This window comes from Microtus oregoni, unplaced genomic scaffold (assembly GCF_018167655.1).
Source record: "Microtus oregoni isolate MIOR12 unplaced genomic scaffold, Mior012 000073F_ref0000255, whole genome shotgun sequence".
Classification (NCBI taxonomy): Eukaryota; Metazoa; Chordata; class Mammalia; order Rodentia; family Cricetidae; genus Microtus; species Microtus oregoni.
The window spans coordinates 3,101,009-3,244,339 of record NW_024543986.1 but is presented as its reverse complement, the minus strand read 5'-3'; the positions used below and the strand labels follow the sequence as shown (position 1 = coordinate 3,244,339).

Sequence of the window (143,331 nt, the reverse complement as noted above, 5' to 3'; positions counted from 1 at the left end):
ATCTCCCTGTCTCTACCTCCCTAGTGCTGCGATTAAAGACATGTGCCACCACTGCCCAGCTTCACTTTGTATTCCAAGCAGGCCTTGAATTGGTAATCTATGTAACTGTTTTTTTTTTGTTTTGTTTTGTTTTTTTGGTTTTTCGAGACAGGGTTTTTCTGTAGCTTTGGTGCCTGTCCCAGAACTAGCTCTTGTAGACCAGGCTGGCCTTGAACTCCCAGAGATCCGCCTGCCTCTGCCTCCCAAGTGCGCCACCACCGCCCGGTAGCTATGTAGCTGTTAAAATTGAATCTCATTTTCCTAATGGTAGCCCAGTGGTAGAATGTGTGCTTAGCATATAGGCAGAATTGGGTTCAATCCTCAGCACCAAAAGTAAATAAGTAAAAATTTAAAGTAGAATCTATTTCCACTGGGAGAAATTTTTTCACTACTTCCAAGTATCCATCAGCTCAATGGTAGAGCACTTATGTAGCATGTGTAAGGCCCCAAGTTATGTCCTTGGCACCACAGAATTGAGAATGCAGTTATGAATACTTCTGTAAGCAGAAAAATGCTGCTTACCTGACTTTTTAAAAACTAAAAGAAGCTTACAAATGGTTTTTCTGCTGAATACCAGAATAGGCCATGTTTTCACTGCAAGAATCATCTGCACTAGGACAGATTCTTATTATGTGGAAACAGGTTTAGTGAACTATGATCCTGTGCATGACATACCCAACTTGTATGTAGAAACTTCTTCGGTCTCCTATGAAATAGGATCATTATGCAGTAATAACTGCTGCTTACATAGGTGGGGTAGTCCATTTCAAGTCATTTTAAAACATCACATTGTTTCAGGAGCCTGAGACAAGCAGACCTCAGTGAGTTGGAGGCCAGCTTGGTACATAGAAAGATGCATGACAGCCAATAGTGAGACCTCCCTCAAAAAATGAGATTTTGATTTGTTTTTATGATATTTACAGTTCATTTTAGTTCTCTGGCAGCTGTTGTCTCTATGTCACTGTAATGCGGAGAACTAAAAAAAGTGACCTATTCCATCTAATCAGTGTTCATTACCTTCTGTGAGCTAAGTAGATGCCATAATTGGAAAATGCACTATTAAGACTATGGCTAGGCATGGTGGTACATGGTCTTGAACTCAGAGGGAGAGGTTGGTTTGAGGTCAGTTTGATCTACGTAGCAAGTTCTACATCGGCCAGTCAAAAAAAATGTCCAATGGGGCTGGGGTGATATTCAGTTGTTAAAGTGCTTTCCACATAAGCAGCAAGCCAGAGGACCTAGATCCCAGAACCCACATAAATGCCAGGTAGTTCTAGTGATAATTCCAGTGCTCCTGAGGTGGTGGCAGAATTTCTGGAGCAAATTGGCTAATTAATTAGTTGAATCAACAAGCTCTGGGTTCAGCTGCCCCACTGACTTAAGATACAGAGAGGAAAATTCCTAACTTTAACCCTTGACCTCCATATGCATGCCCACACACGCCCACATGTGTATACTCACACATATGCAAATACAAGTACATACAAATATACACTTGAAAAAAAACAGCTATGCATAATGGGGCACACCTTTAATGCTGGCACTCCAGAGGCAGAAGCAGGCAGTTTGAAGCCAGCCTGGTCCAGACAGTAAGATCCAGGCCAGGGAAGGTGAAATGCTACACTGTAAGATTCTATCTCAGAAAAAAAGAAAAGAAACACCTGTTTGTCACCATCATATCAATTCCAAAGTATCATAGCAGTCCGGGATCTCAGCTCACCCTTCCAGGCTACATCCTGTCTCATAACTCTTTTTGAGCATACATACCCTGGCTGGCCTGAGACTCTGTAGACCAGGCTGAACTCAAACTCAGAGATTTGCCTACTGCTGCCTCCCAAGTGCTGGGTTAAGTTATGTGCCACCACCCCTGGCCTTTCTCATAACTTTAATATACACACATGTCCGTACAGATATACATATACATCTGATTTATTGTACTTTCTAAATTTTGCTTCACTCTTCACATATGAAATCCATCATCCTTTCACTATCTAAAGCCTGTTCTTTCAACCCAAATTAAGTCCTGCTTTGGACTAGTGTCCATGTATGATTTCTCTTATCTCTGAGTTCCAATTGTAATTACTACCCTAATCTTTATTTTTCTTTTACCTTTTCAAAATTCTTTTAAAAAGGAAAAAAAAGCAGGACTTCTCCAGGGATATGTAATGAGATCCTGTCTCAAAAAAACAAAAGAGGGGCCTAGAGAGATGGTTCAGCTATTAAGATCTCTGTTTGCTCTTAACAGGTTCAATTCCCAGCATCCTCACAACAGCTCACAACTGTAATTCCAGTTCCAGGGGATTTGACACCCTCACACAAACATACACAGGCAAAATACCACTGAACATAAAATTTTAAAAATGACTTTAACAAAAGGGAAAAGAAATAGAATAAATGTATTGCTGTTGTAAATTTTCTTAAATTTAAATTAATTTTTACAGCTGATAATATCACAAAACTATGGCTTGTGGTGCTTTAATTTTGGCTTTCATATATACATTGCATAATTTTCCAATCAGGGTATATATAGTCTTCCCTAGCCCCCATGCTAGATATGGAGCCTAGAGTCTCTGCTGCTGTTGAACTATCCCTTCAACCCATAGCTACTGGCCTTCATGTCATTCTGAATGAATTGTGAGCTATCCCAAAGCACAAAGTGACCCCCTCCACCACATGATGTTGCCCACAGGCCATAACCCTGAAAATCCAGGTGGAGTGCTGAAAGAGTCTGTCCTTGGTTGATACTAGGTAACAGGTTGGCTGCAAAATCAGGTAGGCTCTGATCTCTGTAATTCAGATTGTTTACAAAAAGATGTTCAAATACCCATCACGTCACTCTCTGCCATAAGTTGCCACTTACCCAGGATACATTTAATCAGCCTAGGCCATGGAAGATCACACAGTCTGTTTTCTGACTTCACAGAAAAGCAGTGCCAGTTGAGGTTTAGCCTCAAGTAGCAGCTCTGTCATTAGCAGGGCCATACCACAATGCAGGACAGGGCAAGGCACGCCCTGGGATGAACAGTCAGAGCTTTTGCCAGAACATCAAGTATTTGGAGCCCACCCTCCTGACTTCAACCCTGTTCCTTTTGCCATTTTTCAAATGCTATCAGATGCTACCTTGACACTTCTTAATGCTGATGCTAGCCTTTGCTTGGGTACCCCTAAGGCATGGCACAAGATGTCCCAATATTTTTAAGACTGGCAAGATGGAATGAAGAGGTTCACTTGATTGGAAAGGGGTCAGATTGAGCCTCTGAAGGATGAGGTCAACACATGTGGTTTATTTTTTTATTCTAATCAACAAGGCCTGTTTTGGAGACAGGAGACTTATAACAGAAAGGGATGGGGGTGGGAACACACAGTGACCTACAGCAGGCTGCTTCCTTGAAGGAAAACCAGCAGCTTCTCTAGAGACCCATTTATACAAAGGAACTCTTCCCCTCCCTTCCACAGCTACCTCTTCCCTTTCCCGCTCCTCTCAAGTTTGGCTGGTGCAATATCCCTTCTGTCCCTCTTTCACCGACTCCACCTAAAACGGACTACCCTTGCTATCCTGGAGATTGTTGGCAGTCCATCCCAATACTTCCACTCTGGGCAGAAGGAAAGTCCTGCTGGAACCAGAGTAGAAGTAGTAGGTTCAGCTCTGGCTTCATTTCTATCAGGGAATTTCTGGTGGGCACAGAGACATACACAATTCCACACACACAGCTCAAGCCAGAAATGACGTCTCCCTGCCTGGCTGGTTCTACATATGGGTGTGACTGGGTCATAGTACAGGGAGGGTCTAAATACTTAGATACTAGACTGCCAAATTCTGGTTGTAAACCAGAGATCATCTCAAAACAGGCGGTTTGAGAAGGAAAAGTACCCCTGACACCCGGAAGCTGGCTTGGTACTATCAGGAAGGCCTTGTTATGACTAGCAGCTGACCTGGCTTTCATAGATCCAAGTATTTTGAACATAAAGTCACAGGACAGTGGCATCACGCAAGGTTCTGTGTGACCATGATGAATCTGGGGGAAAAAAAAATCAAATAATCCCAGCAATGGTGATGTACACCTTTAATCTCAGCACTTGGAAAGCAGAGGCAGGCAGATCTCTGTGATTTCTAGGCCAGCCTAGTCTACACAGTGTATTCCCAGACAGCCAATACTACATAGAGAAACCCTGTCTGGAAAACAAAACAAAAAACAAAAATGACCAAATACCGCCCCCCCTCCAAGTCTGGGTAATCTGAGTGACTGTTGCTTTGTTACCAATCTTAGCTTTAGCGCTACTCTGCCTTCCTATTGAGTAATATTTGTTAAGCTAGCCAACCCAGGCTGGGTGTGGTGGTATTGTATACCCTTAACCTCAGCACTTGGGAAGCAGAGGCGGGTGGATCTGAGTTTGAGGCCGGCCTGGTCTACTAGTGAGTTCCATGACAACCTGGGCTACTAATGAGACTGTCTCAAATATAAAAATCAATCAGTCTGCCGGGCGATGGTGGCGCACGCCTTTAATCCCAGCACTCGGGAGGCAGAGGTAGGCGGATCTCTGTGAGTTCGAGACCAGCCTGGTCTACAGAGCTAGTTCCAGGACAGGCTCCAAAGCCACAGAGAAACCCTGTCTCGAAAAACCAAAAAAAAAAAAAATCAATCAGTCTCTAGTTTCAGGACAGGCTCCAAAGCTACAGAGAAACCCTGTTTTGAAAAAAACAACAACAACAACAAAAATCAGTCAGTAAAGCCAAACCTAATCATGGGATGACTCCTGATTCATGACAGCAGCTAGGTCCAGCGCAAAGCCCAGCTTCTGTAACCAACGTCCTTTCAATCCCATGCCACACCCTCTTAGGAGTTCTCCATGGCTCCCATAGTGTGCCACCTTCCTTGCTGCAATGAGCGATAAACAACCCATTCCACATGAGGGCATTCTCTTGGGCTTTGGATGGAAAACACTGACAATTTGGTGGCAAAAAGCGAGCTTCTCAGCAGGCCCATTACCAGACAGAGACCCAGGACGATTTTGCCTAGTCTTGTCCCTTCTTAATTGCCTGACATAGTCCCCGAGGAGCCTTTAAGGTCTGCATCTCAGTTGAGGAAAGGGTCCCATCTAGAACGCCTTGACATTGGCAGCACATTACCCACAGATACTGCACGGGAGCAGTTAATATGGGTGTTGAATTTGGAACTATCTGCAGAAATGTATTCACTTGGGTAACATTGTTCAACCTTTTCTGACAACTACTGCATATCATGGTACTATATTAAGTCCTAGAGATAAGGAGATGAGTCATATATAGGCCTTGCCTTCAGTGACTTTATAACCTGGTGGCAGACATAGACAAGCCAAAAGGGACTATCGGGTGCAACCCAAGTGCTGGGAGTATGCTATGTGAATGTCAAATGGAATGTCATTACCTCTCACATTGCTTTATTGTCCTGCTTCTGCTTCAGTGACTAAACCACTTTTGTTTGCATCTACTCTATTATTCCCTATGAACAAAACATGGAGTAAACTATGCTTTAAAAAGAGTCGTCTAGGCTGGAGAGATGGCTCAGAGGTTAAGAGCACTGACTGTTCTTACAGAGGTCCTGAGTTCAATTCCCAGCAACCACATGGTGGCTCACAGTCATCTATAATGAGATCTGGTGCCCTCTTCTGGCATGCAAGCATACAGGGAAGGAATGTTGTATACATAATAAATAAATAAATCTTTAAAAAAAAAAAGAAAAAGAGTCATCTAAAGTCCTGCTCAGTGTGCTTACACATTTCTCTTCCCTTTCCTTCAGGCCTTTCATTCTCTTACTTTCCTTCTGAAACCTGGCTGTTCTTCCTGCCACCATACATGGGGTCACCGTCTCACTGTGTTTCTTCCTCTGGTTGCAGCAGGTACTCTGGGCCTGTATGTTTTCTGCTGAGGCAGTGGAGCACAGTGAAAAAGAACATGCATGGATATGAGTGTCTGTTCTGCTACCCACTGCTTGTGTGGCCTTGGGTGAGCCCCCTCCTAGGCATTGGCCTTCCCATAAATAAAGTGAATGTAACAAGCCAGATCATCTCTCTACCTTTGCCTTAACATCCTATGTATAAAAGAAGTCTCTTTGTGTCTCATCTGTCCATGGTCTCTACCACTTGTCATTCCTGAGGCCTAGAGCAGATGCTAAGAGAACCTGACCACCCCACCATGACTCTTCTCTCTGTTTGGCTGGACTAGATTTACACGTTTGTTGTTTTCTTTCAGAGATAGGGTCTCACTGTAGCCTAGAACTTACTACTTTGATGAGGCTGGCCTTGAACCTATGGTGATCCTCCTGCCTCAGCATCCGGAGTGTTAGCATTATTGGCATAGGTGTACATCCCCACATCTGGCTAGTTTTTAATCTTATTTTTAGGTTATGACTTTTGAGTCTTTTTTTTAACCAAGCAAGTTACATCTGGATCTGGAAGACCTAGAAATTGCATCCTGCTTGATTTCCCTTCCATGGAGATCTGACAACTTCAAACCTGGTATCTGTGGAATATGACATCCTTTTAGCCCCTAAAGTAGTATTTGGCTCCAAACCCAGAATCCCTCACACACACACACACGAAATCTGAGTAATTCTCAGGCATGGCATTGTGCATATATTCCTACCCAGCGATTAAGAGCTCCAGTCCCCTTGCACAGATGGTCAGTAGAAAGCTACCATAACCCAAGCTGGTTCTCAATTCGAAGTGAATATAGCATTTCAGAAAACCTCCCCCGTGCCATAGAAGCCCAAAGCCTTGCCCTTACACCACCCTCTTGCTGTTTGTCCATGGCCATTTCCACGCCGACTATGGCCTTGGCGGCACCATGCCCTGAAGTAGTGTGATACATGAGCCACGAAGCTTGTAAACTTCTATACTGAGCTGTTAACCATACACATGCGCAAAGGGAAACTGTACGGAGGAGGGGTGCACAATCTAGTCCCATGATTTGCTGGTAAGAAATTACGTTTTAAGGATCATGCACCTTGGGGCTGGAGAAAAGACTCAGTGTTTTTTTTTTTTTGTTTTTTTGGTTTTTTTTGGTTTTTCGAGACAGGGTTTCTCTGTGGTTTTGGAGCCTGTCCTGGAACTAGCTCTTGTAGACCAGGCTGGTCTCGAACTCACAGAGATCCGCCTGCCTCTGCCTCCCGAGTGCTGGGATTAAAGGCGTGTGCCACCACCGCCCAGCGAAAAGACTCAGTGTTAATAGCACTTGTCACTCTTTTAGACCAGGGTTCTATACCCAGCACCCACATGGCTGTTCTCAACCATCATATGTAAACGAAATCTTCAAGTAAAAAAGACCATGCCACTCAAGAAGGAAAGGACAGTCAAGAGGTGGTGGTGCACTCCTTTAATCCCAGCATTTGGGAGCCAGAGGCAGGTGGGTGGATTTCTGTCAATTCAAGGCCAGCCTGGTCTATAAAGTGAGTTCCAGGACAACTAGATTTGTTACACAGAGAAACTTTGTCTCCAAAAACAAAACAAAGCAAAACAAGAGAAAGGTCAAGTTTACAGGTTTTGTGTTTCACCTATTAGAGGTCAAACTTGATACTGTTACCCCCTCCGCTTACACACTTACCTGTGCTTGAGGCCTTCAGCTACCTTGTTACCCTTACCACCCAGTAAGACAAGCTAATTTCCTAACCTTTCACTATCCTCATGTATTGGTACAAAAGGATACACTGAAAACCGCCCCAAAGTTGCCTCCACCCCACCTAAACCTGTCCAGTACCAGGTTCCAGAAGGAACAGCCACAGTGACACATCAGGCAATCATCTTGATTTGATTAATGGGCGCAGGACAGTTCAAAGCTCAGATCACTCCAAATCGGTCCCCTTGGTGACACAAGTCTTTTTGGGCTACCCGTACCCCAGCAAGCTACATTCAGTGGTGCAGAGGTAGACCAAAGAGAAGACCTCAGCTTTCAGAATTTCCCAGGCAATCCGGAGACTCTGGAGAGGGAACAGGGCTCTCCAGCAATCTTCTCTGCAGGCCCTTCCCGTAGGCGGTGGTTAACTGGAAAAGGATATCTAATGGGAGTGTTGCCCAAAGTTGCAAACATGCCGCTGCTGGGGCACCCTGTAAGCCTCAGAACAGTGCATCTTGGTGGGGCTGGAATCGAGTGCAGGTCTCCACGTGGACTGACACTTTCCTCCCAGCTGCCACAATGAATCCTTTCCCAGAAGCCCAGCCGCTCCTGCTAGCCTGGGGGACGAAAGGAAGGAGATGGAGGGCGGGAGCAAGAAAGAAAGAATTGAGGCGAAGTTTCAAGGGGTGTGCCCGGCAGGGCGGAGGATTCTCATTCTCTTGAGTCAGCGGATGGGGGGGGGTGGCAGCGTGACTTCACTGCTTCCCAGGAAGAGGCGCCCCAGGGAAGGAGGCCACTTAGAGCGCAGCAGCAAGAGTGGAAAGGTTAGAGCACCGGCTGCCTGAGCCGGGCAGGGTCCGAGCTTGGGGCCACATGGACACATGGGGTCAGGGGAGGCTAGGGAAGGTAAGGCGCCATCCTGGAAAGCTGGAGAGTTTAGGTAGCTGAGGAGCAAACCTCTGCTGTTCTTCAGAGACTGGCTAGCTAGAACCAGCAGCTGCGGCTGCAGCCAGAGTAGGCGCTGGCTAGAGTCACGGCGCCATGCGCGTTCTGCCTGTAGGTGGCGCTGCAGAGGCGTCCTGCGCGTCGAGAATGGGTGGGAGCGCTCAGCCCCCCACAGGGTGATCTCGGGGTGGGGAGGTCCCGTCGCCTAGAAAAAGGATGGCGAGGAAAGGCGTGACGGGTGACCAGAGCCCCCACCGTTTCTCGTGACGTTCATCCCAACTCAAAAGAAGGCCTTTTTCCCAAGTAGCAGGAGAGCTGCTCCGACTGTAGACGAAAAAGGAGAGTTTTTCCGTAATCCCTCCGGCCACCTCTTAGGCCCCGGCAGAGCTAGGGGCAGACTGCTCACTTTAGCCAAGGGACTGCAGTTTCAGAGCCTCTTTGCAATCTGGAGATGGTGCTCTTGACCTGTGGGCAGTAGAATGGAAACTTTGAGTCGTGTCTCGGACACTGGGGGTGGGTTTCCCTGAAAATTCCGGCTCCCCGTGAGACCACAGAGCTCCAGTACAGAGCTCCAGACCGTGGTCAGGCATGGGGTGCAGGCTGTGACTAAGGCTCAACCTAGATGAGGGTTCGGCCTGAGACTGGATTTGGAACCAGTAGGGGTTCCATGCCCATCAATTCAGTTTTCTGAAGCTAAATGGAAGAAAAGGCTGAGGCTCATCCTGGGGCAAAATTCGGCAGCTTTGCTCCCTACAGATTGTTTAATTTCTCAAAGATTTATTATTTTTTAAATTATGTCTACATGTGTGTCTGCTTGTGGCCATGTGAGTGGAGCTGCCCGTGGAGTCCAGAAGAAAGCGTCAGATTCACTGGAACTGGAATTACAGTTGGTTGTGGGTGCCCACTCCTCATGTGGGTGCTGACAATTGAACTCTGGTCCTCTGAAAGAACAGTAAGTGCACTTAACTGCTAAACTATTTCTCCAGCCCCATAGCCACAGCTCTGTTCTAACTTCTTGGGCTCTGAACTAGGAGCCATAATTCTGGTTAGACCTCCAATTGTAGTTTATGGCTATGTGCTAACTGTTGAGGTAACTAAGACTACCAAGGCCTCAAAATAACCTGTGGCCACACACCTCTGAGCTGGGGGACTCCAGCCTCATCCTTTCCAAAGGCTAGAGGGCCAGTTTTCATGACAAAACTTTACAGATAAAATATATGGGCAGAGTAAGTCCCCCTTTGCCGAACCATAAATAAATAGACAGACAGACAGAGAGATAAAAGCAAACGCCACGCCAGCATTCTGGGTGCATCTTCTCCCCTGTCAGTCCTTCCAACTCTGTGCTTTCAGGGTGTTCAGTCATCTGAGAAAGTTATCTAAAGATTTTCCATAAAGAAGAGGGAAGAGGAAAAAACTGAAAAGGATCCTAAACGTTCCCAGGTTTCACTGTGTGCCAGGAGAAATACAGTCTGTCTCTTGCCCAGACCTCAGAACCCCGGCCTCTTTCCTAGGGTTGGTGCCCAGCTAAGCTATTCCTGGAAGTCCCTCCCTTCTCCTTGCCCCCTCCCCAAGGTTTCTCTCCCAGAGCATTACTAAAAGGATCAAATGAGCAGAACTTGATGCTCTCTGCCTCCCTTTTCTACCTCTAGAGTCTGCCCCAACCTGAATACCTAGTTCTCACTCTAGGCCCCCTGCTATCACCATGCTGTCTTCTCTCCAACCTGGCCCTATGCCCTACTAGGTGACTGGGAGATGATCTGATATACTAATTTGTGTTAATGTGCTAATGGATGCTTAATGGGGTCATGTGCTAACTAACCACGGACCAAACTCTAGCTCAGCTTCTTTGCCTCAATGTCAAGTCCAGGCTTCAGGGACAAGAATCTGATAATCTCGTGCTGTCTAATCTCCACTACCGGCTGGGGGAGTAAGGGAGTGGAGGAACCCAAGGCCAGGGAAGATCCCTGGGTGCTAGTGCATTAGAACTGCCTTGGTTTCAGTTTCATCCTTGGCTGACACTTCCCTCTGTCCACTGAAATTGCTTTGGTTTGCCTCCAGCCCCTATCCCCTCCCCTGCTACCCCCCTTTTGGACTGCTTCCTTCCCTCAGTCAACCCTTCACTCTGCAAAGAGAGAGATGGGAAGACAATTTGCCAGCAACAAGGGAAAAAATGTACATGTATTCACCTCAGATGCACAGGCTCACATACCACATTGCCTTGCGGAGACACACAGGCACACACCCTGCACACACACACACACACACACACACACACACTTATAGCCTTGAGACCCACACAGAGGCACACATAAGCAAACCAGGCTCTAGCTGAGACCCATGCCACACACAGATCCACAGGCACACTCATTCTCTAACACACAAACCAGCAGCAGCGAAGTTGGATGGCTTCCTCAAAAGAGGGCTGGAAAGTTTATTTTCTGCCAGCAAAGGGGCCTAGACATTCCATGAAATGACTCATAGTGCACCTTTATAGACATTACATATTGCATTAAACAACAACAACAACACTCAAACCCTAATGTGGTGTCAGGGTAGGGAAACTGAGGAGTGTCTGTCTTCTCAATGGGCTATGGCTTTGCCTCTGTCTAGCAAATGTCTCAGGCTTGTCCTTGATTTCCCGTGTGATGGGGTAATCCAAAGAGAACAGAATCATTCACCTCCAGGTATTACCCCCAAACTGAACCTGCCCTTCAGCTGGATGTGCTAGGGACACTAATGCCCCCCCCAGCCTCTTTCCCATCCCCATTCCTTGTCCTGGATCTCTGGGAACTGGGCGCATCCCTCACAATACATCCAGTTGGTACTCTTCATAATTACCGTTCCTTCCTATCCAGGTTCTCTCCCCAACTTCGCTAGGTCTGTCTTTACTGTTGCACAGCTCTGGGGGGGGGGGGACAGGACACATTCAGCTTATAAAATATGTACAGTCTCATGCATGACTGGGGCCCTTTCCTCTTCCTTAATACTCTTCTCTGTCATGGGAGGGAATGCCAACTTCTTGGCTACTGTGTCTCTAAGTCTCAGAGCACTCCTCTGGCAAAAATCAACAAAATAAAAACAACCTTCCCATGTTTTGATATTCCGGTCCACCCACGCTGTGTTGGGACAGGTTAGTTAGGCCCAAGTCTCTCCAGTTTAAGTCTAAAACCACAGAAGTCAAAGCGATAGATAACACAGTATGCATGAATGCAAGTGCATGTGTACACACATACCCATATATCATGCACACACACAAAAATGAATTATAAATTAAAAAGATGATACATGCTGGGAAGTGGTGGCACATGCCTTTAATCTTTAATCTCAGCACTTGAGAGGCAGAGGCAGAGGTAGGTGGATCTCTGTGAGTTTGAGGCCAGCTTGGTCTACAGAACGAGTTCCAGGACAAGCAACAGGCTCCAAACACTAAAGAGAAACCCTGTCTTGATAAAAGAGAGAGGGGGGGGGAGGCCAGGGTGGCAGACTAGTGTTGTTAGGCCAGAAGCTGTTGAGGAGTGAAAGGTAAACTCTGGTTCCACTGATCAGTGGCCCTGAACCCTTAGATGCTGTACTATCTCTGGGAGATTCCCAGAGCAAGGACTGAAGACCCACAGTATTTGAAGCTTGAGGGGGGTTTGTCCTAATTTGCCAAGCTCTGCCTGAGGCCACTTCTTTTTCTTTCAGGTGAATTATAGGGATGTCTCTTCTCCCCCTTCCCATTTCCCAAACCTCCCTGCCACCACACCTGAGGTGCCATGGAAAATGAGTATGTTTTCCAAACACCAGCCAAGCTCCTGGATGTGACAGGGACAGCACTTGCTATTAGCATCGCCTCTAGGGTTGGCAAGCTGGGTACCAGCCAGCTCACGGTCCATAGCATCAGCTATCAGGTTCTAACTCCCTTCGGTAGCCTCTGGAGCTGCTTTCCAGCCTATCAAGAAGTGAGAAACAGTGTCCCCTAAAGTTTTATAGGGGCTTTCAGAGTCCCAGAGACTGTGAGGAGAACAAGCTTGTAAACTTGTTAAAAGCTTTTTTAATCTTTTAAAATATGTGTGTGTGTGTCCGTCCATGACACATATGTGAAAATTAGAGGACAACTTTTGGGAGTCAGTTTTTGCCTTCTTTCTGTTTTGAAGCAGAGTCAGTCTAGTTGTTCTGCCACTGCAAATCCAGGTAACCCTGGAGCTTTCCCTGAGTCACTGAGTTACCTGTCTCCTCCTCCTAGCTCGACATGGAAGTACAGATGTGCACCACCCATTTCTGACTTTTTGTGTGGGTTCTAGAGATTGAAGCCAGTTGGTCAGGCTTGTATGGCAAGAGCCTTTTGTTTTAAAGGTATAACTCTGTAGCCAAGGCTGTCCCTGAACCTATAGCAATTCCCCTACCTGAGCCTCTTGAATGCTAGGATTACAGCAGTAAGCCACTGCAACTTCCTAGGAATCTCCATTTTAAGAATGGAAAACTGATTTTTTTTGTATCATCTATTCCAAGGGCCTTGATTTTGGTGCTAATCAGCAAGATTTTCTTTTAAAAATTTTCATTACATAAAAACATAATAACGTGTGCATGTGTGTATGTGTGAGAGAGTGTATGGGTGTGAACATACTATATGGTATGTGAGTGGAATCAGGACATCTTTAGGGAATGAGTTCTCTCTCCCCTTCCATCATGTAGGTCCTGGGGATCAAGCTCAGGTTTTCAGGCTTAACAGCAGGTGCCTTCACCCATTGGGCCATCTTGCTAAGTTCTCAACAAGCTTTACCTCTGCTGATTAGCCATAATCTGAGGCATCAAGATTTCTGCCTGTCATTTGGATACCTAGGCCTTTCTGAAAACCCTATGACTACAGATGTGTGGTTACTAAATGCAACTGAAAAATGATGACTTGCTTTATGGAGGGCTAATGGGTCTTCTCAGCTTTAGAGGGAGACGAACTCCTCTCCCTGATTCTGAATATGCCTTTCCTTCCAAAAGTCTGACTGAGCCACGACTTTTCTAGCGTATTTCTGTGGTAGAAAGCAAGGGCCACAGAAATGGGCATTGCAGGATTTTGTTCTGGCCACAGGTTCATACAGAATTTGCTGAGGTCAGTGATTTGAGTGATGGAGGGAAACAAGAAATCATTGTACCTTTAAACAACCTGGTGGGATTTCCAGTAGAAAACAGGGTATGTAGGCACTGCCTGAGAGAGGAGGCAATGGAGGCTGTTGAGGTGAGAAGGGCCAAATGAGAGTACATGGCTAGAAGGGGTCCCGAAAAGACTGGGGACGGTGGCTGGGATGGGAGGGGATGAGGAACAGGGAGGAGAGAGAGACTGAGAGAACTGGATGGTTCTTTCTGAGCATCTACAGGCAATAAGAGAAGGGGAATTCCTGCCAAGTCAGGGAATGAGCCATTGCCAGAGACAGTGGCTGTCCCCTGGAGAATGGTGAAATCAGTCTGGCTGGCCCCACCTGATGGGGGCTTACCCAGTGGGTACATGGGACATGGGGAGGCAAGCAGGGAAGGGCTAGCAGACTGAACAGCAACAGGAGAAAGGCAGCCAGAAATGTCACTCAGGTGGCTCATGGCTTCCCAAGGTGAGATCAGTCCAAGATTTTCATCAAGTTGGGGGGTGGGGTGGGGTTTGCTTTGACTTCAACTAGAAGGGTGTGGGCCTGTGGTTAGTTCTGAGTGGCTGGGGAAGGTGGTAACTTACGGGATTCCCACAAGCTGTGGGCTGCAGGTCACCATTGGCAATACGACCACTTTGAGTGGTCCACAGTGTTGACCTCTTTCCCTGCCCAAGAGGAAGAGCTTGCCTCATACTCTGGTTTGAATCTCCAGCCTTCGTTGAAACGACACAGATTTTCAGGAGGTATTCACCTTAAGTCCTCAGCAGCTTCTGCCTTGCTCCTTCTACTTCTTTCAAGAATTGGTTTGAGTAAGCAAACAGAGACTGAAGATAGCTGCCATTTATGGAGGGCTTTCTAGGCACCAGACACTGCCATAGACTGTCACCTTACTCAGTCCTCCCACAACGTTGTCGGGGTGGTTCTTATCATTCTCAATTAAATTTTTAAGATTTATTTATCTTATTTTTATGTGTATGAATGTTTTGTCTGTGTGTATTCTGTGCACCACGTGAGTGTCTGGTGCCCTCAGAGGTCAGAAGAGGGCATAGGAACCCTTGGAATTGGAGTGACAGATGGCTGTGGGCTGCCATGTGGATGCTGGGAATCTCACCTGCATACTCTGGAAGAGCAACAGTTGCTCTTACTCTCCAGCTGTCTCTCTCACTCCCCCTTAAAGACAGGGTCTCACTGTGTAGCTCTGGATGGCCGGCAACTTGCTATATAGATCAGGCTGTCTTGGAACTCAGAGATCCTTTTGTTTCTGCCTCCCAGGTGTTAGAATTGAAGGTGTGCACCACACCCGACTCATCCTCCTTTTGGTTTTACTTTTATTATTTTATGTATTGAAGTGTTTTGCCTGAGTGTACATCTGTATACCAGATGTCTGCCTGGTGCCCTCAGAGGTCCTAAGAGAGAATCAGATCCACTGGGACTGTTGTGAACCACCATTGTGGGTGCTAGGAACCAAACCTGGGTCCTCTTCTAGAGTAGCAAGTGCTCTTAACTACTGAACAACCTCCAGCCAGTTTGGTTTTGTTTTTGAGACAGATCTTACTCTGTATCCCTGGCTGGCCTGGAAGTTACTATGTAACCTAGGCAGATCTTAGTCACAGACATCCACCTGCCTCTGCCTTCCCGGTTCTGGGATTAAAGGCTTGCAGCATCACATGGTGCTTGCTGTTTTAATTTTTGTACGCACTTTAGCCTTAGTACATTTTGAAGCTCTCCAGAACCTACCCCAAACTAGAAAGGAGAGCCTCACCGGCAGGAGTCCAGCAGAAAGCTGTGTTTTGCCAGGATTAGAATCCCCTAAAGAGAATGTGCTCATTTGTAAAAGAAAAAGAAGCGAAAATTTGCTCTTGCTTCTTGCTCTGAGGACTTGTCTGTCTATGAGTAACCAGAAGGTTTCAGGAGCCAGTACCTCAGTGTAGCCGCTAGATTTTTTTTTTTTTACTGTCAGCTATAATCCACAACTGTCTCTGATGATGTCACCAGCCACCACTCCTGTCCCCTAGACCTGTGCCAGGGATCATCTTTCCCAAAGCTGATGAAGCAGGCTTTTGGAGGCGGGTGAGTGGGTCCTGAACTGAAGACCCTTTTGGCCACCTCTCAAAGGGCCCTCCTCCCCTGGAGTCCCTTCAGTAGCTTTTCTGCCAAGGTCAAGTCTAGCTGCTCCCCCACCATCCCCCTCCTCTCCACTTGCGCACTCTCCTGCGCCTCTCCAGCACCCTCACCCCACCCTGGCTTCACTCTGCACAGTTGTAGTACCAGGTGGGGACAGAGGTGAATACAGGGGCAGAAAAGGGGCAAAAGGGGAAGAAAACGAAAAAATGGGTTGAAGTAGGCAGCTCAAGTACAGCCATTACTTGGCTTTATATTGAAGATATATTTGGCGTGGGCTCTTTCCATGAACCCCAGTCCGGCTGGCTGTACACCTGCTGTGTTGGCCTCCAAAGTGGCCTAGGTCCGGCTTCCCTAGAAGTCCCTGTAACTCTCCAGTCACACCAATCCAGGAAATATCTGGCTCGAGACTCCACGGGATGGGGGCGGGGGTTGACACTCTTTGCAAAATTGTACCCTCTGTCCATTTCTGAGTAGCACCCACTGCTAGGCCGCCTGATTGGCACTCAACAGATGCTTGATAGTGTAGAGGGCTGGGGGGTGGGCGGCAAGCGGCAGAGGTATCAAGTGATTCGAGTGCCCAGGCCGAGTGGATGGATAGGGCCTTCCAGAATCCTCAGGATATCTCCACGGGATATCGTGTGGGACTTCCCGCCGAGAAGCGCCCAGTCAGAGCTGAGGGCCCTGGGGCCCGCCAATTATGAGCTGAGTGGGGGGTGCTGGCTCGAGAAGTCGTTCGCGCGACGTGAGCTGGGGTGGGGGGCTGTGTCTTCTCTGAGGTGGGGTGGGCAGCGAGCCTCGCTGGGGGAAGGAGAGCCCGCGTGGGCCCCTGGCAAGGCTTCCCCCTGCCGTGCTGGCGACCGTGGCGGGGTTAGGGCGGAGGGGCGCTGTTTCCACCGCGGTGCCTAGTCCCTCCCCACACCCCCCCACACTCCACCCCGCCCGCCCGCCCGCCCGCCCGTGGTCCCTCCCGTAGGTCCCTCCCTCCGGCTCTTCAGTCCCTCCTCGCCCTGCCTCCTTCACGCCAGGCCCAGCCTCCGCCCGCGAGGACGTGTGTCTCCAGTGCGATTTCCCCTTTCTCTCGCTCGCCTCGGCTCAAGTCTCCCCCACCGGCTCGCGGCCCCTCCGCGGGCGCCCCCCGCCGCCGTTCCCTCGGCGCGGCCCGGCCTCCCTGGAACCCTTCGGATTCCGCTCGCCCAGCTGCCACCCCGGCTCCCTTTTCAGCCCAGGCGCCACCGCCGCCCGCTCGCCCGCCCGCCGTCTCACCTGGTGTTTGCATCTCGCCCTCCAACTTTGCCATTGGCGGCGGCGCGACGTGTGGGAGAGCCCTGCGCCTCGCCTCGCCCGCCTGCCCGCCCGGACCAGCCTGCCCCGGCGCCGAGGTGAGTCACGGGCGGGCGCGGGGCGGTGGGGGCAGGCGGGCCCCCGAGGAGAGAAGGAGGGAGGGGAAGAAGGGCGGGCGACGGCGGCCCCCGGCGGGCGGGCGGGAGGGCGGGCGGCCGCGAGGACGGACCAGGAGCCTAGCTCAACTTCCACTTCTCCTTTCGGCGGCGCCGAGCTGCAGGCGCCACTTGCCTGGAGCCCCCCGCTTTCAAGGCGGGAGAAGGCGGCCTGGCAGGGGGTGGGAACGCGGGTCCCCCGAGCCCTGGGACGGGGAGGGGAGCGCTCGGGCGAGGAGCGGCCGTGTGACTGAACCCGAGCGGCAAACCAGCGGACCTCAGGTACGTCGATGGCGCCGCTTCTTGGGACGCGGGGAGACCTCGAAAAGTTTGCCTGAGTGGGGGAATTAAGGGCGCCGAGGCCAGGGAGTAGGGTCGGTTGGTGGCTGGCGGGCGGGCGGGGGCGGGGCGGGGTGCGAGAAGGGCGTGTCAGCCAGGGCTTGAGAAGAGTTGCCTTCGCCTCGCTCCGCCGGGTACCCTGTGGAGCCCGGGCTCCTGCGGTGACAAGTTGAAGGGATTGGCAGAAGCCTTCTTCAGCTCTGGGCGGCTAAGGCTCCGTGGAAGGGCCCGTGGTTACTGCAGCGCCCCCCACCCCCCTCAAATCTCAGCGCCTGTGGGTAGGAGGTTGAGCAGACTGGAGCGACAAGGTTGAACCGGTGGCCCCTAGGGCTTTCACAGTCAGGCGCTTTAGACACGCACACACACACACACACACACTCGCGCGCGCACACACACACACACATGCTCGCAGGCTCGCACGTAAACCTATGACTTGGAGACCTGAACTGCCAAAATAGAGACCTCTTGGCAGGGGCTGGAGTTTCCATGTGAGCCAGCCGCCAGGCTTCCGGTTCCCGCGTTCCCGCTCTCCAAGGTTCTCCCGCCTCTGGGCCTCCTCCCCTGATACTTCTGAGGGGACTCAGCCACCGCACAACGCAAAGGTCCCCAATGCCAGAGTCTGGCTCTGGCGGTTCAGAGACTGCTGAGCTGACAATCACTTTATGAATTCCTGTCCCTTCCACGGTACCCCTAAACTTTGCTGCCCTTTCGTCGGGGTTGGGCCTGGGATTTAGACTTCCTGAGGAGTTACCTCCTGACCCCTTGGCACCTCGGCCCAGCGGGTTTCTCTTGGGTGCCCCCAACTTCCACCGCACCCCAGCTGAGGAGCCCAGCGTTTTGATGGCCCTTGATTCCTTCCCCTCATCCCTCTCCCTGAGATAGAGGCCTGTCTGGTCCTGCAGCTTCTTCTAGTTAATGTTTGACAGTTCATTGTAGCTAATCATTTTAATTAGCTCTTAAAGTGGGGAGTAACAGTTAACCTTGGACTTCTCGATTTTGGCCTGGTGGGGCCTCAAATGGGAGGAGTTCTAAGGAGGTAAGAGCGGAAGTGAGGTCACCACCCCTGGCCTGAGCCACCACAGCTGGCTCCAACAGCTGGTGGGCACACCCATTAGGGACTCAACTCCTGTGAGCTGACCTTTGCTTGGCCTGAATGCCAGGATGGAGGGAGGTGAAGGGAACCTATCTAGCTCTCTCCTCTTTGGGGAGACAATGCTTTGGTATCAAAACTACCCAGGAAATTTGTAGGTCAGTCAAGGAAGAATGTCAGTCAGTTGCAAGATTTCCCCAGTTTGAAAGTACTTCCTTGACCCAGTGCAGAAAAAAAAAACAAACAAAAACAAAAACTAGGCTCGCAGGAGCTGTCTCTAGGTGTGCAGAGGTTATCAGCAACAACCTGGAGCTGCCATAAGGAGTTGCCTTGCATATGAGTGTCTCCGGTGCTGGGTTCAAAGCCAGTCATCTCTTGTGTTTTTTTATTTGTTTGTTGTTTGTGTGTTTTTTGTTTTTCTGTGTGTGTGTGTGTGTCTGTGTGTAGGGGGTTGTATATGAAGCAGGCTCCACCATTGCCACCCTCATCCAGCCTCTCTCTGTGAGCCGAAGGAGTGGCTTGTTTGCAGCTATGCCTGGCATTCCTCCCTCCACTGTACTGTTTTGCTGGCTCCTCAGGAACTAGTGCCCACCCCTGGCTAATCTGGGGACCCTGAACCCAGCCTTCTTCACATAGTGCTAAGTGATGGCACAACAGCCTCAGCCTCATCTGCTATATTTTGGGGCTTAAAAATGAGGCTGATTTATAACATACTCAAAATAACCTCTAATGTTGCAAAATTTTAGGGTTTTGGACCCAGTAAGGCCCAGTCAGCCACTGGCTGAGAGTATGGCTTTCCCAGGAAACCCTTTACTCCTGGGTTTCCCCAACTTTCTCATTCTGCCCCCAGTCACTAGAGCTAGCCTGTCTGGGTTGAAACCCCAGCTTTGTCCTTTTTCTGGTTATGTGCCCCAAGTCAGTTGAATGCCTTAATTTCCTTACGTGGCAAGAGAGACTTACCTTATAAAGTTGGAGAGGAACAAATACATTCATACATATAGGCTGCTTATTAGAACACTGTGTGGTACACAGCACACAGGAACTGGCGTTATGATATGGCTAATACAGTGCCTAAGATTCAACTCAGCAAACATTTGCTGGGACCTGGTCCTAGTACTGAGCTGGCCCCTGTTGAAGTGTCAGCAGAGAAAATGTGGCTATGAGGAGGACACCACTTGCCTTTCAGGGTAGTCTGTAGGCTGAAACGGTGGTAGGATGTAGGAGTCTAGAGAGAGTGGATACACTGTGTAAATAATGTAGTTTAAAGCCAAACTAAAGGAGTTGTCTCAACAGTTAAGAGCACTGCTGTTTTTGATTCCTCCCACTTACATGGTGTCTTATAACCATCTGTAATTCCGGTTCCAGGGATTCTGACATCTTCTTCTGACCTCCTTAGGCGCCAGGTACAGGTGTGATGCACAGATGTGCATACAGCCCAAACACCCATACACAAAATAAATTTACAAAATAGAAATAAAGCCAAACTCAAATTCCTGGGCCAGGATGGGGAGCCAGGCATCCCAGACTAAAGGCTTCTCCTTTCATGGGGACGATGGCTCTGTCCTGGTCTGGATGCTATCTCTCCCTCAAGACTGCCCTAAGGTTTCAGAGAAGGAGAAGGAAGGGAAAGTGGGCACATGCAGGGGCTGCAAGTAGCAGGCATCTGGACCGTAATTTACTGGGTGTCAGGGCAGGATGGCATTACTTAGGACCCCTCCCAAACACCCCCAAATCTCTGTGGAACAGAAGGGCTCACAAGCTGGCATGCCTCCTTCACATCCCAGGGTCCCCTGCTGAACTAAGAAGAGCCTTCGGCAACCCTCGCTCCTCTGTTCTGGGCCTGACCCCAACCTGGCCTTGGTTATCACTCCTGGTCCTCTAAGCTGCAAAAAGGTCCCTGGCTTCACTGCCAATTTATTCCCTCTGTGGTTCGCAGACTGAAAACTAGTTCTGCAGGGGAGAAAAGAAACTCATGAAAGGTACCCAGAATCCCACAGGCTCTTTCCTAGGGGTCAGGGGCTTTTCTCATCAACACCAACCTGCCTGCAAATCTCTGGCTGCTGAGCCTCGTGTGTCCTGTAATAGCGGCTGTGCTGCTAATGCCCTGTAGCTTGGGCCCCAGCGCTGGTTGCCAAGAAACTGCTGGTCGGGGTGCTTATGAGGGATCTGACCTCATAGGGGCTGCTGAGTTTCAATTCAGCAGCCATTTATTAACACCTACTGTGTGCCCAACCTGCGCTAGGAGCTGTGGGGGAGCTGAGGGAAGGAGGTGGTGGAGCAAAGCTGACTAAGATGACGCTAGAGCTGAAACAATCAGAGGCGAGGACAAGCAGCCAGTCCAGGGGCTGGTCAGGTGCTAATTGTACTTGTTGGAGCAGAGGCCAGCATGGCCAGGACTCTGAGGTCAGCAGCAGCTAGAGGAGGGAGGGAAGGCTTTGTGAGGGATTCCAGTGAGAGCTAGACCTTGAAAGGGGGCGGGGGCAGCGAGGGGGAGATGTGGCTGAGCAGAAAAGGGAGAAAAGACGCCTTTTCTCTCTATTCCCTAGCCACGGACTGACCTTCGAAGCCTGGATGATTGTTTGGTAAATGCATGTCACATAAAAGAGCAGGTCAGTGAGTGTGGGTGGCTTCGTGCAGACCTCGATCTCCACTTCAGGACATACAAAATGGCTGGCCTAGACAGTGAGCCAGCCTGTATTGATAATACACAAAGGGTGGTCAGGCTTCCCTGCCACCCAAGCTGAGAGGATCTCATTATGAACTGCACCCTCCAACACAGGCAGGCTAGGCGAGAAGGGAGGGAGGGAAGCAGGGGAAGTGAGAGGTAGAAGCCATCAAACCTGACATGCTACAGTAGTTCACAGGAGAAATGGGCTGCCTAGCTCCAACCTTTCGCCGGGTTTTGAGACTTCTCTGGAACCCTGGAGGTAGAGAGCAGAGATTTTCATCACTACCTCCTCTCCCAGCCAGCTGGGAATTGAAGTCAAGAGAGTCCCACATTTGTGCCTGACCACCAAAAATTCACCATGTATTTGTTTTCCTTTTGTGTCTTCCGTGGCTGGATGGGAAGAGGGCTTTGGCTCTTGTTAGGTTTAGTTGGATGAGAACACCTGGACTACCTCCACTCCACATCAGTTTGTTCTCTCCTTGCTTCTTCTGGCTTTGCCTCTCCTCCATGAATTTAAACACCTAAAGGAACCTACTAGAATGCCCTGATTTGAACTGGGAAATTGTGTCATATGGTGATTTCTTGACAAAGAGACCCAGCCTGTTCCCAGACGAAGGGGGAGGCTCAGGCAGCAGAGAAGGGTGTTTTGTGTAGCAGAGTCTTCAAGGAAAGTTCTGGAACATTTCTCAAAGAGGCTAACAAGAAACAAGAGTGTGGTGGCACATACGTGTAATATCAGCACTTGAGAGGCAGAGGCAGCAATCTCTGCGTTTGAGGCCAGCTTGGTCTACATATAGCTTTCCAGGATAGCCAGGGCTACATAGTAGAGACACCCTGCCACAACAAAACAAAACATCAAGAGGTTAAGTAGGTGATTCAAGTTGAACAAGCTTTGCCTTAAGTTCCTACCTGAGGGTAGGCCATTCCTTGTCCACTGCGAATACTTCTTGCCTCTTAGTCTACCTGCCTTCTTCTAGTCTGACACAATATCTTCCTCAATAAGCATTTCTGTCTCCAGGAGGGGTGCACAATCTATATTCATTCATATCCCAGACCTGCCAGGTTCTGGCTGTGTGACAATGGACTCATTGACTTAATCTCTCTGGGTCTCACTGTCCATGTCACAGGAAGAATGAGTTAATGTAGTAAAACACTGAGCATGTTACCTTGCACATTGTACCCACCCAATAAATATTCTCTGATATTATCAGTTCTGGGCTGAGATTATTGTTGCCAGTCATACAATCTTTTCCCTGTTCACATGCCTCAGACTTTTCCAAGATCTCTGGATTACCACTTTCCCAGAAGTTCTGGCAGGATATGCCACCCCATTCCTGAAAACACCAGGATTTTGCAGATTTTTCTGCTACCATTTTTGTTAAGTGTGCAATTATGAAAGATAAAGAGGGAATATGGAAGAATCAGCATATGTGGATGTGCATGTGCGTGCATGTTTGTGTGTGCATTATCTACAAAGCCATTCTGAGTGGTAGACAGTCCTGCAGTTAATATTGGAGCTTGAGGGGCTAGAGAGATGGCTCCGTGGATAAGAGCTTGTGCTTGCTCTTCATGGTTGCCAGAAGCTCCAGACCCCAGAACTCATGTCAGGCAGCTTGCACCTGCCTGTAACTCCAGTTTGAGGGGGTCTGCCACTTTCTTCTGGCTCTGCAGACACCCCTCCCAACACACACATTCACAAAAGCACACACATAGCACACATTAATGACTAATCAATCTTTTTCAAAGAGTGGAGCTTGAGTCTTCAAAGTGGCTCAGTGGGTGAACCTAAGCTCAGTCCCTGGAATCCACATGGTGGAAAGAGAGAACCATTCCTGCAAATTACCTGCTAACCTCCACATATGATTCCTGGCACCCTCCCCCACACATGTGTAAAGAGTGGGGCTTAAGTTTTTAATATTTGTATTAATATCGCCATTTTTCCTGTCTTCATTATTTTCATTTTGAATATTCACTGAGGAAATCAGAAATGAGCTAGGTGTAATGCTGTACAGCTGCCATCTTGGCACTTTTGGAGCTGAAGCTGGAAAATGGAGAGTTCAAGGCTTGCTTGGCCTATATAGCAAGTTCCAAGCCAGCCTCAGCTACGAAGTGAAACCTTGTCTTTAAAAAAAGAAGAAGAAGAAGAAGAAGAAGAAGAAATCAGAGGAAGTTTGTTCCTTGGAGAGAAGGCATAGCATTCTACCCCTGGGGATGGTTTAGCAATCATCGGTTTGTTGTTTGCCTCCTGAGGGTAGAACTCTGGAAGCCAGTTGGCCAACTCTGGGCTTACCACTGCTTGATTTGTTTTTCCCTCCTTTCAGTTTACAGAGATGTTGGGTGCCTGCTGGACAAATGCCCAAAGGCCTTTGTTTGAGGCTGGGGCATTGCCTTTGGCCGGGAGTTTTGGGGTTTAGGATCCTTTCCTAGAGTCCCTCCAGGAGATTACTTGGAGGTCCCATCTGCTGTAACTGGATATAAGGGACTAGCATGCCCTGAGTGGAGCATGCTACTGGCTTCCTTGGTCTCCACCCATTAGGCTAAGAAGCTAGGCCTTGAGCAATGAGGACAATTAGTCTTCACCTCCCTAAATACCTGATAACCTGATAACAGAGGTACTCAGGTGTAAACTGAGGTGGTAATCTGTGTTTTTCCAGTGTTTTCTGGGATAAAAGTGGTTCACCTAACTCTTCTGGGTCTGAAAATCCTTGTGCAGAAAGCCGATATCTTTTTACAAGCTCACAAGGTGACCAGGTTTTTAACACCACAGTGATCTAAAAATGAAAAAGAGAAGGGCAAAAAGACCCAGACCCCTTCTTAGAGACTCCAACCCCCATTCTAGAGTGTCAGGGACATGTGTGCTCTTACTGTGAGCAGCTGCATGATGTGGGACTAATGACTTGCCTGGAGAAAGATCACTTTTCTTCCCTAGCTTTACTGGGGAAGGATTCCTGGAGGTGAAAGGACAGGTGGCCTTTCAAAAGAGGAAAGATAGACCATTGGCTATGTTCTAGGGGCATTCCAGGCTGCATGATAAAACATATTGGCATACGAAAGCCAGAGGTACAACATCATAAGCCCACCACAATCAGCATGTGTGATAAGTTCCAGGTTCAGAATCAGACTCCCACTGGTAGCATCAAAGAATATGTATACTGCCTTTTTTGTCTTCGCTACTACGGCAAGGCAGTGTGATGCTGTAAACAAAGAAATGCCGCATAATGACAAAACCATAGTCAGTGTTTTCTTTCACAGTAACTTCTATTTTTGTTTTTCTAGACACAGTTTCTCTGTGTGGCCCTGGCTCCTGGACTAAACTGGCCTTAAACTCAGAGATTCGCCTGCCTCTGCCTCTTGAGTGCTGGAATTAAAGATGCGCACCACTACCAGCCAGCAGGGTTAATTCTATAGTTCTCCCACTGGTTGTTATTTTGTACAATCCAAGACACCTTTTCTTTTTATTTTACTTAATAGCTTTACTAAAGTTATATCAATGTACAATAAATGGCAGATATTTCCAAGTGCACAATTTGATCCTATTTGACATATGTACAGGCCCATGAAACCATTGCCACATTCAAGAGAGAGCTAGCATATGTGGAGCTTCTGGGAAGTTTCCTTGTGCCCTTTAGCAATCCTGCTTCCCATTCTAAGGCAACTACTGCTCTGGTTTTTGTCACTATAGATTAGTTTGCATTTTCTAAAGTTTCATATAATTGGAATCATGCAGTCTTTTCTGGTCTGGCTTCTCTCTGCATATTTTTGTTAAAACTCTTCCTTGTTTTTGTATACATCAGTGTTTGTTCTCCCTCACTTTCTCTCCCTCTTTCCCTCCCTTCCTCTTTTGAGTCCAGTTCTCACTTTGTAGCCTTGGTTGGCCCTACAACTCAACTATGCAGACCAGCCAGCTCTCACTCAGTGAGATCTGCCTACCTCTGCCTCCAGAATTCTGAGATTAAAGGCTTACACCATCATGCCTGGCAGATGTTTCATTCTTTTTTATTGCAAAGTAGCATTCCATTGTATGGATAAAACACACACTGTTTATCTGTTCATCCGCCTGTGGACATTTGATGCTTTTTTCCCAGTTTTTAAAAACCATTGCAAACAAAGCTGCTCTGACATCTGTGTGCAAATCTTTTTGTGGCTATAAGTTTCCTTTTCTTTTGGTTAAATACCTGGAATAGAAGTAACTAGATCATAACAGTAATGAAGCTTCTACTTTTAAAGAAATCATTATACTGTTTTCAGAATGACTTTACCATTTTATGTTCCCTCCCCCAAAGGATGAGAAGCCCAAGTTGTTCATCTTCAATAACACTGGTATATAAGGGTGGGTGGGTAGCCTTTCTACCTTCAGCCATTTTCATAGATGTGCCATTGTGTTACATTGGAATTTCAATTTACATTCCCTAATGATTTACTATTTTAATCATTCTCCATGTGCTTATTTATTATTTATATGTCTTCTTTGGTGAAATGTCTGCTCAAGTCTATTTGCCAATAAAGTCCTTTATAGACTCTAGTTGCAAGACCTCTATGACATTCCTGCTTTATAAACATTCTCTGTTTTCTGATCCTTCTGCCTCCACCTCTCAAGTGTTGGGATTACAGTTGTATGCCACAATCTAGTTCTAGAAGTCTTTAGTTTTGCACTCAGTCTTAGCCAAAATGCAACTAATCACTATTTTTCTTTCCCTATTGAGCTGGGAATTGAACCTCAAGTCTTTTCGTACTTAGGCAAGTGCCTTACCATTGAACTATGTCCTAAGCCTTCATTTTTCCTTTTATAGATCATGCTTTCAGTACTGCATCTAAGGGTTCTGCCTGGGCTTAAATCACAACTATTTCATCATATGTTTTCTTTTATAATTTTAGGCTTCAAATTTTGGTCTGTGATACATTTTGAGTTAATTTTTCAGTATGGAGATCCAGAGCTTTGTGTGGGCTATGAAAGAACTTTCCCAGCCTTATTTTGATCATTTTTAAAATAATTTAAAATTTTTAGTGTGTGTGCGTGGATGTAGATGTGTGTTGACACATATGTGAGTGTGAGCACACACTCACACCACCAAGTACATGTGGAGGTCAGAGTACAACTTTTGGGAATCGTTCTCTCCTCATGGTAGGTTCTAGGGAATGAACTTAGGTCATCATCTGCTGTGCTGTCTTGCCAGCCCAGATTTTGTCTGCTTTAAGTCCTTTGCAATACCATAAGAAGTTTAAAACTGTCTGTATAATTTTTTAATACTTGAATATACCCTATTTGCACTAGTTATTGAAAGTTACTCCAGTTCTTTGCTTTTGAATCTTATAGTCAGGTGTGTGCTCGATATTACTGTTGTTTTAGATGATTCTTTTTAGTGATGTTCTGTGGCTAATGGGTACTTTAACTTTACATTTGTAGAATAAGGCTTTGGTTTTGCCCATTTTGGGTGATAAATCCAAGATTTCTTTCATACATTGTTGTATGAATGCCTATATTATCCCCTTTCAACCATGTCTGCCAAGATAGCAGACCTCATTAATCAAAGTTTAGCTGGCCATGGTGGCACATGCCTGTAGTCCTAACTATTTGTGTGCTGAGGCATGGAACGATGAGTTTGAGGTCAGCTTGAGGTATAGAGCAAGACGTTGTTACCCCCTTCTCTCTCTCACACACACACACCAAAAACAACAAATTTTTGGCCTCATATAGTTTTTCTCATATCCCATTATCTCACATCATTTTGGATCTTAGACCTGGTACAGAATCATGACACTGTTCCCAAAGGTACAGTGATGTGACTAGAACCCAATATTCCCAGGGTGGGACTGTGATTTTGTACCAAAAAAGTAATGCTTTTGATGATAGCTTGATTATCCACTACCTCCTCAATGATGCTTGGGCAAACAAAGTGATCTGTCATTTGCTCCTCTAACAGAAGCTTCCAGCCAGAGAGGAAAAGTAATATCTGAGTTCCTTGAGTCCTTTGTCTCCCAACTGCAGGACAACTATACTTCTAGATGTACTTCTATACTGTAATCCTAAAATCATTTAGGACCTGTATCTTGACAGTTTTCATGGGTTTAATTCATGGATGGTCAGATGTAGGTTGGAAACAAAAGAAAATCAAATACAGCATGATTTCATGCGTTTTACCGCCTGCTGGAGAAAGAAAAGATACACATGAAATAATCAGCAATTCAAGACCACGTGGGCTAAAATAGATCTTGTGACAGAACTTAAAGTCTCTGGGGAGTTTAATGGGGGGCTCTGTGGGTGTAGATTGTAATTACTAGAACATAAACAGCTCTGTGAGTTTAGGGGACATGTTTGGGACCTTGCTAGATGGGTACTGTTTGATTAGACAAAAAGGATCACTAAGGGATGGCAAGCCTGAGAAATTCCATGAATGAGGCTGGAATGTTCCCTCAGGGGACCATGAGGAGACCACTGGGCTAGAAGCCCAGCTTGAGTTGGGAAATCATGGGAACGAGGCTGAGTAGGTAGGGTGGGGTCAGACTGCTAAGGACCTTTGGAAACCAAGTTAGATGAGTGTTGTGTTACAAGCGGCAGGGCTGCGTCCCTGGCATGCGGCCGCCCGCATGGCTAGCTTTACCCGAAATAATTATACAGAAACTGTATTCTTTTAAACACTGCCTGACCCATTAGTTTCAGTTTCTTATTGGCTAGCTCTTACATATTGATCTAACCCATTTCTATTAATCTGTGTAGCCCACGAGCTGGCTTACCAGGAAAGATCTTAACCTGCGTCTGTCTGGAGTGGGAGAATCATGGCGACTCCCTGACTCAGCTTCTTTCTCCCAGCATTCCGTTCTGTTTACTCTGCCTACCTAAGGGCTGGCCTATCAAATGGGTCTAGGCAGTTTCTTTATTAATAAGAAATCACTCCCACATCAGATGAGTTTGGACTCTGGGGCTCTGCTGAGTCGGAGTCCAGCTGGTTGTGGCCATAGCCACAGATCTCAATGTGTGTCCTGAAGAAGTTGGCACCATCTCAGAGGCTGAGGGAGGAGTTAGGTAGAGGCAGGACCAAGAGTGGAACTTGATCTTTCTTACTCCCAGTAAAGAGGAGCACAGCTTTTAGCTTTTTTCAGGCTTTCACACTTCCTCCCCTATAGCTTCATAACAGAGATCACTGGCATGGGAAGTTGATGATGGGACAAGAGACACCACCACCAACAAGCTCACCTACTGACTGCCCCACCCTTCTACTTACCCTGACACCTTAGGTAAAAGTCTCTCGATGGTGTCTGAGAATGAAAATGCAAGCCGAGTGCAGCTATGTGGGAGGCTGAGAAGGGAGGATTGTTTGAGCCTCAGTTCAGGAGATTGAGGCCAACACAACTAGATCTGGGCAACACAACTAGATGCTGTCTCAACATAGAAACAATAAAGAAAACAACAAAGGGAAAACCGAGCATGGCAGTATAGACCTGTAATCTCTTCCCTTGGGAAGTTCAGACAGCAATATTGTGAATTCAAAGCCAGCCTCGGCTCCATAGTGAGACCTGGTGTCAAGGAAAAAGGAATGTGTTCAGGAGAGAAATGACCTGTTCATGCGGTATCAGCTACCAACATATCAACACTAATTGGTTTGAGTTTTATCTTTTTTAATTTATTTTTATGTGAAACTTTATTTTTTTATTATTCTTTCATATAACATATATCGACCAAAAAGCTTCTCCTCGCTCCACTTCTAACTGGTAGGAAAGACTGTTTCTGTAGAGATGGGATTTCAGCCAAAATTTTTTGATAGAGGGAAGAAATGGGAACCAGATAGTAAGCCTGTAAGAGCGCTGAGAGTCATGAAATCTCCTCCTAGAGAATGAGAACCTGAGATTTCAAGAACCATGTGACACTAATGGCAAAACTATTTTAGCAGAGTTTTCCATGTATTATATATGTATAGAAAGAGAAAGGGAGAAAGGGAGGGAGGGAGGGAGAGAGAGAGGGCCTTACCATGTAGTTCTATCCGATCTTGTACTCAACTGGGATCCATCTGCCTCTGTCTCCCAAATACTGGGACCAAACAGTTCAAGTGTGCCACTACAAATGTCTTAAATTGGATTCTTGAGCTAGAAGACTGTTCTCATAACATTTCTTTGTGATGTAACATTTGCTCCCCAGCTTTTTGTTTTGTTTTATTTTGGTTTTGGTTTTGTTTCTCAAGACAGGGTTTCTCTGTGTACCCCTGGCTGTCCTGGATGGAACTCACACTGTAGACCAGGCTGGCCTCGAACTCAGAGATTCACCTACCTCTGCCTCCTGAGTTCTGGGATTATAGGTGTGCGCCACTACTGCTCGGCACTCAGCTTATTTATTTTGGGATAGGGTCTCATATAGTCCAAATTGCTTTCAAATTCATTATGTAACAGAATGGGCATAGCCTTCTGATCCCCCTGTTTCTAGCTCCTCAGTGCTGGGATTGCAGGTGTGCATCACAGCAGTTTGTGATGCTTGGAATGGAACTAAGGATCCATGCATGCTAGGCAAGTGGTCTACCAATTGAACAGCAGTTCCAGCCCTGAAATACGAGTCACTTTTTTTGAGACAGGATCTCTCTATGTACCTTGGCTGGCCTGGAACTCAACGAGATCCCCCTGCTTCTGCCTTCCAGGTGCTATATTTCTCACTAAACATGTCTGGTATTCACTTGAATGTTTCAATCTCCTGCCCTATATAACAATCAATTGATAGATAGCTTAATCATTTGTCAATGAAAAAAACACCCCCAGGAGCCTGTGAAGATGAGTGGAATTTGAACCATAGCTTTGACTCCTAGAGTGAGACTTGGCCAGATTCAGTGAAAAGTCCTTATCCTTGTGGGCCTTGCCTACGGGTAGGTCTGAACCTAGAGATTTTTGAGAAAGAGGCTGGAAGGGAAATCTTATCACCTGCAGCATCATTTGCCTGCCACTTCTGTGTCCTTGGTTTAGAATACATTTGAGAACAAATTGCTAGGCCCTTGTGTTCTGAGGAGAGAACCTTTGACTTGCTCCGAGGTTAGCTCTGTCTCATCTTGTCATTTTGTGTGTGACCAGATCTTGGAGTGATATGTAGAGACTTTAGGCTCTGAAGCCTGAGTGGAGAGCAAGGCTGTTTGAAAGGATTCCTGAACTTCACCCGTGCTACCATCCTCAGCCTACAGCCTTCTATTCAGCTCCATCTTTAGTTTCTGTTATTCATAGTGGAGTGCCAGTATCATTCCAGTTTGGAAGCAGCCTGCCTGGACTTCTCAGAACCTTCCCATATAGTGCTTCCCTGGCTTATTTCTTGGTGGCTAAGGCACTGAAGGCTAAGTAAATTCTCCCCAGCCCTTCAGGCATTTTATTATTGTCTCCATAGCCTGCAGATAGAGATGCCAACTGGAAAAAGAATGCCTGCCCTCCCCAGCCTGGGCAAGCTGGATAAAGCACTATGAATAGTCAGTCAGGTTTTAACCCACCAGGCAGGGCCCCAGGCACTAAGGGCTGGTGCCAGGCAGCAAGCCTTCCTCCACACCCCTTGCCTGCCAGGGGGCTTGGGGCAGATGAAAGAGCAGGTAGGGCTCTGGGCAGGCTGTCTGGGCTGGGCGGGGCCCTGGTTGGGTGAGGCCCAGATTCCCCAGGCTGATAAGGCGTCCTGTAAACACCCAGCAAGTGGGGGGGGCAGAGGGCAGGCTACCAGATGGCAGGAGAAGAGGGGAAACTGGAGCCCAGGCCTAGCTACAGGAAGTGGGGCTTGATGTGGAAACATCCTGTCCAGTAGGGGCTAGAGAGGTGGCCACCAGTGATTGCTACCTCCACTATGATAGGGAGGCAAACTCCTCGGTACAAGATAGGGCTGCTTGCCTGGGCATTAAGCCAGGATCTTCGTTTCTGATATGGGACATGATCAATCAGTCTCTGTTATGGGTTGCTCATGGGTCTCTGTTATGGGTTGCTGTACCATCTACCACTGCTGAGAAGGTGTTTGTGTGTGATGGTGGGACGATTAGAGCCAAAATACCCCCATGGAGAAACTGTCCAGAGCAATTGTCTGAGAGAATTTGTTTCTTACGGGAAAAATCATCACCTTTACTGTCTGTGAGGAACATCGATTGGAACATAGGATTGTGTCAATTGTGTCAAAAGCCTCCTGCGGCCCTCCGCAAAGAAGAGTCATGCGGCTGATGCTCGCTCAGCTCTGTCTTGCAGTGCCTTTTAATTAGAACCTCAGAGGGTCAGATCCCGTGCAGCCTTTAGCAGAGATCAGCAGACCTGTATATTTCACTTTACAGATGGGGAAACTGCGATTCAGAGGCACGGGGGCTGGGTCACCTGACAGCAGGCATGAAATTCAAGCCCTTGCCCTGAAAAGCTTCCCACCATCTTCCTTAGTGTGGGAGGTCCAGGCCCCAGGCCTCCCACAGAGGCCTGGACATACCCTGCATACTCACTGGATCTGTACTTAACCCTGTTGAAGGCTACAGGATGCCTGAAAGGAGGAAAGAACCTCAGAGTCATAAATCAAAAGTCATCTGCTTATATGTGGCCTTGAGTAGACCCTTCTCTGGGCCACAGAGATTTCTAAAAGTTTTAGAAAGATAATAGTTTTCACCAGGCTTGGTGATGTGTGCCTGTAATCTCAGCACTTGGGAGGTGGAAGCAGGAGGATCGTTCAAGGCCAGCCTTAGCTACAGGCTACAGGATGCCTGAAAGGAGGAAAGAACCTCAGAGTCATAAATCAAAAGTCATCTGCTTATATGTGGCCTTGAGCAGACCCTTCTCTGGGCCACACTGATTTCTAAAAGTTTTAGAAAGATAATAGTTTTCACCAGGCTTGATGATGTGTGCCTGTAATCTCAGCACTTGGGAGGTGGAAGCAGGAGGATCGTTCAAGGCCAGCCTTAGCTACAGGCTACAGGATGCCTGAAAGGAGGAAAGAACCTCAGAGTCATAAATCAAAAGTCATCTGCTTATATGTGGCCTTGAGCAGACCCTTCTCTGGGCCACAGAGATTTCTAAAAGTTTTAGAAAGATAATAGTTTTCACCAGGCTTGGTGATGTGTGCCTGTAATCTCAGCACTTGGGAGGTGGAAGCAGGAGGATCGTTCAAGGCCAGCCTTAGCTACACAGTGAGTTTGAGGTCCACCCGGACTATATGAGACCCTCTTTCCAAACAAACAGACATGCAGAAACAAAATATCTAAACGTGTAACTAATCCCTGGTAGTGGTTCACACATCCAAGAATATTTGGGCAGCACAAATTTGTCTTGATGGGTTAAAAAAAATGACAAAGCTGGGTGGATAGGAAAGAAGAGGTGAATTTTAGAAGAGTTAGGGGTCCATATGATCAAAACATACCATATGGAATTCTCAAAGAACTAATAAAGACATAGAAAAACAATTACAAATATATCTTGGCTCTGTGAGGTAACGTAGCATGAAAACCATTTGCTGTGGAAGCCTGGAAACCCATGTTAAATCCCTGGAATCCAGGTAAATATGGAAGGAGAGAACAAACTTCCCAGAGTGCTCCTCTGCCCTCCACACCCACATCACAAAAGTAAGTAAAATTAGTTAAAATAGTAAAACTCACCCACTAGAAATGTACACTTCAGTGGTTTTTTTAACATTCATAGAATTTCACATCCATCAGTAGGATCCACACTATTTTTGTCATCCCTCAAAGAAATACCACATCCTGGGGCCTCAGTTCTGAAGGGATTCTTACTATAGATGCTTTGCGTGTGTTTTGAGGTAAAAGTCTAGCCATGTTGATCAAGATGTTCTAACTCAGCTTACTGGAACCTTATATCCAGAGACCCTACCAGAAGAAAAAAAAGCCAGAGCAGGTGATCAAGCCCCTGGCTGTGGGTCTGGCATATGTGAGAGCTGGTTTTCCATAAATATTTGAATAAACACACGAACCAACACCCTAAGATAAGAACCTAGACTTAACATTATGTGTAAACTGAGTGTAACTGTATGTTTATAGGGCAGGGACCATGCCATGACTACTTTAGGTCTAGAGCCCAAATTTTGTAGTCACTGAGATACAGAAGTTGAGCAGAGCTTGAAGCAGGCTTGAAGTTCATATTGCCACCGTTTAGACAGAGACCTGGTCTGGGAAGTTAAGGACTGGTTTATTAGAATGACCTCCAGTTTAAACTGAGGTCTTAAGAGGTATGGATCCTGGGCCTGAGCAGCTTTTGTAGAAGGGGCTCCTTGTGTTCTGAGCCAGCAGATGGCCAGCAATATGTGTAGAGAAAACAGTATAAACTTTGAGATCAAGGTCATATAAGCCTGGATTTGAGTTCTGCCTCCATTTTTGACAAGTAATGTGACCTTGGTCATGTTACCTAATCGCTTATGAGCTTTTCTGCTGTTTGTAAAGTAGATCTCTTAGCCAGGTTGGTGGGATAGTCCTATAATCCCAGCACTCAGGAAGCAGAGAATCACCCCAAGTTTGAGACCAGCCTGGATAATGAAGTGAGTTTGAGACCAGCCAGGCAGAGTCAGACCATGTATACATAAAGAATTGTTAAAGTAGAATTATCACCAAAATAGATTTCACTAAAACAAAGTTCAAACAAAATAGCAGCTGTAAATAAACCTAAATTCCAGTTCTAGCCCTTCTACTGGTGAGCTATTTTGTAAGAATAAAGGAGAAAAAAAATGAAAGGAAACCTGGGCATGGTGACACATACCTTTAATTCAGTCACTGGAGAGGCCAAGGCTGGAGGATCCTGAGCTCCAGGGCAGCCCAAGCTACATATTGAGACTCCCTCTCATGAAACCAAGCATGCCCGGTGTGGTGGAGCATACCTTTAGTTTGAGCACTTAGGAGGCATAGGCAGGCAGATCTTTGTAAGGTCGAGGCTGACCTGGTTTCCATAGTAAGCTCCAGACCAGCCAGAACTAACTACACAGAGACCCTATGATGGGAAGAGACCAAGTGCTCGAGTGCTGGGGTCATGTGAGTGGTAGAGCACTTACTTGCCTAGCATGTGAAAGACCCTGGTTCAGTCTGAAGCACTACAGAGAGAGGAAGAAGAATGAAAAGAGGTAATGTTCATAGACTGTTCCTTAGAACAGCAGCCCCGCAGTCCCTAGCCCAGAACTGTAAATCCCTGCCACCTTCCTTGTGCTCCACCCTGTCTGTCATTCTATAATTTTTACTGGCTGGCCCCTCTCCCCAGAAGCAGGGGCAATAACTTGAAGTGCTATCAGAGAGTGCAGAAGAAAATCTTGCCCACATTTAAACAAGCACCCACACCCCTCTGCTTCTCCTCCAGCAGGCCGTGACTGAGGCCACAGTGGCCACACCCGCCACCCAGGCCCCAGTACTTGCTCTGGTGCCAACTCCACAAGTGCTTTCCTTGAGCTGGCATCGACCTCAAGTGCTTCCACCACCCTCCACCCAGGCTTGATGTGCTTTCCAAACACGTGCCTCCAGCTTTGAGTCGGCTTGTAACCAAACCCTGGCCCTAGGTTTGCACTGCAGATGTAGGGAGGGACTGGCAGGAGCCCAGGTGCACATCCAGATGCTGCCTTTGAGGCTCTCTTGGCATCCCTGGACCAGCTGTGATGTAGCATTCACTGCAAAACATAGGAATGAAGAAGCAGTTAGCCCCCCTCAAGGACAGTAGGGTAGTGTCTTGGGGGAAATGGCTGTGCTTGGTCCTGGAGAGTGTGTTGAGAAGAAAACCAGGGCCCTGCTCTCTCTTTATATTTGTTTTTTAATATAAAACACTTCAAGTTTTTTAAAAATCACATTTATTTGTCTATTTTATATTTTAATTTTAAAAAGGTTTATTTCTTATTTAATGTGTTTAAATGTTTTGCATGTATGGCTGTTCACTACTTGCGGGGGACCTGGTGTCTGAAGAGGGCATTGGCTGTCCTGGAACTGCAGTTATAGATGGTGTGAACTGCCACGTGGGTGTTGGGAACCAATCCAGTGTCCTCTACAGCCAGTACTGACTGCTGAGTCATCTTTTCCATCCTTAGATTTTCATTTTTAATTCTGTATGTGTGTATGGGCTTGTGTTAGTGGTGAGCTGCCCAACATGGGTGCTGTGACTCAAACTCTGGTTCTCTGCAAGCACAGTACCTGCTCTTAAGCACAGAACTATCTGTTCCATCCATTTACTTTGTGTGTCATAGGTGTGTGAATGTGTGCGGGCATGTGTACACCACAGTGCGCATGTGAAGATCAGAAGGCAACTTACAAGAGGTTCTCTCCTTCCACCATGTGGATTCCAAGGACCGAATTCAAGTCGTCAGTGTTGACAACAGGTGTCTTTACTTGCTGAGCCACCATGGATCTGAAGCACCTCGCTCTTTTGACAAGAGGTCTGGCCTGGGTACGGTTCTTGGCCAACAATGCAGGAAGATAACCTGTCAGCAATCTGAGTAGGGTTTCGGGATCATCCCTACATGTGGTCTGCTGGTCACTGATGAGCATCACTTCTAGGAGTCCCCAAAGCCTCCTTTTGTCACAACCTCACTGAGCAGTACTATCCTGGGGAGACTCAGGTAGTGGTGTCCATCTACTGCTAGGTCCTCACAGCAGACACCAGTGCTTCTGGAACCATCATCCTGCCTGCAGTACTAGCCTGGGGCCTGAAGGTCTGGCAGCTGTGCAGACTGCAGGACCTTGGGCTGCTAATATTTTTCTGACACACAGCCTTGGGGCTATCTCATGGAGTGGGTCATATGTCTAAAAGATTGGCTACAGGTACCCATGGACTCCTGGGAGGTACTTAGGTGTAGGTTATCCGTAAAACAGCAGCCCTCATGGAATGCTAGAGTTTACTGTTCTTTTCCTTTCCCCAAGAAAGGCTGCTGCCCTTTGACCTGAAGACAGTATAATAGTTCTCCATTGTTACCTCTGTTCACTGGCATTAAGAATAAGCCCCTGACACATTATGATGTCATATTGATTTCAGTGTCACCTGCTCTTCTAAATTAACCCAACCCCCAGCCCTTGGTCTGATTTCCCCAGATCCTGTTGTTTCCACCTGTCCCTCCATCTGTAGCCACCCTTACTAGTGTCTACCAGGCACTGGCCTCAGGCCTCACAGTCCAGGTTTTTTAACCCAGGCCCTCAAAGACAAGGCAGACATACTCTGCTGATCTCTAAAGAGTACAGCTAGGTAAAGGGGTGAGAGAGGCTGTGGGAACAGCTGTCCCTTCACCAGGTAATACTTCCCTGTCTGGCCCTCTCCCACCAGGAGTCAGGCTGATGGAATTGCTGCTGGGCGTCCCCTGTGTAGACAGCTGTCTCCTCTGCCTTCCTGTGAGGGATCCTCCCCTCTGTGCACTTTCTGACCCGTGCAGAGCAGGGGCGGGGCTGCAAGGGCCACTAGGCCCTGAAGGGGAAGCTGCTGAAACCCCTGGGACAGGAAGTGGTAGAAAGGGGCTGCTTCCTCTCACAGAGCAGGGGTGCGGTGAGAGCTGCCTGTGTCCTGGCCCTTGCCTGACTACTGTGAGCCCTGGAAGACTAGGAAGAAGCAACAGTCCTTTTCCCTCCCTCCCTCCCTTCTCTCCAATAGAGGAGGCTTTCCACGCAGTCCACTGGAGGTGGGGAGGGGGGTGAGTAAAGGAGAAAACTTCTTCTGAGGAGGCCATCTTCACTTAGCAGGGAAGGGAATTAGAGATCAGGAGCAACAGATGAGCAGAAAGGAAAGGCCAACTGGGAAGGTGAGTATGGGGTGAGGTACTCCGCCTCACCTGCCAGGATAGCAGAAAAACCACAGCCAGGCTGAGGAGCCCTTTATGAGTCCTTGTTCTGAGAGAAAATGAGTAGGGCCATCCCTGCTTAACAGCAGCAACAACTCAGAAATAGTGGATCCTCACACCATGCATGAGGCTAGTAATGGCCTCTGATCAGCCAGTACCTATCCCTTAGTGTGCTGCTGAGGAAACTAAGGCACACAAAGCTGACGCTTCTTGTTTGAGGCCACATGATGGGCAGAGCCGAGGCCAGCACTCTGGGCTCTAACCCAGCGACTCTCATTCTGATGAAAATCTGCTGACTTTGTACTTACCAATCCTACACCTCCCCCAGACACCCCCCCCACACCAACCCAGGGTTCTGTGGCATTCTTCTCAGAAATGAGCTTGACGAATTTATTCACACCAAAGTGGGGTAGAGTGTTTATTTTAGTTCAGGGATCAGCAAAGGTTTCTGTAAAGGGCCAGATAGCAAACATTTGAGGCTTTGGGGCTCATATAATGACCAAACTAATAAGCATGGCCATGTTCCAATAAACCTCTGTTGACGGGCACTGAAATTGGAATTTCATAATATTTTCATATGTCATAAAATCCCATCCTTGTGGGCCTTCTTTGGTAAGTTTTTCAAGTGCTGTTCAGATCTAGGAAGTGAAGCTAGGTTGTCAAGAGTGGAGTCTACCAGGTGGGGAGGAAGCAGGGAAGACTTTAGAAAGAATGTGACATTTGACTTAAATCTTGAAGGACATGAGGGAATTAAACTCACAGAAGTTGAGGAAAGTCAGGGCTGGCCTAAGGGACAATGTGGACAAAAGTATGGGGAGGTGGAGGTAGGGAGTCACTGTGAACGTTAAACGTGTTCTGCGCATGTGTAGTTTCATTGTTATTTGCCAGCCACTGTGCCTTTCCTCCCTATCTAAACCAGGCTGGCCTTGAACTCGCAGAGATCTGTCTGCGTCTGCCTCTGAGTGCTGGAGTTAAACACCCCACTCTGCCAATGATGCCACCACTGTTCTTACCAGACAAAAGGGTTAGCTTTGAGGATACAGAGAGGATGAGGAGAGGAGGAAGGTTAAGTCAGTGTGAACTTGAGCAAGCACGCCCCTGCCCCTCAGAAACTCAGGAAAGAGAGACAGGAGTGATCTTTTAACTTCTTGGTTTCAGGAGATGCTTCAGTAGTGTGTATGGGGTGTGTGGGGAAAGTGAAAGGCAAAACCCAGGGTAAGAGTTCTCCATAACTTTTGGAGCCAAAGCTGCCAATCTCTGGTCTAGTCAGGTACCACTACTGGGCTGCCTCAAAAAAAGGCACCATCCCTTCTGTGTAGAGAATCTAATGTACGGGGCTTTGTGCTTGGATCCCTGCACTCTGTCCTTTGTTTTGGATGGCCAGTAGAGGAAGGGCCCACCTGGAAAGGTTAGCCACCATAGCCCCTCCTAGTCAGGAGCCCAGAGCTAAGCAAGGAGCTTCCATATCAGTTTCTAGGACACACTCTGCCAGAGGCCTTGACAAAGAACACTGCCCCTTCAATAAAAAGTTATCTGACTTAATATCCTGCCGGTGCAGAGTCACAGATTACCCCAGCTTCTAAAAAATCCACTAATGAATTTAATTAGTCTTTACTCCATGCTTCTGTTCCTACCTCCTTCCCCCTCCCCAACAATGGAAGCAAACAGAACTTGCTAGGGACTGGGCATGGTGTACTAAACTTCTGTTTCTTCAGTATTTGCAACACCCTGCCACCTTGTGTTGCCTGCTCTGCAGCAGGTCAGGTGATTCCTGTAGCCAATGAACACCTGCCTAGGTTCCTTCCTCCCTGTGGCCTAGCCTAGACAATGTAGCCGCTGAGAGGTGGTGTGAAACTTTAGCATAAGTGGAAACAAGGACAGGAGGATGGTGAGTTTGCAGCCTTGGCTCCACAGCCAAGCCAAGAAAACAAACAAAAAGACAGTAGCTTTGAACGTGTCCATCTGCATCTTTTCTCCCATTAACTGGTGTTTTTCAGAATAATCCTTGCTTCAAAGTATCCAGGCTGAATTCCTTGTCCAACCTTATTTCTTACTCTGATCACTCCGTAGCTTTTAACACTGTTGTTATTATTACTGTGTATGCATGTATGTATAGGCATGCATGTGCTACAACACACGTATAGAGGTCAGAGGACAATTTTGGAAGTCAGTTCTCTCCTTCCACCATGAGTTCTGAATGGAACATGGATCAACAGACTTCCATGGCAAGTGTTTTATCCTACTGTGCCATCTCCCTGACCCATATCTTTTAACACTGTTCCATGGACAACAGACTATACATCTTGGGGTCTCCATAGCTATGTATTGCACCTCAATCTGTTACTCTTTTCCTTTGAAGTAGCTGTGGTATCCATTTCAGCTTCCCTGCCTGGCCAGCTCCATCTCCCCCACTCAGGGGCTCTTTTATAACAAGACAAAATTACTTTTCCTAAGGAATTGCTTTCCCATGCTCTGCCTTTCTTCAGGGTTCAGCAGGCCCTCCCAGTTGCTCTCTATATTAAGTTCACATTCCACTGTCTGGATCTAGATCTTGTCGACTCACTCAACTCCAAACCAGTCCTCCCAACCAATCCCTCCTTTTCTCCCAGGACAAACTACACACTTTTCTCAACCATATTTTTTCTTTCTTTGTTTTTTTAGATAGGGTTTCTCTGTGTAGCCCTGACTGTCCTAGAACTCAGAGATCTGCCTGCCTCTGTTTCCTGAGTGCAGGGATTAAAAGGCATGTACCACCACCACCCAGCTCAACCATAAAGTTCATTTATTATTTTTTATTTGGGGGTAGCAAGGTCTTGCTAATGTTTTCTGAACTCCGCAACTCAGATAGATCTTCCTGCCTCAGCTTCCCAAGTATCAGGGACCACAGGTAGGTGTGTCACTGTGCCTGGCTCTTCCATGAATTTAGTAAGTGTTGGTTGTGGCCCCTCGGCCTTCATTTCATCCCTCTATGTCCATTTCCCTTTCTTCCTCTCCATCTAGGTAAAACATCCTGAATACTTAAGAAGCAAAATTACCAAGACCCACAAATAATAAATCAGACCAGGAAATTGAAAAATGTGTTCAGAGCCAGGTATGGTAGCCCATGCCTGTAATCCTAGTACTCAGAAAGCTGAAGCAGGGGCATTTGTTTGAGTAAGATGCCAGTCTGGGCTAAACATAGATACCTCAAAAATTCAAAAGAACTGGGTGGTGTTGATGCACTAGTTTAATCCCCGCACTTGGGAGGCAGAGACAGGTAGATCTCTGTGAGTTCAAGGCCAGTTGGTCTATAGAGCGAGTTCTAGGACAGACAGGGCTGTTACACAGAGAAGTCCTGTCCCAAAGAAAAAAAAGGGAAAAAAATAAAATGACATCTGCTGTTTGGGACAAACTAGGGAGCTTTTGCCTACATTAGCTCATTTAGCCCTTGGCAGCAGCCCTTACTTAGGAGTAGTTAGGTAGGCCCATTTTCCACAGGGTAGTGACGTCCCTAAATTCCAAGGCGGAACTAGGTTTTCTACCTGAAAGGCCATGTTCTTAGAATCTGAAGGGACCTCTATTGCCACTTCTAGGCTGTAACTGGCAACACATTGATAGCTCTGGAGTTCAGTAGCTACCCCCACTTAGCTTTGCTCCCTTCCTGCAGTCTGGTTTCCCACCATTGCCTTTTTCCCTGAGGATGTGGTGGCCCCAGGCCCCTCCAGAGGGTGCTCAGTGAGCTTTCTCCCAGTGACTGAGGAAATTGGTTCTTTTTGTCAGCCCCCCTCCTCCCCCTGCCTCTCCCCTTCCTCTCCTATATTAGGGCTTCTGTAGTGCTTTTCTTGCTACATAACCACAACCCAAAGTGCTGGGCGTGGTGATGCTGGTGGGGGACAGAGCACTCCACCCCTAAGGGCCCCGAACCCAGGAGAGGAGTTTCTTCTCAGCTATCAACTGGAACTCTCCAGCTCCCATAACCCTGGGATGGGGGTGGGGGGGCATAATAGTGGGCCTGACACCCGTGCCCTCTGGAGGTCACCTGAAACTTATGCTCTATGTGACTGTTTTCTGGTTTTCAGACTTATTTCCTCCTTGGGTTTTCTTGTTTTTAATATGTCTCTCCTTTATTTTTTTTATTGATTGTTTTTTGTTTGGGGAAGGTTTTTGGTTTGGTTTTTTGAGACAGGGTCTAGCACGGGGTGGCCTCAATGTGCTGTGTAACCTAGACCTTGATCTTCCTATTTCAACCTCCCCTGTGCAGGCATAACAAGTGTCAACGTGCCTGTTTTTATGCAGTGCTGGGAATTGTAACCCCAGCTTTTTTTCCCCTGGCCTGGAAATCACTGTGTAGACCTGGCTGGTCTGGAGATCCACCTACCCCTGCTTCCCAAGTGCTGGTATTAAAGGTGTGTCTCACTGTGCCCACTTTTACCCAGTTTGCATGCTAGGCAAACAGTCCACCAACTGAACTGTATCTCCAGTCCTTGTTTTTTTGTTTTTTGTTTGTTTTTGTTTTTTTTAAGGCAGAGGTCTTGCTATATAACCCAGGCTGGCTTTATACTCAGGGTCCTCAAGTCTCAACCTCCTAAGTATGGGGATTAATTGCATGCCCAACCATACCCAGTTTAGGAACCTGGATTTTTTTGCAAATAAACGTAGAGAAACAGCAACCTTGCAAAACCTTTCTTTTCCCTCCTCCCCCTTCCTGATTTCATCCCTAGTGAAGGTGGCAGTAGACAGAAAGGGACAAAGGAGAAGGAGCTGACAACATAGCTGTGGCTGGAGCCACTTTTCTGGGCACTTGCTCAAGAAAAAGGATTCAATTGGCTGATTGGAGTGCAGCCCTAATTGGGACAAGGTTGTGGGTTTGCGTTCTGTAGATGGCTTAGTTCTGCTCTGTTCAGGACTGCACACTTGATTCCTGACTCTGGCCCTCTGGCACTTAAATACAAGCTACTGGTCACATGGTAAGGCAGGCGCAATCTCCTCCGCACTTAACCAGAGGAAAGGCTGTGTTTTACGTAGAGGGGACAGCTGTTCTGTTCCTGGGGCAGCTTCCATTTTGTTTGTGGCTGTTGGGGGAGGGGCGGTGAAGGAGTGGGGCAGCTTTGAGGTGAAAGCCACGTCCACGATCGCTACCAAGGGAGTTTAAATCTAGGTTTGATCAGCTGAGTCAATGGCTCTCAGAATTGCTGGTAATACCCATGGCATTTTCACACATGCCAAGAAACATGGGGGCCAGATGGTCAGCTGGGCCACACAGCACAATTCTCCTCCAGTTCCTCATCCTCTCAGAGCCAACTGTCACTCCTGAAATACCTCATTCTCCATGAAACCTTTCTGGAATTCTTTGGAAAGGAAATGAATTCAGGTGTTCATGCTTTCATGGAAAGTACTTTAAAGACTGGGCTATCTCCCAAACCTGGTTTTTATAACCCATGCTAGTCTTGAAACCACAGTGATCTATCCACCGCAGCCTCTCAAATACTGGGGCTATGAGCATGAGCTACCACGCCCATCACTGCTCCTTTTTTCTTGCATTTATTCCATAAACCAAGCACAAGTCAGTATCTAATAGGGAAGGTAGGGAAATGCAAATAGCACCAGCAAAACTTTTGAAAATGAAATGCTGGTTTAGGAAGAGAAAACAAGAAGACAAACAAACCTGAAAGGAAGGGCCCCAGTGAGTGACCCGGGGCAGGAGCAGAGATTGCCTCACAAGTTTCATGCTAAGACAAAGTGGGCTTAGATGAAAGTGATAGCCTCCATTTGATTATTATGAGAATGTTTCCTAAGGGCAGAGAGACTGGCCTGTGGGAGGGCAGGAGCATTGGGATGCAGCTCTTGAGGGAACTTAGACTAGGGGAGCCAGACACAAATGGTACTGCAAGGTCTTGCAGTCACTGAGGAATAGGGTCATATACAGGTTTGAGTGGGGAAAGGTGGAACTATGGAACCAGAATAAGGCTATTGTCACCACCAGCCCCACTCTCCCATCCCCACAGTTCCACTGGGGATGGACCTAACAGAGAGTTCTCTCTTCCATCCAAAGGAAACTCTACTCTGATGGGTAAAACTGAACTGAGCAACTTCTCCAGGCTGTTTGATGGAGTAGGTGGAAAGGTGTGGGGGCGGAGACTGGGTGGGGCTAGCCCTGTGGGCTAACGGAAAGGAAGTGGGAGAGGCTTGGGTGTCTCCTGTGGAGGAGAGCTAGCGGTCATCAGAGAGGTCACTTGTGGCACTCCCTTTGCTCCCCCCATCTGTTCCTCATTCATTTCCCAGTCAGGATAAGGTTTTGCCGCCCTGGCACTACTAACATAGGAGTAAGGAGTTGGGTTGTGTGCTCTTGTGGATAACCTGTGTTCTGGTTCCAGTGGTTGAATCAGCCTGCGTGTAGTTATCCACACATTGCAAACACAACACACACTGAAAAGAACCCAAAGGGCAAAAGACCTGGTACCTGGATAAGTGCAAAGGCCGATGTGTTCCTAGTGGAAGAGCAGAACAGGCTGTCGGAGGGAGTCTGTGGAGATCAGGTCTTTGGGAGTTGGCCATGGGTGTGATCATGGTAGAAGCACCCTGAGGCTCTAACAGGAGGAGTAGATGCAGGGGAAGCGACAGGCAGCTGCAATGCCTTGCTAGCTTAAGAGGCACTGGGGAGAGACTTCAGCATACTGAGATTTCCTGGAATATGGGGGCTGGGCCAGCCATAGAGGATGAGGAAGGTTCTGCTGGCCCCTCCCCCAGCCAGGGCTCTCCTCACAAGTTCCCTGGGTGACAGTTCAGTCTTGAAACTGAAAGCAAAGCTAAGGCAAGAGTGCAAACCCACAGACAGCACAGCACGGAGGCCACCCTGTGGTGGGCAGTGGGGGTAGGGTTGCTAATGAGCATACAAGGCATATGACCTACCAGCCATGACACTCCTCCTCTCCCTACCCCAAATGAGACATTTCCTCCTCTGCAGACATCTTTGAGCCAGCTGGTCCTCACTTCTAAGGTAAACTGAGCCCTTGAGCTCCCTGGTTCTTTCACACCCACACCTACATGAGTCTTTCTCAAGCCAGGATAGTTAATGGAGTTTTTCCTGCTACTGCCTTGTGCCAGGCCAGGTCGTTTCTACTGTTGCTCTGCTGGAAGTCTGTCCAGGCACAGCAGATCCTCTCCAGTCACCAGCTAATCTGGCCACAGAGCTCAAGGAAGTTGTCTTACTCACTGTCTCCATGTCTCCCTTCTCCTTAGGTTGCTCTTGAGGTTGGCTTAGCCCAGCATGCAGTTTTGAGCCTGGCTTAGGCCACACCCACTCCAACTCTGGATATCCTCCACGGAGGCTCAGAGAAGGCACTACATTTATCCTAAAGTACCTGAATAACATCTCTTCATAAAGAAACCACCGCAGCTCCAGGGAGCCGGGGGAGTGTCACTGTCAGCTCTGGCAGAAGCCAGTATGGCTATTGCCCTGCAGCCCAGTGATTTGGTATTTGAGTTTGCAAGCAACGGGATGGATGACATCCACCAGGTATGGCCTCTGGGAATAAAACGCAATCAGCCAATATGGGCAACTAGGGGGACACAGACACACAAACAGCCAGCCTGTGAGTCCAGGGGGATTGATAGCTAACTAGTCAGCAAATACCAATCAGGCACCTGCTATATTAGAGCACTGGGTCCGTCTGCCAGCCAGCCTGTGCACCAGCTACTTTTAGGTGTCACTGAATGGTCACTCAGGAAGCTCATTACTTCATGCCATTATAGCAGGGGCAGTCACTGTGCTGGCCAAGTAATTATTAGGCCAACTGGCTGAGCTGTGAGTCAACTGGTAAATGGGACTAAGTGGACACTTACATACTACTGAACATCATGTAGGGTGTCTGCTACTTTCCTTCAGCCCCAATGTCATAGTAAGAAAACTGCTAGGACAAATACATGGCAAAGAGGACACTGCCAGCTGGACTTACACCATAATATCTTCAGATGCATGGTTCTAGACAAGTTGGTGGGCTCACCCATAAATGTCTTCTCAGGCTGAGGATTTAGGATATGACAGAGATGGGCTCTTTGGGCAGGAGGAAGATGGAAAATAGGATAGGATCCTGGTATTCTGGTTCCCATTGCTTTATCCCTTGTGCACTGGAGCCAAGAGGATGCACTTTCTGTGTTGCTAGATATTATACTTACTCAGCTCTTTAACAAGGAGAAAGATGAGGAAAAAAGAAAGGGAGAATCGAAAGAAAAAATGCTGGGTTTTAATCTCAGTTGGGACACAATGTCACCTGTCAAAGTCTTTCCCCTGCCCTATCTAGCTGCTGAATCCCAAATCTTATCCAAGAGAAGATCTAGCTGAATATTTCCAAAGCTCTGAGGGAGTCCCATGCTCTCTGTCTATGGGAGGGTAGGAAACTCTTACTGGGCTAACCAAAGACTGCCCTCTAGTGAACTTTGAGCACATTGTACTTTCTGACCTCTGGGTCTTGAACAAAATAATTCAGCTTTGTTGTCTGTTCTGGGGTATGCAGTCTCGTGGAAGGCATCAAACAAGAAGGGAAGAAAAGTTAAACATTATCTGGATTCTCAGTGCAACTTTTCATCGTTCCTTTCTTTCCAGCTCTGCCAACAGCTATTCCTATTATTTGTACTCCAAGCACCCCTCTACCCTCAGTGCTGGACAGCCTTTCCTCAGCATTGGACAGCCTCTGGTCCAATTGAGAGAAACTCAAAGCCAAGGCTTCCCTCAGTTGCCCTATTTTCTCCCATTCATCTCTACATCTGCTATTTTTATTCCCTTGCCCAGGTAACTGCTATCCTCTCATATAACTGTTCTTATCTACCTCTGAGATCTCAAAAAAATTAATCACTTTCTCCCTTTCTCCACTTCTTCCTTGCTCTCTGCTTCCTTCTATTCCTCCTGCCTCCCTCCTTCCCTCTGTCATCTCTTCCCCCCAATCTCTCATCTTTCACAGCTTTCAGCTATAACTCTTAGGGTGTCCCCCGCTCTGAAATCTTCCCTTCAGAATACCAGCTTCTTAGCTTCCCCACGGGGCAGTCTCCTCCCCATGCTTTTGCATTTTCATCTGCCTTTTACTCAACAGACAACAATCTTTACAGTTAAATATCAGAAATAGAAAGAATCTAATAACTGATAGATAGATAGATAGATAGATGTCAGAAATAGAAAGGATCTCATAACTCATAGATAGATAGATAGATAGATAGATAGATAGATAGATAGACAGACAGACAGACAGACAGACAGATAGATAGATAGATAATGAATATACTTAGGTTAAGCAACAATACATGGGACTGAAGAGGTGGTTCAGCAGTTAAGAGCACTTGTTGCTCTTGCAGAAGACCCAGGTTAGGTTCTTAGCACCCACATCTGGCAGGGCACAACTGCTGTCTGTAACTTCAGTTCCAAGCAACTCTCTTCTGACTTCTGTGAATACCAAACACTCACATGGTACACCTAGATACATGTAGGTAAAACACTGAAAATTTTTAAAGAAACAAAACATTTGTTTCCTAGAAGCTCCTAATGTATAAGATAACTAATGTAACTTATTCAATGTCAGGGCCTGTTGTGACTGCATTATGTTTACTGATCTGTCTAAACTATCTATGGGATCAATAATATGGGTTTTATAAATAAGGCCGTTGACACACAGAAAGATTAGGAAACTTTCCTAGAGTCATGGTGCTAGGAAATAACAGACAGTTTAAAATCCAGATAATCTGGCTCTGGATCAGTGCAATCCAATCCAAATTTATGGATTGCTAGAAATGTTCTATATCTGTGTAGTGCAATATAGGACCACTAGTCACATATTGCTTTAGAGTACTTGCCAAGTAGTTGTGCATTGAGCCCCCTCACCCTTGCTATCAAGTGACTCTTCTCATAGACTCAGCTCTAACCTCAGACCATGGACTAACTAACGCAACAAATCAAAAAAAAAATGTTTGCCTAGGTTGGGGCTACAGATCAATGGTAAAGTGCATGCATGTTTTGCATATACAAGGCCTGTACTGAACATACACAAAATACTTGACTGAGTGCAGGTCCTACAGAGCTGTCATCTCTATTAATCAACATCCCACTTAAAGCATAACCTAGGGGGCTGGCAAGATGGCTTAGTAATTAAAGGTGCCTGCTGCAAAGCCTAATGACCCACATGATGGAAGAAAAGAACCAACTCCAGAAAGTTGATCTCTGACCACCACCACACAAATGCTGTGATAATACCCCACCTCTAAAAAGAACAAAATAAAAAGCGTAATTAAAAGAAACATCACCTAGTGAGGTGGGTCTTGATGTCTGGTAGGGTGGGCTTCTTGGAAGAAATGGATGAGCCTTGACCCACAACTTTTTCTTCTCCATAGCTGGAAGACCCTTCAGTGTTCCCAGCTGTGATTGTGGAGCAGGTCCCCTATCCTGAATTACTGCATCTATACTCAGGACTGGATCTGGATGATGTCCACAATGGCATCATAAGGGACAGGACCTTGTGCATGACACAGGATCAGATCCTAGAAGGCGGTATTTTGCTGGCAGGTTTGTTCTTTTTGTGGTCAGGGAAGGTATATGGTGGAGAGAGGACTTCTGCGTTTAGGGAACAGCAGGTCACTGTGGCTGCTAGTAACCCCACATAATAGGCAAGGCTTCCCACAAAAGACGGGGAAGACATCTCAATCCATTTATACACTCCTCAGGTGGGGTGGCACAAAGAATGGAAACCAGGTTGGGGAGGGGGATTGGGTGGGAGAGACTCTGGTGTCTGCCCAGCTGTACCACAGAGTCCCTTCTTGGGTTGGCCCTCATTATAACTGTTCTGAAGCCTGACAGAACTATCCTTTCTACCCCCACCCCATGGAACTTGGAACCAGATGACAATGAGTCCACCTCACAAAATGTGTCATCTACTGAAGTCCTATTCAATGTGGAATCTCCCAATGAAGTCCTGGATGAGAAGCAGATCTGTAAGTTTGAACTCCAGTACCTAAATTCAAGGGGACAAAATATTCCACTTCGCATACATACATTGGATTTTCAGAAACATGTCCATTAGGTCTAGGTACTTGCATCTATCAATATACATGGGAAGAAATTCCAGCCTGGACTGACAAGAGAGGGTCAGGAAGGCACTAGAGACAAGGGAAAGATGGCCAGGAAAATGTTGGTGTTATTTCACCAATTTTTTGGCAAATATACATACAACAAAACTTAGTCAACTTGAAGGGTACAACTCAGCAGTGGTAAGTGATTTCACATTGTTGAGCAGCTATCATGGCCATCTTTAGAGTTCTTTACATCTGATAAAACTGAATGAATAATCCATTACCTGTTCTTTTATTTTTTCTTTTTTTTTTTTGGTTTTTCGAGACAGGGTTTCTCTGTGGTTTTGGAGCCTGTCCTAGAACTAGCTCTTGTAGACCAGGCTGGTCTCGAACTCACAGAGATCCGCCTGCCTCTGCCTCCCGAGTGCTGGGATTAAAGGTGTGCGCCACCACCGCCCGGCTTACCTGTTCTTTTAAAATATTTTTATTAAAATTTAAATTATACTTTGTGTGTGGGTGTGTGGGTGTGCATATGCCATATCGTATGTGGAGGTCAAAAGACAACTTTTAGGAGTTGATTCTCTCCTCCCATCGTGTTGGTCCTGGGGATCGAACTCAGGTCATAAGACTTGGCAGCAAGTGCCTTACCTATCAAACCCTCTCACAGCCCTTGTTGCCTGTTCTTGAAGGCCAAATTCTAAGAGGCCACAGATGCCTATTGGTCTTCCATGGCCCATAGATCCTTAGAAAACCTCCCAGGTAGCACCTTTCAGCTCCTTCTCCAGAAGGTACTCTAATGCTTCAAAAGAGTGCCCCCCCACTCGATTGCCCTTGCCCAAGGTGGGTACTATGACATAATTGAAGACAAAAAAATCTCTGAGGCTAAAAGAAATTTCTTCCCTTGCCTCTCACTAATATTGAGCCAGGATTCAACAAATAATGACCATGGCACATGACTTGCCATTTCTTAGTTTCCTTATCAGGAAAGCAGAGAAATTAGGCTTAATGATTTCTGAAGTCCTTTTGAGTTGTCATTGAGTGGACATTCAAATCCTTTATCTGAATGCAACCTAGACCTTCCCCACTACTGGCAGTCAGCAGTAATTGTAGCCATTGTGATTGGGGTTGATCAATGTCTACAGCTCTGCAAATGTTTCCTCATTTCATGGGGCAAGACCCCCAAGATAGCTTTAGGTGTATCCTATGTCTGGGGCTACAGAGAATGACATCCCCACCATCCCCCATGCTGACCACTTTGCTCTGGAGCTACAGCACTAGAGATAAGGGGGGGGGTGGGCTATCTTTGCCCTTGGCTTTGCTCACCACGACCCTTTCTTCTTGCAGTCAGCACACCTGAAATACTTCCAGACTCAGACTCTGTACAGGCCATCAGTCTGCCCAACTTCCTGTTTTCTGCCACTGAACCTGAAGACCCAAAGACAAGCGATACTGGTGACCAGAAGGAACAGTCTCTGGAGGAGAGGGTCTCCAGAGAGGAAAGTCCTAAGAAGATCGGGAAGTCAAGGAAGAGAAGTAAGGCTTTGGGAGTCTTCTTTGCTGGAGGAAGTTTTGGGGGACTGGGAGGCCCAAGGACTTAGTGGCTTGAGGCTCACAGATGCCTTAAGAGGCTATCACTTTGGTCCAGCAGGGATGAATTAAAGGTCACTGTTTTGTAAGTCTTGGATTCACTAGGTTTTCATTCCAAAGCCTGGCCTTTCTCCTGCAGCTCCTATCTGTTTAGCACGTTCATAAACTCCTCTAAGCAATGCCAGTAGTTTCAGTTGATTGGATCCTAGATTGGGTGTTGGGACACCAGGCCTAGCCTCTGGGCTAGTTCCTGGACTTCGGGGACCTTCACTTATAAAAATGAGTCATGCCGTATGCTTATCTAGCTTCTATTGCACTTATGAAACAGGCCATCTATGCAAGGACTTTGGGCTTTCCCAAGCCCCTGTGTTATTGATTTACTTGGGGGATGGCTGCTTGATATTGCATCAGTACGCCTATTCATCTCTCTGTACTACACTGGCCTGCACCACAAAAACACCTGTAGGCTGTCTTCCATTCGAAAAGTTAGGTCAGGAATGTCTGCCCTGGTTTTTTTCTAAAGGTACTTTTGCAAACCTTGTATCTTCCTATGTGGTAGCCTTGATGTGGGGTTCCATTTAGAGACTGAAATGGATGGTGCAGATGCCTGTTCCCTGTGGCTGTGGGGAAGGGTTGGACCTCCTGCCTTAGTGACCTGACTTGCCAGGGGTGGTTGGTCCTGTCATAGCCAGCTTGCCCAGATAACTTTGAACTCAGCTTTCTGCTTACCCACTTTCTTCTCACAGGCCGAAAGACAAAGAACAACCGAAGTACCTCACCTGTCACTGACCCCAGCATTCCCATATGGAAGAAATCCAAGGATGGCAAAGGTATGGCTGGGGCTCAGGTGAGGTGAGCAGGCTGCCCTTTAATTTCAGAGTCCTGAGCTGCCCCTAACTGCCTACCCCTCTGCAGGCAGTACCATTTATCTGTGGGAGTTCCTTCTGGCCCTTCTACAAGACAGAAACACCTGCCCCAAGTACATCAAGTGGACCCAGGGAGAGAAAGGCATCTTCAAGTTGGTGGATTCCAAGGCTGTGTCCAAGCTGTGGGGCAAGCAGAAAAACAAACCTGACATGAACTATGAGACCATGGGGCGGGCTCTAAGGTAGGAGTTGTGGAAACATAGAATTCATGCCCTGAGGGATTACCAAGATCTTCCTATGCCCAAGGAGGCTCTTCCATTTGAAGGAAGGCCTGCCCAGTCCCCTCTAGGATGTGGATCTAATGTTCCCATTTTCTTCTTCAGAAATCCTTGTATCTCTGTATTGAAAAGGGTATTTAGCTCCACACACACCCAATCTCCTCACATTGTGGAAGCCAGAGATGGCCTTGAGTTGTCCCAGATGGGTTGTCAGGCCAGGGAGCTGTCGAACTTCTATCACCCATCCCTTCGCTCCTTCCCCCTCTTCACTCACTGTCCTCAGCCCCAAAACAGTATTGGGGTTGGCACTCAAGACCCCTTTTTGTACATGTGTTAGACTGGAAAATTTTGTAAAATGTCATTATATACAAGATTCCTCCCTACCTCACTCTTGGACTGCTCCTCCCCAGCCTGCCTGAATCCCATGCTTGTCCTGCTCTAGAGACTAGCATGGACAGATGTAGAGACAGGGCCTCCTTATTCAACTCTGGTAAGCTCACCAATCCACTTTTTGGCCTTCCAGATATTACTACCAAAGAGGAATCCTGGCCAAAGTAGAAGGGCAGAGGCTGGTATACCAGTTTAAGGAGATGCCTAAAGACTTGGTGGTGATTGAAGATGAGGAGGAGAGCACTGAGACACCTGAAGCCCCTCCCCAGGCTTCTACTTCTTCCACACCCTCTACCAGCACCATCCGGAGAGCCAGCTCCAGGGTCTTAACCAGAACCTCCCCCCACGACAAGGATAGCACTTCCTGGGAGAAGCCAAAGGTTCAACATACTGGTCTCCAGCCATCTGCAAGTCTGGAGTTAGGACTGTCTGTGGATGAGGAGGTCCCCACTACCTCCACCATGCTTGTCTCTCCACTACAGAGCCAGGCCAAGCTTACCAAAACTGTAAGGTAAGGGCATCAAAGTAATTGGAGTCTTTCTTTAGTCCCTTTATGTTGGGTGTAAGGGGTCAGTTGTCACCTTCCTGGAAAGCTCTGCTGTGTTTCCAGTTTTTGCCAGATCTTCACAGAACTCCCTGAGACGCAAGCAGGGCACTTACTGGTCAGGAGAGGAATGATGGGGCTGAGAGAGGGTTCAATGGTTAAGAGTGTAAACTTCTCTTGCAGAGGACCCAGGTTTGGTTCCCGCACATAAATTGGATAGCTCATAACCGCCTGTAACCAGTCCAGAGGAGCTAGCACCCTCTTCTGGTCTCACTGGGTATGGCACACACACATACACAAAAATTAGCAAAGTTATTTTTAATCTTAAAAAATGCAGTTAAAAATAAATCTTGAGAGAGAGGGAGGGAGGAAGGGAGAGAGGTGACTTGCCTGGGGTCACATAGCAGAGTAATCCAAAGCAAACACTTCACTTGGGGGAGGGGCTTTTGCTACAAGATATGACTGGTCTTGTGACTTCAGAGTGTGTCCTCAGGAGCCATCTGGGGCTTCTACATCTGGACCCATGCCATTAAGTCTCTTCTACTTCACAACGGAGTATGTACGTTGCAGACATAAAACTGCCTTCCATGTCTCTTGGAAAGCACTCACTTTCTTTGATGCTAAAGGGCCTACAGATCTCTCTGAAAAGATTGGATTTTTGGTTATGTCTATACCCCATGGTTTGGGCCATGGGGACACTTTTCAGAGGAGGAGAAGCAGTTGAATAGAATGTAGAGGAACATGCACTTTAAGTTTCATAAGGCTTGCATGCAAAGTCCCTGCTCCAGTCTTTACTAGCTCTGTGGGCTGTGGACTGTGTGCCTCAGTTTCTTCAAACTGATGCATAATATTATATTATATTATATTGTATTATATTATATTATATGATGCTTATTCAGTTCATGGGTGGTTTTGAAGTTTGAATAGTATCAGTCTTCTAGAATAATCTCTACAAATTAACAAATATTACCTAGAGTAATAGAGGCACAACTGATGTACAACTCCATTCCTCTTGTGCCCTCATTCTTAGCCAGCTAGGGTGCTTCCTGCCTTAACCAGCTCTGTTTTCTGTTTCTTCTCAGTACTTCTTCAGTGCCCAGTAACATCCACCTAGGAATAACCCCTGTGGGACCGGGCTCCACTGTCACTCTGCAGACCATCCCGCTGACTACGGTGCTGACCAATGGGCCTCCTGCCAGTACTACTGCTCCCACTCAACTCGTTCTCCAGAGTGTTCCACAGGTGTCAACATTCAAGGACACCTTCACTTTGCAGGCCTCCTTCCCCCTGAACACCAGTTTCCAAGAGAACCAGGTGGCAACCCAAGGGGCTCCATTGATCCTCAGTGGCCTCCCTCAACTTTTGGCTGGGGCTAACCATTCAAGCAACTCAGTACCATCCCAGGTCATAAGTGCTGGCTCAGCAGGGCCTAGCTCTCAGCCCCCTGGGACTGTCATTGCTGCCTTTATCAGGACTTCCGGTGGCACATCAGTGCCTGGGGTAAAGGAGGGGCCCTTGAGGTCCCCCTCATATGTGCAGGGTGTGGTGACTGGGCCTCCCGTGGAGGGGCTGTTGGTTCCTGAAGAGACCCTGAGAGAGCTCCTGAGAGATCAAGCTCATCTTCAGCCACTTCAGAGTCCGGTGCTTTCAAGGGGTTCCCATAACCTGAGCCTTGTGGGGAACCAGACTTTATCTCCCCCCAGCCGCCCCACTGTTGGGCTAACCCCAGTGGCTGAACTTGAGCTCTCATCAGGCTCAGGGTCCATGCTTGTAACTGAGCCTAGTGTGACCACATCTGGGAGCCTGCTGACCACATCTCCAACCCCCGCCCCTTTCTCCCCATTCAATCCCACTTCCCTTATTAAGATGGAGTCTCCTCATGACATATAAAGAAAGGGATCACAAGTATGACCTACCAGGCAAGTTTATGAAGCATTTTCATGTGTACTTAAGTAGGTAGAATACCTGCCCTTATCTAGTGGGGTGTGATACATTTGATACCAGGTCCTCCAGGCCTGTCTTGACATCACCATGATCCAACTATGTCCAGCTCAAATATCCCTTGACATCAGGCCATGGCCATCAAGAGCACTGGGGAGTTGTTATGCTCTTGGAAGGATTATGGGATAACTTGCTGATGGAGGGAGGGCCCCAAGCCAGGAAACACCTTGTGGCCAGAGCTGGTCAGAGGCCACATGAGAAGAGTCAAGCCTGGTTATACTTTGTTATCTATAGTCCCTACACAGGGAACTTACCATCCCATATGTGAATATCTTCGTGTGTATTTGTGTGCACTTGTAGGTCTATGCCTTCATTTCTTTGAGGAGGATGGGATGTAGATGTCAGGTCTTTTCTTCAAGTGTGTGTGTGTGTGTGTGTGTGTGTGTATCCGTCCGTCCATTCCTAGGTCAGCCACAGACATGAGGCAGTTTTAAGAGAAAGTGCTATCATCTATCTATCTATCTATCTATCTATCTCGTCTGTCTCTCTCTCTCTCTCTCTCTCTCTCTCTCTCTCTCTCTCTCTCCTCTCATAGCCACAATGCCATTCTGAGACTAGAAAGTACCAGCTGAATGTCCCCAGTCTGGATAGATGTCATGGAGATGGAACAGGTCTAGGTAGGAGAGCTTCAATGGGCGCATATGCCGAGAGGACATTGCTAAGGGACAAGAGGCCACATATGCTAACAGCATAGCAGGATGGAAAAGAAGCATACCTAGCCTTGGGAGCAATTGTTTGCCATAGTCACCTTGCCATCAGGCTGGAACCTGAAGTACTTTGCCCCAAAGCACTTACCTATAGTCAGCCCCAATTATAAAGTCCCTAGGCAGGTCTGAATGAACTGAACGTTTGTGGCCAGACCTTTGGCTGTGTGTGCGATCATCCCTATGCTTGACAGTAACCTTTTTTTGGCACAGCAGTCCCCATTCCCTGTCTCAGGTGCCTTCTTCATTCTGTTTGAGATGTTCCACCTGTCACGAGTTGCTGAGGCTAGTGGCGTGGCAACCCAGCTCCAGCTACATAGTGCTCTCTATCCTGCCCTCTCCCTCTCAGGTGGACCATTGCTTTTCATTTCTAGCTATCAAACCTAACCCAATTCTCTGTTCACCAAGAAGACAAGAGCTAGTACACATGAGTTCCCATAGCTCCTGTCGGCACAATTCGACTCTGCTTCTTGTCTGTTCCTGCTGCACAAGGTTCTGATCTCTCTTAAAGTCAGCCTCTCTGCCGAGGGCCTCCTTCTCCCTTCCTTGAACCTGCTTGCCTCTCTCCTACCAGGTGTAGGGGCAATGCTTAGAGATGTGAGGCCCAGAAGCAACTTTAGCCTCTGGTAAATTTGGTTAATGTGAACCAGTGCTCCAGGACCTTTGCTATGTCCTTTGTGCCAAAGCACCCACTTGACCTAACTACCTCCCTGGCTGGTCATCATTCTCTCCTACTGTTCTAGCTCCTTCCCTGCGGGGGTGGGGGGGCATCTGTGGTTATGCAGGTGCATTTGCTACATTCCCAGCAATTGGCACTGAAATATCTGTGCTAATAAAATCAGCTTATGATGACACTCTCTCGGTGGTTGGAAATAAGCATCTTGAGAAAAGGTCATCCTTGTTGTTGCTGTTATTGTTGCTGTCATATTTGGGTTTTAGTTTTTTGAGACAATATCTCATATAGCTTGTTGGCTTCGAACTTGCTACGTACGTGAAGATGACCTTGGAATTCTGGTTCTCTTCCTCCTCCACTTTGTGAGTGCTAGAATTGCAGGCGTGTACCACCATGCCCAGTTCGTGTTGTTCTATGGATCAAACCCAGGACTTTGTGCAGGCTAGACAAGCATGCTCATCAATTGTGCTACACCCCCAGCTCAACCAGTTTTAGTGAGCACAAAGGCACACTGTGAGCTGAGATCATCCTACAGCAACCTGGAATCTAATATCTGTATGCACTTCCTAGCTCCAAGGAAATTAATTATCTTAAGGCCATCAACACTTTTCATAGCACTTCTATACCTATTGTGCTTTCTGTTTCTGTGTGGGCTTCTCATCATCTCTTTATAAGTGGGTGTTCTCCTGGGGTCCCACCATTGTCATGGGCCAGTTCTTTGAAATGAGTTATTGAATCCAGAGCCTACTTTTCTAAATCCCTGGCCCACGCTCTAGTTAGCTGCTTCCTGACCTTCTAGACTGGAATTCTCCGAGCTGTCCTATGGCTACCTGCACTTGACCCTGTCCCTCTCCCTCATCTCCTGACATCTGGCCTGTCTTCATTCCAGAGCCTCCAGCCCAGCTCATGCTGCTCACCTCCCCCCTTCCTGTCCAGCACTTCCCATCTTGCAGGTCACTTATTCTGTCCTTCTGCCAAAAGGCCTTCAATGAGTCCTTGCCTGCAGGTAGGGCCAGTATTTAAAATACGCATCCTCCAGGCTTTTCTAGAGGTTTTGCATTAACCCTTTAGTTTCTTAAATATGACATGGTCCAGGGTGTTTTGCAGGAATTGGGGAGCACTTGGAGAGCTGTGGGCAGTAATTCTAGACAGAACCAAAGTTTGGTATCAGCTCCTCCAGGAAACAATGCTCAAGTGTGGCCCTTCACTATTGGGTCTTGTCTAATACTCCCCACCGCATGCCAAGGTACTACTCCTAAAGAATTCCATGGTCTTTGAACTTGTTACTGTCGTAAATTCCCACCTATGCTTTTTCTTTCTTGGGTTCTGTTCAACCAAAATGTTCTCTGTCCTCACTAACAACTAAAAATTGTCTCAAGAGTGAATTCGGTGGAAGCCCAGCTTAAGTTTAATTCTTAAACTTGTAACTGCCACTTGCAGGCAATGATAAACAGCCTGTGGCATCTCTATCGTAATCACAAACTGTTACATAAGCCTGAAGTTTAGATCCGGACCTATTTAGTCTCCTGTGTGAGTTAGCTCCTGAGGGATAGGCATCACTGTGGCACCCACAAAACTGGGCACACTATAAAGCAGATGAGTATCAGTGACTAATCATAGTCACTGATTGATCTGATGAAAGATGGGTACCAAATTTAGGGGTAGCTCTCCTCCCCTCTCCTCAAATAGTTACCCCAGGTGCTTCACTGCCCTGGGCCTGCCATTCCTGTCTCAGTGCCTCTACAGTACACCCCATCCCCTATCTTAAAACTCAAGATTTGTATTGCTTTGAACATCCTCTGATCCTAAAGACACCTCCCTGTCTGGTTTCTTTCCTACTCAAAGTGTTAAACTAGCCTACCTGTTAACTAACCCTTGCTGACAAGAGTTATGGAAGATGCTGGAGGAGAACCTCAGGAGACAGATTTACTTTAACCAGAGTCAGGTGGCAGCAATACCCCTGCTTTTGTGATGGCCTAATGGAGTCAGGAGTCAAGTGATGATCCACACCTCCCAGCGACTGATAAGTGTTTCCCTCCTCCTGACTTCCACAGCACTTTGTATATACCTCTTATTGTAGCACAATGTATGTAGTTCTTTAATTGTGTTTATGTATGTTTCCCCTCCAATAGACTGTGAGCTCCTCCAGGACAGGGGCTGTGTGCTAGTCAGTGATGTATCCCCAGCACCTAGCCACAGTGCCTGACACACAGTAGGTGCTCAATAAATGTTTATTGAAAGGATGAATGAGTCCAGATTCCAATTGTGCAACCTCCTGCCCTACATGGCAGCAGGAAGAGGACAGACAGGGTAATCCATACTCGAGAACTATCACAGTGTATATGTTGTTTTGAGAGCATTGAGGAGGCCATCTCATGTAGCCCAAGCTATGTGACCAAACATGTCCTCCTCCTGTTCTGAGATTATAGACATTGTTTGCCAAAACCCATTTATTTAGTGCTGAAGATGGAGCCCAGGGCTTCCTGTATACTGATCCACATCCCTAATCCCTGCCACAGCGTTTTGACCCATCATATAACATTTCAGGAAGCTACTCCCTTTACTCACGTGTTTATCTACTGTTGTATTCACAAGGAGCACAGAGTTGCTTTCAACTACGCTTTCTGACAGGCGACTCCCAAACGACTGCCACTGCCTCCTTTCCAGCAACTCCTCATCCCTGGGTGGGACTGAGGTAGATCACCCCCCTCGGGCGGGGACAAACAAGTTTTTTTCTGACGGTCACAAGCTTGATAACTGTACTCAGAAAGGCAGTTGCCTAGAGCTTTGGAGTCTCTGGGCCCAGGGTGAGCAAACTTTGGGCTCCCAGGCGCAGCAGCCTTCTAGCTCGTCTGTCGCGAGCGCCAGATATGGAAGCTAACATCCAGCAGGTGGCGCTGTGGCACCAGGGTCGGTGGACCAGTAAGGCGGAGCCCGGGAGGGAGGGACTGCCAGGGCGTGGCCCACCGCTCCCAGAGGAGCGGGCTAGGCGGGTGTCTTCCTGTCCCTAGAACACGCTCCCTGATTCCCAACTTCTGGGGAGGCTTTGATTCCCGCAGACAACCTCCCTCACTCTGGAGCTTCGAACTTTCCCCTTGGTCCCCTTTTCTCCCCAAGCAGAATTCAGCAGTCCGTGGGGTGTCTCCTCATTGGCCAACCGTTCCCTGGCCCCGCCCCCAACCTCGCCTACCCGCAGGTGAGAGAGACTGCTGGCCTTGGCTGGCTTCAGCCTCCCTAGAGCAACAAAAGCAAGCCCGGGGGCCATCACCAAACCCGCGACAGGCCCCGGATCTGATGCTCCTCTCCTTGGCACGTTCACGAACTTTATTTCTCCCTTGAAACGGGAGAACGATCTGTTCTCCATTTGCTTGCAGCTTGAACCCAAGCTCCTGGAAGAGGAGCCCTGAGCCTGAGAGGAGCACGCACCCAGTAGCTCATCCTGGCAGTGGCCGCCCCCCACCACCCCCACCAATAATGGAAACTATCCCTCTAAAGATGAGTAACAGAACTAGGCCTGCCCTCCTGAAAATAGCGTGCCTGAACATTTGGTAACTCCCTTATAGTGGTCCAGTATGCCTTGGGCAGAACTGACTCTTTGAAAACACGTCAAGACTCGACACAGTAAAATGACAACAGACTTCCTGACTAGACCAGATTATGAAAGGGGCAACTTATTGACCAGTTCACCACTCCCCGACTTTATATCATCTAGGTAGGGATCAGGCATGAGAATGCAGAAGCTGATAGGCTGCTTTCAACACCAGAAGAAGACCATCCTGGCAAGATCAACATTAACTGACCTTGGCACAGAAGATGAACTAACTCAGCTAAACTCTTGTTTTGTTCTCTATAAAGTCTCATCTATCCAGAGTTTGGTAACTGGCAAGATTAGGCTCTCAAGCAAGGTGTACAGTAGTGAGCCTTATTAGCTCTTCCCTGCCCCACACAGGAAAGGACTCCAAGAACTTTTAATTAAGAGGCCACTAGCTGGGTGGGGCTGGAGAGATGGCTAAATGGTTAAGAGCACTCACTAGCTGCTCTTTCATAGGACTGGGGTTCAGTTCCCACCCACACAAGCATGGCAGCCCACTCCATTTCCCTGGGGATCTGACACCTTCACACCAATATACATAAAATGAAGTTAAAATGAATTATTTAAGAGGCTACCGGCTCTAGAATCAGCCTATGCTTCCAGCCTTGATCCTTATAACCTGACAATGGTCTTCAGTTAATGTGTGGATAAAAGAGCCCATAATAAGCATGAAAATATGTGAAACTGTTGACTCTTCTTAAAAAATTCTCTCCGAGCCTTTGCTTAGATTGTGCCCTCAATCCAAACATCATTCCATACTATTTATTCTAAGTGTGCACCATTCATCACCTCTCCTAGGCCATCTGTTCCAATCATCCAGGTCCCTTGTCCAGCCCTTTGAGCTCCCACAGCATTCTGGGCCTATCTGAATACTGTTAAGCCACAATGTAGCTTCTTGTAACCTACTGACATGCCTGACTTCTGAACTCCAAGGGTTTTTTTGTTGTTGTTATTTTGAGACAATGTCTCGTCTGCATAGCCCAAACTGACCTCAAACCTGCCTGCCCCTGTCCTTCAGAGAAGGGATTACAGGCACGCATCATCACACCTTGCTTGTTGTTTTGCTACAGGGTCTTGCCATATAGCCCTGGCTGACTTAGAATTCACAGCAATCCTTCAGCCTCAACGCCCCAGTCCCCCAAGGCTGGGATTATGATCATGTGCCACTATGTATGCTTGCGTTTCAAATAGAGGACAGACCCGTATTAGAAACACTATGGGCTGTGTGGGATGGCCTGCAATCAGAAAGCAGGGAAAGAAACAAGAAGTGAGGCAGATTAGTGAGCCTCCTGTATCTGGGAAGACTCAAGCCAAAGCAAGTTTCCAAGGTGTGGGCAAGGAGAGGGACTTAAGTTTACCTCTGGGGAATGGGCGGACTCTAAAAACCCAGCCACCCCATTGCTCTGGCTGGCCCACTCAAGCCACAGTGAGAGGCCCCACAGAGCTTCAAAGTTTGTAGGATCCAGACCTTCAAAAACATCTTCACTTAAAGAATAGCAGACACATTCTGGGGCCTGCAGACAGATTTTAGCTTCTGGTTATTGAAAAGTGGGAATAATCATAAAACTAGGGACTGGTGCCATGCCTTTACTTGCCTGTCATTGGCAACTAGAACCATGGGCAGGCAGCACTACTCAGGTGGGAAGGTAAGGCACTGGGACAACAGTGAGGATGCTGGCAAGGGTAAAGACAGGGTAGGGAATCACACAGCGCAGCCAGGTGGGCAGTCTCAGCAGGTAGATGACTGTACTAGGGAGGATCACACCACCACCCAGCAGTCAAAGGGGGCTGCTCCCCTACTACTGTTACTCTGGTTGCTAACAAGAAATGCTCCTTCCACATCCCCAAATCAAGGCAACCCCAAGTTGGACTATTTTACCCTTGTGGGCAGGGGCCCTGGGACGTGCCCCCCCCCCCCCCCGTCCTTCCTTTCCAGATTCCCACCTGATCTAATGACCAAAAGCTCTATTCTGCCTTGCCTTCACCCACCATGTCCCTAGGGACCATTCAACACCCCAAAAGCCACAAAGGGAGGAGAGTGAGGACAGGAGACACAGGTTTTTCAGTATGCAAGTGTTTTTGACTCCACAGCCAGTTGCTTAAAACGAAACATAAAGGGCAGCCAGAGTACACACCAAAATGCAAAACAAAGTAAAGGCAAACAAAAAACAAAATAAACCACACAGTATCATAAATCTCAACAAAACAAAGAAAATTGAAATCCAAGCCCCCTCAACATATATATATATATATTTAACTATATATATATATATATATATATATATATATATATATAGTTAAAAAGGGAAAACAATTGTTCAAAACCAATTGGGCAGGATGTGGCAGGGTTGTCCTACAGAAGGGGGCCCAGAAAATCCCCATGGGAACAAAAATCACACACAGTTAAAAGAAACAATGCTCCTAAATGGGTCAGGAGCCTCCAGAGAACAGATTGTCCCATCCCCAAACTGGCTTTTTTTTTCCTTTTTTGTGTCTTTTTTTTTCATTTTCTTCTTTTGTTGTTGTTTAGCACCTGTACAATAAACTGTACCATCTCCATCCAGAGCCAACCAGAGCAAGGCCCTCCTGCCTTTTCATGGTACATACTCAAAATAACAATCTATAGAAAAATAAGAAGACTGGGAAAGACAATGCCATGGAGGGCGGGGCCATGGAAACAACCCAAGCACCCAAGCTCCTCCTTCCTCCCTCCCTCCCTCTGCCCTGTATCAGGTCTAACACTAGGCTTCTCAAGGCCCACAAGCCACAGCTACAAGTCCCCAAGTGGGCGTAGAGCCAGACTAGAGACTTGTCCCTGCCCTTGCCTAGTCAGCCTCAGGGTCCCTTACAGATTCCAGAGGAGAATCAGAGACTGGTGGAGGAGACAGGGGAAAGGGTGCTGGAAGTCTGTGGTAGAAGTGGCAAGGCAAAGGCTGGGAGGTGAAAGGCTCAGTATCTCAAGATGGGGAGCCCAGGGAGGTAGGGTGAGGCAAGGAGGGGTACAGGGCAAAAGATGCCAGAGTAACTTCATACTGTGCACTCTGAGCAGAGCAGTATGAGGGAGGCCCCCTCACCCCTCAGGCCCATTCTCAATCTGCCTTTATTAGAGGAACTCAGGAACCCCTCTCCCTAGTAAACACTAAGATGGCAGAGCTGCTACAAAGGGCAGGGGTGGGGCAAAACTGGCAGGGGGTGGGGGAGCACCAAAGGCCAGGGATTTGACCCCAGTTCCCCAGCTCTGGGCCAGCAGCAGCCAGGATGTTTAGTTGTGTGATGATGTCCCCTATCCTTCCTCACCTTGCTCCCTCCCCAGCTGGGGGAAGGACAACCTGGGAATCAGTTTCATAGAGGGAACGAGCATCCCCAAAGCTTATCCAGGAAGAAAAAGGAAAGGAGGTAAAGAAAGTCCCTCAAAACAACAAGTTGTCTCAAATTGTCACAGTGATACAGACTTATCAGAAATCAATGAAACAATACAAATTAAATACTAATAAAATAAATACTATGGAAGACAGAAGAGTACAGGGAAATGGGGAGGGGCACTCAGAGGTTTGGGCTTTTCTCATTTCTCCTTAGGACAGGCCACAGTTACCCAGGCCCATTTGGTCTTGGTCATAAGCATAGAAGCCAGTCCCAGGGACCCTGGTGCCACTTCCCAACATCTCCACACCTCTTGTCTTCAGAAGTGGAGTTCAACTTTCCACCTCATCACCAACCACAACGACATGGAGATGAGAACTAACTGTAACCCAAAGGAAAAGCTCCAGTCGCTAATGCTGGCATTGATAAGGTGGCTTCTTGTTGGTCCATATTATTGCCTCATTCTGCAGTCTGGTGCTCGGTGGGGGAGATATGGGCGGTGGGGAAAGGATGAACTCGGAGGAGAAAAGAACGCGGAGGGCTGTTTCGGTCAACTGCTCCAAGACTGGTATTCCACCTCAGACCCTAGGAGCCGCAGCAGCTCTGGCTCGTACTGCACCAACTCCACAGTCTCAGAAGAGCCTGGGGGAGATCTGTCCTCCAAGCTTCCAGGCCTCTCAGCTGGGGTCAGCAGCTGACTTGAGGCCACCTGCCGGTAGAACTCGGCCTTGGGCAGGGTGGTGACTTCAAGGTGTGGAAACCGGGCCTGAAAGATTCTTGAGGAAAGCTTCAGCCTCTTCAGGACATCGGAGAAGAGGAACCAGTTGCAGGGTCTGTAAAGATAAAGATGGAGTTAGGGAAGCAGGCTCAGGAGGAAGGGTGGGGGCCCCAGAAGCATTATAGATGGCTAGGAGACCAAGTGACCCCCCTAACAGTGAGCCCCCACTCCCATACTTCTGAGACTCTCGCCGCTACCTCCCAGGAAACCACAAGTTTCTGGGATGAGGCTGGGACAACATAATACCTGCTCCAGCTTCTAACTGAGGTCAGTGAGCACACCTATGGGCTAGCTCTCCCACATAGGGCAAGCCAGGGAAAATAGGCCTCTTAGGGCTTTCCCTGGTTCTTAGCCTGCTAGCCCATGGCCTGACAACTACTGTCTGCTGAGACCACTTGTTCCTGACCCCCACTCCAGCAACCCTGCCTGGCTTCTCTCCCCTGATCTCTCTCCTGCTCACTTGTCCTTCTAGATCTTCTCTAGTGGAGGTGGAGCTGTGGAGAAAGGCCTAAACTGTGGGTAATCCAAAAGGCATTTCTCTTTGGCTCCGAAATGCATTAGACAACTTTTTTTTTTCTCCTCCAGCAGCGGCAGCACCAATGTTTCTGCAGGCCCAGGGCTCACATTACAGCCAGTCTGCCCTTGTGGAGCACTTCCGACTGGGCGGCAGCCTAAGGACAGCTGGGAGGGGTGCTGCAAAGGCCGGTCACCCACCAAGGGCTTCCATCGGCTCTCTCCAGAAAGAAATACTGCATTCTCCCCTCGTTAGTGATCCCATTTCTAGCCTTTGCAGGGTAGTGGAGACCAGAAGTGGCATAGGCCTTACACTTGCCATCTGTCTTTGTTGAATCCTTTCTCTTGATGGGGGAGGGGACTAAGAAAGCTATTTTAGCACAGGCTTAAGCACATAGGTTTAAAAAAAAAAAAGAGGTGCTGAGCAGAAAGTAAGACATACCCAAGAACATAGGTATGGGTTTCTCAAAGAGTCCCTTGGATGCTCTTTTCTAAAATGAGAATATGATCCTCCATTCCCTCACTGAATAGCCTCCAATGGCTTCTAGCATAAATATACCAGCTTGGGTCTCAGTGGCTAAGAGTACATGCTCATCTTCTAGAGGACTCAAATTCCATTTCCAGCACCCACACTGGGTGCCTCATAACTGCAACTCCAACTCCAGGAGACCTGACCCCTCTGGCCTCCTTTGTGCTCATGTGCACATATCCACACGCAAATGCACACATATACACACAATTAAAAATAACATAATAGCCAGATATGGTAGCACAGGCCTTTAATCTCTGCCCTTGCGAAGCAGGGACAGGAAAATCTGTGTGAACCTGAGTCCAGCCTGGTCTACATAGTAAGTTCTGGGTCATCAGCAAGTTCTAATTCTTTATCATGATAATAAGACAGACCGCCCAAAGATGACCCCAATTCAGCCTCTTCAATTCAGTCTCCAGCTCGCCCACATGCACTTACCACAGTGCACCCCTGTCCTACCAGAACAGATAATTTTTTTAAAGATTTATTCATTTATTATGTACACAACATTCTGCCTCAATGTACGCCCGCACACCAGAGGAGGACACCAGATCTCAGTACAGATGGTTGTGAGCCACCATGTGGTTGCTGGGAATTGAACTCAGGACCTCTGGAAGAGCAGTCAGTGCTCTTATCCTCTGAGCCATCTCTCCAGCCCCAGAACAGATAATTTTTAAAGACTTTATGTGTATAGATGTTTTGCTTGATGGATGTCTGTGCTTTATGTACACCTGGTGCCTGCAGAAGAGACTTTTGGATCTCCTGTAACTAGAGTTACAGGCAGTTGTAAACTACCATGTAGGTGATAGTGCCAGGAATTGAACACAGGTCCTAGAGGCCAGTGTGCTTAACCTCTGAGCCATCTCTCCAGCCCCCCCTCTTTTGAGAGATAGAGATAGAGATAGAGAGAGAGAGAGAGAGAGAGAGAGACAGACAGACAGAGACTCTCGTTATACAACCTCAGCTAGCCTGTGACTCATTCTGTAGACCAGGCTGGCCTCAAACTCAGAGATCTGCCTGCCTCTGTCTCCTGAGTGCTGGGATTAAAGGCATGCACTATCATGTCTGGCTTTTGTTTTCTGTTGCAATGCTTTTGCTCATGCCATCCCTATGCCTCTTCTTTTAGCCCAGCTCAGATGCCATTTCAAACCTACAAAACCTCAAAGAAACTTAGAGTTAAGTCCATCTTCTATGGGCTCATGACACTTGGTTCTCAGTCTTATTATGATATTTCCAACAGCTCATTTCCAAAAGGCTACAAAATCAAAATAAACTGTGCTCTTCTTTAGGGACTAGGAATAGAGCTCAAGACAGACTTAACTTTTTATTTTTCACTTGACATTCTTTTTACAATAATAAACCTGCTTAGAACATTTAGTCTTTTATTAAAGCTAATTGCACACTTATCTGTCTACTACTCTTGGCTGAGTTTTTTGAAGGCTAGAATTGTCTATGCTGTGGATCTTAAAAAGTTTGATCCAGTGCATAAAACATGGTTGTGAAATCAATCACTATACACAGTAACTGAAACACCTAGCTAGCTGGACACGGTGGCTCAAGTCTTTAATTCAGCACTTGGGAGACAGAGACAGATAGACTGAGGTCAGCCTGGTCTACCTAGTGAATTCTAGGCCAGCAGGGCTACATAGAGACCCGGTATCAACAAAACACCCTCACATATTTAGACTCAATCCTTTTTCCTAAAATTCAACATTTCTTCCACATGATGGCAAAGTCTGTCACATTATAAAATTAGGGAATGGAATGTTCTAGGCTAAGAAAAAGTGACAATCAATGCCATATACTTGAACAATCTCTTTCAAAGAATGAGGATTAAAGGGCTGGAGAGATGGTTCGTTCAGTGGTTAAGAACACTATTTGCCCTTACAGAGGACATGGTACAATTCCCAGCACGCATGTACTCAACTCACAACTGTAACTCCAGTTCTGGGAAACCCAATGCCCTCTTTCTAGCCTCTGCAGGCAACAGGCTCACACATATCTGCAGGAAAATAACCCATATCCCTTGGCTTATAGGGTGGCATGTGGCCTTTGGTTGTCCATATTCTGTCTGTACCTAAAGCAAACTATTCTGGTCCTTTTACTGCCTATGGCCCAAGATCCTGTTTCAGAGAAGGAGATGGTGAATACTTTGGAGGAATTTGTACAACACTATGTCCCAGAGGCCTGGCCCATCCTCTGGGATCAGCTTCAGCCCAGAACAAGGAGACTAGGAACAAAAGGGGAACTGATCCTGCATTAAACAATACATTTATTTTATATTATGAGGGTTTTCCTGTATGAATATATATACACCGCATATATGATTGGTGTCTGCAGAGCCCAGAAGAGGGCATCGGGTCCCTTGGAAGTGGAGTCATTGATGGTTGTGTGTGTGGGTGCGGTATTTAAACCTGGGCCCTCCCTAAGTGCTCCAAACTGCTGAGCCATCTCTCTAGTGTCCTGACCCAGCATTTTTATCCACCCACCCAGCACCTCCATATTCTGATGCACTGGAAAACCCATCAAAATCCATGGTCCTGAAGGCTGACAAACTTCCTTCAAGTTAGAATTCTGTCAGTTCTGAATTAACCAAGAGTCAGTTGGGCTCAGTCTAATATAGGTGTACTCTGGTCTCCAAAGAGTGGGGCTCCCCTGTAGTAGGACAGTCACCTGAACCAACAGTGCTGATCACCTTGCTGGTTTTAAGGCTATGAGAGGCTGTGCTGTGGATTGCTTAAGGATCCTAGTAGATCCAAAGCTACGGCAACCAGAGGCCTTGGCTTTTCCAAGAATCCCAATTGCAAATATTCTGTCTAGATGTCCCCAGAAAAAAATTTCCAGAGATTCTAATAGCTCATCATCCCAAATACTTCCCTACTGATTACCACCTACACACAGTAAGAGTGCAAAAGTTCTTCAGATTTGGGGGCCTGGAAATATACCAAGTTGATAGCCAAGGTGTAGTCCTTGAGATCTGTGCACCTTGAGTTTGGATGTGAACTACATTCCTTCCAGAGTGGGGAGCAGAGCATCTTTCCTCTGTCCCAGCACTCATTCCCCAGGCTGCATCTGCCTCCTTCTGGAGAGCTCCTCCTTTTCTGGGAGGCAGGTCAGTGGTTGCCAGGACACTCTCACACAGTCCCTGTAGACTTCCCAGACACTTACCCACGGGACACTGACACTTGGAGGTTGTAACAAGGGAGAAGAGGCTTGTCTGAGAGTTCGAACATGAAGTCATCCTGTTCTGAATCGTCTCCTTGCTCGGCACTCCCAGGAGGGTTATGGAGGAGGTCGCAGGCAAACCCGTCTTTTTTCTCTGTAAATTGAGTACCCAGGAGATCAGCTACTAGCATAAAATGGAAGCAAGGAAAACCTTTCAGCCAGATAAAGGGATACAAAGGGGCGGCTCAGGAGATAAATACAAGGCTACAAGTCGCTGGCTGGATCCTTGAAAGGGCACATGAAAACTCTAGTCTTGGAAGGAAGTATGTTGTGGTCAGAAGTCCACTATCCTTCTCCACTCTCTGACTGGAAAAGGCAAAACACTCTGAGAGGATGGCAGCTCAGCTCTTCCAGACGGAAGGCAGAAGATAACTAGCAGCCGGCAAGGGTCCAGTGAGGTAAAACACCTGTCCTCTGCCTAGAGCGTCGCCAATCTACCTCACTGCCTGACCCTGACTGAAGTCTAGGGACTTAAAAGGTTTCCTTCCCCAACCAATCATGTGGCTGTGTCCCACTACCTTTAAGACCAATCTGCTCTTCATTCTCGGCCCCTGGTTCACACAGGACAAATGATGAATGAGCACAGACAAAGGTGTGCTCATCTTCCTGCTGCCTGCTGTTTAGGCCAGAGGGTTAAGGGCTCAGGACAGCAGCAAACTCAACAATAAGGGCTGAGCCCCAGGTGGTGGACCACGCTTTTAATCCCTGCCCTTGCCTTACCGCTCTTGGGAGGCAGAGGCAAAAGGATCTCTGTGTCCCAGGCCAGCCTGAGTTACTTAGTAAAACCTCATCTCAAAAACAAAGCAAAAGGGGGCTGGAGAGATGGCTCAGTGGTTAAGAGCACTGACTGCTCTTTCAGAGGACCCTGGTTCGATTCCCAGCACCCACATGGCAGCTCACAACTGTCTGAAGATCCAGTTCCACGAGATCTGACACCTTCACACCAATTAACATAATAAAGTTAAATAAATCATAAAAAATTATAAAAAAAAACAAAGCAAAAGAAAACAAAATCAAACCCAGAGAAGAAAATAAAACAAAAACCAAGGACTGCCATCATAGGGGAAGAGTGACAGAGAATGAGAGTCGCCAGATGAGGGGTTGACACCCCTACAGTGTGAGCAGTACCAAAAAGAGGTTAACACTAGGATTTACAAAGCTTCCAAGGTGGTAGAGAGGCAGAAGGCAAGGGAGGAAGATTTTATGCAAATCCTTGTGGCATTTCAGACTTCATACTACTGACTGGAGCCTGAGGGGGGAAGGGCTGAAAGGGTTTATAAGCTACTACCAGGTAAGGAACGGATGCCTCCACAGAGGGGGCTCCTACCTCCAAGAAGTACTGGTGATATAGATACATACATATAGCCAGTCTCCCCATTCAGAACTTACCCAACACAGAACTGCTGTAAAAATCCCAGGATGCACGAGGATCACCCTCTGCTCTGCCCTGAAGATCCGAGAGGTGATCTGATGAGAGGGGAAGATGTGAGACAAGGAAGAAATCGTGAGGATTATCCCTGTGGGATTGGGGGGAGGGGAAGAGGGGCCAGGGTGACAGGAAAGAGGTTCACTTCCTGCTCACAACAGACTGCAAGCAAGGAGGCAGAAGTCCCATGCAGCTCACTGATATATGGCCTAGTTTTTAAAAGATTTTAAAAAAACAGCCTCTAGTATTTTAAAACAGGGAAATTTCACTTAAAAATTAGATTTCCAACTTTTTATTTAAAAAAAAAACAGATAAAAATCCAAAGATCTGGCAGCATCACCTCTGCATTCCTGTATGTCAACAGTTGGCTGGAGGAAGCTGTGACATGTACAGTCTCCAGTCCTTACTGGGCCTCTTCTCTTTTTTACACATCAGCCAGGAGACTTGTAGCTTGGGGACCTCAGCTTCAAAGAGCACAGGCCATTCCTCTATAAGCAGAATCCTTTGCCTATCACAAGTATTAATGCACCCAGTTCACAATCTGATTCTTTAAAGGAAATAACTATGGGTGTAGCTCCGTGACAGAATGCATGCTTAGCGTGTGAAAGATTCTAGTTTAATTTACAGTGTCCTCTCTCTCTCTCTCTCTCTCTCTCTCTCTCTCTCTCTCACACACACACACACACACACACACAAAGTAAAGCCAGAAATGGCAGCACACACATATAAATCTCTACTACTCAGAAGGCTCAGGCAAGAGAATCAAGTTCGAATTCAGCCTAGGACACAAAACAAAACAAAAACCTTTGCTTCTACCCAAAAGAGCTCACTCAATACAAGGTGCTTAGAGAACAGCTCAGCATGTAACAATGCCTGCCATACAAGCTTGACGACGAGGTTGATCACTGGAAGGCACGGAAAAATGGGTGTGGTGGTAAGCATTTATCGTCTCAGAATTCCAGTGACAAGGCTCCCAGTGGAGACAGGAGAATCAACTGAAAGCTCACAGACCAGCTAGGCTGGAGTACACAGCAACAAAACCAGACTCTGCTTTACAAGGTGCAATGAGAGGACCAACAGCCCATAATTTGTCCACTGGCTTCTATACATATGATGCGGCCTGCATGGGGTGACACATATGCACATAGACACTAAATTAATTTTTGAAAAGAACTGAGGACCAAGTGTTCAAAGTTTTGTCCTCATGAATGAACTATATTCATGAGGGTCAAAAGCTGGCAACAGCCCAAATGTCCAATGAGTGGATACATAAAACCAGGTAAAGTTCATACAGAAAAATATTACTAAACCATAAAAAGGAACATGGAAGGTAACTAAAAGAAGCCAGATACAAAAGGCCATATAAAAGAACAGAGTACCACTATATCACATAGATGAACCTTGAAAAAATGATGCTAAGTGTAAGAATTAGATACGAGAACCACATATTATATAATTCCGTCTCAAGGCCAGTAAGACAGAAAGCAGAAAAAAAAATTTTTAAAATAAATTAAAACAAACAAAAAACCATGGTAAACCTTCCCCTTTTTTGGTTTTTCGAAACAGGGTTTCTCTGTAGCTTTGGAGCCTATCCTGGAACTAGGTCTTGTAGATCAGACTGGCCTCAAACTCACAGAGATCCGCCTGCCTCTTCCTCCTGAGTGCTGGGATTATAGGTACGTGCCACCACCGCCCAGCTTAAACCTTCCCATTTTAAGGCCAGGCAGTGGTGGTTCAGACCTCTCTGAGTTCAAGGCTAGTCTGGTCGGAAGAGTGAGTTCCAGGACAGCCAAGGCTACACTGAAAAACACAAAGCAAAAGGACAGTAAGCAAATTGATTATGTTAGTGTTGGAGGAGTGGGAGGGGTAGGGCAGTGACTGAGAGTGGAGCTGGGTTTTCCCTAAGTTCTGGAAGCACACGGTGACAGCAGTACACACTGTGAGAGCCAACAACACTCCATGACTCAACTGTCTAAAGTCAAAGATCTTCCATGTGTGCACCACCACAATCCAAACACCTGCCTTTTGTTTCCTCACTCTCAAGATGGAGGCCAGGTTACCCCCAGCCTCCTTGTTTCCTAGCTAGGCATCCGTTTACGGGTTCACCTCTTATTCCCACACAGATACAAAGTAGTCTTACTGGCTCTCCTGAAAGATTAAGTATGCAGTCTGTGAGTGCCGTTTGGAAGTTGCCAGTGTGCCAAACAGTACAATTAGCAGGCTGACTGAGCTGTGGGTGATTGCCACCAGCTCTCAGGTAGCACCTAGGCAACAGGAAAGAAGAGAGTCCAAAGAACACAAGGAGGTGAGGGTGACTACCTGCAAAGCCAATCCCAGAAGGAAGTTGGCAATTGTTCCCCAAGGGGCGCAGCTTGCTTCCTTCACGGCAAAGTATCAGTGCTGCAGAAGGCCTCCCTTCTGGGCCAATCCCGCAGCAAGGACTGCCTGTTAATGCAAGTTACCAAAGCCACTCCTTTCTTAGCCATCTTCTGGGACACAAAGAGCTTTTCCATTGGAAAGGCACCAGGGAACAGCTTTCAATGTAATAGCAGAAGCGGGGGGCGGGGGACCTTAAGTTGTGTAGATCAGACCTCTGCACACCACACAGATGGCCCGAGGCCCTCTTCTATACACCGTACCACCCCAGACAGGACTTCCTTCTAGAAGCACCTGCTGGGCAAGAGTCAATCTACTCCTAGTCCTGTGCTGGGTCATAGGAAATAGAGGAAAGGGGACCTTTATTTAGAAAAATGGAGGAGCCAGGTCTATCTTCTTTACCATTGTCTCTCCTGTGCTGGAAGTCCAGGACCTGGGACCTAAGAGAGCTTAACAGACAGACTAGAGAAGGAGGGACAGTAGGAAAAAGGGGAAAGGAGAGAATGACATCATGCCAAAGCACAGGCACCACCCCCCAAGGATTCCATGGGTCACCACATTCCTGGGCTCCTCACTAGGGAGTGCCTTCAGATCCCATGGCACATTCCTCTAATTCTCTCCACAGCCTGCAAAGCTTTGTCTCGGACAGGTGAACTTGCCTTTTTGAGACAGCCCAGTTAACTGGCATGAGCAAAGACGCTAAAGTTGGAACAGGCCTGTCAGTGACAGACACATGGGAGGGAGGAGTCACTTGATCGTGTAGCTTTAATGCACTCTTTTCAGATGTGACTACCAGCAAAATGAGTGGCCTTCCTTTATTTTTAAAATTCTCCTTCCACCCACACCAAACTTTCAAGATTTTATCCTCTGTGTGAGAAAGTGCCCTGGGCCTACCTATTCCCTTTCTAGGTATACACGCAACTGAGCTGACAACGAGTAATCAAAACAGGTTATGTGGGCAATGTATGATCAAAGCTGCGCTACTGACAAGCTAAAAGATGGACATGGTGCAAATGACTATGAATGAATGAACAGATAATATAAATGGCATATATACACACACAATGACATGTTATTAGTCAGGCAAAAAAGAATGTAGGGGGGGTTAGATGGCTCAGTGGGTAAAGGTGCCTCAAGTCGATGATCTGTATTCAATCCCAGGGCCCCGCATAGTGGAAGGACAGATTCAATTCCCACAACTTCTTCTCTGACCCCCCCACACACACACACAGAGGGGGAATTAATTTTAGATACTAGTATATGAATACTGAAATATGCCAGTGTATGGATGGAGCACGAAACCATTATACTACATGATTATGCCTACACAGAAGCCCCAAGTTGTAGGCTCCATTTATATGAAGTCTGGAAGAGGTAGATCCACAAAGACAAGATTACAGGGTGGCAACTGTTTGGAACAGAGTTAATGGGAAGCAAATACTTCACTGGTTCAAAGCTCTATGCAGGATGATGATGATGTTATTGTTTCAGACCGAGACAGAAGTTGTGGCTGGCTGGAGAAATAGACAGAAGTCGTGGCTGGCTGGAGAACTAGACAGAAGTCGTGGCTGGCTGGAGAATGCTATAAATGAACTAGAAGGCATGAACTGATCACTTTGTGATTATGAATTTTATGTTACACCACCTTTTGATTGAAAGCACCCTCAGAGCCGGGCGATGGTGGTGCACGCCTTTAATCCCAGCACTCGGGAGGCAGAGGCAGGTGGATCTCTGTGAGTTCGAGACCAGCCTGGTCTACAGAGCTAGTTCCAGGACAGGCTCCAAAGCCACAGAGAAACCCTGTCTCGAAAAACCAAAAAAAAAAAAAAAGAAAAGAAAGCACCCTCAGAATCTCATGGTTAAGTACAGAATTCCTTGTTGCCATGGAGTGGGGGCCAGTAGTTTCTCAAGATCCTAGCATCCCATCACACCCTCCCAACCACTAAGTCACCAGCTGAGGGACATGAAAGGAGAAAACCTAAGAAATAAGATGTCTTTGACACGGGGTCATACCATAGAGGTCTCTGGCAGGAGAAACAAAAATCTGTGCTTCAATGACCTTGAATGGTCAAAGGCTCACCCCTTTATCAGTAAAAGGAAAAGAAGTCCACACAGCTGTTCCAATGCCTCAATCCAAACTGCACAGTTCCCTTCAACCCGTGTTCTTCCCCACAGAGGAGGGGAAATGGGGTCTCTTTTCCTTCTCTGCTAGATTGTCTGTTACTCTTTTTTTTCTAAGGGGTCAAAGGTAAATGAGTAACAGGCCTGTAATTTGGCCTTTCAAAGATCTCCTGGGGTTTGGACAGCTCCATGCTCCAATCTCCACAAGAAGGTAGAAAGGGTTTACTATCTGGCCTTTAGCATCCAGAACCTAACAGAAGCTCAGTAATTGGATAGGCAGAAGAACAAACGAGCTCAGGAGAAATGGGCCTTGGCTGGAGTCAACCCATTTTAAGGAAGTCCACATTTGTAACAAGTCAGTCATCCTCTGCTTTACATTAACTCACTACAGGAACACTACAAAATAGTGATGTTTCTTTGGGGACTTAGAAGAGTTCAGTCCCAGGCAACCATTGCAGAACAGAAGTCTTGCATAGTGAGAAAAGCTATGACGAGCACAAGCCGAACAACCACAGAAAATGGAGCCCTTAGCAACCTGCATGGGTTTGCTTCATTTTCTGCTGCGACACTCTGCTAGGGGAGGATGAAGACAATTCATCTCTGGAGCCCCCGCCGAGCAAGTGCTTCAAGATGAAAGGCAGAACACTTTCAAATGGCGCAGCCAGAATGGTGAGCTGAAACTGAAAACAAAAAACAAAAAAAAAAACAAAAAAAACCCAAAACAACCTCCATCTCAAAAGGCCCAAATAAATAAATCAATCCATCCGAATTCCATGTATATGTATACTTAGATATATATGGCCTGGCATTGGAAGAGTACTTCCCTACCCTCCACCCTTAAGAACACCCCTCTACCTTCCAGCTCCTGGGGACCAGGGAGGTGTCATCCAGGGATGAAAGAGAAGAGAGGGAATGCTCAGTGTGATGCATCGAGTGCGGCCAATGGTGACTACTTATCGTGAATGCTCTCGATGTCACTGAATTAGTCACTTGAACTTTGTTATATTGCATAGATCCCATTTCTTTTTCAAAACAGGGTCTTTCTGTTCACCTTAGTGCAGGCTGGCCTGGAACTCACTATGTAACCCAGGACAGCTTTACGATACCAGCCATCTTCCTACCTTACTCTCCTGCCTCTGGCCAGGGCTAAACTTCAGGTGTGTGCCACCACATACAGCTAGCTCACCTTCATTTTTAAAGAAGTTCTCTTTATCACCTTCTCAGTCATCCCTCATCAAAAGACTTTTCGAGTCTAAGTCTTCCCTGCATGGGGGACCTGCTGACGCCTACAAATGCCTGCCTCCACTGGAGGATCATGCCAAGGTCTGGGCAAGGATTGCTAGAACTTTCCCTAGTAACAAGAGCCCTGCCCTTACATGGAGAAGTGTTGCCCTAGTCTATGAACATTCCCTTGGAGCACGACCTCTCTACCCATGAATTGAGAAACACACGCCAAGACCCGAATGAAGATGCTCTGCCCAGATCGGCAAGAGCACTAGAGTTTAGAAAAGTCTCCTTTGGGATCTGCAACACCAAGAAGCACTTTAGTTAGGAAAGGGGGTGTCCAAAGGCTAGCTATATGTCAGTGAGATGTCTCGGTGGAGACACATGCATGCTGCACAAGCATGATGACCTAAGTCTGAACTCCTGAAAGTTGTCTGTCCACTGACCTGCACATGCAGGCTATGATATTCATTCACGCACACACACGCACACATGCACGTCTTAAAAATCTTTTTAACTGAGTGTGGCGGCACCTTTAATCCCAGCATTCAGGAGGCAAAGGCAGATGGATGTTATTTAAGAGAAAGCTTCAGACCTCAGTTTGAGGCCTGCCTGTTGTACATAGCAAGTTCCAGGTCAGTCGGAGCCAAATAGTGAGAACTTGTCTCAGAAAGCCTTTTAAAACTACCTAGGAGATTGGGATGAGTTTATAAAAATAAAATGGAAGAAGTGCTTATCTCTCATTTTTTAGCCAATAAAAATAGTGTCAATCAACTGTGGAGGTGCATGCCTTTAATCCTAGCACGGAGGCGGAGGCAGGCAGATCTCTACCAGTCTAGTCTACATAGCCACAATTAAGACACAGCCACAACTGCATAGACACTGTCTCAAAACAAAAAGTCAACATTTAAACTCCTTTGGAGTTTTAGAGAAGGGAGCTCGTTGCCCCACTAAAGTAACCAGAGGGATTACTTTACTTGCCCTTGACTTTGGAGAGGGCAGTTTCTAGCCAGAGTTTCTCTCCCATTAGACAAGTTATGAAAGACAAGTTTCATGAAATGTCTTCGTTATACAGGCATATTCTAGGTGTTAGTCCATACATGGTCCTGGGAACCCAGAGTGCAAAAGGGCCATGCCAATATCTAAGACAGAGTGTACATGTGAGAGGATGCCACAGATGCTGTACCCTTGGGGTGGCTCTGCTAAAGTGAGTACCAGTCACCACTGGTCCAAGTCAAGTGAAAAAGAAAAGAAATTCCTAAGTGGCTGGCTGTGTCTCATGATGATCAGATGCCCAAGGACCTAGAGCCAGGGGGAAAGAAATGGAAAAGGAAGCCTCTAGTCCCCCAGCCTGAGGTAAGTCAGGCTGGAGGGCCGGAGGCCTACACATCAAGGGTTAGTTAAACTCACTGGGACCTGTCTGGAGGTTGGCTGAGCTCAAGTAAAAACCTCAGTAGGTGACCTGTCATCTGCTTGCCCCCTGCAGCCTCTTCCATGGGAACCTTTAGTACAGGTTCTCCCACTTCCTCCATTAACAGCTACTCAGTGAACCTTTGTTTAGTAACCGCAACTCCCTACCTGGGAACCAAATAGTGTATCCTTAGCAGGGATGGTTGGTGACTAATGGGACCAAAGCTTAGGTGAGAGCAGGAAACAGACTACTCTACTGCAGTTGAAGCCTGTGAGAAGGGTCATGGCTCCAACTCAGAACTGCAACATCCATCACTCAGGCAACCCGAAGAACTAAGGCATGCTGCCACAAGAAGCTGAAGGTTCCGATGCCCTGAGATAAAGTCCGAAGGGACTGACACTGAGCTTACTCAAACTAGATTCCCCTCTTTCATTCCTCCATCCCACCTGCCCAGCTCAGTCAGAGCAACCTGCCCACCTGCAGACATACAGTGCTACCTACTAGAAAGGAAAATCAATGCAGTGGCTTCCAGCCCTGGCCATGGGCCTGACCATGACACTGCACTAGGAGATGGCGGGTGGGGAAGAGAGGAATGGAGAGAAGTAGAATATTGGAATGCACAGGGAATAGCAAAGCTACCACGGGACAAGGGCCATGAAGAATAAAGCTTCAGAAATGGTCTCAGTGGCACTTTAATTACAATCAAGGGGAGATTGCAGAAACAGCAAAATGGAGGACTATCTGTTCTCTAACACTGACATTCCATTCATAGCACAGGTCGACATATCTTGCTCCCAGCTAAGAGTATAGCCAATCTCCCACCAGGAGGCCTGCTCCGGACACCTAGTGATGAAATGAGTCCCTCTAGGAGGTTAGGTTAGGGCCTAACAGAGGTAGTGGTGTGGACACTCACAGCAAGGGGCTTTATAAAGTAGCTAGAGAGTCCCAAGACACTGAAGGAATATGTGAAGAGGGTGGACCCTCCTTGTGGGGGCTGTCTAGGACAGTTACTGAAGAGCCCCACCATCACCAGCAGCAACACAGGCCAGCCCTGAGGATTCTGGCTGCAATTCTGGTCCATGCTTACCACTGAGGAAGCGCTTCATGTTATCACTGCTGGCCAGCTTCATGGCTGTCTGACCCGAGTAGGTAGCCAGTGTGGGATCAGCTCCATAGGATAGCAGAAGCCAGATGGTCTCTAGGTTGTCATTGACCACAGCATCATGAACTGGCCTGTGGAGGTCATATAGGGTCAGTGAGACAGGACTTAAGGGGCAAGTTTTTAGGCTTCAGGCTACCATACTAGGGGGAGGGGGTGAGATGCTACGGTGATGACCTCAGGGTATCCCCAATGCAACATGGGTAAGATATAGAGCAGAGAAGCCACTTCTGGCCTGAAACTCTTATCCTATGTGGCCATATCTTTGTCTTCTCTGCACTCCTTTTCTTTTCTCTCATATCCATCTCTACTTTACATTCCCCTCCATCTGTGGACAGTATCTGGAGCACAATGTAGATCTACTACTAGCTCAGCAGAGAACAGGTCCCTTGGTGGAAGTCAAATTAAAGCAGCTACAGGTGGTTGTTGAAGAGGAAGGACCCAGGCAACTGCTCAAGGGCAAGGATGTGTAGGGAGGCTCCATACCAAGCGGCAGCCAAGCACAGCCTGCATATCTTGATCTGGGTCCTTCTACTTGGTATATGGCATCCCCTAGAACTTCCTGAAGTAGGTCCTCTAAGAAGAGTGGGCGTGACTTCTCCAAAACACAGCGAGTGTTTATGTTTGTGTATGTGTGTGCATTAATATGCTATTGCATTTACTTATTCGTTCATTGTGTGTGTGCGTATGCATGAATATTTGTGTGTGGAAGTCAGAAGACAACTTGCAGGAATCAGCTATCTCCTTACATCATAGGGAACCCAAGGTTTTCATGTTTGATGGCAAGTACCTTTATATAGCAAGCTAATCTTACAGACTCAGGCAGCTCATTTTTTAAATGCACAGCGACCGAATTACAAAAAAAACAAATCTGGAATGTTAGCCCAAGATTAGCTTCCAGCTTTGATCCGAAGGCATCAATTCCACACGAGACAAGTTGCCCATCAGGAAGAGTGAGTGGACCTGACAAGGGACAGAATGAACCCTGGACAAGTTCAGCCTTTCCTTAGTTCAGTACGGACTGAACACTGAGGAACTCATCAGCTCCTGCCCTAAGCTGGCTCCCTTCAGCCCACAGAAATCCTTTCAAAGGCTTCCTGGGAAGGCTTTTTTAACGCCAGCAGCTGGATGTGCTGCAAGTCTCTAGGCTGGAGTGAGACCTCCGCAGCCAAAGACTGAACCACGGTTTGAGACTTGGCAGAGGAGCAGCTTTCTTGCCTTGTGCCATCCTGCGAGCTGCAGTTCACATTATCCCCATGTTGCAACAGGATGTTCAGGATATCAGTCCAGCCCCGGGAACAGGCCTCGTGCAGGGCTGTGTAGCCCGCATTGTCACGGTGATTCACGTCCTCACTGTGCTTCTGGAGGCAGTAGAGAACAACGTCCTGTGGGGATGGGGACAGCTCTGTGAGCAGAGAAAAGTCTCATTTTTGGAATCATTCCTGTTAGACTCACCACTCCACAAGTGTCTGACAAATCTCAAAGCCTGTCCTTTATATGTGGGAACAAAAGACACATTTCAAAATCTTGTGTGGACAAAGTCAGTGCTCAGCCTCCACTGCCAGAGCCCCAGCTCTGAGCTGTTCCCTTGGCAGGAGAAAGACATTTCTTATGACTAACAGTACTCATCTAGGTGATGATCTCTGGGATGAAGACTTGGAGCTGGCCCCCTGCTGCCCAGAGCTCACCTCTTTGAGCTTTACAGGACACAGATGGGGAGGTCTGTTCTTGACAGGGTCATGGCACCAAGTACAACTCTTTTTGTTTCCTTGTTTTGAGACAGGGTCTCACTGTATCCCAGGCCAGCCTTAAACTCCCTATGTCGCCAAAGATGACCTTGAATTTCAGATCTTCCTGTCTCTGCCTCGTGAATACTTGGGTTACAGGCATGGATCACTCCACCCAATGTGTGCAGTGCTGTGAATTGAGCCCAGGATTTGTGCTTGCTAGGCAAAGCATCTGAGCTACACCTCTAGCCCTACAACATACTTCTGTCACTCAGCCTCAGGTCATGCCTACCTTCCTGGGGCTAAGGTGACAAGGTGACAGGACCCAGAGGTGGAACTCAAATGACTTGAAGCACTTCTGCTAGCCTAGGACAAGACTATGAATAAGCTGGGATGGGGGTTGGCAGTGCCATAGGGTGACTGGCTTCCAGAACATGGTACCTACTATTATTCTGAGGTCAACGCTTTCAGGCAGAGAAAGCTACTGTGAGCCTGCACTATGGCTGCTGTTTCCTGCACATGGAAAGCACCATGCTACCTTTACGTGTGCCTCCTACACTGTCACTGATACAGATGCCCACTGTTTCCCAGACCAAGTTCCAGCGCTGGTCTCTGCTTCCCCAATGTTTGCCTGTTTGTTGGTTCTGCAGAGATTGGCTTTCAGGACATATTCAGGTCTCCCTGATAGCCATGCAGACACTCACACTAAATCTTCCAGAAAGGTAAACTGGCTGCTTGATGTGGACACAAATGAAGTTTCACAGAACAGTCTGTACGCTTATATGTACAGAAAGTCTAATAAAGAAGGCACACTCTGAACTGCAGTTAAGCCCACATCCACAAGTAAATCCTGAGGAAATCATTATGGAGAGTGAAGATACATAGTCAGGGGCGTTTGTGTCAACAGAAAGTGGAAAAAGATGAAAATGTACGCCAACGTTCAGCCTCAGGTAAATGTCATCAAGATAAATGAGGGAGTTCTGCCATTCCTCAGCACTTGGGAATCAAAAGACCTGTTTGAACTAGGACAAAAATACTGTCATAAATGATATTGGATGCAACTTATCTTGTTTTATTTTTGAGACAGTCAGAGGTAGCCCAGGCTAGATCTGAATTCACTAAGTAGCTGAGATTTGCCTTCAACTGCTGATTTGCCTACTTCTACCTCCTAAGGGTTGGGATTTCCACCACACACATCTTGTCATATCATTTAATACTGCTAACTCCCTAGAGTTGTTTGCAATAATATCTACCTCGATAGGCTTACATCAGAGTCCTTAATATGACAAAATAAGTGCTCCAGGAATACTGCTTTGCTTGCCTTCCTTCCCAGTATAAGGAAGTGAGGTTAGCTCTGGCTTGGTTTATTGAACATGCTCTTGTCCCTTCTACATGAAAGCCAAAATGAGGAGAAACTACAGGAGTTAAAGTGTAAACAATAATCACCCTGTGTTCCTCTTGGTTGGAAGAGCCACTACTCAGGAAATTAAGACAACATAAAAATGCCAAATCTCCTTTTTAGCCTAGGGATGTAGCAGATGATATTGCACTACTATTTTAATTACATTTATCCTGAGCTGACTTTTCATTGAGCTTACCTTCCCATATACTGAGATAAGATAAGGGGCAGAGCAGCCTCAGAGGCATGTGGACAGTAGAGGGGGATCAGGCAGATTTAGGCCCCAGAGGAGCCAATGGCATAGCTGTTCCCTGAGGTTCAGGCTAACGGCATCCTGTCACTGCCTGCCTGCTCAGGGAGACCTTACTCACCTTATAGCCCAGGCGAGCTGCTCGCTGTAGGAGGGTCTCACCAGCATTTTTGTTTACTATGAGTCTCCGAGCCTCTGGGGGAATCTGTCGGCCAGTGGGTGACTCTGAGGCCTCTTCTGGGCCAGCACTTCGGTACTTGGAGGGTGTACATGGTTCTGTGGGCTTCACTGGAGTGGGAGATTTAGAAGATCGCATCTTCTGCTGGCTCCAACGACCTTTGCTCTGGAAAGAAGAAATGAAGCTCTAGGTCAGGCCAGGCAGCATACCCAGTTCATCATGGCCGCGCCATTTGGCTGCCAAAGCCACCTCACGACATCTGTTTTCATGCTGTGCTTTACTGACAGCAAGCCAAGTGGCCCAGTGTCGAGATGGAGACTGGGGCTAGGCTAGTCACTAGCAATGTGAGGTTATTTTCAAAGTGAGGAAAGCTTCTACATTTCCATGAGTGGATATTAAAGATATAAGATCCTTGGCCCCATAAACCATGGCATGACAGGAGGACTGAAAATTGGGCAGAGACGTGATGGAGGAAGGTCATTGGCTAATAAAGGCACTGCCCTGGCCCATTTTATTGGTTAGAGGATAGGTGGGAGGAGAAAACAGGACAGAACACTGGGAGGAAGAGGAAGTGAGGTCAGAGTCTCGACAGCTTTCCTCTCACGAGCAGACGCCTGAGAGAGACGCCATGCCCCGCTCCCGGCATGAAGCTCCGACCCAGGATGGACTAGGCTAGAATCTTCCCAGTAAGACCGGTTCTCACAGATTATTAGAGATGGGTTGATCGGGATGTGAGAATTAGCCTGTAAGTGCTAGAGCTAAAGGGCCAACCAGTGCTTAAAAGAATACAGTGTCTGTGTAATTATTTTGGGGCATAAGCTAGCCGGGCAGGCGGCTGGGGTGTTGGGGACGCAGCCTCACCGTCGCCCTTATTACTTCATATGGCGCCCACGTGGACAGCTGCTTCCACATTAAGCCTGAGACAGCTTGGGAAGTAATTCTAGAACAAAATGAAAGCATTGTGCCTGGTTTCTTGGTAGCAGCAATTTCTCGGTTCTACTCTGCTTGCTAGAGGCAAGCCAGCGCTCTCATCTAAGAGAGGCTTCCTGACTCAGCTTTAGCTGCAAAGCCTGCAGCTCATTAAGAGGTCCTGCCACGAAACACTTAAACGGTGTTGTTGACGAAAAGCTGAACGCATGCTTTTCGGTTTTCAGCCGTAGCAGGAAAAAAGCTGCGCCGTTTAAAAATGCCGGCTTTCTGAGCTGTCCTGCCAGGACAAACTCTGACTCTTTTATGCAGGCAGTTTGTGCGGTTTGCGAGCACAGGCTGCTGAAGCTCGCTTGCTGGCAGGGACCTTGAAATGCCATAGAGTTATAGCAGTAAACATGGCTACAGCCAGTACCTCAGCCATGAGGTTGGAAAGCTAAGGAATGGACTGGATCTAGCTGGCAAAGCCACGCCTTTAGTCCTACTGAGATCGCTTGGTGAATTAAAGATTCATGTGGTCAGAAAAAGAGAGATATACAGTAAAGAGAGATTCAAAGACAGAGAAAAATTTCTGAATGGCTTAAAGTGTGTTAAAAATATATGCAGACTAAAAGTTGAAGTTCTTAAAGTAAAAAACAAAAAAAGGAAGAGAGTTGTTGTGTGTAGTAGCACACGCCTTTAATCCCAGTGCCTAGAAGGCAGAGACAAACAGATCTCTGTGAGTTCAAGGTGTAGTAGTTTACACCTTTAATCCCAAATGCCTGGGAGGCAGAGACAGGCTGATCTCTGAGAGTTCAAAGACAGCCTGGTCTACAGAGTTACTTCAGGTCAAAGATACAGAGAACCTGTCTCAAAAAGCAAAGAGTTGAAAGTAAAAATAAACAAAATAGAGGTTAAAATAAAGCGTACAAAGATGGAAAATACACAGAGACTTTTGATACTGTATGCTATTATGCTCTCTTTGAATTGTTTAAATGCTGAGGAAGGAGAAACAGATGCTAAAAGATATTTATTTATAAATACTGCTGAACTAATCCAACATAGATATTATGAATTTGGATCTAAGGATATGATACTTTGGAAAGGAGTTTCTTATTTTGTTTTCACAGAGGATGAGACGCTGTTCATTTCTTCTACTCTGATTTGGTATGATGGACCACGTCCTCCTGAATGGTTCCTGTGCACGCCTTCAAAAAATTGCTTTGCTCAACTGCCAACTGAGATGAAATTAGCACACAGGTTATGCCATGAAAGACCTAATTAAAGACGCCCCCATTCAGCAGGAAGCAGTTTGGAGAGAAAAAACTGCGTCCATGTTCCCAAATATGGTTTATAAACGTCCTTTTACATTTAAAGGGGGATATGATATAGATATGAATAATTTACATTAGTATAGATTTTGCTTTATTGATAGAGATTTAAGGTCAATTTTGTTATATGTATAAGTGTTTCTGATTTTGATTAAGGTATTGTGATAGTGTAGTTCATTTAAATATGTACTGTATAATTAAGAAGTATAGGTTGTTGATGGATAATCATCGATAATAGTAAAGCTTGTAGTCATGTTAGTTAGATTTTCTAGACATATAGAGATATATTTCAGATAGGCATTCTTCATATCTCTCAAAGGCTGCAGAATATGGCATTTAAAATATTTTAATAACTTAGGACTTTTCATGACAATGAGACACTCTGCTCCTGGCAGCACCAATCTACTTCAAGAGGAAGATGGGCATCGAAGAGGATCCTTATGGAGTTTGATAGCCATTTGTGCAAGAAACTGTTCTTGCCTGGACTATTGCATAAACTGTTAACAGAGAACCCGCAGAGAGAGGACTACTGAACTTGCCTAAATGTGAGATGATCTTTCTGGGTTCCTGATTCATGAGAGAGTCTGCGAGACATTCTTCAGGACAAGCAGATAGTGACTGCCTTTGGAATTTCCTGCTTGATGAATATGTCTGCTGGATACTATGGGCCTGAAGGCTGAAGATGGATGCCCCAACGGTACAAAAGAACTTTGGGTGACTGTCCAGACAGCGAGATGTCTTTGTCATTTCTAGAGTTTGAAGTTTCTTAGTTCTTGTTTACTTAGGTAATATATCTTTCTGGAGTCTTTGATGGAGTTAAGAATAGTTAGTTATAGTTATAGTTTTCCTTAGTTATGATAAAGATTATTGTAACTTTTACTTGATAACTGTTTTGTTATATGTAATTTTGCTATGTTAAAGCCTTTTTTTTGTTTAAACCGAAAAAGGGGAAATGATGGAGGAAGGTCATTGGCTAATAAAGGCACTGCCCTGGCCCATTTTATTGGTTAGAGGATAGGTAGGAGGAGAAAACAGGACAGAACACTGGGAGGAAGAGGAAGTGAGGTCAGAGTCTCGACAGCTTTCCTCTCACGAGCAGACGCCTGAGAGAGACGCCATGCCCCGCTCCCGGCATGAAGCTCCGACCCAGGATGGACTAGGCTAGAATCTTCCCAGTAAGACCGGTTCTCACAGATTATTAGAGATGGGTTGATCGGGATGTGAGAATTAGCCTGTAAGTGCTAGAGCTAAAGGGCCAACCAGTGCTTAAAAGAATACAGTGTCTGTGTAATTATTTTGGGGCATAAGCTAGCCGGGCAGGCGGCTGGGGTGTTGGGGACGCAGCCTCGCCGCCGCTCCTATTAGCTCCTATTACTTCAGAGACGGGCCATCTTCTCTAAAGCACTTGACAAGCCTCTTCTACCTGCTGTTGAGGTTTTGGATAAGCAATGTCCGTAAGTAATGAGAAGAACAAAGAAACACAAGAGACTGAAGTATGACTAGTCACAATTTTCAATACCTTCACTCTTATCATATAAACCTGCCCCATATCCAGTCTCGCAGGCTTCTCCCATCTTTCATCATACCACAGCCTAAGATTATATTCAGGCCCACCCAGGGCAGTGGACTGTGGGCTCTGGAACCAGACAGGGCTGGGTTTGAAGTCTGCTCCTGCCATCCACTAGTTATAACACCTGAAGCACAGCCTAACTCCTCTGAGCCTTACTTTCTCCCGTGGAAGGCCTTTGAGATGACCATTACAAAGGCTATGTATGGGCTACAAATGTTCTAAGAGTTCTGTCCTCTGAAGTGACCCATGGGTGCTTCCATTTGCCCCCACCATTGAAGGTACACAGAAGGTTCCTATTGCTTGTTATCCTGTGCTTTCCTTGGTCACTTGCACCTCAAACTCAGGTTCTAGATGAGGAATAACTGTGTTGAAGTAACTGTATTCAAAGAACCATTGTATTCAAAAGTGGGAGCATCCTCAGCTCCATGCAGCTGCAAGCCTAAGATATGAACAACCCCTGAGGGCTGTTAGCAGGGCTTAAGTATACCCCACATACAAGAGAGACATAATCCATTAGAAGCCAGAAAGAAGACAAAGGGGTGGCCACCATGACGGACTGAGAACCCTACCCCAACAGTCAAGCTCCTTTCCCACATGGGATAAGGCTCACCTAGGTAATAGGAGACTGCAAAGGGTGGGACGTGACTTTCATATTCTGTGGGGAAAGTGAGCAGCCCTTTGAGGAGATCCATGAGGAAAGGAAAAGAGGCCTCCTGTCAACAGCCAGCATCATCACCCCTGCCGCATGTATGCACTACACTGGGAGCACATCTACCCAGTCTAGAGGTAGCTCTAACACCTGACCGCAACCTTATGTAAAACTCCACACTGGTGTCAGCTAAGCTGCGCCTCAATTTCTGGGCTCCAGAAACTATGAGACAATATATGCTTATTGCTGTGCAGAATCACTAGATTTTTGAGTGATCTGTTACACCATAATGGAGCTAACATGTGTGTTTATTCAAAACCCTCAGAGCATTGAGATTTCACTTAACCAATGTCTGCTACATTATTCTACAATGCTCTAGCCCCCTGCCCTCTTTCTGTATATCCAGAGCCTACTTAGAATCACATAGTCTGACACCTTACTTCCTTATTTTCTTGCTGTTTTCTATGGGTAAGTTGTGAATCCCCTAATAAGGTTATTTTTTTTTTCCTTTTTAAATGTCCTTTAGGACTGTGTCTCACTACATTGCTTAAGCTGACCTCCAACTCAGGGATCAAGCAACTTTTCTTTACCCTCTACACCTGGCTCTCTATCTAGTTCTTAAGCTCCTTAGGGGGACAGTTCACACCGTCACCTTCTCTTTTGTTGCTTCCAGCACTGACATCTGAGCTGGGTACCTTATCAATCACAATTATGTGTTACTTGATTCAAGCTTTCCATGTAGAAAGCCTTGAGCAGTCAGAAGAATTACCTAGGAAGTTACATAAAGTGTAGAAAGGAACACTAACAGACAAAACATGCAGGTCCAGGGAATCTGTGCCATCTGGTGAATCTGAAGATCATGAGAAGTCATAACCAGTTTCCATAGCAAAAGGGTACAATCCCTAGCAAGAAAGCACCAACCATGAGGATATGATACTGTTTTACCACCAGGAAGATGGAGAATACAATGGCAGGATTGGAAGATATGAGGCAATGTACATAGGTTTTTGCTAAGCTAAGCCAGGCTCTAAAGGGTAAGTTTCTTTCTGGAGGCCAGGCTGCTAGAGCAGGCAAGAAAGCTGCCTGGGAAGGGGAGGAATGAGAACAAGTAGGGGGACCTGTTCCCCCTCCTCTTCCCCCTGGCTCTGAGCCTCTGTGGGAAGAAGCCCTTGGCCAATGCCCTGCTTTAGTGATGCAGGAGCGTCCCCCAACCCTCCCCCTGCCTTGCTTCCTACTACAAAGCCCCATGCCATGGGGGCAACTGGAGCAGGTGGTGATGACTGGGAGAGAAAGAAAAGCAGGAGGGAGGAAGGGAGGCCCTGGGGAGAGACAAAACCCTCTCCAGGAGAACGTTTTAGCAGACACTCGCCAGACAGAACAACCAGACAGAGGTATAAGAGTGCGCTGCTGAGCGTCAAGCGGCTGGCTACCTTTGTGTGGGATGGGGCCATCTGAGTGTCCAGAAAAGAAGGGGAGGAGAGGGCAGGATCCTGGGACCTCTTCCTCTCTCAGAACTGCTTAAAGGTGGCAGTGTTTTCTGCCTACTTACCCACTTGCCAGGGATGTCCCAGAAATAGGCAGAAAGCACCTATTGAAGATGGCAAGGCACACTGACAACCAGGGCTCCTCCTGAGGCAGACAAATTTGTTTCACATCCTGATACTGGCAAGCAAGACCATTGAGTCACCTCACACAAGTCCTTTACATGACTACAATCCATGTGCCTACCTCTAAGAAGCACTCAGGGATTGAGAATGACAACAGGGAGCCTGGGGAGATGGCTCAGTGGGTAAAAGCAATTGCCATATAAGCATGAGGACCCGAGTTTGAATCCCCAGAACCCATACAAAGCTGGAGTTGTGGTACAAGTGCCTATAAACCCAGAACTCTGGGGTAAGGTGGGAGGTGGATACAGAGGAATCGACAGAAAATTTTATGCTACTTCATCCTGTATATGTAGCAGGAAAACAACAAAGAGAATTTCTCAAATAAGGTAGAAGGTAAAGACCTACAATCAAGGTTGCCCTCTGACCTGCACACTTGTGCTGTGGCATGAACCTGCATTTATACACCTGAATGTGTGTACATACATGATACAAGAACATACATGAAATAAAGACTGACAACAGGAAAGAAGCAGGTTTCTGTACTCTTCAGTGGGCTCCTATCTTTCTCATAATCTACGGGTTACAGGGAATGGACATCCTGCCACGCCAGGCCAGCTAATCATGCTGTACTTCTTGTTCTCTCATTTCTGTCTCTGCCTGAAGTGCAAGGAGGCATACCAACCCTGAGAGAACACTTTACCGCTATGAAAGCCTGTCAGAGCCATTGCCTCCTTTGTTCCCCACAAGCACCCTTGTGAGACAGAAAGGACTAGGAGCATCAGCTCCATTATTTTTTTGTGGTTTTTCGAGACAGGGTTTCTCTGTGGTTTTGGAGCCTGTCCTGGAACTATCTCTTGTAGACCAGGCTGGTCTCGAACTCACAGAGATCCGCCTACCTCTGCCTCCCGAGTGCTGGGATTAAAGGCGTGCGCCACCACCGCCCATTTTTAAAGATGAGCAAATAGACTTGAGTGCCTTGTGTAAGCTGCAACAAGGATTAATGAGGGAGGAAGGAGGAAGGGGTGGGGGAAGACAAGCATCCACCCTTTCTTTGCTAGTACCATTCAGGAATTCCTACTTGAAAGCTAGACAGAAGGGTAGGAATTGCAACTAACCAACACAGCCTTTTGATTTTGGGTTGTCAGTGACAGATGCCTACCTATCATAGGTACACACTGGACATTCACCTCCTTCAAATGTAAAAGGCACCCATCATGAGGACTGTCTTATTTTTTCTTTACTGGTACCCTGAAGAATCTGATACCAACACCAGTTGTCATGAACATCAGAACCAAATGAACTGGTGATTTTGAAAAAAGATTCAAAGAATGCTTGCCTGCCTAACTGGTGAGTACCCAATCTAGGCTTCCTCATGAGGCAAAGGAACAGGGTTCGGGATAGGGAAAACAGCTAACCTGGACCCTCAAGAAACCTTGGTCTAGGGGCTGGAGAGATGGCTCAGTGGTTAAGAGCACTGGCTGCTCTTCCAGAGGTCCCGAGTTGAATTCCCAGTAACCACATGGTGGCTCACAACCATCTGTAGTGAGATCTGTTGCCCTCTTCTGGCGTGCAGTCATACATGGAGGCAGAGTGTTATATACATAATAAATGAATAAATCCTTTTAAAAAAAGGAAAAAAAGAAAAAAAAAGAAACCTTGGTCTGTTCAACAATATCCTGGTTTCTACAAGGTGTAGTCTACCTTGATTGTCTCAGAAAGCTCCATGACTGGTGTCTGGGGAGTTAAGCTCAGACAAAAGCTTCTCGATTAGATGCTAACAATCTATGCAGGCTAGCACCCTGCCATATGCTTTAACCACACCTTAACTCAAACGAGACATAAAGGTGGCTGGGGAAACGACATCAGGGGTGAAACCATATAGTTACCTATAACTTTAGTCTCCACTTCTCGAATCTGTCCCAAGCCTTCTAGAACTAGTTTAGAATACTTTCTTTTTTTTGGCGGGGGGGGGGGGGGTCGAGACAGGGTCTCTCTGTGGCTTTGGAGCCTGTCCTGGAACTAGCTCTGTAGACCAGGCTGGTCTCGAACTCACAGAGATCCGCCTGCCTCTGCCTTCGTCTGTGTTGGGATTAAGGCGTGCGCCACCATCGCCTGGCTAGAATACTTTCATACACAGTAGCTGACCTTCCTTATCTACGTGTTCCCTTCACCCTCACTGAGGAAATTACTGCCAGAGGGACCTGGTAGAAAGTCTGCCTTTCTAGCCCATATCCCCCCATGTTGATCTCTTTGGTGGCCACGCACCCTTGCCTCTTCTGAGACGTTTGCCATGTGCTTGGTCTTGCACTTTCGTTTTCCTGATGGCTTTTCTGAATTTTCAAGGCAGGCTGGTTCCTCCAGATTATTTGGGAGGAAACCGTTTGGTGAGTCCGAGATCCCCTGGGCTTTGCTGGACAAGAGAAGGTTCCTGTTCCTGAGGCAGTGCTCTGAACTTTGGGAGGAAGTCTTCTGCTTACGGGCCTTTGAATCTGAACAAGAAACAGGAAAGAATGACTGTAAGAGAAATGGAACACCATCCTTTAGTGCTTCACCATACAAATCCCTCCTCTACCCGTAGGAGAGTTTCCAGCACTGCCAGCAGGGGGCAGCCCATCTGGCTAGCCCTCAAAATGTGGGTCATTTAAAAAAACGCTCTCCCCATAGCCCAGAGCAAACCAGAATCTCTTTTCAGCCTTTTCTCGATCCTCTTTCTTTCTCCAAAATGAAAATCAATTTAGCAGCTTTGCTGAATAGTCAAGTACAGTGGGGATGTAAAATCAAAGTAGAAGCTGACTTTATGGTCTCGGTTCTCCTCATCCAACTGTTTGTCACTCTCTGAAGACACCAACATCAATGCAACAGAAACTCCCCAGCCCAGAAGGTGCTATGGGCCTACTTAACTTATATGTAATGGCAGAAAGCTACTACCTTCCTTGATTGGAAATCAAGTCATTGGTATCACTGGTACAAGGCAACATGTGTCTAGAATTGTAATTTCAAAAAGGCCTGCTACAAACTCCACTAGCAAGAGCCTCACACCATAGGACCTGCCCTAAACCTCTTGTGTAGGTGACATAAAACATTCACTTGTACTCACAATAGAGTTGTGTGGCTTGTATGTATGAATATATATGTATGCAGTTGTGTGAGTATGGACACTTGTGTGCTACAGTGAGCACATGGAGGTCAGAGGCCAACATCAGGTTTCAGTTCTCTGCTTCCACCTTGTATTTTGGCAAGGAAGTCTCTCTTGTTTGTTGCTGCACTTTGTAACGGGTCAACCTTGAACTCAACATGTAGCCAATGGCTCTGCCTTTCTCATTCTCCTGCCTCCACCTCCTTCCTGGAATTACAGGCATATTCCACCCCAGCCAGATTATGTAGTACTGGCAATTAAACTCAATCCTTTGTGCTTTATAAGCAAGCATCCTAACCAATTAAAAACTAGTACATTCGTATCCCTGGCTTATCATTAACTATGCAACGGAATAGAGGCAATTCATAATCTCTTTGAACCTCATTTTTCGTATCTATAAATGGGGAGAATATATTTCAAGTCCCAGAAATGGTAGCAGAATTGAGGTGATACAAGCAAAATTTTCCATAAAGTGTTATAAAGATTAAGGCATTAATATTATGACTTTGGTGCAAGATTGAACACTGAGCCTAGCACACAAAAGATCAACAAGGCTATGAACTAACTGTAACCTCAGTTTGTACCACCTGTGAAATGAAGGGATTGAAACCCCAGAGTTCTCAATTTACCCCCACCCCAAACTTGACATGGACTCTCATATGTGAAATTGTCAAGGGCAGATGCAGATGTAGGAGTCCTTATTCAAAACTGGAAAACTGGGTGGTATGGTGGCGTACGCCTTTAATCCCAGCACACGGGAGGCAGAGGTAGATGGAGCTCTGTGAGTTTGAGGCCATCCTGGTCTACAAAGCGAGTTTCAAAACAGCAAGGGCTATATGTAGAGAGAGACCCTGTCTCAAAAACAACAATAACGACAAAAAGGAATGAAGAATTGGCTATAGCTTATGCATATAAGAAAGAAGCCCTAGCTGTTCTTTTATCCCCTTTTCCACCTAGTATATTAGTGGGTCCTCACAGTATATCCAAAAAACACTGTGCTACATGTTCTCTAATGACACTTCCAGCAAGAGCACTCAAACTCAGGACTTTTTTCTTGATTTTTTTTACTTAAAAATTTTCCAGACAATATATTTTGAAAATGTTTCCCCTTCCCCAGATCTTCCCCACCTACCCAACTTCATCATGTTATTTTTCTATTTCTCTTCCTTTCAAAAAATAAAAATAAAAAAAAAATCCCAGAGAGACAAAAAAAAAAACCATGAAATTCATTTGTGTTGCCCAACTATTCATGGGTGCCCTGGAGTGTAGATGATATATCCAGTGTTTCTCCATTGAAGAAACTGATTTTCACTTTCCCAGCAGGTATCTTTTAGGTTGTGTCTTTGTTTTGCTTTCTGAGACAGTGTTTCTCTGTGTAGCTCTGGATGACCTAGAACTCACTCTGTAGACCAGGATGGCCTTAAACTCAGAGATCCACCTGCCCCTGCCTCCTGAGTGCTGGGATTAAAGGCATGCACCACCACCATCCGGCTTCTTGTTTTTAAGACAGGGTCTCAGTATATAGTCCTGGATGGCCTGAAGTTCACTATGTAGACCAGGTTAGTCTAGAACTCATGAAGATTCACCTACCTCTGCTTCTTGAGTGCTGCAAATAAAGGCATATACCACCATACCCAGCCTTAATCCTGGGCTTCTGACCCAACAAGTTTGGGTTAAAGCAAGAGGAAGGAACAGAACTATGCCTTGTGAAAACTGCAGGAAACATGGGGAAACCACATTACAGAGTTCAATAAAGAAGAAAATAGCCATCTATTCCATGTACCAAGGCCAGGGCAAACTGTAGTATATTCAGTTGCAGAAGAAACAGAGCTTTATGCTAGCCTACAAAAGCACAGAGTGAAGGTAATGGGTAGGTGCATGGAAATGGGTCTTTCTACCTCTTTCACAGAATAAAAAGACAGAGAGCCATGCACAGGATGAAAGGAGAGGTTACAAGAGTTAGATAGGAGTAGGGTGGTCTGTCTAGTTTGTCCATTTCTTACTTCTCTGACACTGACCTCAAAGCCAGATTGAAAATAGGTAAGGGAAACTGGAGCTTTCTGAGGAGAAATGTTGTTAAGAAATTCTCACATGAGCTGAAGAGATGGCTCAGCGGTTAAGAGCACTAGATGATATTCCAGAGGACACAGGTTTGATTACCAGCACCCACATGGGTCCACAACTATCTGTAACTCCAGTTAAAGAGGATCCAGAAGATCTAATGCCTTATTCTCATAAACAAAAAGAAATCTCAAACAATTAATAAAAATATAGTTTAAAAAGAAATTTCTGAGCTGGGCGGTGGTGGCGCACGCCTTTAATCCCAGCACTCGGGAGGCAGAGGCAGGCGGATCTCTGTGAGTTGAGGCCGGCCTGGACTACAAGAGCTAGTTCCAGGACAGGCTCCAAAGTTACAGAGAAACCCTGTCTCAAAAACAAAAAAAAAAGAAAGAAAAAGAAAGAAAAAAAATTCTGCATGAAGAGATGTGCCAACACAAAGTTCCCAGGCATACCCAAGAAGAAGAATGATATATTTTTCAACAATCTGGGCTGCCTCCAAAGATACCTTAATCACTGGTGTCCTCTATGTTTACTGGTAGATGTTTTAGCAAAGGCTAGTAAATCCCTATCATGATGCTATGGAAACTTATCTCTCTGTGTATGTATTGAGTAGCAAATAAGACTAGGCAACTCCAAAGAGGTTCTTCTGATTGAAACTGCTGAGAACTCAAGCTGGGAGTGGTGGCACATGCTGTTAATCCCAGCAGAGGCAGAGGCAGATAGATCTCTGTGAGTTCAAGGCTAGCCTGGTCTAGAGATTTTCAGGATTGCCAGGGCTACATAACAGAGACACCCCCTAAAAAATAAAAAAATAAAAAATAAAAAAGAGCTGATAACTCTATGATAAGTTCCCAAGCTAGGGAAGCAGCCTTCATTAGAGAGGATTGAGTGATACAAAAGCTTCTCGTCATCCCAACAAGAGGTGGAGGCCAATGGTTTGACAGCTCGTTCATGACTAATCCATTTGGGTTCTGGCAGAAGAAGGGGAAAATTGCCCTTGTTCAGATAGTTGATGAAAATGAGCTCAATTACCCTCGAGTCTTAGGGATAGGTATCCTATACATATCTCCACTTAAACAGAGTCAGAAATGAGGTTAAGCCTTCTTTGCATTATAGTATACCCAGGATCTACTGACTACTCAATGTGAGCTGCTTTTACTTTAGATAATAAGGGAACTATACATATTTATCAGCAGCTCAGAGTGAATACACCATAAGAAACAACTGATTGCTGCTTCAAGGGAAATGGTCAGTGAATAAGGAAAGATGAACATGTTCCTATGGAATCCAGAGATGGGCTTTTTGTTCAGTTAGAAACCTACTATGGGAACAAACCTGAACTGTATTAACGAAGGATACTGGTATAAGCCTCTTGTCTATCCCTCCATGATCCTATTTAAAGCATTTGACATGGTCACAGAAAGTTTTCTTTCTGAACTGCCTGCTTTCACAGCTCAGGACCAGCAAATACTCTGTCACCTATGTCACTTCAGAACTTTACTCTGACTCTGAAAAACTACTTGTGGCTTTAACTGAGAAACTAGATTTTACATATTTCAAGTTTTTCTGTTGCCTTTAGAAAACTATTACTTTTCATTTTAGTTTATGAGCAAAGGCATCCCAGGTATGGCAGCCAATGTCCTCCTTATTTGTTTTAAGACAAGATCTCACTATGTAACCCAGGGTGGCTTCAAACTCACTGTCCTCTTACCCCAACCTCCTGAGTGCTTGATAATGGGCTTATACCACCACACCTGGTTGTTCTTTCTTTTTTTTTAATTTATTTATTATGTATACAGTGCATGGATACATAATATACATATATGTACTATATGTATACCTGCAGGTCAGTAGAGGGCACCAGATCTCATTATATATGGTTGTGAGCCACCACGTGGTTGCTGGGAATTGAACTCAGGACCTCTGGAAGAGCAGCCAGTGTGCTTAACCTCTGAACCATCCCTCCAGCCCCACCCCCTTTTAAAACCCAAGATTACAAAAGAAAGAACCTATATTCTCCAAAGACTTGACTCTTTCAAGCCAACCAAAACTCCCTAGTACAACAGTGACCCATGCCAAGAAAGTTACCATGGCATAAACCACAGTTTCAGATGTCTATAAGAAGGTGGAAGGCAGGGGTTTCCAAGTCCTCAGTTTACTGGTAGGCTAGTCTGAATTCATTCCTTCTAGATTTGAAGCCACATACTGGTGAAGAGGTGGTATGAATGCCACTGTGCCTGCAGCTTCCCAGCTGAATTCACAACAGGGATAGCAGCGCCATGGCCAACCTTACCTGCTCTCCCTTTCCGACGTTGCTCTTCTTCTTGTTCTGTCAAGTACTCTCCAGTCTGGTATTTTCGGCTCTTCTGTCGTCTCCGTTTCCTTCTCTTCACCAGGCCCTCTTCCTCATCTTCGTCCTCCTCTTCATTGGTGTCCCACATTTGCCGGGCAGCCTCTGTCCTCCAGGGCATCTCTCGGGCTCGCCACAGATGTCTGCGGCCTTGGCTCAGCAGGGTCTTGTCCTGGGCATGATGGCTGCGGTACTGGGTATCCCTTTGGGTCTTTCTCACCTTTCTTCTCTTAGCTGGGGTAGGAGCCACCTCCTCCTCTTCCTCTGTAGGGAAGACCTCCTGGTTTCCCATGTCACCGTCTGCCATACCAGCAAAGGAGCTACAGATGCTTCCTATGAATGAAATATACAGAAGGCTTTCAGGTGTTTCTTCAAGGGATTAAGTACGGTATTGATACAACTGTCCTGGAGTAGGATTTCACAGAGTTCAAGTTCAGGCTTTGTCAGTTTTTAGTGGTATATTTACAGGACAGTCTTTTATGCTTAAGTACTTACTTTATAGAGTACAAAATACCATACAATTCTGAAGTAGTAAAAACCATCCTTACTCATCCATGGCACAGTGTTTCCTGAATTCATTTCACAAACTCTTGCCTAGTGTTTACCAGGAGCTAAACATAGCATAAAGGGCAGGAGAGAACTACAGTTCTCTGTTGTTTGGTAAAGACCATCTGAGCTGAAGGCAAGGGTTAGGTAAGGAAGCCTGGTGTAACAACTTAGGAACCAACAACTCTGTGATTCACCATTATGGCCAATAGAGCTACCCTGGCCAAGCAGAATCATCACAAAAGAAGAGTATCTCTAAGAGGGAAGCAAGGAGTCCCGTTCCTAGGGACATAGCCTGACTCAGGCATGTCCCAGTAGAACACAGCAGGCCAGCTTCCATTAAACTGATCCCACCCCCTACAGCATAGCCAGAAGTTCAAGGGTGGAGTTTTCTTTCTCGTCCATCTGCCCATCCACTGCAGCTGTTCCTTGCAGCTGGGAGAGCACACCCCCTCCACTCCTGATCACCCGGGGACAAACAGCATCTTTCCTACTCTGCTGGGCCACCTTGCCAAGAGGCTATTTTCTCTCTTCTCACTTACCCTTAACTCTGCTAACAATAAAAGCACAATTCTAAAAATTGGTCTAGTTTTACACTACAGGAGATCTAGCAGCTTCCTTAGAAACAACACCACCATGTTTCTCCCAAAGCCCAGCTGTTAACGCAACAATCCCAAGAGCCCAGTGAGGTCAGCGGAAGACAGCAATGGTTGGAGGGAAAAAGGCATCCTTGACCAAAGCTTCAAGTTGGTCAGAGTGTTTAAAGATAGCAAGTATCCCACTAAACTTTGCATTATATGGACCAGGCAGGGAACAGTGTGTTCCAGTTAATCTAATATTATGGTTAATACAGAATCACCATAGAGATCACACAGAAATCACCAATTTCCAAAGAATCAAATACAGCTCAATGTGTTTAACACAAAAATGGGACTGGCCATAATGTAATCACTCTTTGATGATTCAGAGGACACTTCAGGACTTTGTGAGGCCTCTGGGTCATCATTATAAGCCCCAATTACTACAGAGCTCGCCATGTGCTGGGGTGCCAGTTAAGGAGATGTCAGATCATTGACTATATTGGGTCATGTTTCTCCATTCCTTCCAATTTGCATGGAAATCTGGGTGAATGCAGGCAACCATCTCTGTCCTATGTGCCAACAGAGAGCCAGCAGAGAGTCAGCAGAAAAGAGCACAAACTGGAAATGACTATCTTCTTTAGACCCTAGACAAGTTCAGTGGATCAAAAGTGATAGTGGCTGCCCAGAACACTCAATGCCTTTCTACCTTTCTCCTCTTAGTTGCAGTGGGAAGCACCTCCTCCTCTTGCTCAAGGGAAGACCTCCTGGCTTCCCACATCACAGTCTGCCATACCAGCAAAGGAGCTACAGATCTATCTCATGATCACTGAGAATCTCATCACCCTATGTGATAGATATTATCAAAACTTTCTGAGTGGCAGGGGCCTTTCTTCTTTCCATCACTGGCTTTTTTTTTTTTTTGGTTTTTCGAGACAGGGTTTCCCTGTAGCTTTTGGAGTCTGCCCTGGACTAGCTCTAGCTCTTGTAGACCAGGCTGGCCTCAAACTCACAGAGATCTGCCTGCCTCTGCCTCCCGAGTGCTGGGATTAAAGGCGTGTGCCACCACTGCCCAGCTCCCATCACTGGCTCTTAACAAGAGATAATGCCAAATCTCTAATCTAACAAAGCTAAGAAAACCACCTAAAATTGTTGGTGATCCCTCTGCCCACATCCAGGACTCTCTTGTCCCTGCAAGGAGCCTGTCATTTTAGCACAGAGAAGCAAAATTCCAACCGTCTACTTGCACCAATGGCAAAACCATCCAACCCACCTTTCCAAGGACGCCAAGGCAAGATTTTACTCTTAGTCTTACTCACCAGACTGACTACGTGTCCGAGTGCTCAGAACCACAGGGATGAAGTCATGGAAACTGTTCTTTGCTTTCTTTTCCAAGGAACCTAGAGTGATGTGTGGTTTAGGGACAGAAGGCAGAAATATCATAATTAGAAATCTATAAACCAGAAAGCCCACATGGGATGTTCAAATGAGAAAACCAAAAGGTTAGTATTGGCCCTGCAGTTACACTGGCTTAACCCAACTAACTCTCCTTATGCCACCATCACTACCCATTTCTTTGGGAATGGTAGTTTTAAAAATTGGGAGCTAGGTCATTTTTACTGGCACCAATAAAGGCAATGTATCCAATCAACTCAACAGCATACCCCAAAGTAGCATATCTGTTTACATAACTCAAAGGTTAACTTAACTTTGTTCGTTACATTCTAACTGAGCTGTAGCAAGTTAAGGCAGGAAGAGGTAGACAAATGGAAACAAGTATACAAGAACAAAGTAAAAGAGGTAGGTCATGTCCAATGAGAAAGATCCTGAACGTGGACTATTGTAGCCAGGATTGCCTGGGTCATCTCCCATGAAAGCACTGAGGGACCATTTACAACAGAGTATACAGGTCAAGCATATCCCACACCCAACCCAAACATTCTGGGTATCCTTAAATGATTAAAAAAGGGCTTGAGACATCTGTAAACCTTTCTAGTAAGCGAGCTAGTCAGCTATTGGTTTTTAACCTTTTTAGAATGGGAGTTTTCCAACATAACAAAAGGTAGAGAAAACAGTGTTATGAATCCCAATTCTGCTGTTTTTGTCTAAGTATTCTTACAGCTGCTTTTTCTTTGAGTCTTAATCCCACCTCATGGAAATGGGTTAGTGACTCTATTGTAGAACTCCTATCTGTTTACAAGTCACCTTATTCAATGTTAAGACTTCAGAATGTGTGGTACTCTAATGCATTAGGCCAGAATACATCCATCCTCCTTGGCTGTTGAACTTCAGAGGTTCCAATTCTATCTCTACTCCACAGCAGAGAAGGATTCATTTTCTACTCAATCTTTCAACTATTCTCTCCCCACCAAAATTCCACTGGCTCCCTGGGGAGCTTAGGCTACAAGGTCATGCATAGCCTTTGGGGTACCTTCCTCATGACCGTCAGCTCGTTTTCCTGGAGGCTGGGACTCTGGTTTTGTTGGCTTCAGGTGCTTGTGCTTTCCCCTGACTCCATTGTGCTCTTTTCCTGAATCTGAAGCCCCTCTGGGACTTTGCTTGGTGGGTTCCTGGGGGTCTCCAGGCAGCTTCCGGCACTATGAAAAAGTAGAAAGAGTCAGATCTGGGGTCAGGTTTGCTTCTTAAGAATGTTCTCCCACAGTTATGTGCCTGCTGCTCATGCATGAATATGAACTTCCTAGAGTTAAGACTGGGGGAGTTTGTGTCACAGCAATATAGGACACAGTGGGCTATAAGGGTTCCCTTGGACTGAGTCAAATGACCTTGCTGTTCCCTTCAGGCATCCATATAATTTTAAAGATGTCTACAAAATCTGTATTTATGGCCCCTGAACACACATCCAAAGTTGTTTTAAAAGGTCCAAAGTCAGGACCCATACTGTGTATACCTGTAGACAAGAGATAGGGATTAAAGAAAAATGCCTCTTCCGCAAGTTGGATAGCTACATAGTTTAAGCAACATCACTGTGAATAGTATTACTATCAATTGAAAATAATTCTGAGAACTGTCAAGAAAAATTTTTCTCATGTACCAGTTAAGGCCAGAAAATGGATTTAACTACAGCAAGAAGAGGAACATTACATAGGAGATGTGATTCCCATCTCCCTGTGAAGATAATGGACAGGGCCTAGTTTGGTATACCATTCACAGTGAAGCTGAGTATACATTAAAGGCTGCTTTACACTCTGTATCACCTTGAACTCTAGCATTTGCTTTATCATAACAACTATCTCAATGAACAGATGAAGAAACTGAGCCTCTAAGATAATAGGTCAACTGACTTTTTCTGGGCCACACACAGTCTAGCGTCCATACTAACACAAGGGATGCCACTACCAGGCCACCCTGCAAAATAGCTCATTTATACCTGCTATAGAAAGATAGAGCTGGGACTGCTGGCCTTCAGATCTGGGCCTTTTCTCATCAGTCTTCAAAAATCTCCTCCCCTATTTGCTGTCTCTTCATCAACTATTGCTGCTCAGTCCCATTCCCATCTACTGCTGGTTTATCAGATTACACACTACAAGAACTTTACCCCAAAGCCACAGATTTTCACAAGCTTTCAGGTCCCTCTATGACACTAAACAAAAATGGGATAAGTCGGGTGGTGGTGGCACACACCTTTAATCCCAGCACTTGGGAGGCAGAGGAAGGTAGATCTCTGTGAGTTCAAAGCCAGCCTGGTCTACAGAGTGAGTTCCAGTATAGCCAGGGCTACCGAAAAAAAAAAAATCATCTCAAAAAACAGAAACAAACAAAAAAAGAATGGGATAAGATAGTTGATGTAGGGAATGTGAGAAGCATTAGACACACTCAAAGTCAGCTGGGTATGGTGGGGCACGCCTTTAATCCCAGCACTCAAGAAGCAGAGGCAGGTGGATCTCTGAGTTCGAGGCCAGCCTGGTCTACAGAGCGTGTTCCAGGACAGCCAGGACTACGCAGAGAAATCCTGTCTCAAAAACTAAAAAAAAAAACAAAGAGCAACAACAAAACCAAAAATAACCAAAACAAAACAACAAAAAACTTTGAAGTTATGTGGTGGTCAATCTTGATTTGCCAACTTGGCTAAATTGACAAACTGCTATGTAACTCTGGGTGTATCTGTGTTTTTTTCCCCAGAGAGAATTAACTAAGAAAGGAAGAGACCTGCCATAAAGGTAGGGAACATCATACCAACCACAAGCCAAGGACTCAGATGGAAAATGAAAAGGTGATGGGCTGAGAAGGTAGTTCAGTAGGTCAAGTACTTGCCACAAGAGCATGAGGACCTGAGTTTCATCACCAGAAAAATACTAAGTGAGGTAGTTCATGCTTTTAACCCCAGCACTAGGGAAGCAGAGCTAGGTGCATCCCTCAACAACTGTATTATAATTGGTGAGCTTCTGGTTCCAGAGAAAGACCCTGTCTCAGAGCACAAAATAGACAGCTAACGAAGAATCACATCCAAGACTGACCTTGGGCCTACACAGGTACCTGGGGACATGTACACCCACACACAAGAGCACACCTAAACACAAAATAGGAAAATGGGAGCCCAGTACTGCAGACATCCAATTGTATTTGCAGTCTCTCTTTCTCTCCCTCTCTCCTTCCTGCCTTCCCTTTTGGCTGCCACGGGCTGCTGTTCTATTCCACTACACTCTTCCCACTATGAGGGACTGAAATCTCCAAATCCGTGAGCCAAAACAAACTATTCTTCTCTCATTGTTTTCTCAGCTACTTAGTCACTAGGATGAAGACTGACACTTTTCCCCCTAATCACATCTGTATCACCTTCCAGTACAGTTATCAAACCTCAGTTCCAGCAAAGAGGATGACAGCTCTCTCACTAATATTTGAGGTGAAAGAAACCTCAATTCTCCAGGTACAGGCATTACCCATTACTCAGCGGAGGACTAAGCTGAATGAAACTCAAGTTACTGCTAGTTCCTATTAACCAAAGTGTCAAGAAACAAAGACCTAGAGAGAAAGGAGGAAAATGAAGATGACTGCTTAAAATCTGGCCTTCAGGTCCATCCAAAGAACAACTATTTTAAGTCAGGAGAAATAAAATTCAATACACTACAACTTGAACATGTCCTATTTATTTCTAAATATTGTTTTTTAGTTGCCCCTTTTGAGTATAGAGCATTAACTTTTTTTAATTTATTTATTATGTATACAATATTCTGTCTGCGTGTTTTGCCTGAAGAAGAGAGCACCAGGCCTCATTACAGATGGTTGTGAGCCACCATGTGGTTGCTGGGAATTGAACTCAGGACCTTTGGAAGAGCAGGCAATGCTCTTAACCACTGAGCCATCTCTCCAGCCCTAAATCATTAACTTTTACATCCTAAAATAGACATAACAGAACATCTAGAAGAGATTTCTGTTTGTACCTTCTGCCAGGGAAGCAGTGAAAGTAAAAATATATGATGCATTCCAACTACACAAGAAGTTGGGAGGATGTAGAATCAAGATCAGTGTTCAGGTTAACAGTTAACAAGAATAAAGGATAAGCAGCATCAAATGAAACATAATTCTTTGGCAGGCAAGATGCATTAGCAGGTAAAGCTGCTTGCTGCTACACGTAATGATCTGAGTTCAATCCTTGGTGCCCACTCAGTAGAAAGAGAACTGCTGAAATTGTTCACTGACCTCCATAGAGATGCTGCAGCACGCATGTACCACACATATACACACACACAAATAAATATAAATGCAATAATAATTTTGAAAGAAACACAATTCAAGAAAGCAACAGAAACCTAGTCTGCCTCTTGGCCACTCCTAGCAATGGGCTGTTTTGAATTAATGCCTCATCTTAGCTTAGTTATCAGTCACGTGTTTCTCAACAAAATGTGACCTAACAAAACACCTGGATTATTTGGTTTCCAAAGGGAGGGGGACTGGAAGTGCTGGTTGCCTTCTCCTTATCCTGTAACTTTATTCTCTGCTCCACTCATTTTTCAATTGGCCTACTGAACTAATCATCTCCTACAGTTATCTATGCCTACCTATCATTAAGTCAACATGGCAAGACATAAGCTCCACGAGGGCAGGAGTCCTTCTATTTGTGATACTAAAAACAAAAGGAGCCACTGACACCAACTGAGTGCTTAATTATGTGCCAAGTACTATTTTAAGCACTTGTACACCATCTCATCAATTTTAACAACTTTACTGAGCTATGCTGTACAATTTGCTTACTTACATGTACAATGTAATTGTTTTTAGTGTAAACACAGAATTGTGTAACTATCACCACTGGTATCCTATAGGAACTATCTCATCACCCTGAACAGAAACCCATTAATTGGTTATTCAACAAATCTCCTAGCCCTAGACAATTATCAGGCTACTTTTTCTCTTATCAATTTGCCCATTCTAGATATTTCATATCAACATCTCATTTAACCTTTCCACCAACCCTCAGAATAAATGCAATTTGTCTCATTGCAGAGATGAAGGAACTGAGGGTAAGAGGGATTAACTAGCAAGCTTTATCTTAATCAATGTCACAGAGCTAGGAAGAAATAGAGCCAAAAAGACTCTATCAAAAAGTTCCTTCCTTCCCTTGGCCCCAAACTGCCAAGGCCAGTGGTCCATCATCTTTAAAGGACCAGGAAGAACTGGTCCTTGGAGAAAAGCCTGTGATTAAGTGATTTCCTTCGCCAGTATGTTCTTCTGCTTTCCAGCTTTATCTAGGACAATGGCTTCCCTGGCCCCAAGGATGAAATCATTTCCTACATCCTATGGAATGAGCTTTGCCCTTTCCAGGTAAAAAATATAGAGACCACGAATTAAAAGCTCTGTCCATTCATCAGCTCTGTTCACACAGTTAAGCTATTCAAGAACACTATCTAGGAATTGGGAGGGAGGGCACCAAATTCAGCAGAGACCCACAAGCGAAGCAGACCATCAGAAGTTCTCAGCCATATACTGGTACCTACCTTGGATCCCAGGGAACTCTGGACCACGGGCTTATCCTGTGGCTGAGGTGGCGGTGGTGGCTGCTGCTGCTGCTGCTGCTGTGGCTCTTCCTCGGTTTCCTTTTCTTTGTTACACTTCACCTTTTTGGGTGGCAGAGATTCTGTCTCTTCATCTGGTTGCCAACTGTTCTTGCAAGTAAAGACCCCAACGCTTTCCCGCTTGACTCGAGTTTGCCCAGCTTTAGCCCAAGCTTCAGCCAGGCCCCTCTGGGGAACTGCTGGGAGACCATCAGCCCGGAAGCAGTTGGCGAAATTGAAGACCACATCACCATCCACTTTCTCCATTTTCACCCGCCCCAGATCCACCTGACTTCCAAGCTGTGAAAGGTCTGTGCTGGGGCCCCTCTTGCTGCTTGGAACCACATCTAAAATGAGTTCCTTACAGTGGCTGTCATGAGGTAGCAAAGGCAGCTCAGGCATCTTGCACAAGTTCTGGGGTGTGGCCAGGACCAGCTCATGGGACATATAGGTAGCAAGCACTTGGTTTTTAGGCTTTGTGTCTCCTGCCAGCTTCAGGCCACAGGCTGCCTGGGGGCCTTCCATCTTAGGAGTACTATCAGGGCAGAGGTGGCTCTCAGATTCTTCAGGTCCCTGATTCACTCCAATGTCCCCACTGCTAGGCTGAACAGACAGTGCCAGGGTCCCTGTCTGAGGGCTGAGAGTCAAGAGGACAGGATTGACTTGTTCTTCATAAGGCTTGGCAGCAATTCGGCAAGTTTTGTTCTTTGTGACAGCATCCTGTTCTGAAGCAAAGGGGCCCCCAGGCCGTGGCTGCCCCTCAGGAAGTCCATGAACAGCTTCATTGGAGCCAAGAGATGACACACCAGAAAACTCAGAAACAATGCTGGTGGGCCTGATAGGCACCCCCTGATTGGGGGTTAGTTGCCCGGCACTGGAAATGCCAATAGAAAGCAGAGATGCTTGGTGGTATGGTGACCAGCCAACAGGCAGGACCTGGGTGCTAGTGGGTTTCCCATTGACAGAACATCGTGGGTACATATTTGCCAGCCCTGTAGGTTTCCATAAAGATAGCTCCTTGGTTTGGCACCCTGGCAGCCCAGGGGCAATGTGGGCTGGGGTATAACGGGATTTGACTGTGCTTTGCTGTCCCTCAGCACCAGCCTGGCTGCCTTTCTTGCCACAAGTGGCACCAGTGCTCTTAGGCTCTCCTTGATCAATGATGGAGATAGGCTCCTGCTTGGGGAGATGGCGAGGATCTCGATTAAGGCCCAGGTTAGGGTCCTTGTTCAACAGCAGGGATGCAGGCACTGGGTTGGCCACTCCCACATATGTGCCAGGAATGGTGCTGATCAGAGCAGTTGAGTTTTTTACCCAGGTGCTTGGGTCTCCATTCCTCACCATCTCAGGAAAGATAACAAAAGGTGAAGAAGTGGAGCCCAGGCAGGAAGTGACATTGCTGCCAGCAGCTTGAGTTGTGCGCTGAGACCTAGACAGGACTGTGGAAAGGAGGGCCTTGCTGCTGGTGTGCACAGGGGTCAAAACAGGCATGGGAGGTGTTTTACGCTGGTTCGGCAATGGAAGCTTCTGACGGTTGGACTTGGAAGAGAGGTCAAGAGGCATCTCACTGCACTCGGGTGGAGAGGCCATCTCTCTCTCCAGTTGTGGAGGTGACTTAAGAGGAGAGAAGGTAACAGAAGTTCCTTCTGTTTGTTGCTCGGTGACCCCTGGCATCTTGGAGGGGTGTGGTGGGACTGAGTTCCCGCTGGGGGCTGGCAGCAAAGGTTGTGAAGTTGGAAGCACCTTGGCAGAAGCAGTGGTGAGGGAGGTATCTGCCAAAGGTCCAGGGACCCCATCAGGAGCAGGCTGGGTGTTAGTGCTGCTGGATGGGGACGTACAGGAGAGCCTGTTCACCTCTAAAGAGACCAACTTCGAATCTGAAGCCAAAGGCCGGGCCACAGAAAATGCATAAGGATAAGAGCGGAGCTCTGGGGAGGCCAACACACCCGGAAGACACCTATCCTGTAGGTAAGATGGCAGAACTGGGAGCGTGAGTGTGGAAGAGACTCCCAGAGTAGTTGGCAGTGTAGCCACACTGAGTGGCTGCCCACAACTCGGAGGTGGGATGTATACCAGCGGCTGGTTAGGGGTCAACACTGTCCCTGGCTGAAAAGACAGGGGAACTTTTTGCATAGCTGGTGCCTGAGCTGCAGGAAAACACACTCGACTCAAACTGAAGGAGGCTGGAATGGGTGCTGAGGTGGGGATGGCAGCTGGTGTGGCAGCCGGCATGGGCGTGGGGGCTGGAGTAAAGATTGGGGCCGGGGTGGGTGCAGGCACCGGTGTAGGAGCAAAAGCAGGGATAAGCGTGGGGGTAGAAGGCGGGCCAGAAGATGGGGTTGGAGTGGGCATTGGCACAGATGGAGGGGCAGGAGCTGCTGGAGGCGTGGATGCTGGCATGGGAGCTAGAACCGGAGTTGGGACAGAAGCAAGGACCAAAGTGGGAGCTGAAGGAGGCACAGGAGCCTGGATCAGGGCCAAGGGAGGTGCAGAAACAGAGACAGTGAGAGGAGTAGGAGCAGGAGCCGACAGTGGCACTGGGACTGAGTGGGGAGCAGAGGCTGGCACAGGCACCAAGACAGAGGCTGACACGGAAAGAGGGTTTGAATCAGAGATGAGAGTAGGCACCGAGGGCGGTGCTGGAGCTAGAGTGGGCACTGGTGCTAGGGGAGGAGAAGAAGCTGAAGCCGATGTGGCAACTTGGACTGGAACTAGTCCTGAGTGGGGCACCGGGGCTGGGACAGAAAGGGGAACTTGGAATGGATCGGGAACTGATGGGGACACAGAGGCCGACCCAGGGGCAGGAGGGCAGATAGGTGCCGGAAGCTGACTGAAGTTAGTGGTAACTAGAGGCAGGGTTCCCTCCACAGGGACTCCAGTTCCCAGAGTTGCCAAAATGAAAGTGTTCTTCTCCCCAACACTGTGCCAAGAGTCCAAAGCCTTTACCCCGGCTGGCAAGCAGTCAACCTGTTTGCTCATTTGGGTGCTTAGGGGAGTCCAGGAGCAATTGGCCCTGCTATGGCGGGCCTCAGTGCTATCAGGAGTGGGCAGCTTAAGCCCGTCTCCTGGGCTGCTCAGTGGCATCAGGAGGCCCTCGGCCTCTCCTGCATTCCCAACATAGTCCATTTTTGGCTGGGAATCATCAGGCTGATCTTCTGACCTGTGCCCAAGTTTTTCTGTTGTACTGCCATCTGGGTTTGCCCCCCGGGCATTGCTGCCACTTCCAACTGCTGTGAGCTCCACCTGCAATGAAAGAACAGCATGCCCATCTTAGCAAGCTCCCAGCAGCTGATCCAAGTATCCTGAGGCCTAAGAGGTAACTGCTGGTCCTTTCTGCAACTCAACCAACTGCAAAGTACCAATGTACCAATTTCTATCTCATCTAGAGCAACATCTGTCTTCTTGCTACCATTCTCAGCCATATACCCCCGGAAAGCTCACTCTTTGATGGGCAGCATATAACAAAACATAGATCCTTACCTTGGAAAAACTGCTGCTGACACAAAACTCCTGAGATCCAAAGTGCTGGCAGTCACCTGTCGTGGATTCCTCATCAGAAAGAGGTGCTCTTCTGGCAGGGAAGACACAACCAGAAAAGTGACATATGGCTCAGACTTAGGCCACTGACACTTTCTCTAGACGGCCCTGCTTCTCTGCCTTCCCACAAAACCCTCCTATCTCACTTTTCACGGCGGCTTCAGGGATAGCAGAGTACTAAGGGGATCAAGGAGGCAAAGCAGTCTCTGCATACGGCTTTGCAGGTTCTTCAATAGGAGCCTTGTCTGACCAGAATTTGGGGCTACTTATCCTGCTTTCTAGTGTTCTCACAAAAAGTGTGGGAGAACTCCATCTTAGCACCTTCTCCTTTGCCCTGGAGCTTACCCATCAAGGTGACCATTTCAATCTAGGAATTCAGGGCATCATCAAAACAGAGATAGATGTGAACTCAACAGCCTCAACAGCATGCAAATTCATTTCATTTTAAATCTCAGCTTGTTTCAAGTCTATATGGAAAGTGTCATATTAGGGTAAATCTCTTCCAAAACAAATCACCATTCCCATTGTGTTTAAGTCTAATCCAAATCTGAATCCCCAATTCATCCAGTGGTCCGGGCATGCCTGGAGACTGTACACATTCACATTTACCAGCACATACAACGACGCTGATTTGAGGCCATCTGGTCACTGACACTAAGAGGCTCTTTAAAAGTACTACATTTTAGCCAAGCATGTGTCATGTGTTTGTAATTTGAACACTTAGGAAGTGGAGACCGGAAGGTAAGGAACTCAAAATTAATTGGGCTACAGGAGACCCTGTCTCAAACAACAGCTAAATGGAGTAAATGTGGCAGTGATTCACATCTTTTTAAATCCTGGCACTCAGGAGGCAGAGGCAGAGTTCAAGGCCAGCCTAGACCCTGGTCTAGGTAAGGAATTTCAAGTCCTTAGCAAGACTACATCATAAGAACCTATCTTAATTTAAACCCTGCAAAACGATACAACAAACAAACGAACAAATATTTCTTTTTCTACAAAGGAATGGTTCTAGAACTCTATCTGGCTCCAGCCAGCATCTTCCCATCTCATACATAATACACAAGGAGCACCTTCCCTTCAGCCTCTCTGTACCACCACATTTCCTCCCTTCCCAAAGGAAGCCCCTCAAAGCCACGGACTTCACGTTCACATTGGTATGTGCCATAAGTAAAGGCTTAAGGCCAGAAAGCTGTGGCTCAACGGAGAAAAACCCAACTGTATCCCCCACCTTTTCGTAAAGAACTCTCTAAATTAAGGTAAGAATCTTCAAAAATGTTACATTTGACAAAACAAATAAACAAAAGGATAAAACTGCTAAAGTTGAAGGACAAACACCCAGTCAAAGTTTGGTACTCTAAGTGCAGCAGGAACACACTGCCCCTGCACTAGGGAGCATATCAATAGGGCAGCCGCCAGGGTGGGAGTGGCTGCAGAGGAGGTGGGGGTCAAAGAACAAAGCTGCAGCAAGTTTTCTTGGTGGGCAAAGCATAAGACTGTTCTGCCTGCTCTTTGTTTGATTTTGCCTGCCATCTTTGGAGCCCTGCCAGAGATCCAATACAGCCTGTGAAGAAAAGTCAGCCCCTGCCTTACCAACCACTCTAGTCTAAAGGTATTTGGGGTGCCTGCAGCCAACTCCAACAAGGAGGAGTACCCTGCAAATAACTCTCTCCCTCTGACTAAACAGGAACTCCCAAATAGTACCTGGGGCAAAAGAACCAAAAATGGCAATGGGGATCAGAACAGTCCTCTCCCCATCTTTTCAGTGCTCCAGAAGGGGCTAACCAAGGGGGAAAGGCTTGTCCCCTTTAAAAAACAGCTAGGGTGGCAGAAGTGGGAGAGTTCCAAGGCTGGAACAAACAGAATGACTGTGAGGCAAGGGCTTTGGAGGCAGTTGGGGGTCTTGAGGAAGGGGAGGGCCCCAAGGAAAGGGAAAACACACTTTTCACATCAACTCCAGAGAGACCAGAAAAGCAGGACCTATATGCACCAAGCCTTGGGCTGAAGAAGCATGTTCCAACTAGAATCACCAGGGATGGTTTAGCGGGAGGGCTGCGGGGGTGAGGGGGAAACAGCAGTCCCTGCCTCCAAAACTCCACATGGGAAGGCACTATTTGTTTACATTCTTTCCCCTCCTGACCATGCACCCTCCCCACTTGGTCGGCTGCTCCTTGGGCAGAAATCCTGCTTCGAAGCAGAAGCTATGTTCTTGCAAGCCAGCAGTTACCAGGGAAGCCTAGAGTCAGGCAGAGAAGCGGGTGGTGGCAGCAGAAGCAGCACTTCTGGCTACTCTAGCCATGCCTAAGCCTCACCACCAGCCCCCAAGCTCTGGGAAAATGCGTGCGATGATGTTTCAAATCCTCTGAGGGGGATGCAAAGCTGAGCAAATATTTAAAAAACACTCCACTGAGAGAGAAGCCTGGGATCAGAAAGGCAGAGGTGGGGAGGGGTCTGGGTCAACTGAGCAAGGTTATGGGGATAAAGGTGAGGAGAAAATATAAGGAGCTTCCCATCAGGACTAGAAATAAATTCTGTTTCTTCCCAGTAGAAGCCAGCTGGTATGCTCAAGGATTTGTTGAACTCAACCAAAATGAGCCACCACCTCTCAGCTGTTTTCCTAATTATTAAAGGCTAACACACCTGGACCTGTCATGCAGGCCCTTTTCAGTTCCTGTTGGTCTAAGAGAAATAGTCAGCCTAGAACGCATGAGACCAGCCTCTTACCAGTCCCTGAGACTTTTCCTATTTGAAGTCTTACTGCTCCTCCAGGACCCCCTTTACTCCAGCCAAGGCCTTCCCCAAACACTCAAGGAAATATGGATATTGGCCTTCACCCTAAACTCCTAATTCGTCTCTCCAGCCTGGGCTCAGGATGGCACTGTCCTCTGTCCTCTGATAGTCCCATGAAAATGCATCATTCTTGCATCGAGACTCCATCGGACCTGTTCACACCACACCTCAGCACTTGCCAGCAATGTACTAAGATGTACTACCAGTTTGCTTTTTTTTTTACCAGTTTGCTTTTGTACTGACTAAATACTTAATTAAATGCCAGAAGCAAGCAAGCTGATTTAGCTGGAGGTTTGACTATAAAGCTGACCAACTGCCTGAAACAGTCAAAAAGGCAATGCCTTCTGTTCTCAAGCATATTTGATGAAGCTGGGCAGACTTCTACAATATCATCTTAAGTTTATCCCCAAATACAACTTTATACCTCAAAACTGTAAGGTCTACAGTAAGTTGGAAAGGATGAGGAAAGATGGTTTTTCACAGTACTTTGGAGGCTAAGACAGAAAGACTTTCTTCCCATGCTACATAGCAAGACTCTTGTTTCCAAAATGGGGGCGAGGGTGGGGACTGGAGAGATGGCTCAGCAGTTAAAAGAACTTGCTACTCTTCAAGGGACCTGAGTTTGATTCCCAACACTCACATGACAGCTCACAACCATTTGCAAGTCCATTTCTAGGCATCTGATGCCCTTTATTTGATCTTTATGGGTACCAGGCATACACATGGTGCACAGACATACATGCAGGCAAAACACCCATACGCATAGAAAAAAATATATAGAGAGAAAAGACATATTATATAGTATATGTGTAATATTAATTACCAGGCATGGTTGCTCACACATGACATCCTAGCAGTTGGGCTGAAGCAGTAGGATTACTACAAGTCAGAGGTCTACCTAGGTTATAATAGTAAGATCCAGGTCAGCCTGGGCAGCAGGAAAGAGACACTGACTCAAAAAAAAAGAACACATAGGGTGAGATTACATTTTGGAAATCAGCTGTAACATAGCTTAGACTGTGGTAAGAAGGCGACAAAGGGAAGATGGGATCAGAAATGACAATGTTTAAAAGGTCACCTTAACCACTGGGCATATTTGCTAATTTAGCATCTAAAGAAAGGTCTGTAAAAATAGAATTTCACATCTACTTCCAACTCCCTTCTTGGAAGGAATATAGCACAGACAGTGAACCAAAGTAATTTGTCCACTGTTTTTTTATTTCTCAGGTTAGCACACAACTGCCTGCTTTACTGAGACAGTCTCACTTATATAGCCAAGGCTAGCCTAAAACTTAATATGTAGCCCAGGCGCGGTCTCAAATCCACAGTATTCCTGCCTTAGCCTCCTGAGAACTGGGATTACAGACATGAGTAACCATGCCTAGCTTGTGCACTAGCGTCTTGAAGGTTCAGGCTCACAGCTCTAAGTCAGCCTCAACTACTTATAACTAGAACAACATGGTCGAGCAGTGCATACTCACAAATCACAACCAGCACCTTGCCTTGCCAAAGATCATCTCTCAGAATGATCTGAGAACAGACCTCACAGACAAAGATCATTTCTCAGAATGATCTGAGAACAGACCTCATAGACAAAGGAAAATCTTTTTCTTTCTGCTGTCTCCCAGAAGAATTTCACTTTATTTTCATTGGTTTTGATTTTTGTATTCTAAAATTAAATTTCTTTTTTAAATCCATCTCTAAATGCATTTCTCAGTACAAAACCCAAAAAGCTATCAGGTGCTAATAGAGTAAAAAAATAAAAGGGCTTATTCTCCTAAACTTAGTCTCAGACAAGTAAGTACTTCTCTAATTAGGAACTAAAGAAAAAAATCATTTTTTTTTAAAAAAAAACAAGCACACCTTTAATCCCAGCATTCAGGAGGCAGAGGCAGGTGGATCTCTGTGAGTTCCAAACCAACCTGGTCTACAGAACTAGCTCCAGGACAGGCAGGGCTACACAAAGAAACCTTGTCTCGAAAAACAAAAACCAACCAACCACACAAACAACCCACAAACATGAAGCTGAGCATTCCTGAGTCCCAGTATTTCATCCCTAGAGCCACAAAATCCTAGTATATAAAAGCAAAAGTTGTCATTCTTTTTTCTCTTCAAAATTATCAACATTACCTCTCCCAACACACGGACGGCTTTTAGGTTTACCAGGGAAACTCCAGCTGTATTTCTTTTTTACATTCATTGAGTTATTTGAGGTGTAGGGTAGCACTGGTGTGTCCACGTGAACATCAGAGGACAACCTGTGGGACTTATTTTCTCCTTACAACTAATGGGTTCTGAGGATCAAACTCAGGTTGTCAGACTTAGCAGCAAGCATCTTTACCCAGTGAACCATCTCAACTGACCTAAACCAGGCTCTTTATTTCTTTTTCTTTTTGAAGACACCAGATCTTAAACTGGAGGGAAAGTCCTATTGTAATTCCTATGGCGTATTTGAATTTAAATAGTCAATAGATTAAAATACCAGAACAATGCCTTGAAGTTGGAAAAGGTCTCATAACCACCACACAGAGCAATTTGGCCAGGGGTTATAAAAGGAAAATATAAACTCTGAAGGACAATTGGGTACCCTCGATATGAGGTATAATTTTTAAGAGGCCTCTCTTGATCAACCAAATATCAGAAAACTGAAACACACACACAAACCAGGCAGGCCTTAGCAACTCAATTTTATATTAAAACCTCATCTTCCTTGGATACTTCATAAGGTCTTCTTGACAAATTTTTGCTAGTTTCCTGATGCAGGAAGTACTGGCCCCCAAAACTCTGACGACCGGTTCCTACCTTAAAGCTGTATGATGAGGGGCTGGAGAGATGGGTCAGCAATTAAGAGTACACTGTCTTTTCCTCCAGAGGACCCAGGTTCAACTTCTAGCACCCACATGACAGTTTATAACTGCCTGTAACCCCAGTTTCAGAGAATCTGATATCTTCACACAGATGTACATGCAGGCAAAACACAACTACACATGCAATAAAAATAAATAAATTATATTTATTTAAAAAGCCACATGAGCCGGGCGGTGGTGGCGCACGCCTTTAATCCCAGCACTCAGGAGGCAGAGGCAGGCGGATCTCTGTGAGTTCGAGACCAGCCTGGTCTACAGAGCTAGTTCCAGGACAGGCTCCAAAACCACAGAGAAACCCTGTCTCGAAAAACCAAAATAAATAAATAAATAAATAAATAAATAATAAAAAGCTACATGATCGACTTTCTTCCAAGCCCTGAACAAGAGACGAAAATATCTTACATGGAGTTTTTTTTTTTTTGAAGTTGTTGGTTCATTTATTTTCTATCTAAATCTTATTTTCTTACATGGAGTTTTAAGCAGCCAACTTTGACATAAAAAAGAGAAACAGTGAGCACCTGAGCTTTTCTTTACTCCACAATCTTACAATTCTTAATAACGACACAGATAATACTAGGTGGCAAAGGTCATCTGATGGCTTCCTCATTTTCACTGGAACAAGGACAGTGTGGCAAAGCAGGCGATCCCCATGACTGAGGAAAATTAGAAACAAACAGGAATCTTGTCCCCAAGTCCTACCCCCAAAAGTGACTAGGTACAGCTTTACCTCTCCTCGTTGAGGCCGCACATGCGAATCCGGTCAGAACTGGTCCAGTTGTGCACGCCACTGTAGAGCGGTGCTGTAGAGATCATGACAGCCACTCACTGCCAGATAGGATCTGCTGCGGCCACTCCCCCTGGGGAAAATGCCAAAAAAATTAAAATGAGAATAAGCACAGCCACTTTTGCCACCTTTTACACTGAAACACTTCAATTAAGGTAATCATAGCATCAAAACGCTGAAGTGATCACTCTCACAAGCCAGCCTGCTATGGAAATGAAGGTCCAAAGAAGGAAAAGATCACACCAGTTTTCCAGTAATCCACATTTCAAGATGCAGACAAAGACACTGCAATCACCCTGAGTGATTTTTAAATTATCTTCAAAGGCACATATGCTTGAATGTTTTGAGGAAATTCAATCTACTGCATCCAGTTGAGGGACAATATATTCTCGAATACATTTGGCCCAAGCAACCCAGTCAGAGTGCTGCGTCCATACCTGAGCAGCAAGTGCAGTGAAAGACAACTGGGGGTCTTTTTCACAGCTGCTGTCTAATCCATGGATAGGGAAGGATCTGAGTGACACAGCCAATTTAAGCTCTCCAGAGGAAGCACACACTTTCTTTATAAACCTTTCAAAAGTATCCTACTCTGCGTCCAAGTTGGTCACAATGCAACTATGGAAGGTGTGGAGAACTCCCTCTAAATTAGATGCAATACTCCCCTTGTACTCTGGCCACAAACAAATGAACAAAAAAACAAGCCTCCATCAAGCAGGCATTTCTGTCCTCGTCCTTTTCTATTAGTCTGTCTGCCCTGCCATGGCTTACTAACCCTTTCACGAGCCAGAGTCTATTTGTTATTGACAACCACTGCACAGCCATTTCATCTCTGACAGAAAAGGGGGTATCAAGGAAAATAGCCTCATTCAGTACGCCTGCTTTGTTAACCTATTAGCTAAAATTATCATTCACCAAAGTTCAACTGAACGGAGCCCTATGGTGATTAGAATTTTCTGCTGTTGTCTGTGTTCCAAAGAAGTCACAGTAATGTACAATCACATCAGAGATTTGTTCCATTTATCCTCTTTTCAATTTTCACAAATTGTTCATATTCAACATAATTCACTTACTCATTCAACAAACATTTGTCCTGTGTACTAGGGATTCAACAACTAAAAAAACTGGCAAAATTCATACCTGTAGAGTGCTTACATTCTAGAGAGGTGGTGACAGGAAGGACACTAAGCATATTAAATTTTTCTGTCATAGTGCATCCCAAGCTACACACCATAGACTAAGGAGCATGGGTACAATGTCAGGGGGAGTAAGTGGCGGGGGCTGCTTCACAATAGGGTGATCAACATAGGCCTCACCAAGAGGAAAACATTTCAACAACCTAAGGGATATGAAGGAGTGAGCAATATAGATACCTACAGGGAAGAACATTCCAGACAGAGGGAAGCAAAGTTCTCAAAGCAGGAGGAGGCTGCCTGCTCAGAGCAACAAAGAGCCAGGAAATCATCACAGTTGGATTCAAGGAAGGTGGTAAGGAAAGAAGAGTGAGATATATCTCCCCACTGTTATCTTTGACTTCATCTTATCCTATTTCTGCGCCAGTCAAGGGGCTCTGTTGTCTTCGCCCCTTTTCTTTATACTTCTCCTGTTCTGTTTTTCCTGGCTCAGTGCTAGCTGGCTTCTGAGCATGTGCTCCTTCTGTTATCCACCCCAGAAACCTGGGTGTTCACAGAAGATGAGCTTTTCCCCTTACTCCCTCCTTTCCTTCCTATCTCTTCCTCCTTTCTTTTTTCTCCTTCTTGTTCTCTCTCTTGCTCTCCTTGCTCTCGCCTCACTCTCATTCAGTCTATTGGTCTCTCAGATGTCTTGTGGCCCCTCCTCTTTTCTGCCAACTCTCTGAACACAGCCTCTTCCAATTTTTCATCCTGCCTGTCTTCTCAGACTCTCCCTTACTTTGTCTCATCCTCAGCATTCCCGTTTCCTCTTCACTGTGATTGTTCCCTTCCTCTCTCCCTTGTTTCCCCTTCCATTCTTTCCCATCCCCACTTCTCCACCAACCCTCTGCTTCTTTCCCCGTCTCATCTTTCAGCCTATCTCCCCTTCATTTTGGGTCTCTTTCTGTGTTTCACCTTGCTGGGTACGCCAGCCTTGCCCTCCATCTCTCTCAGCAGTCACAATTCCAATTCACCTCTAGATGTACATCTATTTCTCTAATCCTGTCCTCTCTCCATAGGTCTAGACCAGAATTCCAGATGCCAGCAACTTGCTGTTAACTGGATGCTCACTAAGCCTCTCAAATCCACCATATCTCAAACTGGACTCGTTATCTGTCCCTATAAATGCACTCCCCAGCCCATTCACCATGTCACAGCAAGCTTCCTTAGTTATTAGCACCACCGTCCTCTCACTTGAAATATCTTCAACTCATCTCCCCATCACCCCGATGACCTCAAGTGTCAAGTCTAGATAAAGCCATCTCCCTTTCTCTTTCTACACCTCTTGCCTCTGCCCTGGTACAGGCCTTCATCATCTCACCCCAGGAATATTATTCTGGCCTCCTACTGCTCTCTCAGCAACCCATCGCTTGATTCCACAATCAATTCATCTTCTGAAATGCTGCTTCGATCAGACCTCCCTACTCTAGTCAAAAGCCATCCGAATCAAGCTAGCACTAAAGCAAGCTTAGGACAGCCTTCAGGGCCCTTAGGAGCTGGCTTCAAACCTCCTCTAACATTCTTCTGCTTTGTCCTACCGTTTGCCTGTCATCCTTGCCATCCCCAGCTCCTCATCATCCAGTTTCAGGACTCTGCTGCTTCTTCACTTAAATGTCATTGTGTCATTCCCCTAGCCTCAGCTCAAGAACCGTTGACCCCTCCCATTCTGGTTCTCCTCAAACATTTCCTTCTTTCCTCTATTCTACCATGGGTTCGTCTCTGCTATGAGTTAGCAGGGGAAATGGCATATCCATCTCTCCACCACACAATCACTTATTAGACTTAAGGAGTAACATCCTTTTTCTGTCTTTAGTTTCTCTGCAATGTTTTACCCACAGTAAGGACTCCTCAGTAAATGCATGCTACATGGGACTGAATTCTAGATTATAACTGAGGTAATGACCCTGAGAAATCACAAGAAGCAAAATAAAACTGAAAGTGACTACTATATTCCTGCTTGCTCCCCAAAAAATTCCATATATTATCTATAATACATCTTTCAAGACTACATCAGGGGGGCTGGAGAGATGGCTCAGCGGTTAAGAGCATTGCCTGCTCTTCCAACTTCAAAGGTCCTGAGTTCAATTACCGGCAACCACATGGTGGCTCATAACCATCTGTAATGAGGTCTGGTGCCCTCTTCTGGCCTGCAGGCATACATGTAGAAAGAATATTGTATACATAATAAATAAATATTTAAATAAATATTTCAAACAAAAAAATTAAAAAAAATAAGACTACATCAGTTCACTATCTTTGCCCTGTTTTGTACCTTGAAATTGCAAGCAGCTGATGGGTATATAAACTCTGTCACGACCCCATAAAGTTGGGATTGACCTCCTGCCTCCACCTCCCCGACTGTGGAAAATCAGTCTTACCTCCATTTGCACTCCTATTCCCTTACTCCATATAAACTTGTAGTTTTTGACTTTTTCTTTACACCAGCTATAGCATATATAGCTTTCTCATTAAGAAGAAAAATACAATCTTTAATATGTGCTCATTTTTCAATCTGTTTAGAGAGTCACAATGCTTTATGCTTCTCTGATAGCTATCTATTTGGGGGGGAACTTGGGACAGGGTTTCTCTACAATCCTGACTGTCCCGGAGTTTGTTCTGTAGACCAGACTGGCCTCAAACTCTCAGAGATCCACCTGCCTTTGTCTCCCAAGTGCTGGTATTAAAGGCATGTGCCACCACCACCCAGTTTGAAGGTTATCTTTTAGCATTACTAACGTTAAGGTAACTTTAGAAACCCTTTTAACAAAGACCCCATCTGCTAAACTTAGCGGTGCATGTAATCCAAAGAAGACTGAGAGTTGAAGGCCAGCTTGGGCTACCTAGGAAGAACTTGTCTCAAAAAATGAGTCCATGCCCTGAGTATTCTTGATAATGAAGTCATTTGTTACAATATATTAGAATATCCCTAGATTAAAAATCAATGGTTTAGCCAGGTAGTGGTGGAGCACACCTTTAATCCCAGCACCAAGGAAGCAGAAGCAGGTGGATCTGAGTTCAAGGCCAGCCTGGTCTATAGAGTGAGTTCCAGGAGAGCCAGAGATACACAGAGAAACTGTCTCTAAAGAAAAGAAAGAAAAAAAGAAATAATGATTCTGCCTGCTGGCTAATTCACCGGGTATTTCATCTTCTTCTCAAGGAACTATGAGAGGAATCAGACAATGGAAGGACTTACTCTTGCTAGAAGATGAATTCAACACCATGTATAAGCTTTAATAGCTACCTAAGTATCTGAAGGCAGCAGGTATGTCAGTGACCGCAGGATTTTCACTCAGAATTATTTGTTTTTTCAAAAATTATTTGCAGGTCTAGGACAGAAGTCAAAGTGGGATTCCCAGTGCTTGGAAACAGAGCAACATACCAAATATCACTGAGATAAAGAGTTTTTAGACTCAACAAAAACATAAAAGGAAAGATAGAAGCAAAAACAAAACAAAAGCTAAAAACAAACATGTTCGTTCATGATGTAGCGTAAGACAACCTAGAGGGCAAAACTGACACCCGAAGCCTCCACTTGGAGGATATCTTTCTGTTTTTTTTTTTTTTTTTGGTTTTTCGAGACAGGGTTTCTCTGTGGTTTTGGAGCCTGTCCTGGAACTAGCTCTGTAGACCAGGCTGGTCTCGAACTCACAGAGATCCGCCTGCCTCTGCCTCCCGAGTGCTGGGATTAAAGGCGTGCGCCACCACCGCCCGGCAGAGGATATCTTTCTTAAAATTTAAAGGTGTTGGATCATTGGAGCTGGAGTCAGAGACCACCTGATTGGGTGCTGGCAATCAAATTTGGTTTTCTGTAAGAGTAGTACACATTCATGACCACTGAATCACCCAGCCCTCTAGCCGTCATGAAATCTTGAAGACTGAACACCCTCTTAAATCTTGGCCCCGTAACTTTCCTCATGATCTTATCAGAGCAGCACTCCTGACCATCTGAAGTCCACTGCTGCTAATTAACAGTAGTCGTTCTGCTCAAGGGGTAGAAAACAACAGACACACAGGCAGGATACTGAACTAAGTGGCCTACATAAGAAGGCAAGATTCATGTGGCAAGAGAGAAAGCCAATGGTAGCATCAAATGCTGCACTAAAAGAACAGGGTTCTGCCAGAAAGGAGGATCAGGACCAAACAGTCAATGCAAACCAGTGTTTCCCAAGCCAAGATCACTGAGAAGATGGTTCCAAACAGTATCTTAGGTCTGAGCTCCAAACATTCTGATTCAGTAAGCCTAGGATTTTGACTTGTTATAGCCCTGTCTAATCAAGTTAGTGATCATTCACTATAAAGCACACAGGAAGTGAAAAGGAAAAACTTATCCACATTGCTATTCTCATTCTCTCCTCCTACTTCTCTCTCTCTCTTTGCCCCCCCCCCCCGCAAATAAGAACCTTATATAGAAAGTGAGGTTCCAAAAAGGAACTTGGAATAAACCTGGAAGTCCCAAAAAAATGACCCAGGAATCACAGAAACAAGGATATAAAATACCTCAAAGGACTGATTTTCCTAGGTGTCACAACCATGTAATTGGTAAGAACAGCTGCATGACCCACAACTCAAATGCTGGTCACTGCCCAGAAAGCAATGAGTGCGACCAATGTAAACTAGCCTCACTTTGGGCAAAGCAACTCAAAAGTCTTATCTAACTCGTGATAAGGACAAAGAACACGTTCCACATGCCTACATAAGAAGGCAAGTGTGTCTGAAAAAAAAAAATAGAAACTTTGCCACCTAGAAGGCCTATGTAGATAGAAGCAAATAGACTGACTAAAATCCTACGAAATGTATCTAGGGTATCATAGGGTGCATAAAGTGTGTAGTCAGTCATAAGGACCACACTAGAATAGGGAAACCAAGATGAGAACGGACTAATGGGAGAGAAATAACTTTAAAATGGTGAAAATAGCAGCTAAGCTGAAAATGAATAGTAGTAGAAGGGATGCCATGATGTAAAGTTCTGAAGGGGAAAAATAAGCAGTCCCAAAAGAAAATGCGCTAGAAGGTAAGAGCAGGTGTAGAAGGCATAAAAGAGAAGCCCATGACATATAGCAATCAAACGGGAAAAGTGAAATAGCGGAACCTGAACTATTTCACCATCATGGGCCAAACTGAAATACTGTGGGGAAGCACTGTAGCTTTTCAGAAGAGGTTAGAGAGAATGCATTATCAAAACAGGGAAGAAAAGGTATATATAGCAAGTTCTAGACCAAGCCATGTTTGGGAGCACCATGGGCAGCTCTAATATGCAAAGAGTTTACAAAAGGGCACAATTTTGTTTCGAAATGAAACAAGTAAATTTTACAACAATTAAAAGCAAAAGCACGGTCGTCGCTGCATTTGAGGAAGAGAAGGACACGGAGGGAGGTAACAGAGCAAGAATATGACAAATATTTTACACTAGAGTAGATGATTTGTGTTGGGTTTGTGTTTGTTTATCGATTTGGAGCAGTCATCTCAGTAACTAGACGACCAAGGGCTTACAATTTTCTACAGCGCTCCTAAGAGTACTAACATGGAATTCTAAGAGCATTCTATACACCCTTTCGATACCTTCACTAGTATAGGTGCTAAATCCCATGCTTTTAGGGGTGACTGGATATTTAGGAACATCCAAATCCATTCAGGACCATAAGTGTGGAGGTATAAACCTAGAAGTTAGGAAGGTTAGGCAGGAAAATCTCTAGTTTCAAGCTAGCCTGGGCTACATAGCTACTTCAGAGACAGCCTGTTACACATAGTAAGATTCAGTCTCAAAAAAATGGAAAAAGAAAAAGAATGCAATCATATAGCAACATTATTAAATGGATGCAGTACAGGACTCACAGCCTAAACAGTGGCAGAAACCTTAGAGAACAGTTCCCTCCCCCATTTCTCAGCCATCACATGACCATCCTACTATGGCCACTTCTAACTACATCTGCCAAATAACGAAGAACTGAGCATAACACAGAAGCACTTATAAGGACAAGAGGATGAGTGAGCCGAAACAAAAGTTTTCATGGTTTCCTTACATTTTCATACCATGAGATTGTTTTAGCTTGTCTACACTCGGCCTTGATTTTCTCCCCTATTATTCACAGCATTCATTTTCATTTTCTGCTATAAAGAAACTGGTTTATTCTACCTAAGGAAAATATATCAATGTATTCAAAGCTATATACTACACTCAGGCTCTAGCTATAAGATTTTGTACAACTGGGGCTAGAAGATGGCTTAGCAGTCAAGAATACTTCCTGCTCTTCCAGCGGACTGGAGTCCCTTTCTGAGTACCCATGTCAAGCAGTTCGCAACTGCCTGATACCTGCATCTCAAGGGAGTCCAATGCCCTCTTCTGTCCTCTGTAGGCACTGCATTCATGTACTTGCACGCACGTACGCGCATGCGCACACACACAGAGAAAATAAACCTTAAAAAGATTTTGTACAACTTTTACATGTCACAGACAGCTAGAAAACTTAAGTGAACATTGTGAAATTAGTCATTTTAAAACACAAAGCCACTTCACCAAAACATCTACGCAAATAGGGACATTTTGAGAGACTTCTAATTTTTGTTAATCCAAAACTAAGAGCTGGTTTTCCTCCATCTTGATCTTCAACAGGACCCTGAGAACATTTACTGTACCTTTCACACTCCCAATATGAAGATCTGAATCACATTTGCGATGCTTCTATGTCCTTCCTTTCACAGACTATGACAGTAGCCCTCTGATGTCTCCATTTTAGTATATTGTATTTATGATATAGACTTTTTCATGGAAAAAGTTTTGTTTTTGTAAAACTCTCCTAGATCATGAACATACACACATATTTGGAGAGACCATTATCAAGTTTTTTTTTCAGTTCTCTTACCAGAGATGAGAATCTGCTGTGACTACATATAGATCATGTATATAACTCATCTGAATCTATGTTTCATTTTTACCCCTTTTATCATACAGTATTTACTCAAAGAATTCCAAATTTCATAATGACTCACTCTACTACCCATCCATAGGTTTACTGGCCCTATCCCATTAGGGTCTAGCATGATATAAGGCACATGACGTGGGCTCAATAAATAGCTTGCTAAACTACTGGAGAAAACCGAACCTTTTCTGTATTTTTTATTATTATTATGTATATGACATTCTGCCTCCATGTATGCCCGTACACCAGAAGAGGGCGCCAGATATTACAGATAGTTGTGAGCCACCATGTGGTTGCTGGAAATTGAACTCAGGACCTCTGGAAGAGCAGCCAGTGCTCTTAACCTCTGAGCCATCTCTCCAGCCCCACCTTTTCTGTATCTTATAGAGATCAGGCACTCCAGAGAGAAAATATTAGTTAAGTTTGGCATAATGGTACATGCCTATAGTCAACGATAGTCAGGAGACTGAGGCAGGAAGATCACTTGAACCCACAAGTGCAAGACTAGCCTAGACAATACAATGAAACCTCGTTTAAAAAATAAGACAAAACAGGGCCACTGAGATGGCTCAATGGATTAAAGCACTTGCCACCAAGCCTTATGACCCGAATTTAATCCCTGGGACCCACATGGTAGGAGAGAGCCATCTACTACAAGCTGTCATGCACATGTACACACATGTGCATACCCATATACACACACAATAAACAAAACAAAACAGCACTAGATGGAAGTATTCCTTTTACTGCCTTGCTTTCACATCAACTTTCTTCCTGCTATATCTCTATAATAAAGACAATCACAGAACTAAAATAAAATTGTACCAAGCAAAATAATAAAATCAACTTCCAACTATCCCAGTGTGATAGATCCACAGCTAGTTTTTAAACCCAGGTGACTTACAGAATACCAGTAGCTGTGTGTTCAGGGAACAACCATAATATTTGCCTAAACAGAATGAAAATAGGCAGGTAAATTTCAGGGGGTAGGAGAATAGGTAGAGAATAACAATGTGTTTTCTAAGCCAAACAGAAATTGCTAATTTGTCAGCCAATCTGCTGTTTTCAATTGGCCTGTCATCGGCCTCTCCCTATACTGGCATAGCTAACAGAGACCCAATTGTTGACACCAAAGTCAATTCCAGCTGCAGAGAGGAGATCTACTTTGAAGGTAACTGTTTTTCCTTTGCCCAGAAGTTTGTTTTGGGGAACTCAGTGCTTTCTTCAGCATTATTCTCTCCCATTCGATCATTGATGAGCATCTTTATCATAGAAGCACATTAGCTTCAGATTCTATCAGCTTTCATAGAATTGCCAGAGACAGCTAGAAAGTCTAACCAGCTATAATTTAACACAATAACCATATGCCGAAGGCAGTATTTTGGGCTAGAGACACGGCTAAGTAGTTAAGAGTATGCATTGTTCTTGCAGAGGATCGTAGCTAAGTTCCCAGTATCATCATCTCGTAGCTTCATGGAATTTGATACCTCTGGCCTCCATGGGCAGCTGAATTTATATACACATACCCAAACACAACACACACACACAAAACACTTGCACATACAATTAAAAATAAAATAAAGAGGACTAGAGAGATTATTCATTTCCTAAGAGCACTAGATGCTCTTCTAAAGGACCCAGGTTTGATACCCAGCACCTACATGGCAGCTCACAACAGTCTTTACCTCCAATTCCAGGACATCAGGCATGCAGGCAGTGCACAGACATATATGCAGGCAAAACACACATATACACAAAATAAAATTTCAAAATAAATAAAAGGTGAGAAGAGATGATTCAGCTGTTAAGAAGATTTTCTGCTCTTGCAGAGGACCTGGGTTCAGTTTCAAGCACCCACATGATCCCTCACAACCATCTATACGTCCAATTCCAAAAATTCTGATGTTCTCTTCTGATACCATAAGCACCTGGCATGCATATGGTGCATACACATACATTTAGGCAAGTACTCATACACATAAAATAAAAACAAATAAATCTCTAAAAAATAAATACTTAAAGTGGTTATTTGATAATATATATATATGAATAAATAAAAAGTGACATCATATACACATACATTCACCACACATGCATATGTGTTTAAGGTCCAAAGGTCAATGCCAAGTGTCATCTTCAATTGCTCTCTACCCTATTTTTTTTGAGAAATTCTTTCACTGAACCTAGAAGTCAGTGGTAGACCCAGAGATCTGATTGTTTCTCCGTCTCCAGCCTCAGGGTTACAGGCACATCACAATTCCCAGATTTTACATGGTCCCTAAAAATTGAATTCAGGGTCTCATACTTGAGCAGCAAGCACTTTACCAATTGGATCATCTCCCAAGGCCTTTTTTTTTAAAAAAAGGTTACCTGCAACCTTAAAGTTTCAACTGGATATACAGTCTTCAGATCCTCTCCTGAAATAGTAAGTAGTGTCATGGCACAGCTGTTAAAGAAACTACCACATCCACCTCAGAGGTAGATGCAGCAATGAGTTAAGGTATTACTTCCTACCATGTAGTAAATGCTGAATGAATACTAATTGAAAGGGATTGCAGAGAAAAAGGACAAAGGGCTAAGAAAAGAAGATGGGAGGTAGTAGAATGAATTTTTGTTCTCAATCTGCCACTGTATATGTAAGTAATCATAAGACACAGTAAGAAATTTAGGTACAAAAATAGATCCCATGTGTTAAGTACATTAACAGTTACTACATACATTTTATCTTACATAATTCTAACCATCCTATGATATTAGTATCATCTCCATTGTCTAGATGAGAACTCCGAGGCTCAAAAAAGTTAGTGACTTGCTTCCTGCCATAAAGCAGTAAATTAATTAGGATGCAAGCTCACCTGGGCATGGTAGACCCAAGTTCCACTGAGCAAAGACTCTTCATGATAAAATATATTCAACCATCCCATAGATCCGAGTATTCAGTACATCTTCTCCCTGGGATCATATTTATATATTACACATTTCACAGAACTCGAAAAAATAAAAATCTTATTATCCTCATACCCCTTCACTGAGAAAATTCTACTGTACCCTTAAATGAAACCAACACTATGAAGTAGGCAGGTTTTGTTTCTTAGCAGTAAAGAAGCCTCAAACACAAAGCTACAGCTCCATAGAATTCAGTCCTTCCCAAGTCAAATTCTTTAACTGCAAATGAAGTTACACTTTGCCTTACTTAACTCTTAAAATTACTGCATTTTAGACAGAGACAGAGACCCAAATTGGAACACCAGACTGAAATCCCAAGGTCCAAATCAGGAGCAGAAGGAGAGAGAGCACGAGCAAGGAACTCAGGACCGCAAGGGGTGCACCCACACACTGAGACAATGGGGATGTTGTATCGGGAACTCACCAAGGCCAGCTGGACTGAGTCTGAAAAAGCATGGGATAAAACCGGACTCGCTGAACATAGCGGACAATGGGGATTGCTGAGAAGTCAAGATCAATGACACTGGGTTTTGATCCTACTGCACGTATGGGCTTTGTAGGAGCCTAGGCAGTTTGGATGCTCACCTTACTAGACCTGGAAGGAGGTGGTAGGTCCTTGGACTTCCCACAAGGCAAGGAACCCGGGCTGCTCTTTGAGCTGACAAGGGAGGGGGACTTGATTGGGGGAGGGGGAGGGATATGGGAGGCGGTAGAGGGGAGGAAGCAGAAATCTTTAATAAATAAATAAATTTTAAAAAATTATTGCATTTTACAAACAACAAGCTGCACCTTTAAATTCATCACAATTGGGGCTGGAGACATGGCTCAGAGGTTAAGAACACTGACTGCTCTTCCGGAGGTCCTGAGTTGAATTCCCAGGAACCACATGGTGGCTCACAACCATCTGTAATGAGATCTGGTGCCCTCTTCTGGCCTGCAGGCATACATAGAGGCTGAATACTGTGTACGTAATAAATAAATCTTTTTTAAAAAATCATCACAATTTATCTATCCAGGAAAAATACAACCTTACTTCTGGCCTATAGTTTACTTAAAAAAAAAAAAGAAGGCTGGGCATAATAGTGTTCACCTTTAATCCTAGCACTTGGGAGGTAGGGGCACAGGCAGGCAGATCTCTGTGAGTTCAAGGACAGACTGGTCTACATAAACCCTGTCACACACACACACACACACACACACACAAAATATCAACAAACAAAAAGCCCCAAAAAACAAGAAAAGTCTAAAGTATTCTTCCCTTAAAGTCCTTTCCTCCCCTCCACCCCCCCCCACACACAACAACACAGTTTTTTCTTCACTGTTCCTTAAATGATCTGTTTTTACATGTTTTATGAGGAAAGAGTTGCTACCACTTTACAAAAAAAAGAAAGAAAGAAAGAAAGAAAAACTGCAAGAGCTTATTGGGATTAAGTTTTCATCTTGACCAGAACACAACTTTCGTTCACTAAAAAACATTTTCAACATAAAAGACCGTTTTAAAGTTATGAATAGCAGAAAAGGATATGATTTAGAAAGAGGATGATTTCCTACATTTTACAGACTGGCATGAATAATGCCTAGCTCATGTAAGAGATCATATAAAATACTGCCCTGGAATCCCCTAGTGACAGAAAGGTAGATTACTTATTTCCTCCCTCCTTAACTGTTATGACACTAAACACTGAAGCAGACACAGACTCCAACTGATTTCCAATGCTGACATTAAGAAATTTCCTTTCTTAGCAGGGCGGTGGTGGCGCACGCCTTTAATTCCAGCATTTGGGAGGCAGAGGCAGGCGGATCTCTGTGAGTTCGAGACCAGCCTGGTCTACAAGAGCTAGTTCCAGGACAGGCTCCAAAACCACAGAGAAACCCTGTCTCGAAAAACCAAAAAAGAAAAAAAAAAGAAAAAAAAAAGAAATTTCCTTTCTTTAAAAACAAAACCCTCAGGTCTAAGTGCTCCCCTTTCCTCCACATACTCTGTCAGTGTTTTCTCCCCCTTTTCAGTTTACTTAAGCAACAATGTTCACTTTGCATAGTCTCTCAGTTCCCCTCTAGTGCTCATTTTCTCACCCAAACTCAATGTGGAATTCCTGCCATGGTTTCTCAGAGGCTAGCTGGCCTGGGAAAAAGCTCTATGCACCTAATAGCCAAACCAATCAGTCCCAGACAGCTCCACCTAGAATTCATAAACCAGTGTAAGTGTGGTCCAGTCAAACCCTGATTAGAGTCTCTTCTTGGTGACCTGAACTCCACCCTCCAATTCTGACCCAAGACTCACAGGTCCCTCTTCTTTATCCTGTTTCACTCTGGAATTTCTATCACTCACCTCCTTCTATCTAGGATTTCCCCCACTTATAGACTGGGAAAATTGGTGTATTCCCACTTTCTCCTATTCTCCATTCTACTTGACACCAAAACTCCCTTTCCCCATACAGAATCCTTATATTTATCAGGATCTCCGAAAAAAATGTTTCAGCGTAATCTCAACCCCATTTCCTGGATTCTTCCACAGCAGTGGCTATGACAAGTGAGTTTTTACACTCCTCAACATGAGTTCCATACAGCATCTAAATGCTTCTCTCCTACAGCTCTTTATTACTCTCCTTTTCTTTCACAGTGTGGATTTTTTTCTATTTCAACACTGAGGCTTGCACGCAGGCCATCACACATGCTAGGCAGGCACTCTATATGCCCAGCCCGTATTGTACATTTTACAGTTTTAGCATGTATACTACCTTTATTTCTTTTTGGGAAAATCTATTTCTCTCTAAATGCCAGTTTCTCCCTAGCCCTATTTTTATCTTCTTTCTTGCTCCAGCAATTCTAGCACTAAAGTGTAAAGAGCCTTAAGGGTTCTTCAAACTTTCTTTGGAAAATATTACCCTAGAGATTTCAAGGTACTGCTTTCTCCTTAGTTAGACCTGACATGGGAACAGTAACGGGCACCTTCCTTTCCCCTTTCACTGCCCTACCGACCCTCTTTCTGACTTCTTTGGTCTTCCTTCTTTCTAGTGGGAAAACTTTTTCTCCTATGATTCTGTTTCTCTCAGCAAAACTCTTCCCTAAAGCTTACAGTGCAGATTAATCATGTCATAAGATCCCCTGCCACCTTTACCAAGCATTTACTTGCCTGTGTAGACTGCATCATGAATAAGGCACACATACACACCCCCTGAGACATCTCCTTTGCTTACCTCAAAGAATCTCTAAGCCAGTGAGAAAGAAAAGGATCTCCTCTCCCTGGACCTCCTCCACCTACCCTGGCAAATCAAAGAAATAGCCAGATCCTTAAGAGTGCCCTTGGTTGCCGGGCGGTGGTGGCGCACGCCTTTAATCCCAGCACTTGGGAGGCAGAGGCAGGCGGATCTCTGCGAGTTCGAGGCCGGCCTGGTCTACAAGAGCTAGTTCCAGGACAGGAACCAAAAGCTATGGAGAAACTGTCTCGAAAATCCAAAAAAAAGTGCCCTTGGTGCCGCCCCCATTTCTTCTAGAACTTCCCTCTACTTTGAACAGTACAGACTTCAACAGCAAAGCTGGCTAGGACTCACTTAACTTTCGTCTGCCCTAGCCCAACAATTAACCATACCTTCCTTATTGCTCTCTTTCAGAGAACTAGTTTATTTAATCCGGACTTCTGCATCCTTTCCCTTTCCTCTATCAAGTGGGTATCTAGTTCTCTTCATCTCAGAGTGAGAACAAAAAGAAACTTACATACACTTCCTGCAAATCTGGTAAGAGAATCAGACCTTCCCCCGCTCCCAGATAGGGTTTCTCTGTAGCCTTGGCCATCCTGGAACTTGCTTTATAGACCAGGCTGGCCTTGAACTCAGATATTTGCCTGCCTCTGTCTCCTGAGTGCTGGGGGTAAAGGTGTTCGCCACCACCACCACTCAGCAAGAGCCAGACTTTTAAAAGTCAGTTTTAGAGTGGCTTTCCCCTGATTAGCCCAACCCCCATGTGGTTACATCATAACTCCTCCCCCTGCCCCCCCACCCCTCTCTCTTTTCATCAATGCCTGTGCTTAAGTGTATGTGAAAATCCCTTTTAAACAAAGTCAGTGTCAGCAAGCCTCTGTGCTAAGACCTGTGGCTCTCATCTCCCAGATAAACCTCAAGACAGTTTCCTCAGGTGCAAAAATTACCTGCTATCAATATCCTCATAAACTACTCAACATGGCCATGTCAGTCCTCAAGTATATCATGGAACTTCAGACTCTTTTAAATTGACTCACTAAGTCCTTATTGCTCCCTCAATCTTTCTTGCTACCTTCGCTACCCTCTCAAAATCTTACAGGTTCCTCCTCAACCATTCACTTCCTTTTGGAGCCTCTGGGTGACTCTTGGAATGGGATTATCTCATTTAATCCCCAGTGGAATCTTGTAAATTTCTTTTCTGCAGACTGTCATCTTCAATACCACATGGTGACATCAAGTTCAATTTGAATACCCTAAAACTCTGCCCAAACATCCTTGGCTATGCCACCTACAGTGACCCAGTAAGAAAGGGCCCTCAATTCCAACACTCAAGGGCAGGACAAACTAAAGAGAATAGCACAAGATGGCCACTAAAAAAGATAACTCCCATCCTTGGAATTTTATTATGAACCTAATCAACTCCCAACTCCAAACTCATGCCCCATTCCTTTTCCCACGAAGTGTTTCTGCAGTGTGATTCTGAGAAATAGCCTTCTAAGTTGAAAGAAGCATGGGACTAACCCTTGAAGCCTTCAAGTGTACCCCCAGAAGTCTGATCATATTTGCAACTGTACTTTACCCCTGTGTCATGGGGACGACCTCCAAATCGCCTTGAAAGTATTCATCTGTGGCTTGCTTTACAGGCCCCCTTCCCACACTCATGCAAAAAAACCCCAAAACGCTGGGCTAGAAGAATGCTCGCCAAGTGAAGGCTGTCCTTACTGCCTACTCTAGAAAAAGGGCAAGAATGAGAAAGTATCACCACGTCGACAGTTTGATCAGGCAACCTTGAAAATTTCAAAACAATGCAACAAAAACAGTGCTTCTAATACAGCGAGGAAGAGGGGAGGCTCAGTGGAAGAGAAGGGCACCCCCACCGGCCTGTGGTGTTGGGCCTCCTGGGTTTGCAGCGTGCTTGCCTCCCGCCTTTCCCCGCGACCGCATCTTTCGGTACAACAATCTCCTGCACCTCCATAACACGAAAACCCCAGCCTTGGTGCGGCCGGCTCCTCCCAGCCTTGCCCGGACGTCCCTCTGGCCCAGCCTTCCTCTCCGCGGGACCCCGGCGAGAAGGGCCCCCTCCACCGTCCAGTTCACCTCTCTATCCCTTTCCTGGCCTCCGGGCGCCCCTGCAGGGCTCCATCCCGAAACCGAACCTCTGGGAGCCAAGCCCACTAGGCCCGTCGCGGGACGGACCCACCCCCCCCTTCCTTCTCCCAGCACCTCGTCCTCCACGCACCGGGCCCCCAGGGCTCCTCGTCGTCTCTGTCCTGGCTCGTACCGCCCCCCGTCGGGGACTCCACCCCCAGCCTGCCCCCGCCCGCGGGAAGGCCCCCTCCCCACCGCGCACCGCCTGCGCCCTCTGCCCCGGCACGGGACTCTCTTTGGCCTCGGTTCCCCGCCCAGAAGCGGCGGCGGCGGCAAAGGCGGTGGCGGCCCCAGCAGGGGCAGGAGCAGCGGCAGCAGCGCCGGCCCGGCCCCGCCCCGCCGCCCGCCGGAGCCCCACGCCCCGCCCGCCCGCCCCGCCGCCGGACTACTCCCCCCGCCCCGAAGACCACCACTAAGCCCCCCCATTCCCCGGCCACGGTCTGCACGAATCCAGCTCTGCTGGGCCTGCTGTCCGTTCCTCACGCCCCTTAGGAACCAGGGTGGGGGAACCTTGGGGTTCGTGGCCATCCCTCTCCCTCCTTCTCCAAGGGCCAGGGGATTGCCCCTGATCCCGAAATCCGGCCCCGTAACCGGAGCCTCCCTCCTTTCCAGCCCAGGGCTTTCCTCTCAGACCCCTTGCCTCCAGGCCTGGCGCGAAGCGGGTTGAGGGCTTGCAAGCCGGGTCTCCCACCAGGCTTGCCGGGGCCAGTATGAATTGCCCCCATCTCATCCTCCTTCAATTTGAGCACCCTCTCTGCCTCGCCTGGCCCGGTAGCCCCCGCCCCTAGAGCGAGGGCAGCGGAGCCTGGGCGCTCCGAAGTCATCCCCCGCCTTTTTTCCAGGGACTCGGATAATTGCCCCTGCCCCCATCACAGCACTCCCACTCCCGAACCCAGGCCCCGCCACCACCTAGGGGTACCCCCCTACCCTATGGTTCCTGCACCCCAGAACAGGGGAGAAAGCAACCCTGAGAGAGCACCCGTCGCACCTCCACCTCTAAGGTTGGAGGGCATTTTCTGCCGGTCTCTTCAAGACTTCATCACGGACACCCCCCCCCCCCCAAAAAATAACAAGCCCTTTCTCGCCCTGCCCTGTTGGCCAGGTTCCCTTCGGATCGTCGGATCCTTGGATCAGGGTTTGGGGCCAGGTAGTACCAAGACCGTAGCCTCCACCTCTCTTTCGGTGGAGTGGGGTAATTCCTATGGTTCCCCCCTCCAGTATCTACCGACCCCCGTTTCCATGGAGACCCCCGCCCAGCCGAGAGGAAGACTCTCTTGGATCGTGGTGAACAAGTCTTACCTGGCTAAAAGAGAAGGAAATCGAGAAGGGGATAGGGCAGGGCAGGGATGGGGTAAGAAGGTGTTAAGTGGAGGGGAGCTGTCCCGAAGGGAGGGGCGAGGACAGAGAGAGCTCTAGGGAGCTCTACGTCCAGGGACACGGAGAGGACGGCGCCCCCGGGGGGCAAGCAGAGAAGTTGTGGAGAGAGGAACGGACAGGGTTGGGGAATGGCTTAGGATAGAAAGAAGCGGGTGGGGGAAATACGAAAAAGCCAGGGAGTCAAAAGGGGTGGAGGGGTTGGGGGAGAGAGAAAAAAGACGCACCTGTTCCCGGGTTGGCACCGCAGGGAGGCTCAGGCCGCCACCCGAGCTCCCTCTTACCCTCTTTGAACCACCACCCGCCTAACACTGCTGGGATCCGATGCCCCCCTCCACCCCTTATCGCCACCGACCTCCTTCTCCTCTCACGGCGGAGGCGGTCGGACTCTAGGAACTGAGAGGAAGAAGGGAGGGCTCAGCAAAGCCGAGGAGAGACAGAGCCACACACTGGCAGCGCCGCGGCGAGCGAAAGAGTGAGGGGGAGAGCGGTGTGTGTGTGTGTCTGTGTGTGTGTGTGTGTGTGTGTGTGTGTGTGTGTGTGTGAGCGAAGCCTGGTGGAGTGGGTACCGGTCGCAGGGCTCGACGGGAAGTGGAGTCCGGCCTTCTTCGCGGGCGGCGCCAGCCAGCTCTGCAAGATACTACAACTCCCAAAATGCTGCCTACACGGGGGGGGGGGGGATGGGGAGGAGGAGGAGAAGGGAGGGAGCAAGCATGAGAGGGAGGGACTAAAGCTGGGAGCGAGCGGCGGCGAAGGGGGCAGAGCCAAGCAGCCCCGGTGACACTGGGAGGGGAGGGGAGAGGAGGAGGAGGAGGGGATCGCTGAGAGAACCGAGCGGATTCCGGAGAGGGAGGCAGTGGTAGCTGTAGCAAGCTGGGCAAAAAGATAGACTCCCAAGAAAGGCGGAGGCACGCAATCCGCGGAGCTCCAAGAGCTCCACGCCCCCCACCCCGACGACCCTCAAGAGGGAGGTTGAGGAAGAGAGATGATCAGGGGGCTGAGGCCAGAGGGGTTGGCTGTCTGCCTTCCTTCCAACGTTCTCCACCTTATGCCCCGACCTGACTTTCTCGGGCCACTAGTGGCAGAACCAGTGTACAAATCACTCTTTGGACCATCCCCAGACCTCCCCTGCCCCGATACCACAGAGCACACGTATTCAGTCCCCTTTTCCCAGGAGCCTGAGGGAGGCTCCCCTTGCAAGCAGGGTGTGACTCTTCCATTCTTCCCGCACCACCCCCCCCTCGTCGTCGCCACCCTCCATCTCCTTCCCCGGAACCCTCCCTGAAGCTGGGGCTCGCCTTTCTCTCCCCCACCAGGAAAGAATCCCTCTGGGGACGACAACGCACCCCTACTCTTATACTGGGCCCCAACCCACCAGCATCCCCCTTAGCGTTGCCCCCCTCACCGAAGTAATAGTGGGGGCGACCGGAGTTGAACTGGTGTCTACTTTTCCTCTGACACTAGCTGTCCTTCGCCACGCCGACCCTGCAGGAAGACAGAGAAGCACGTTAAAGCTCCCGTATCCCACCCTCCACGTTCCAGTCCCCACAGAAATGGTTCACAGCAAAGAGGTTGGCAGTGGAAGTGAGCTGAGAGTAAATTCCAGTCCTCAAACCCCTTTCTAGCCATGAAAACCCAGGGATCCGTCCTTTCCCTTAAAAGCCATCAAAGATCTTGGAAGGGAGGGTTAAATTATCTAAACCCCAATGTCCACACGACGCCAAGCGACGTTACCTCACACGAATACGATACAAACTACACTGTCCCCAAGGGAGGGAAAGTGCAACCCCCGACGCCTTCCACCCCTCAAACGCATACCACTAGGAGCTTCAGATGGCCAAGGATGAGGAGGAGACGGAAGGGGTGCTCAAGGAGTGAAAGGATTGTGGTGGGGAGTGTCCGCGTCCCCCGAAGAGCAGAATCCAGATGCTAAGAGGTGGGTGGGGGGTGCGGCAGTTTGCAGACGGCGTCTTGCCTCAGTTTCCCGGGAATCGCCAAGGACCACCGTCTAACACTGGGAGTTGCTTACCAGTCAGTCCCCTAACCCCATTTGTGCGCATAAGGCGGCCGGAGCTCAGCCGGGAAGCCCGGGCACAAACTCCGCGGAAGCTGGCCTTCGCCGCCGCTGCCGCGCTGCCTCGGGCCTCCCTCCCTCCGCTCTCGGCCCCGCAGATCTACCTTCGCCCCCGGCCGAGGCCAGACCCCGCTCGCAACTCCACGCCCCTACTCCACCCCCTGCTCTCCCTCCCCTCGCCCTCTCCTCGCCGGTCGGGCCCAGCCCCTAGCGCCGCCCCGCCCTAGCGCTCGGTCCAGAGCCCAGCAAGTGCCCCGAACTCGCCCCCCGCCCCCACGGCCAGGCCAGTCAGGCCAGGCCTGCTTTCCCCCCTCCCGCTGCGCCCCGCCCCCCGAATCCACGTCCTACTTCGCCACCCAATTCGGCCCGGTCCGGGTTCGGCCCGCGCCCACGCCACCGGAGTCGGTGGTTCGGTCCGGTGTCCGGTCACCCACCCCGCCCTTGCCTGGGTGCCGGCCTGCCTGCCCTCGCTAGCCCGCCCAAGTGCGCGGTCCCTATCTCAGTCCGGGTCGGGGTGCCGGCCTCGGTCCTAGCGGCGTTGCAGCGTCTCCACGAGGGCTCGGTTCACGCAAGATCCGAACCCGCTCAGGGTGGGGGCTGCGGAAAGCAAGTTTCTTTATCCTCCCCCCAACCCCCGCCGCAGGGCCACGCCGTTCCCGCCCCCGTCACAGCGCCCCCTTCACCTGGGCAGAGCCCCTTGGCTGCTGTCCTAACTTTGCTCTTCTGCACACCGCCCGGGAAGCGGGCAAAGCGGGAGTAGGAGGGAGGTGGCGGGGAGGGGGGTGCTGGGATCAGGCCGCTGGGCTCCGGGAGGACACGTGGGGGAGGAGGGGGAAGGAGGAGGAAGAAGGGGGCGGGCCTGCAGTTCTCGGGGCTCCCCCCTACCAGCCCCGGGGAAGCCGGAACCTCGCCGGGCAGCCGCAGACCCCGCACTGGCCACAGGGGAAGAACTGAGCCACCTTCCCCAGCCAGCCCTCCGCTCCAGGAAGGGGGGCGGTGCTGCAACGCCGTTCAGGGTTGGAGAGCGATAGTTTTTCGCTCAGGTTTTATATGTAACACGCTCTCCCCGTTTGTTGACTCGGTCTATGTAGGAGGGCGGGGGTCTTGCCTGAGGGGAACGCCCCCGCCAGACACCCTGCCCTTCCTCCGGCCCCCCACCCTTGGCGACCTCCGTGCGGGGTTCTGGCGCTCCAGAACTCAGGCCGCGCTCAGGCGAAACCCCAGCCAGGGCGCCGAAGTGGGACAGGACAGGTGCTAGGCAAAGGAAAATGCCTGGTCTCATCGCCTCGTCTCGCGACTCCCGCTCGGCCCACTCTTCGTGGCAACCTTTTAGGCTGCAAAAACCTTGGGTCACCCTCAGTGGACATCCCTGCCTTGGGTGTGGAAGCATCTGGGTTGGCGGGGAGACCCGAGGGAGGAAGGAGGGGGACGAAAGGTCTATAAGAAAGCTTTGCAAGACTTGCAGAGAAAAGCCTGGCTAGAAGAGTACCAAGGACTTGTGTGCTTTGCTTTTCCCCTGGGCCGATCTGAGCCCCCTGACCCTTCCCCTTTACCCTCAGGACTGCCTGCCTAGCCGAGGGAATAAATCCTTCCTGTGTTTATATCACAGGGCATCCCTGGGACTTGAAGGGCTTGGAAGCTTGTGGTCCACGTTCGAACTCTGATGACTACATTAACTCCAGGGAGAGAGGCTTAGCGACGGAGATGAAGCTGCTGCTGGCCGGCTTGCTTTCATTCTTAAGTTGTTTCTTAGTAGCTCCAACCCTGAGCTGACGGTGAGGACTTTGAAAGTTTGTCTCAACACAGAGGGAATCAGGAGAGATGCCCAGCAGTTCCTAGAGGATTCTAAACAGAATGTGAAACAAAATAACAAGAATCTGGAAAGATAATCTTTATGTCCCGATACATTGATATTATTTACTATATATTTAGGCATGCAAAGGAAACGGGGGATCATTTGAACTAAAAGGAAACCCTGCAAGATTGATAATTTTCTCATCTCCCTACCCCTCCCACATCCACCCCCCCACACACACTTCCACCCCTCTAGGCCTAGGTAGAGGTTGGTTCCAACTCTAAACTAAGGGGTGGGTGTTTTTTCTTTGCCTTGTAAAGATTTCACAGATGGCAGTTGAGACTTGCCTGCTATGTTTCCCTCACCTGGTCTAAGGGAGGTGCATGAGTATAAAAGCACCAACTAAGGCTGTGGTGGCTTTGCTCTTGGCTAAGATCTGGTGTTCTGTTACCCCTATCACCTGACCTCACCAACCTAACACTAACTGTCAGCAATGTGCACATAGTAGGGCGGATCATATTTTTCTTTGGGAGTATTTTGCTCTTCGGTAGCTGTTTTACTTGGCCACACCTGTCCTCCAATATTCATGCACATACCTATTTAAAAAGTGTTTGGCACCAAGAGAAAAAAGAAGATTCAGAAGTATGTTTAAGTTAATCAACATATGAACTCAATATGCATTACTTAACAGGGAAATCACCTCCATGTGGCTTGCTATTGCAGACCCTGCTTTAAGTCAACTGTTTTCATTGATTTTAATTATTCTGGTAATTACTAAGTCGCCACTAATCTTAAGGACCTAGGACCTTAGGGTTACTCTGCTCCCCATTTTGAGGCTGAAATGGATTTTGGACACGTCAATGTGCACTGGGCTGGTTACCATTTGGCTGCATCATTTATCTGGCAAAACGAAGGTTGGGGCAAGATGGTTGTTTCCTGGGTGAAACTGTAGCTTTTTCTGAGCCCTTTCCTGTTGGGGGCCAGACTTCCTGCCCTAGAGGCGATGATGGGAAACCAAGGATCAGTGTGGGGAGAGCTGTGGGAAACCTTTAAAGCATGTAGATAGCAATGATTATTTTATTTGAGGCCAGCGCTGTAGCATAGCCACAATAAGAATACCTTACCTTTGTACAGCATCAAAATGTTTATAATGTCCTTCCATTTTTGTCATTCCATTTGTTTCTCCCTACAACTCTTGGTTTTGTTATTGAGGAAACTGAGACTCTTAAGCACCTCTGAGTGGCTTGTTCAAGGTCACACAGCTAGTGAGTTTCTGAGCCAGGAATCCCAGTAGCCTTGCCCCCACATCCATAGTTCTTTTCAATATAACACTTTTGTTAAATGCCAGAACAACCTGTTTCAGGAAGATTGGCTTTCTCAATTCTCCTGCTCCTAACACCTACTGACCCAGAACAGGACACTCAGAAAGGTACCTTGGTGTGCTAGAAAGGAGATTGTTTAGGAGAAATGTAACAGCCAGAGCCTAGTCCTGTCTTGTTGATAACTAGCCGCAGGGACTCAAGCAAACCCTGATATTTGACCAAGAAGTAGTGCCTGCCTGATGCCATGTATTTCATTGTATGTCCCTTCCCCCAACTCTAAAATACAGAATCAGTGTGCATGCTGTATTACCCTCACAGGGGCACCCTATGGGCACCACAAACCATTGCACTCATGCAAGAGTTATCATCCACAATGACCCACCACAGGCTATCTAGGTGTAGCATAGAGACCTAGGAACAACACTGAACTGGTTCCTGCCCTCTTGAGGCTTAGCAGACAAAGCAGGGCATTTGAGGGTCCCAGGGTAATTTGGGCTCCAAACCAACCTTGGACTAAATCCACAAGGATAATTATGTTAATTCTCTGCTTTGTTCTGCAATCAAAAGCCTTGTCTCTCTAGTAAAACATCATAGCCCTATGACAAAAAAAGAATCCTACTGATTGAGATCTTTAGAATTACCAGAATGAAGCAAATTGGGAGCTTCTGGTTGTCCCTTCCTTTTCAGCACCTCAGTCAGTTGAAGGTTAAGTCAGGTGTGGAAAGCAGCATCTCAAGATAGCAGAGCAGTTGAGTTTAAGTCACCCTGGGTGAAAGGGGACCTAGAAAGGGGGAGAGGTACACAAGAAGCCTTGGCAGGTATTGATGTATCACTATTTGTGTTCTCCAGTGTTTCATTTTGTATTCTGCCCATCCTCCTTTCTCTCCAAACTCTATGTTCCATACCTTGTTTCACTTTCTCATCCTACATTGTATCGGGTTACTCTTTATGTTCCTGGGGCAGGTAGGCTTGGGGAGGGTTTCTTGCCCCATTTGTCATTTGCAAATCTTAACAAATAACAAATAACAAACCCAGGTGCAAGCAAGCAGGAGGCTGAATGCTCCCTGAGAGCAAACAGGCTTGAGGAAGGCCAGGTCTCTGCCCTCTAGACACCCCTAGTCTAAACAGAGACATCACATCTGGTTAAACTTAACTCTGTAAACAGCCAACAAACTTTCTAGATTTTGTTGCCAAAGTGGGGAAAATGAGGTAGAAGGCTAAAATCACCTCAGAGGCCTCACCAGGGCAAGCCGCTCAACCCACTAACCACTCCCTGTTTCCCCTAAAACTAGATCAAGACATTGTTTTGTTGTTGTCTTGCTTGTTTTAGACACAGGCTCTAGCTGTATAGTGCTGGTTGACCTGGAGGTCACTGTGTAGACCAGGCTGGCCTCAAACTCACAGAGAACTGTCTGCCTCTGCCTCCCCCAAGTGCTCAGATTAAAGGCATGTGCCACCCAACTGGTTTAACATGGTTCTTAATCAAGCTAAACCTTGTAGCACAGGCTTGTAATCCCAACATTTGGAAGCTAAAGCGAGAATGCATTCAAGGCCCCAGTCTGGGCTCCTTGAGACCTTGTCAGGAAAAAGAAAACACTGCTGGGCAGTGGTGGCGCACGCTTTTAATCCCAGCACTCAGGAGGAAGCAGGCAGATCTCTGAGTTCAAGGCCAACCTGTTCAACAGAGTGAGTTCGAGGACAGCATGGGCTACTCAGAGAAACCCTGTCTCCAAAACAACAAACAAACCACACAAAAACAAAACAAAAAAATCCCCAAAACAGAACACCTAAAACCAGGTAGTGCTAAAGGTAAAAAGGATTTAAAAAAAATGGGGCCTGCCCATATAAACAGCTGTCCTGAGCTAGTGGAAGTTCACTGACTCTGGACTGACAGTGGGAGGACCTGCATAGGACCAAACTAGGCCCTCTAAATGTGGGTGACAGCTGGGTGGTTGGAGCAGTTTTTGCTGCCACTGGCAGTGGAACAAGAATTTATCCCTACTGCTTGAACTGGCATTTTGGAGCCCATTCTTTTTGGAGGGATACCTTGCCCAGCCTAGATATAGTGGGGAAGAACTTGATCTTGCCTTGAAGAGAAGTATCAGACTTTGTTGACTCCCTAAGTCAGAGCCTTACCCTCTCTGAGGAATAGATAGGGGTGGGGCAGGGGAAAGGGCAGCGGGAGGAGGGGAGGGAGTAGGAGTGGGATAGGTATGTAAAATAAGAAATGATCATTTTGAGAGACATACATGGATCTAATCTACATGGGAAGTAGAAAAAGACAAGATCTCTTGAGTAAATTGGAAGCATGGGAACCTTGGGAGAGGGTTGAAGGGGAGGGGAGAGGCGGGGAGGGGAACAGAGAAAAATGTTGAGCTCAAAAAAATCAATAAAAAAAGAAAAGAACGTTTTTTTTTTCAAGAACAAGCTATATTTTAATAATTGAAAGGGGGGGGCTTACGTTACAAGAGAGGGTGGTCCGAAATCCAAAGTGGTCCGGCGAGCACCACGTGGAGAGGGCGAGCCAGAAAAGAACGTTTTTAAAAATTAATTAATTATAGTATATGTGAGCATCCCCATCCCCCTCAGCCCACGTACCAACTCTTGTTGAACTTCTTACCATTCACCTTGCATTTTCATTTTCATGTTACTGGTTTTGAACATGAATTTATTTTTAGGAAAAAAATTAATTAATTAATAATAAATAAGATGGGGACTGAAGAGATGGCTTAGCAGTTAAGAGTGCATGCCTACTTTTGCAGAGGACCCAAGTCCGGCTTCCAACAACCACATCAGGCATTCACAACCATCTATAAGTCCAGTTCCAGGGGATCAGCAGCTCCTTCTGGCCTCCTCTGGCACCAGCATTCACTTGCATTCAGAGACAAGTGCATATACACAGAATTAAAACTTAAATAAATCGAGAAAAAAATTATGAACATTCCTCAAAAATACTAGTCGTGGCCAGGCGGTGGTGGCGCACGCCTTTAATCCCAGCACTTGGGCGGCAGAGGCAGGCGGATCTCGGTGAGTTTGAGGCCAGCCTGGTGTACAAGAGCTAGTTCCAGGACAGGAACCAAAAAGCTACTGAGAAACCCTGTCTCGAAAATTTAAAAAAATAAAAATAAATAAATAAATAAAAATTATGTGTAACCGGGCGGTGGTGGCGCACGCCTTTAATCCCAGCACTTGGGAGGCAGAGGCAGGTGGATCTCTGTGAATTCAAGACCAGCCTGGTCTACAAGAACTAGTTCCAGGACAGGCTCCAAAACCACAGAGAAACCCTGTCTCAAAAAAAAATTATGTGTATATGTGTGATGTGTGCATGTTTGGATATGCGCACATAAGTACAGGAACCCTTGGAATTCAGAAAATGGCATTGGATCCCCTAGAGCTGGAGTTACTGGTGATTGTAAACACCTTCTGTGGCTGCTGGGAACCAAACTCAGGTCCTCTGAAAAGAAAAGGAAGTGCACTTACCGAGTCTTTGCACCTTTCTCTTTCCGTTTAGTGGTTATATACACAATCTCTGAAGTTCAGCAAGTATCCAGATATTTGAATTTTAACTCTGTCATTTACTGATGATAACATCTTGAATATTGAATTTTTTCTTCTTGACAACGTGAACAAACAAGTGCCTCTTGAATGCTGTAAGAATCAAATGGGTTATTTAATCTGTAAGTGCTTAAAGCATAGCATGGCAGCTACTGGATGCCCCATGATCTTTCGGGACAGCGTCTTACTGTGTAGCCCTGGCTAACCTGGAACTCTTCTTGTAGATCAGACTGGTCTCCAACACACAGACCTATGCCTGCCTTTGCCTCGTGACTGGTGGGACTGAAGTCATGTGCCACCAGCACACCTGGTCCATGATGTTGTAAAAAAAAATGAGCCAGGTGATGGTGGTGTGTGCTTTTAATCCTAGCATTCGGGAGGCAAGGTAAGCCTGGTCAACAGAGCAAGTTCCAAGTCAGCAAGGGCTACACAGAGAGACCCGTCTCAAAAAGAATAGATTTTTAAAATTTTATTTTCAATGTGTGTGTGAGTCATTTGCTTGCATGCATGTCTGGGAACCACATGCTTTCCTGATGCATAGGATGTCTGAAGAGGGTGTCAGAGCACCTGGAACTGGAGGTAAGGATGGTTGTGATCTGCTATGTTTGTTTAGGACTCAAAGCCAGGGATTCTGCAAGAAGAAGTTCTCTTAACCACTGAGCCATCTCTCCAGGCTCCATATATATATATGTTTTTTTTCGAGACAGGGTTTCTCTGTAGCTTTGGAGCCTCCCGAGTTCCCGAGTGCTGGGATTAAAGGTGTGCACCAACACCACCCGGCGGTAATTTTTTTTTAACAAGAGCAGTTATGGAGGCCTGGAAAATTGGCTCAGTTGTAAAGAACAGTTTGTAGAGGACCAAGGTTCAATTCTCAGCACCCATATGGTGATTCTTTTTTTTTTTTTGGTTTTTCGAGACAGGGTTTCTCTGTGGTTTTGGAGCCTGTCCTGGAATTAGCTCTTGTAGACCAGGCTGGTCTCGAACTCACAGAGATCCGCCTGCCTCTGCCTCCTGAGTGCTGGGCATATGGTGATTCATAACTGTGCAACTCCAGCTCCAGTCTCAGGGATTCCAACATCCTCTTCTGACCTCTTGGGGCAGTGAACGTGCACATAGCACACACTTAACACATTCAGGCAAATACTCATGCATATAAAATAACAAAATAAGGCACTCAAAATGTGAAGATATCTGTTTCATTTGAGCACAGGTATAAACACACAGCCTGAACGTAAAGAAGAAGATATGCTGGTTGTGGTGGTGCACACCTTTTATCCCATCACTCAGGAGGCAGAAGTTGTCTGCTCTCTGTGGATTCTATGTCAGCCTGGTCTACATAGTGAGTTCTAAGCCAGCTAGGGCTACACAGTGAAACCCTATTCCCCCTCAAAAAAAAAAAGAAAGAAAGAAAGATAAAGAAAAGAAAAGGAAAGAAAAAAAGGAAGAAAAGAAAAAGGCAAAAAGAAAGGATCTGGAGAAAAGCCTCAGTGATTAACAGTGTTGTTCTGTCCTGCAAAGGATTCAAGTTTGGTTCCCAGCACCGGTATCCACACTGAGTTGCTCACAACTACCTCCAATTCCAGCTCCAGGAGATCCAACACTGTCTTCTGGACTGTACTGGCACCCACACTCACGTGTACACATAATTAAAAATAAACGTAACTTTTTCTTAGAAAGAAAGAACAGCAAGGTTGTCAAGAGACACTTGTCAAGAGAGAGAGAAAGAAAGAGAGAAAGAGAGGGGGGATAATATCTTTAGTGAGTTATCCAACAGAGCAAAACTATGTGTTTATCCAATGCTATTAATTTTGGAAGTTGTAGGCTGGGGTATGTGGAAGACATAGGAAAAACATGGTCTTTACTGTCCAGATACTTAGAAATCCTGTGCTGAGCATGGTGATTGATGCCTGTAACTCCAACAATCAGGAGAATTATTGCAAATTTGAGGCCAGCCTTGGCTACAGACTGAGACCCTGTCTCACAAAAGTAACAACAAAGAACAACAAAAGCAATAAATGTCTAAGAGAGAAGATGGCCACTGAAAAGCCTAGCATCATCATGTTGGTAGTTAGCTGGTTTGACAAGTGAAGAGAGAGGAGGGTTGGGCTGGAGAAATGGCTCAGAGGTTAAGAGCACTGGCTGCTCTTCCGAAGGTCCTGAGTTCAATTCCCAGCAACCACATGGTGGCTCACAACCATCTGTAATGAGATCTGGCGCCCTCTTCATGCAGGCAGAATGTTGTATGCATAATAAATAAATAAAATCTTTAAAAAAAAAGAGAGAGAGGAGGGTTAGAAGGAGGCATGGTGGGCAAGATTTGAGGGTACTCATGCCCATATTGCCCCTCACAGAAAAGGGCGTATCAGTCAATCCCCAAACATTCATAGAGTGCTCACGTTTCAAACACTTCCAGAAGACGGTCTTCTACAAGGTTCCTGATTCTAGGTTATGGGGTGACACATAAGAGACAAGGCACAGGAAAGCCTGTATAGTATTTAGTTGTGGGCCAAGAGATCAAGAATGGGTGAGCTTCTTGGCGACAATGACAGTAGGAGAGAACTTCATGGGAGTATGTTTTAAATTTGTACATGTCGACAAGGGGTTGAGTGTAAGCTCATGATGATCAAGAATGTTATATATGGGGATATCAGAAGCTATAAGCTTTTAAAAATGGCATATGCTTGTTCACCAGGGCACCTGAGTTCTAAGCTTATAAAGGAGATTCCTTAGGCACTGTGGTCCAGGCTTGTATTCCTAATACTCGGGAAGGAGAGGCAGAGGATCAAGAGTTTAAAGCCAGCCTGTGCTACAATAGCAAGCTCCAGCAGGTGAGCCTGGGATACTTGGAGGGGCTAAGACTGCCTTAAACAACAACAATAACCACCACAAACCACAATATCACCCACCTAAACTTAAATAGAACCATTGCCGCAAAAAGAAAAATGGAACCACTTAAATTCTGTGAAATTTTGTGAGCACTTCTCAGCCTCCTCAACACTGGGATTAAAGGTGTGTGCTACCAAATTTGACTTGGGAGTATCTTTGTTTGTTTGTTTGTTATGTTTTTGTTTTTTTGAGGCAGGGTTTCTCTGTAGTTTTGAAGCCTGTCCTAGAACTAGCTATTGTAAACCAGGCTGGCCTCAAACTCACAGAGATCCGCCTGCCTCTGCCTCCCAAGTGCTAGGATTAAAGGCGTGTGCCACTATCACCCAGCTGACTTGGTAATATCTTTATGGTGAGTCTTGGTCGGTTTTTTATCACATTCCTATTGCCAAAAATATACCTTTCTTCTTAAAAAAAATATGGACCAGCGAGATGGCTCAGTGGTTAAGACTGTTTCCTGACCTTCTAGAGTACCAGAGTTCAAGTCCCAGCATCTGAGTCAGGTGGCTCATAATTGCCTGTAACTCCAGCTTCAGGGGATCAAATGACCTCTTCTGGGTGCTTGCATATACATGGTGCACACATACTCTCTCTCTCTCTCTCTCTCTCTCTCTCTCTCTCTCTCTCACACACACACACACACACACACACCACACAAGTAAATATAAAGATAAATCCGAATAAGACATTATTATTAGTAGTATGTGTGTGTATATTCTTTTGCATGTTCTCTCCCACTGAATTGCAAGAGATACCAAAAAATGCCCATTTTGTGAGGAAAGTGGGTAGATAATTCAAAAACAAATAAAAACCTGGAATTTGCATTATTTTCAAAATCCAGACAATGAATATTCTGACTTCAGTACATATCTGGTCTATATCTTTACACCAAACTTTCTCAAAACTTAATATACATCATAGTCCACCAAGAGTGAGGACAGGGAACCTGATAAAATTTCAAATTATTGGTATGAAGTGTACCTCAGTGGTAGAACATGTGCTTAGCATGTGCCAGGCTCTGGTTCAGAAAACTCAGCACCAAAGCAATTCAGACTCCAAGGGCCTCTTCCCATTCAGTTTTGCATTGAAGCCGTCCGAGGTGATGCCTCCTCCTCTACATTTTTAAAAATCTCTATGATCAATTGTGATGCTCCTGCTTCTACTACACAAGAGCTGGGACTTCAAGCATGAGCCACCATACACGGTTTATGGGGTACTGGGGATTGAACCTAAGACTTCCCGAATGCCAGGCAAACAACTCAGCTACATCTTCAGCTGTGTGTGGGTGTGTAAGAAGAGCCTTGGGCATTCTTTTGTAGAGGCTGTCTACTTTGTTTATTGAGACAGGATCTTGATCTATAAGTTGATTACAGGTATAATGACATCATGCTTGGCTTTCATGGTAGTTTACTAATTTTTACTTTGTTTGAGTTTTATTTGTGTGTTCATGCTTGTGCATGCATGTTTGTGTATTTGGGTAACCATGGAAATGTGTCCAGTTGTTTAGTCTTTTTGAGACAGAGCTTCTTAGAGCCCAGGCTGGTCTTGAACTCACTAAGTAGGGATAGCTGGCCTTGAACTTCTGATCCTACTGCCTCTACCTCAGGAATGAGATGTCACGTCCAGTTTCTTGTTTTGAGGCAATGTCTCACCATCTCGTCATCCTAGACAGCCTGGAACGCATTGAACTTGAATTTGCAATGATTCTTCTGCTCTTGCCTTTTGCGTACTAGAATTATAGAAGTGTGCCATCACACGCAGTTTACTTTTGAGACAGGAGCTCTCCTGAGTGCTTCACTTATTTTTTTCTTTCTTTTTTGTTTTGGGTTCTCCTCCTC

The 143,331-nt window shown here is 46.5% G+C and overlaps 2 protein-coding genes across 2 annotated transcripts; one reads left to right on the top strand and one right to left on the bottom strand.

Moving 5' to 3' along the window:
- Positions 1-17,478: 17,478 nt before the first annotated feature.
- On the top strand, positions 17,479-53,679 carry LOC121441138 (ETS-related transcription factor Elf-4-like). The gene is made up of 9 exons (XM_041642273.1): positions 17,479-17,528; positions 44,274-44,550; positions 47,409-47,580; positions 47,913-48,005; positions 49,428-49,616; positions 50,417-50,500; positions 50,586-50,778; positions 51,338-51,715; positions 52,831-53,679. Exons 2-9 carry the CDS (start codon positions 44,479-44,481, stop codon positions 53,636-53,638), a joined length of 1,989 nt encoding a protein of 662 aa, XP_041498207.1. The 5' UTR covers positions 17,479-17,528; positions 44,274-44,478; the 3' UTR covers positions 53,639-53,679.
- A 7,987-nt stretch (positions 53,680-61,666) lies between these two features.
- Positions 61,667-132,008, bottom strand: LOC121441161 (BCL-6 corepressor-like protein 1). The gene is made up of 15 exons (XM_041642287.1): positions 131,894-132,008; positions 131,270-131,349; positions 112,057-112,186; positions 105,619-105,709; positions 102,082-105,381; positions 97,560-97,725; positions 96,448-96,528; positions 93,948-94,337; positions 88,723-88,946; positions 80,338-80,559; positions 78,059-78,225; positions 76,769-76,914; positions 68,513-68,590; positions 67,067-67,217; positions 61,667-62,911 (listed from the first exon to the last, which is right to left on the bottom strand). Exons 3-15 carry the CDS (start codon positions 112,140-112,142, stop codon positions 62,629-62,631), a joined length of 5,385 nt encoding a protein of 1,794 aa, XP_041498221.1. The 5' UTR covers positions 112,143-112,186; positions 131,270-131,349; positions 131,894-132,008; the 3' UTR covers positions 61,667-62,628.
- Positions 132,009-143,331: the final 11,323 nt, after the last annotated feature.

What these genes read in the sequence shown, in the direction of transcription:
- LOC121441161 (XM_041642287.1), bottom strand. Translation starts at nt 112,142, where the DNA reads ATGATCTCTACAGCACCGCTCTACAGTGGCGTGCACAACTGGACCAGT. An exon ending in TCAGCAGCAGTTTTTCCAAG is followed by an intron (nt 105,382 to 105,618) that starts GTAAGGATCTAT and finishes CTTTCATTGCAG; the next exon opens with GTGGAGCTCACAGCAGTTGG. An exon ending in TCGGACACGTAGTCAGTCTG is followed by an intron (nt 94,338 to 96,447) that starts GTGAGTAAGACT and finishes TTTCATTCATAG; the next exon opens with GAAGCATCTGTAGCTCCTTT.
- LOC121441138 (XM_041642273.1), top strand. Translation starts at nt 44,479, where the DNA reads ATGGCTATTGCCCTGCAGCCCAGTGATTTGGTATTTGAGTTTGCAAGC. An exon ending in ACCATGGGGCGGGCTCTAAG is followed by an intron (nt 50,779 to 51,337) that starts GTAGGAGTTGTG and finishes TTGGCCTTCCAG; the next exon opens with ATATTACTACCAAAGAGGAA. An exon ending in AAGCTTACCAAAACTGTAAG is followed by an intron (nt 51,716 to 52,830) that starts GTAAGGGCATCA and finishes GTTTCTTCTCAG; the next exon opens with TACTTCTTCAGTGCCCAGTA.